At 48.8% G+C, this 142,683-nt stretch overlaps 1 protein-coding gene across 1 annotated transcript; it reads left to right on the plus strand.

Moving 5' to 3' along the window:
• Window positions 1–1,003: 1,003 nt before the first annotated feature.
• HUNK (hormonally up-regulated Neu-associated kinase) lies at window positions 1,004–99,603 on the plus strand. The gene is made up of 11 exons (XM_059164583.1): window positions 1,004–1,305; window positions 40,008–40,300; window positions 51,878–51,933; window positions 56,998–57,133; window positions 68,990–69,117; window positions 75,957–76,092; window positions 80,732–80,894; window positions 84,758–84,841; window positions 89,591–89,638; window positions 93,342–93,522; window positions 96,302–99,603. Exons 1-11 carry the CDS (start codon window positions 1,045–1,047, stop codon window positions 96,958–96,960), a joined length of 2,145 nt encoding a protein of 714 aa, XP_059020566.1. The 5' UTR covers window positions 1,004–1,044; the 3' UTR covers window positions 96,961–99,603.
• The last annotated feature ends 43,080 nt before the right edge of the window (window positions 99,604–142,683 follow it).

Below are 142,683 nucleotides of genomic sequence, written 5' to 3' on the forward strand. Positions count from 1 at the left end.
TCTGCGTGCGAGCCCGGACAGGCGCCCCGCAGCCTCCCCACCCCTCCTCGCAGTCCGCGTCTCTCCATCCATCCAGGGTCCGCAGGGCCCTACTGTGTGTCGGGCCCTGGACTGGACCCCCCCGGCTCCTAAGCCCGGTCCGCGGGGTTCCAGAGCTCTCCCTCCGCCCTCCCCTCCCCCTGCCCCGGGTGGGTGCGGCTGGGGGTGGATTTCATCGCGGAAAGGTCCAGAAAGCCCAAGCCCGGAATCCGGACGAGAGGCGCAGCCGGAGGTAGCCCGACTGGGGCGGCCCGGGAGCGCGCGTCTCCGAGGCCGCGCAGGGTCCCCCTGTCTGGCGCTCAGGTGACTCCGCCGCCCACTCCGCCGCTCCCCTCCCAGGGCCCTCCCCTCTCCGGCGAGGGTCGAGTTTGGCTGTTGCGCGCGGCGAAGGAGGGGCTACGAGGGATTTGAAAGTGCACAGGCTGCGGAGTGGAGCTCGCATCTGTTCCCGCCGCCCGCGACCGGATTGAATTTCTGCAAATTCAAACTGAATGGGGCTTTCTTCTGCTGCCTTCCAGAGGGCGCCTGCAGCCCGCCGCGCGCCGCTCTCGGGCGGGAGCCGTCCCTCCGTGCACAGCTAGGGCGAGCGAGCCGGCCCCGAACCCGTGCGGGCCAGCCGGCGGCTTCAGGGCGGAGGCTGCGGAGGCGCCCGGGCTCCGGGACCCCGCACCCGGCACCCGACCGCGCCCCCACCCAGCCAGCCCGGCTCCCGGCGCCCGCGAGCGGGGCCGCTGGCATCAGCCGCCGGACGGGACCCGGCCGAGGTCCCGGGGCGCTGGCAGGGGCCCGGGCGACCCTCCGAGGAAGAACTTCTCGGGGGCGGGTCCCCGGCCCCCGGTCGCCCGCTATTGTCTGCGCGCGGTGCTCGGCGGCGGCCCGGGGCGCGGGAGACGCGGGCCGGGCGGGGCCGGGCCCAGGGCGGCGGCGCAGGAGCCCGGACAGCCGGAGGCGGCGGGGCGGCGAGCGCGGGAGCCGAGCCGAGCCGGCGGGCCGCGGTCGAGCGCGATGCCGGCGGCGGCCGGGGACGGGCTGCTGGGCGAGCCGGCGGCGCCCGGGGGCAGCGGCGGCGCCGAGGACGCGGCCAGGCCGGCGGCGGCCTGCGAGGGAAGTTTCCTGCCGGCCTGGGTGAGCGGCGTGCCCCGCGAGCGGCTCCGCGACTTCCAGCACCACAAGCGAGTGGGCAACTACCTCATCGGCAGCAGGAAGCTGGGCGAGGGCTCCTTCGCCAAGGTGCGCGAGGGGCTGCACGTGCTGACCGGAGAGAAGGTGAGCCGCCCGGGGCGCGGGGTCCCCGGGCCCTCGGGGCGGGAGGAGCGGAGGGGACCCCGCCGGGAGCACTGCGCCGGGAGTCAGGCGGCGCAGTCCCGGCCGGGCCCCTCCCCTCCCCTTTCCCCCTGTCTTTCCTTGCGGGTGGGGAGAGGGGACGAGTCCGTCGCGCGCGCACGCCCCCGCGACCGAGCGACCGGCCTTTCCCGAGGGGCGGAGTGGGGTCGGCTTCCCCGGGGGGCGGCTGGTTTACCCACGAAGCTACCCGCAGCCTTTTTGCTCCTCGAAGGGCGCCGCCTGGTGGACGCCAGCGCGGGGGTGGGGTGGGGTGGAGGTGCTGCGTTCTTGCGGCCCCGAAGGGGTCCCGGATGCGTGGAGCGGCAGGAGTCAGGCTGTTGTGTCGCGTGGGCCGTTCCTCTGAGGGTGGGGGAGCCGCTTGGCCAGCCCTTGGGGAAGCTTAGACTCTGATTCCCCTCCTGGGCTTCGGAGGTGAGGCAAGGCCGAGACTCCCAGGGACGTTTTCCACCTGTAGGCTGGCACAGCTAGGGAAGTTTTTCGTGCTCAGATGAGGGTTTTCTGCCTCCCCGTCCCCCGATCTCACCCACCCCTCCGTTCCCCAGCCGTGTCCATCTCCTTCCTCCATCCCTCCTCCATTCTCTTCAGCCACTGGGTGGGAGCTGCAGGCACCGAACTACACACTGGCATCCCCAGGCTTTGGGGTTTGGGAGGTGCCTTCGATCTTCCAGGAAGAAGAGAAAGCAAAGGAAGAGCCCCAGAGACCGAAGGGGCACAGAGCCCCCACCAAGAAGTTAGATGGTTGTGAACCCCTGGCCAGGTGTTGCCAGGGTAGCTCTAAGTTGTAACTTGGATCTGCGAGAAGAAACCCAAGATAGGATGACTTGTTTTGCAGGGAGTGGCCCAGACTCTGGGCCACCCCAGGTGGTGAGGCTGCCTGGCAGCTGCCCAAGTTTTGGGGCAAGCTCATGGTCATCTCAGACTCAAGGCTTCCCCTTCTCCTTGTCTCTCCCCCCCCCCCCCCCCAAGGCTTGGAGTCTCCCAGCACTGGCCTGGGAGTGGCCCCTTTTGGTGGCTCATTGGTCAGGGAGGGATCAGCATATGGGGTAGAGGGAAGCTGTAGGTTTCCTACCTACCCTTCTGCCCATGGACTTGGGATCCTCTGCGCAGCCTGGGAGTTCCTGGGAGTGCCAGACTGTGGAGCTCCGATTCTAGGGTGAGCTGCCTTGCCTTCCTGTCCCCAGCCTCACCTAACTTTGGTTTTCCTGCTCCTTTTCCCACTGGGTTCGGAAGCCGCTTGCATTTGAGTGCAGGTCTCCATCACCATTGTTGTTTGTCCTCTCTCCCTTCGGTGCTCCCCATTCTGGTGGGGTCCCTTTGTTTTGCATAGGTGGGGTTAGAGGGAGTAGTCTAAAAAGTGCCTCTTGCTTGAATTTCCATGTAAAAAGGGAGTGCACAGAATGAACTCACTGAATTGAGTAACTTTTCAAAGACGTAGAAAAAACACTCCTAACCTCATTCTAGTCCAAGGGGAGCACAGCATACTTTCCTCCTTTGGTTTGCAGTGGGCCGGCCAACTTACACATCCGGCTGGGGTGCACGGCCGAGGCCCCCTCGCCAACTACAGCGGGCTCACTTCCCCATGCCTGGGCAAATTCCTGTTGGCATGGGTAGTAGACCTTTGTTTTTCCTTTGAAACATACAGGATTCTGTCTGGTTTCGCACGTTCCCTCTTGAAACTTAGCAAAAAGAGACGAGACTGGACACTGACAGCATATGGCCAGCATTAGCGGCACATTCATCTCTCCTGGCTGGCTGCTTGGCCTCGGCTGGCTTCTCTCTCCACTTTCCCATGCCCCGTTGTGCCTCCGGCTCCTCACTGGTGTGTTTTGCTCCGTAACATAAGGCTGTTGGCCTTGGCTGAACCAGGTGAGGATGCACTCCGAGCTCAGGCTTCAGGAGCTCCGTGCTGGGCCCAGAGGACAGGCTGGAATGCAGGGAGGTCTTGCCCAAATGGGGTCCAAATGGGCGTTCTGTACCCCTAGGTGTCCATGTTCTTCCTCTCTCGTTTTATCTTTCTTTTCTTTTTTTTTTTTCAAGATTTATTTATTTTAGAGAGAGTGTGCAGGTGAGCTGGTGGGGTGAGAGGGGAGCGGCAGAGGGGGAAAGAGTGAGAATCTTCAGCAGACTCGCTGCTAAGCAGAGCCAGCTGGAGGCTTGAACCCACAACCCTGAGATCACAACCTGAGCTGAAAATCAAGAGTCAGACACTCAGCTGACTGAGCCACCCAGGTGCCCCTTGCCTTAACCTTTCTTAAGTGAATCTCACCCAGTCTCCGGAAGGGAAGGAGACCATTAACTGGCTGTCAAGTTGTCATTCTCGACGGCTTGATTGGCTCTAGTCCTGAGAATCCGTGCTTTGGGAGTACAAGCATCATGAGAAATCTGGATTTTAGTTCACTTAATTGCCGGCTTTAAGGAAACAATGGGTGTGATTCATAGCTTTTATCTCCCAAATCCAACACCTTTAATGCTTAACTAACAGATTAGGGTTTTGGCAGATCGCAGAGATTAAAATGTGTGTGTGTGCGAGGGCACACACATGCACGTGCATGCATGACCTTGGGAGGGATTACTGAGTTCACAAGCCCCCATCCGCACTCGCCTTCTGCATATTGTCTTACTAAGCCCAAACGGAGGTGAAGTCAACCTCCTGCTATGTGCAGCCTTGCCCTCTTTTCACAAGGGGAGCAGTGAGAGGGTTTTCAGACTGGCGGAGGGGTACTTACATGAACGTAGCAAGGGGAGACCTTAAGGTGACAGTACCCTGGGGGAAGGGAAGTGAGGTGTCCCTCCCAGGGGGTGATGTGAATGGCCCTTTCCAGCCTCTGCTCCCCAATACTGCCCCATTTTTTGGGGTGTATACTTTGGATAGAGCCCTCCACTTTCATCCTTGCCTTCCTTTTTTAAAGGACATAGACCACAGCGGGAGGGAAACTAAGTCATGAGCACTGCAGTAAGAAATGGATGCACAGCCCCACGCCGTCCCTGGAGGGGCAGGACCCGGGGCATCTTGTGATGGGGAATCCATTCATGCAAAAGCTGAAAGGTGGGATGGAGAAAGGGAAGAAGAGGGGGTACCCACATTTGGCCTGCCTCACGGTTGCACTCAAACTATGCACTGCATTTTGTGTGATCTGTGCCAAAATCCAATGTGCTGCTGGTTTAGGTGCATAGGATGAAGGGGTATGTGTGTGTGTGTGTGTGTGTGTGTGTGTTAATTATGTTTTACCTCGGTGCACATTTCCAGAAAGATTTGGGCAATATCCTCTCTCCCTGGCTTGCTGGGAATTAATGGTCCAAGATGACAGAAAACCATTGTTCCCTGACTTTCATCTCAGCCTTCAATCCTATCTCATCAAGAAGCTTCCTTCAGCCACTGCTGTCTGCTGGGCAGTCTTTTGCCTGCCTTTTTCCTCTGAAGTTGTTTGAAAGTCATTTGGATCAACGTGGCGCTGTTGCTGCTTGAAAAAGAAAGAGTGGGTTTGGGTGACATCTACTTTTGTCCTCCTCTAGCTTTGAGTGGATGTCATCTCTCTTCATATGGCTTTAAAAATAAGTAATTCACTTGGTCATGTGAGATGCTTAACTGGTATGTTCTTAGGGCACAGTGTCTGTGACTCCAGGAAGCTGATGATTGGAGGAGGAAAAGGGACCACAAAATCGGATTTTGAAGAGAATTCACTGTGGCTTTGACAAAGAACAAAGTTGATGAACGGGGGTATTGAGTGATGACTTTGAAAGACCCAGAGAGGCTGTGCTCGCTGCTCCTGAAATTGGTCCCCAATACCTATGCATTGTATCATTTTGGCACATAATAGGTTATTAGTACATTTTTTTTAAAAGACTCGCTAAAAGAAAGTTGGAAAGGCTGACGGAGAAAAGCATGGTATATTTCAGGTAGAGAGCTAGTTTTAGAGGCAAAGCTATAAAAAAGGGACAGAGGTTGATGCCACAGAGGACCTCCTTTTGTGTTTAAGTCTTTCTGAGATACAAAGTTGGGTACATAAATGATTGGGTAAGATGTTTAAATATCTTGTTCTAACCCTTGGTTAAAAAAAAAACCAAACCTGTTTGTCACTTTTGTTGGAGCTATTTCAGGGCTAAAAATAAGGGTTGCCTGCTTAGTAAGTTGCCAATAATTAGGCTTGGAGCACGACAGTGCCAGATACCTGGAGTGAAGGAGTTACTAAAAATACAATTTACTATGTTTTGCAGAACAGGAAATATGACTAATTTTAGAGATGGCCTTTTGGCAGATCTGTTTTTAGCAAGTGTTTCTGAAACAAACAGGTGCTAAATCCTGTGTATATATATCTATATCTATATCTATCTATATATATATTTTTTGAAGTGCTAGAAATTTAGGGGTAATAGCTCTGAGGAACAAGAAATGCTTAGAGAACTGGAAATTCCTATTAATCTGCAGCAGGGATTTCTTGGCAAGAAGGAGGCGTTCGGTGAAAGCACCTGCTCAGCCTGGCGTGCGTGACAAGGCAATGCCTGTAATTTCCGAGATTGGATGCCGCAGTTGCGGCACATTCTTTCTGAACTTCCTGCCCTGTCTCATCTTTTTGAAGTACGCGTGAAGGGTGGAAATTGGCACGTAGGGCTCCATGCTTAGTGTTCGTCGATGCGCAGGTCCCGTGGGCTTAAAAGGGAGCTTAGGGATCGGCACCACAGTGCTGCGTGGAGCCCACGGAGAGCGGTCCAACCCTCAATTTTCTTTGCAGGTGTTGAGTCACGGTAAGGGCTGGGGGTCGGAGCTTGAGGACGGAGATCTGCACGCTGGGAGCGAGTGGCAGCTGCGTCGTCTGCCCCAGGGAATGGGCAGGCTCTGCGTGTCCTCAGTGACTGGGTAGTTTGGGCATGAAATATCCTTTCCCTTGGGACATACGCCCCCTCTCCATTATTGGGGGTAACCTAGTGACCTGCTCTCTTGGCTGATGCAAATGCATAGACAAACCTGCAAGCCTTATTCTTAGCAAACTGGCCAGAGCTTTTCTTCTGCTCAGCCTGGGCCCTCCCTGGCCACTTCCACATGCGGACCTGAATTGAATTTTTGGGCTCTCTATTGGGGGGCCGCTGTCTGGTAGGGTGACTGGTAGGAAGGAGGTGAGCCACGGGGCCTGAGTAGGACCCGAGGAGGTTGATAATGTGTTGGAGGGAAGGAAGGGCTACTGCCTCTCCTTGATCACAAGGACCAGCCCTCAGGGGTGTGGTGTAGCGTGTTTTGTGGTTTATCCGGTGTCCTCAGTGCATTTTCTCACCACACGCTTGCAGCGGCCCTGGGCAGCTAAGAAGCCACTTGCTGGGGCTCTTACTCCCTGTACGGATGATGCGGAGGAATGGGGAGTAGATTTTTCCCTCTGACCTCCTCTTCTCTCCCCTGAGGGCTGCATAACAAATAACCATAAACCAAGTGGCTTAAATTTATTCCCTCCCAGTTCTGAAGGCCAGGAGTCCTAAATCCACGGGTCAGCCGGGCCGGGCCCCCTCCGGAGAGTCTAGGGGAGGATCCTTCCTTGCTGTTCCTGTTTCTGGTGCTCACTGCCCAGCCTTGGCATTCCTTGGCTTGTGGCTATGTGGCTCCAGGCTCTACCTCCGTCTTCACATGGCCTTCATCCTTCCGTGTGTCACCTCTGTCTCCAAATCTGCGTCTCCTTATAAGAACACCAGTCCTTGGATTTAGGGCCAACCCTGAGCCAGTAGGACCTCGCCTTCCCTTGATGGCATGCAAAGACACTGTTTCCAATAAGGTCCCGCTCACAAGTGCTGGGAGTGGGACCTGAACATGTCTTTTTCTGGGACCCAGTGCAGCTTGCAGCGCCCATGAAGACTGTGAGGCTTGTGTTGCCTGGGGTTTCCTGGGAAGCAGGCCTTGAGATGGACAAGAATTTGGTCTCTGGGAGTATCCTCACATGGGGACTTTGGAGGGGAGGGAAGGGGAGGGAGGGGCAGAGCAGCATCGGGCAGGGGGAGGAGTTGGGCTCCAGTGCATGGGGTCTCTGCCCGGGCCATGGAGCTGAGATGGTCTTACACAGGTGTCTGAGTTGGTGTGAGGGGACCTGTCACTGGAGGGGGGCTGCCCTGGGAAGGGGGCATGGCCTTGGGCACTTGCCAAGGGCCATTTCTGGGGGGCTCACAGCTGGGAGTCAGCAACAGCAGGGAGGAAATTCCTTAGCCTTGAAGCGGAGGAAGCTGGGAAGCAAGCCCGGTGTCCGCGGGACAGCTCTGAACCCATGTCCCATAATCTCAAAGGCAATAGATAGAACTTATGGTGGCTGGCTGAAAAAAAAGAAAAAGGGGACTATTGTGGGAGATGAGAACCGTTAAAGGAGCAGTGGCCCCCTCTTGACTCGGACATAACATGCCCTAAGTGTAAGCACCTGTGTAGAAATACGGCTTGGGCCCCTCGGGCTGTTTTGTCTACCCAAGAAAGCCCCCTGGGGAGCAGTGCTGGTGGCAGGAATGGCTGGCCTTGGTGTTTGGAATCACAGAGGTCAGCATGACCTTGTCACTCTCTCCCCGCTTACCCCCAAAGAGGCTTTGTCTTCCCTGAAAGTGCTTCTCATCCCCTCCATTAGTTTGCTGGGGCTTTTGTAACCAAGTGCCACCAACTGGATGGCGTCACCACGAAGTTACTGTCATAGAGTTCTGGGGGTTAGGAGTCAAGATCAAGGTGCTGGGCGGAGTTGGTTCTTCCTGAGGGCTGTGAGGGAGAATCCACTCTGGGCCTCTCTTCTTGGCTTGCAGATGGCTGGCTTTTCTCCCTGTGACTCTTCTGTCGACTTCCTCGTATGTGAGTCCGTCTCTGTGTCTGCATTTCCCAGTTTTAGGAGGACACCGGCATGTTAGGTGTCTAATGACTTTAACTTGATTACTTCTGTGAAGACTGCCCAAACAAGGTCACATTCTGAAGCACTGGGGGTTAGCACTTGCTAGGGTCCGAATGCTTGGATCCCCCTAGAATTCATATCCTGATGCCTACGCCCCAGTGTGATCATATTTGGGGGTGGGGCCTTGGGGAGGTGATTAGGCAGGAGGACGGAGCTCCCACGAATAAGACTGGTGGTCTTGTAAAAAGAGACTACAGAAAGCTCCCTTGACCCCTGCAAGAACACAGCAAGTAAACACAGCACCAGACACCGTACCAGACCCCAAATATGCCAGCGCCTTGATCTTGGGCTTCCAGCCACCAAACCTGTGAGAAATAAATTTCTGTTGTTTAGAAGCCAACCAGCCAATGGCATTTTATTATAGTAGCTAGGATGGATTAGATAAGGCTTAAACACATGAATTTGGGAGGGGGTGTTGAAATTCAGTCCATAACACTGCCTGACCCCATGGTATGTATTTATGTGTGGATGTGTTTACTGTTTGTCTCCGCCCTGGACTGTCAGCCCCATGAGGACGGGCTCACTGCTCTCTCCCTGGTGTTTAGAACCTGGAACAGAGAAGGTCCTCAGTCAATATTTTTTTTAGTGCATCAGAGAATGCTTTGATGTCTCCCAGGACAGGAGGGCAGGGTCCCAATGACAGTGCCCAAGTTAGCAGGGACTGACTGCCAGCACCGTGTCTCCGCTCCTTGTAGCTCGAGGGTCTGCCTGTGTGAGGATGTGTAGAGGGGATGGGCTGTCCAGGTGGCGTTCCTGGGGAAAAAATCCCAGCCCCGGAACAGCTGTGCCTTTGGCAGTGATTTAAGGAAGGCACCTAGACATCGGAGCGATAGGTGACCAGCCAGAAGCAAACAAATATTTTGCAATGTCACGGGACTGTTAATGGACCCTCAGCTCTTTCCTGGGAAAATGTACCAGCGCTGCAACAGATGGGCGAAGTTGCTATTTGCAAACATACATTTTTTTGGATGTTTCCCATGGAGATATATGGAGGTTTGGATCTGTCTCTTTGACTATAATTTTTTAATAAGTTTATCAGTCTCTGAAGCCAAATGGCTGCCAGAACACTTGGCAATCCTTCTTGCTCCTCTCGCCTGTTCTCTGAGCCGTTGGATGCTTTTTCGTCTCCCTGTTTGCGTTACTTCTTACATTTTTATCTCGTTGTCTTATATCCCATCCTATGGCTTTTTGGTGAGGGGTCTGGCTTTCTTTCAGCCTCTGTTTAGCTACTCTTGTTCCATGACATCCTCTCTTGGTCACTTTGTGCCCTTTGCCCGAGCTCTGTGAATAGAACACGGGAGACGGACGACAGTGATGGGCACTCATGGAGCACGGAGTGGGGTGCTGGGCCACAGAGGGAACACCTGCCCCCTTGGGGAGTCTTGCTGTTTCTGTGGAGGATGAAATTACACTCCCAGCGAATCTTTTGTCTACCTCGAGCAACACAGGCATTTCGGGAACTCCCGAATCACCAAAACTCTACAGGAAAGGAAAGAATGCCTGCTCTTGGCTCTCCCCACGCAGATATAATAATCACGAGCATTTACGGCTCTCATACGGTCTGCTAGGCTGTGTCCTGGATGCTTTGCTGCATAATGTAATTTCTCCCTTACAGGGGCCTTTTGTGGTAGGTACTTTTGTATTAACTTTGCAGAGTGACCCGCCATCCCGTGGTGCCCAGGGCGCTCTCAAGTTTAGCAATGAAAATCCCACATTTTGGGAAACCCGTCAGATCACGGCAAAACCAGATTTGCTCAAGAGAACAGATCATCAGAGTGTTGGGAATCCTACCGAGAGTTTTCGAATAAAAGTTTTAGTGAGCAGCTAATCGGGTCATGAGTCAGCAATGAATGACCCAAAGCCCAAAGTCCTGGGCATGGCTGGGGGGTGGTGGGGCGCTGCTTGTTGAGGATGACATTCTCCTTGTGTGGTCCCGGGTAGTGAAGGGTCCGCTTCCCACCTGTTCGCTTTACTGTGCCGGGTTCACCGTTCCCTCCGAGTCTTGGAGCATGGGCAGCGATTGTGGTCTGCCACCTTTTATAAGTTCACTAGGACATGAGGATCTTGAGCCTTGCACGCACGTGCGTGGGTGTGTATGTGTGTATCCTGTGCACACATAAATATCTATACAGGTACGCCAACGTGTGTGTATCTATATTAAATAGAAAGCACATCATACTATGCTAAATATAAATGCATAATTTTTTAACAGCAGATTTTCTTTTTAAGATTTTATTTAATTATTTGAGAGAGAGAGAATGAGAGAGAGAGAGCACAAGAGGGGCTAGGGTCAGAGGGAGAAGCAGACTCCTCGCTGAGCGGGGAGCCTGATGAGGGACTTGATCCTCGGACTCCGGGATCATGACCTGAGCCGAAGGCAGTCACTTAACTAACTGAGCCACCCTGGCATCTTAGTCTTAGTTTTGGTACCTTTCCTTTGTGTTGGAGGGAGGAAAATCTCCGCGAGGGGAGAGAGGAGTTTGGGTCAAATGGTGAAGTTGCGTTGAAATCCATGTCTTCTGCAGCTCACCAAACAGTCCCTTACAGTCTTCTCATAAAACTGCCCTCCTGCAAGAGTGAACACAGGTTATTTATTAAAAACAAAGGAAAACACCCAGGGCTTTCACCGTCCTTATTATGCAGACCAGCTGGACCTTGACCAGCTTTTTCCAAGCTCTGTTTGGGCTGAGAAGGGGTATCCGAGGCAAATGAAATGAGGAAGTGCCCAGGTGAGGAGGGCAGGCTGGCTGTGGGGTGTGGGAGCGGAATGTTCTAGAATTTTATCGGAGCCTCACGTTAGTGAAACCAAGTAGATACAGGTAGTGTTCTCACGGATGTAATCTGGTTTTCAGTTGGAATTACTGCTGCCCCGATTAGAAGCCTTGCTTTCTAAGTGCAGTCTTTATTCCGGGGTGAAAATTTAATTAGAGAAAGTAGTCTCTGACTCAGTTCTCAGTTGAACATTTGTATTTAGGAATACTAAAAACAACAACAAAAAACTTGTTTTGAAAACACTTCTCCAGGTTTCTCAAGTGTCATTCCCACAGGATGACATTTCATTCTATTAAAAGCTAACATTTGTGAGCCGTAGTTACAATTTCAAGCCCAATTTGGTGTAATGTTTGAAATGTGAATTTTCCTCTAGAGGGAATGGCTCTATGACTCTTGTACTCTCACCTGATTCATGACTCTGAGATGCCCTTTTCCTAGATCAAGAATGAGGTTTCTTTCTTTCTTTTTTGTCATAGAAGGCCTTTACATTCAAGCATCCGAGAGTGTGTGGACTAACAGTTTCTTTCCAATCACCAGACTTAGAAGACTGTCTTCCAGATTTCCAAGGGGCATATTTATTTAAAAATAAATATAAATCATATATTAGAAACCAATTTCTTCAGATGACCAACTGTAAATATTTCAAAAATAATTTTTAAAAGCATTTTTGGGGGCACCTGGTGGCACGCAGTGGGTTAAGCATCTGACTCTTCGTTTCAGATAGGGTTAGGATTTCAGGCTTGTGAGATGGAGCCCAGAGCTGGGCTTCCATGGTCAGTGCAGAGTGGGTGCCAGAGCCTCTCTCCCTCCCCTCTCCCTTGCCCCTCCCCCTCTCCCTGGCCCCTCCCCCTCCACTTGCCCCTCCCCCAGCTCCTCCCCCAGCTTGTGTGCCTGTGTTGCGCGCACACACAATTACACTCTCAATAAACAAACAAAATATTTAAAAATAAATGAGTAAAACTACTTTTGACCAGGTATTTAAGTGTTTTAAAATTCTTTAAACCAGGTCAGTCACAGGTACATTCCAGAATATCTGAGGTTATTATTCAGTTAGGCCCTGGGCTAATATTTCCTCATCACCATGCCCTTTTCTTGCATAGCTACTTACAGACACCCTCATCATCATCAACTCAGCCCCTTGCCACCACACTACCCTAATCACACTTCATTGTCTACTTCCATTTTTTTTCAGATGCCTTAGAACAATGGTCTTTTTTTTTGTTTTTTGAGTAAACATGAGTTTTTATCTGTGGTTCCTTGTGAGAAATAAACAGAAATACAAAGAGGGAAATAAAAATCAGTCATCATCGCACAACCCAGCAGTAATTGCTGTGAACATTTTTGGGTGTTTGGGTTGCGTACACGTGAGCAGAGCTATGTATACAGATACATGTACACATAGTTTATTTTTTCCCCTTTGAACCCATTTGCTACAAAATTGAGATTCCAGCGTTCTGATTACTCTCCCCCACCTTAATGTGAGAAGATTTTCTCATGTTGTTAACTATTCTTTTAAAATAAAATAAAATAAAATATCACTTTTTGGTGATAATTAGCATTCCATTATTTAGAGTTACTGTAATTTTACAACCTCGTTCCCAGCTGTTGTCCATTGAGGTTATTTTTAGCATTTCCCTACATAAATGATACTGTGTTACTATCCTTGGATGTACATCAGGAAGCCATTCTTTAGGATAAATACTTAGAAGGCTTTTGGCATATGGCCAAATTGCACTTTGGAAAGATTTTATCAAGTGACACAATCTATGGAAGTGACTTTTAAAAAAGTGCATTTTGGTAATTATTAGGGATAAGCATAATTTGTGTACTTGATTGTACTTCATCTACTCATTATTGCTAATATCCCACCCCCTGTGTTTCTGTTTGTCTTGTTGATTTCTGCAAACTTTTTACATGTTAAGGATATTAGTTGTTTATTTTTGATTCTTTGAAAATATTTTCTCCTAATTGGTCATTTGTCTTTTGACTCATTTTGTGTCTCCTTCTTTTTTGAGGGAGGGCAGATAGAAATTTTAATTTTATCTAGTCCAACCAGTTATTACCCCCCACCCCGGTTTTCTCTTATTTTTTAAGCTTAAGTAAACTAGAGTGTTTGTTACTAGTTTGGCTTTATAAATTTCTTATTGCTAAATAGTATTAAGACTCTTGCCAGTGTTTCATTGTTGTGTGCAGAAAACTCTTTGTGTTGTTGGGTGGGAATTTTTGACTCTATTTTTTACCTAGTTGCAGTGGAATCTAATGGTATCATGAACTAAAGCACAGGCTTTAGGGGAATGCCTATCTTGGGTCCCTATCACCTTTCTACTACTAAGCTGTGTGATCTTGGGCAAGGTATTCAAAGCCTCCAGACTTTAACTTCTGTGTCTACAAAATGTTAATAACTCTGGACGCTTGGGTGACTCAGTCGGTTAAGCCACTGCCTTTGGCTCAGGTCATGATCCCAGGGTCCTGGGATTGAGTCTCATATTGGGATCCTTGCTCAGTGGGGAGCCTGCTTCTCTCTCTGCCTCTGCCTGCCACTCTGCCTGCTTGTGCTCTCTCTCTCTCTCTCTCTGACTAAATAAATAAATAAATAAAATCTAAAAAAAAAAGTTAATAACTCTAGGTATTCAATGGGGATTTGATATTTTATATATATTTATATATACCTGAACATAGAAACATATATGTACATATAGATAATGCATATACATATACATGTATGTGATGTACATATATATAATATGCAGTGTACACAAATATATTTTATATATGTATGTGTGTATAAAGCACATATTTATTCTGAAAATATATTCAGTATCGGCGCACCTGGGTAACTCAGTGGGTTAAGCCTCTGCCTTCGGCTCAGGTCATGATCTCAGGGTCCTGGGATCGAGCCCCACATCAGGCTCTCTGCCTCTCTGCCTACTTATGATCTCTATCTGTCAAATAAATAAAATCTTAAAAAATACATATATATATTCAATATTATGTCAGTGAACAAGTGGCAGTTGGTTATTCTCTTCTGTTAGACTTTCCCTTTTGTATTTAACCTTAAGGTAGGTGTGAATGAGGCTTTTTCAGATGGTGAGAAATAGATGCTCGCTGAGTTTATCATGGGTGATGGAGTTTTTTTTAATGGTGTCTACAAGAGACTCGTTTTTTAAAAATTAATTATTTTTATTAACATATAATGTATTATTTGCTCCAAGTCTGTGAATCGTCAGGCTTACACAGTTCACAGCACTGGGTGACGGAGTTTTCTTTTAGGTGTGAAGGGAAGTGAGGAAGATTAGGGCTGTGCTTCTCAGGGCTGCAGTCAACACCTCCCTGAGGACCTGATGGGCCACTCAGCACCCCAGGGGGCCTAGATGCCTGCATTCCTAGGATCCCACTTCCCTCCTCTCTCCTCTGCCTGGAGCTTCCAGCAGCTTCTATGGCTAGTTGAGAATATTCCTTTGGCCACCCTCCTCTCTGCCTCACAGCTTGGTACTATTGATGGCTTCTCTGCTGATTGGTTTTTACTTCCAGCACTTTCTGAGTATTACTGGATCCCTTACCTTTCTTAAATTGGTGACAGAGTGCTAGGAAGGTATGATCTTTGAATCCTTACTGGCCTTACTTTCTGGTCACCTTCTCGGGACAGAGCAGCCTTTAACAGTAGGAAGTTATTTTAACGATGAAAGAAAGAGGAAATCTAATGGTAATTCCCCACCGAGTTATCAGATCGGTATGGTGTGGAAAAATTTATTGGACAACTTAATTCCCGATGTTTTGGTTTGGTAGCCAACTCTGTACTCAGCACTCAACAAAACATGTTCCTGTCTTTAGGGGTTATGATTTCTTCTACATTTGTGGTTTTGAAGATACCACGCTACGTTTGCCCACTGGCTCTCTGTTAGAAGTCCCCGTTATTTCTGCTGTGATCTAAGACCTCTTTAGATTCCAGGACTGGGATGAGGGTTTTGTCTTGGACTGTTATCGCCAAAATTTCTGTGTTTCCGGCTCTTAGAGTATCTCACAAACTTCCCCCAACCCAAAGGCTCCTTTATGCATGTACCTTTCCAGCCACATTTGGCTGCCAGTTTGGTCCCAGGATGTGCGAATAGACTATCGATTGTTTCCTGCTGCCTTTGGGACAGGAATACTTCTTGAATTAGGGCTAATTTTGGAGTTTAAGTATTAAATGTCAGATTTTGAGGAAAGCATGTCTGAGATCTCTTTGTTGTGGAAGAGAAGGTCATGTAAGGCTTAGGGGAAGGGAGAGGAAAACAGAAAAAAGCTGATGACTTCTTGCTTTTTGAAATCATTCCCTCTACACCCACGGAAAACCCTTCCCATTTTCAGAATGTCCTTTTAAAGATAGATTTCCTAATCTAAAGCCATTTGCTAGGTGTACTATGAGGTCAGAATGGTCACTGCTGGAGAAGTTTTCCAGTTGTAACCAATTTTTTTTAAAAAAGCGTTATCTCGGGACACCCAGTGACTGAGTTGTTTGAGCACGCCATTGTTGGTTTTCGGCTCAGATCATGATCTCAGGGTCCTAGGATTGAGCCCCACGTCAGGCTCTGCACTTAGGGGGGGAATCTGCTTGAGATTCTCTCTTTCCCTCTCCTCCTGCCCCTCCCCCAACTTGGACGCATGCTCACCCTCAAATAAATAAATACATCTTTAAGAAAATGAAAAAAGCATTATCTTGGGGCGCCTGGGGGGCTCAGTTGGTTGAGCAACCAATTCTTGATTTGGGCTTATGATCTGGGAGTCAGGAGATCGAGCCCCATGTGGGGCTCTGTGCTGGGTATGGAGCCTGCTAGAGATCCTTCCTCTCTCTCTCCTTCTGCACCCAACCCACTCGAGCTTTCTTGTGTGTTCTCTCTCTCTCTCTCAAATAAATAAGTAAATAAACCAATAAATAAAATCTTTTTTTAAAAAAAGCGTTATCTTTACTTGGTCATTGGAGATGATCATGTGTCTTTTCATTAAAACATTTATTGATTGCCTTCTTTATGCAGAGCTGCTGGGAACCAGTATGGGCTTTTGTGTGAATTAGAAAAAGGTATGACTAGGCAGACCGTTTAGAAAAAGGTGTCCCCTCTGGTAGACCAGTTGGAAAAAGGGGCTTCCTCTAAGTGGCTGTGGCTCCATGATGCCTGATTTGGTAAGCAGAGTATTTCGGGGGGGGAAAATTTATATATACATCAGAGCATACAGGATGGCAAGCCAAGCAAGCCTGGGTTTCTGTCCCAAATGGCCTCCTCCGTGTTTGTGGTTTTGTGTTTGGGTGTTTGAAATTTTTTTTTTAAAGATTTTATTTATTTGACAGAAAGATCACAAGTACCAGAGAGGCAGGCAGAGAGAGAGGGGGAAGCATACTCCCTGCTGAGCAGAGAGCCCGAGGCGGGGCTCGATCCAGGACCCTGAGATCATGACCTGAGCTGAAGGCAGGGGCTTAACCCACTGAGCCACCCAGGAGGCCCTGTTTGGGTGTTTTTGTGAAAGAAAGGCACAAGAATCAGATCTGCTCTCAAAGTACACTAGATCCCAGAGTGGGAATGGAGCTGTGAACCCCACACAGAACTTACAGCCTTACGGTGAGAATTTTTCCTTAAAGAGTGACAGAGTAAGTGTCCTCGGGGGTTTTAGAAAATCTTAAGTAAAACTGCAGACTCAGTCCTGGTGCCCGTTCAGAGAAGCCCACTTCATTGCTTTGCCGGAGAAGAGAAAGATAAGCAAGATGAGAAACAAATTCAGGTCTGTTTGAGTCACTCACTGCCCAGGAGACATAAGACATACTCCAGCAAATGTAACAGTTAAGATCTTGGGGGAAATGCCCTTCGCTGGAGCCTCAAGCCCTGTGACCCCGTCTGTCTCCGGAGTCATCATTCAACCTGATGGAGGGGCCCGGGGCTGAGACTTCCTGTGTGTCGAGAGCTATAGCAGCTGCTCGGCTGGGGCCTGGGAGCCCCTGCTCTGGGAGCTCCAAGAGAAAAATCCCCCCCATGTGCTGATCGTTCATCAGTCCCCTCTGAACAGTTCCTTCCTTGGATGGGTAAATAGTGTGACAGTTTAATAAAGGGTCAGTGACTGTTGCTTGCCAGTGGAGAGAGTCAAAAGCAAGGGTCTTTCAAAAGTGGTGTTTTTTTTTTTTTTTCCCTTCCCTGGAAAGGCTCATGATGGTTTTAGGTTTCTCTGTGTGTTATCTGAGAGGCTCATCCGTCTTGGTGTGACCGAGGAAAATTTCAGCATTAGGAAAGTGACTTCTGATTTATCACAGACAGCTGGGTGGGCTGTGCCTCACTGGTGCCCGGGCAGAAGCAGCCTTTGAAATATGGCAGTTCAGCCTGGCTTCTGTGTCCGGAAGAGCTCGTGAGCTGGTGTCTGGTGTTTTGTGGGGCTTGTCAGGCTGCCGTTGGCCCGAGAATCCCCACGTGGAGGCTCATGTCTCGCGTCTGTGTAGGTGTTTGTTGAGGCTGAGTGGGGTCCCCCCAAATTCCTACGTTGGAGTCCGCACCCCTGGTTACTCAGAATGTGACTATATTTGGAGATGGGGCCTTGAAAGACGTGATTATGGTAAAATGAGGTCAATTTGACTGGTGTCGATCTAAGAAGATGAGATTGGGGCACAGACACACACATAGAGGGAAGACCATGTGAGGACACAGGGAGGGGGCCGCCATCCCCCAGACCAGGAGAGCGACCTCAGAAGAAGCCAGCCCTGCCGACACCTCGCTCTTGGACTTCCAGCCTCCACGGCTGTGAGAACATAAGTGCTGTTGTTTAAGCCCCCAGTCTGCGACATTTTGTCACGGTGGCCCAGCAAACAAACACAGTGATTATCTACCCCTATTTGCTGGGGGTCCCGAGCGCCAGGGCCAGCCTCAGGAATCACACTGGGCTGCTTCCCTCTAGTCAGTGGTGTTGGATCCACGTAGGATAATGCCTGGAAACAACCCCCTCCCTCAGTAAGGAAGTTAATGTTGCTGATTGAACTCCGGGTTTGTTTTTGTCGAGTGATGCCATGTGCTGTCTGATTCCATGTGGGAATAGTTCAGTCAGTCAATCAACCAACCAATCAACCAAGCAACCAGCTAACCAACCCCCTGAAAAGTTTGTGAACTCAGTGCCAAGAGTATTTCTGTTTTCCTGATATATTTACTTTCTGTAGCCTTCAGAAGACTAAAGTGTTTTAAATTTCTAAAGGAATTTCTTTCTTTTTTTCTTTTTTTTTCTTTTGGAGAGCGAGAGAGAGCATGGGGGAGGGGCAGAAGGAGGGAGACAGACCGTGGGGAGGTAGAGCTCACAGGAATACAAATGAGCCGAGGGGGGCTGGGGAAGATGGAGGACACGAGTCACTGCTAAGACTGGACAGGAGCAGCGGGGAAGACGGAGAGGGCGATCAGGAGGCACCGTGCTCAGTGGCTCTGAACTGGGCATGAAGCATCCTCTGATGGCTTGGAATTCTCTCTCTCTCTCTCTCTCTGTGTGTGTCTCAAACAAACCAATATATTTGGTTCTGAAGGCTGGAAGTCAAAATCAAGCTGCCACAGGTTCCTTCTGAGGGCTGTGAGGGAGAATCTGTTCTAGGTCTTTCTCTGGCCTCTGGTAGACTCTGGTATCTCTTGGCTCATAGAAGACATTTTCTCTGCATATTCCCTCTGTGTGTGTGCCTGTCTGTGTCCAAATGTCCCCCCCCCCCTTTTTTAAAAAAAGATTTTATTTATTTATTTGACAGAGAGAGATCACAAGTAGGCAGAGAGGCAGGCACAGAGAGAGAGAGGGAAGCAGGCTCCCTGCTGAGTGGAGAGCCTGATGCAGGGTGCCCCCAAAGTCCCCTTTTTATAAGGACACAGTCATACTGGGTTAGGGCCCACCCTAATGACCTCCTCTTCTCTGAACTTCGCCATCTGCACAGACCCTCGTTCCAAATGAGGTCATGTATCCACAGGTATGGGGGGTTAGGACTTCAGTGTGTTTGGGGGAGACACAATTCAGTCCATCACCGCCTGCTAGGCTTTCTCCCCTTACCCTGTCTTATTCATTCACTAGCCCCAAATGGCCTTGGGACCCTCCAAACAAAGAGTAAGAGACAGGCAAAGTCAAGGGGACAGTGAAGGAGGTGGAGTGCTTGGGACCAAAAGGTCCACTGCCCAGGCGTTGAGTTCCCTGGGTGTTGGGTGGACAGAGCTTCTGGCATCTTCCATGGGGTGTCATCGCCTCCGCTCCCCATCGTCTAGCTTTCTGAGACACTGAACTTGCTAGGGGTGCTTGGGGCTCATCCCAGAGTGACAGTACCCTTGGGTAGAGAGAGACATGGGGGACCAGTGTTGCTTCCATGGAAAGGCAAAGAGGTGAGCAACACAGGGCAGTATTTCTTAGCCTTATTGTTTCCCTGCCTGACCGTGGTGAATCCCCACCGGGCACATTCATTTTATGTTTTGTGGTTATTACAGTACTTGGTGTTATTAGGGCAAAAGCAGGTGTGTTGAACATGGGTTTTGCGAGCTCTCTTTTCTTCGGGACTCTCGAGGCCTGTGTCAGTCACCCTCACAGTGAAGTCGAGCATCGGACTTTGCTGTGGGGTGGGATGGAGGTTTATGGAAGTGAGAAGAGAGACCGATTGTGAGACCAGCTTGGTGTGCAGCAGTGAACTTGGGAGGGCAGAGAGCAAGGGCGGCATCGGCCGCTCCTGGAAGAGGCTGGTTTGAAAGCAGATCCCTTAATATCCACGCAGCGTTCAGCCGGTGTGGCTTGTTAGTTGGTCAGGGGTCCTGTGGGGACACCGTTTGTGAACTGACTGTCCTTTATGGCTTCGTGTTGTGCACGTTTATAATGTATGCTATAGCGGAGACAGCTTTAATGATGCTAAATTGCTCTGAAGTTATCACGCCCCTCCCCCTGCTCTCTATAGGTACAGGAGCAGGAGCTGAGAAGCTTTCCCCCCCGCACCGAAGCTATGGGGGAAGTGATTTTAAGGCTGACGGCGATTTCCTGGTGAACCTTACTTAGATCTTCTGTTCTCACCCTCTGTGTTGCTTTCCTGGCCTTGTTGTAACACAGCACCACGAACCAGGTGGCTTAGAACAATAGAAATTCCTGGTCTCCTGGCTCTGGAGGCTAGTGGTCTGAATGGGCCCCACTTCCCCCGAAACCTGTGGGGGACCGTTCCTTGCCCCTGTCCCAGCTTCTGGTGATTTGCCAGTAGTCCATGGGTGTCCCTTTGCTTGCAACAGCCTCACTCAGGCTCCCTTCACCTTCCCAACGCCTTCTCCTCATGTCTCTTCGTTTAGGACACTGGCCTCGTTGGATCAGGGACCCTTCCCGTCTGACCTCACCTTGCTGGAACTAATGACACCAGCAATGAGCCCGGTTCCAAATCAGGTCCTGTTGGGAAGGACAGAGACTTTCGACGATCACGTGTCTTTTTGCAGGGACCTAATTCGACCCCTAGTACATTGCAAACCTAATTCGCTGCGGCCCCCGAGCCCAGTGCCTCCCCATCTCTCCGTGCTCCCCTGCTGCTCCCGTCCGGCCTTAGCACCGACTCATGTCCTCCGTCCTCCTCAGCCTCTCTCGGGTCCTTCGCGGCTCCCGTGGGCTCTAGGTCCACGTTGCTGTTCGATGTCACCTCCTGCTGACCCGCCCCTGGGCCACGTTCGGGTTGAGTCCTTGGTAATCCCCCGCATCTCCCGTTGCTCGCGGCCATAATCCATCTTAACCACTTTGAAATGACTCTCATCATGCTATAGCCTGCTTAAAAAAAAACCCAAATCCCTGGACTGGTTGGTTCCCTTACTACACAGTGAATTCCCCCTTCTGGTGCCTGCACTCAGGGCTCTCTGTTCAGTCCTTGGTCAGTGTTCTCATTTCTGGCCCACCCCCACTCGTGCTGGTCCTGGCAAAGGTTCTCTGTCCTCTGAGTGTCCCTCTTGGGGTCCCGCTGGCCCCCTCCTGCCCGCCTGCCCTTAAAGACCACCGAGATGCCCCTTTTTCCAAGGGCCGGCCCCGCTGTGCGCAGCCTGCCGCATTGTCTCTGTCTCACCTGCCCTGTCCCCTCCGCTGTTCCCTGTGCGTTGTGGACATTAAGTGAGCGGCCCTTTGCTTGCTTGCCAATTTGTCTGATTATTGAGGTAGAACCAGGTTTGAGGCAGAGAAAGGAAACGGTCTCGTCGGTGCCTGGCCTGAGGCTTCCCACGGGGTGGTCTTTGGGCCTCTCCGCAGAACAGAGGTCTGTCTTCCTGTGGAAGTTCTGGCTGCATTTCTAAGGCTTGGTCATGGTCCAGAGGTTTCCTCTGGACAACATCCCTCTGTCGAGGCCTGTGTGACACCTAAGTTAATCAGTACTGTGGAAATCGGCCTTTATCCAAAGTCAGCTGCCAGTTGATTGTGGTTTATGTTTAACTTTTTGATGGATTGGATGCAGAGCGGCTGGGAAGAATTTCCTGGGTGTCAGAATGGAGGGGATGCAGGTGACCTCAGAGTCCTGTGTTTGTGTTCTGGGGCTGCCATTAACTAAGGACCACAGCCCTGGTGGCCTAGAACAACAGAGACATCTTCTCACGCAGCCCTGGAGGTCAGAAGTCTGTGATCAAGGTGCATCTCTCCCAGCTTCCTGTAGCTCCTTGATTTGTGGCAACATCCCTGTGACCTCCGTCTTCTCCCTGCCTGTGTGTCTCTGTGTCTCCATTTGCCCCCTTGAAGGCCACCAGCCATATTGGATTGCCCCTCCCCCCATTTTACCTGATTTCATCTGCAACAGCTCTGTTTCCAAAGAAGGCCACATTCTGAGGTACTGGGGGGTTGGGGCTTCAACGTGAAATTTTGGCAGGCGGGGGTGGGGGTGATGGCATGCAACTCAGTGCTTCAGTACCCAGTACCCAGCAGCAGGTCTCTTGTGAGCCTGGAGCCTGTTGGACTTGGGTGAGGTGTTGAAGCTTGCCACGTCAGGGAGCTGTTTCTTCAGAGAAGATGGAGCTGAGAAGGGGGGTGACCGTTCTGTCCACGCTGTTTCCTTCCTGTCCCTGGGAGAGCCACCCTGGGTCTGCTGTGGGTGGGGTCCCAGCTGTTCTGCCCTGTGGGGGCGTCACGCTTGCCGGCAAGAGTGACCAGCCTGGTCTGGGGGAGGCAGGCAGGGGTCAGGCCTGCTCTCCTGGTCAAAGGGGACCAGTAGGACCTCCCAGGGAGAGCTTTTGAGAGCTCAGAGATAAGGACCTAACATCAGTCACATCTGTGTTTAACTAATGCTTAAACTTGTAACTCACTCTTCTCTGTTTACACTGTCAGGCCGTTTCTTCCTCTGTTCACCAAGTTCTGATGATCGGGGTGATTGAACGATGCCCTTGATGCCATGCAGGTCTCATGAAGCAGTGGAAGTATGTAGAGATTTGGGAATTATGCTTTTATAGTGATCCATGTTGATAGGAGGATATGTTTTTATTTTTCTTGGTGGAGCCAGTTACGTTAATCAGCCTGGGTTAGCCCAGCTTGGTCCCCAACCCCGATCCCATGGTCCCATCTACACGATGAGAAGCAGCTTTGCTATGGGTTGGGAGTCAAATCCAGGCTGTACCATGGCCCAGCAGGGCGATGTCCATTTCTGAATCTGCGTAAACCAAGAGCTTGCCCTTCTGTAAAAAGGGAGAGCAAGAGGGTCTTCTCTGTAAGGCTGTGGGAGCTTCAAGGGACAATGTACGGACTGAGTCTTGTGGAGTCTTGCTTGTTGAGTGCTTGCTAAGTGGGACTAGTCCCCAGCTGAGATTTATGTGGCTTGGGGACGGTGGTCCATACATGTGCCTTTTTATTTGTTTTCCCACTAAGCAGTTGACAGAGAAATGGCAGTTGTCCAAATAGCTCATTAATTTTATCCTTATAGGTAACTAAACTATGTAATTTGGATCACTAAATGGATCCCCAGTCGCCTGATTATTTCTCTAGCTTAAGTTTCAGACAGTTGTCTGCCTTGATCGTTCGATTGATCTGGACCGTGGAGACCCAGGCCTAATTACAACATGAATTTTTAATGCTATTCCGCTATTAGTTAATCTTTTCTTGATGTAATGAGAAAAATGTGTTCAATATAATGAGATTATCACTACTGATCTACTTTACAAAGCTATGGTAGCAGATCAAAATGTCTAGCTTTTTGTTTGCTTGTTTTGTTTTTTTGATGGAGAGGGAGAGGCGAGCTTTCCACCCAGTCTGTCTTGTCTCCTATAAAAGACACTATTAACATCTTCCTAGCCTGATTTTGACATAACAAAGCTCGATTAATTTTGATGGAAGAAGTAGATAACTGGCACTTGACCCAAATTTGCAGTAGGGACCTGAGCACAGGATATCACAAACCGAGAATCATAACCCCAGTCCTAGGAACGCGTCAGGGAAAAATTTTAAAGAGGCACGTCGGAATTTAAAATGTATTTTCAGAGTTCATGATCACAGACTTTTAAGTGGGAAACATCCTTTTGAAGTCAATGATTGCTCTCTTGAAATGATTCTCTTTTTGGACTTGACTATATAAATATTCATGTTGCTGTACGTGTATATTTAATATTGCTTCATTAGTTACTTTTTTTTTTGCCATTGGAATAGGAAAAAAATGCTTGGGGGGTACTGAAAATAGTGTTAAATTGAAGACAATTTTCATTCTTGGCCAAACAGATTAACTTATTCTTGCCAAAAAAATAACCTTTTATAGCAGGCACTTGACTAAATGATGAATAAAATGTCTACATCTTACAAGGATTCTGAACATTGATATCCTGTGTAGAATCAGAATGATTGTGCCAGTCGGGGAGTTGCCACACTGTGTCACCCCAGGCAAGTTCCCAAAACCTCTGCTAAATATAGTTAAGCCCCTCTCGTTAATGGAAACAAAATGGAACTCCCAATCCTTTCTTAAATGGTCACATTTTCAGAGGGATTGGCTAAGAAAAATGTGCACTTTCACAAATGAGGGGTTTTAGAGAAAATAAGAGAAAGGTTTTTTTTTAAGTGAACTCTTTCTGAAACACACTGACATTTAAGGAAACTCAACAATAGCAATAGAAGTACAGCCCCGATGGGCATGGGTGTGACCTTCCCAGTTCATAACTTGCAGTCACTGCAAGAGGCTTGAAGACCTCTTCAAGGAAGATGGAGCCAAAAACCAGTTCTATTTCTTCCTAGAACCATCTCGAGTTCCTCGCATTCCTGTAAGCTAAACAAGTAATCACGGCTCTCTACCTGAGTATTCAGGTCGTGACTGTTTGCCACAAAGAACTGTTTTTGTTTGTTTGTTTGTTTGTTTAAAATGGTCAAAGATTGAAATTCTGGCAGATTTCTGACATGGATCTTCTTTAGGAAATCTTTTTGGTTCTACGTTTGCTGCCTCTTTCTGTCTCTGATTACTTTTTTTTTTTTTTTTTTTTTGCTGAACCTTAAATGGACAAATGGTAGAGAGTAGAAAGCATATCTAGCTGACGTTTCCTAAACTTCATGACTTCATGTATCACTAAAAGCAGCCAAAAAAGGAAAGAGAAGAAAAGGAAGAAAATCCACCATGCTGCATGCAAATAAAAAGATGGCGGCCTCCTTTTCCAAAGAGAAGCAGGAAGTAGATGTCCAAAGACCTAAAAGCTATGCTCATTTATCGTAAATTTAATAATTGGGTGCCTGGGTGGCTCCGCTGGTTAAGTGACTGCCTTTGGCTCGGGTCATGATCCTGGAGTCCTGGGATCGAGTCCTGCATCAAGCTGCCTGCTTGGTAGGGAGTCTGCTTCACCCTCAGAGCTCCCCCTTCTCATGCTCTCTATCATTCTCTCTCTCACTCTCTCATGTAAATATATGAAATCTTAAAAAAAAAAAGAGAGAAGTTAATAACCTAGAGTAGTAAGTATTTTGAAACTCACAAGCAGGGAAAACAGGTGACAAAGATAAAAAGAAACCAAGTGCTGTGATGACCGGAACGGAGTTTGCTCAGCTCGCACTACCTCCCCCTTGCAAGTGTTGGTGAGTCTCCTTTGGGCTTGTTGGTTGCTTCCTTTCTTAATACTCCCATTTGTGAGACATCGTCTTGGTGGGGGTTACAGGCCGAGTTGCCTCCGCCACAGAATTCACACGTTGAAGTCCTAACCTCCAGTAGGGCAGATTGTGACTATATTTGGATTTGGATCTATAAAGAGGTAATTACTTTTTTGTTTTGTTTTTTTTAAAGATTTATTTATTTATTTATTTATTGGACAGCCAGAGATCACAAATAGGCAGAGAGACAGGCAGAGAGAGAGGAGGAAGCAGGCTCCCTGTGGAGCAGAGAGCCCGATGCGGGGCTCGATCCCAGGACCCTGAGACCATGACCTGAGCCGAAGGCAGAGGCTTTAACCCACTGAGCCACCCAGGCACCCCAAGAGGTAGTTACTTTTGAACGAGGTCATTAGGGTGAGCCCTCATCCAGTCTGACTGGCGTCCTTATGCAAGGAGATGAGGACACGCCAGGCGCGGAGGGAAGACGTGTGAAGACGCAGGTAGAAGGCAGCCATCTGTGGGCTGCGGAGCCAGGCCTCAGAGCGGACCAGCCCTGCTGACACTTGCATCTCAGACTTTTGGCCTCCAGGAGTGTAAGAAAACAAATTTCAGTTGCGTTTAAGCGGTTTATACTATAGCAGCCTCTGCAAACGAACACACTGGGGGAGATTTATTAAAACGACGGAAAGAACGAGCTTTATTTAAAGAAGGAAACAAGAGTCAAGCCCTTGGGGGGGTTCGGGTTTCAGCCAGGCCTTCTCCCCGCAGTCCCCATCCTGTGCACACATGCGTGTGAACACGCACACACCTCCCACCGAGTTCCCTTGTTATCTGCTTGTGAATTCCTTGCCCTTCCTAAAAGCCATTATCTGCTGTCGGTGGAAGGCGAGCGTTCGATATTCCCGGCGAGTGGAACGGAGGCCGGGAGGATTTATGGTGTCATTGCAGCAGCACAAATTCTGCTTTTATCCAGACTGACACCATAAATGTACATGTATAAATCAGAGCGGAGTGGAAAAAAGACCTGGCTTTCTCTTCCTGATGAACACAGGCACTGGGGCTGGCCCTGACATTCAGTGCGTGATTTAAGCAGAAGGGGAAGGAAGCCAGCCGCAGACGTCTGTTGAGGACCTCATGGGAAAGGGTCACCAGCAGGCCCCGGGGGCCGGAGATGGGAGGGCTCATAAGGGTTCCTGTGCTCGGTTAATGCACAACTATTATTCGACTCCCCTTTCCTGGAGCACCCCCCTGCCCCCCCCACTGGGCCTTTGCCCTTCCCCACTTTGTGCAGAGCCTTTGCACCTGGAGGAGCCCAGCTCTCCGGGTTTCCAGGACACAAGCCCCTCTCCCTGAGCACCGCCGACGTTCGTTTTCTGCCCCATGAGCGCTATCTGCAGAGATCAATCATAGCCTCTCCAACCGTGTTGTCGCTGTGTTTGCTCAGTTGTAACTACAGCTAATGAACGGGTATTGTGTCCCGAGCTCTCGGTGCGATGCACCTTGGCCGCTGTTATTACCCCGTCAGATGAGCAATCTGAGGTTTATTGGGGTCAGGTTTTCTTTTTGTCCAGGATCTCTTAGTGCTGGGCCTCCTTCCTTGGGTTGGTCCTCAACGATGTGAGGTAGTTGAGAGGGACACAAAGCAGGAGAGACTTTGAACTGTAGGAAGCAAAACTGAGGGTTGCTGGAGGGGGGGTCGACGGGGGGATGGGACAACTGGGGGATGGGCGTTAAGGAGGGCGCGTGACGGAACGAGCGCTGCGTGTTACATCAAATGATAAATTATTATTATTATTATTATTATTATAATTAAATGATAAATTATTGAACTACATCTGAAACTAATGATGTGGTTCAGTTAATTTATCAGTTGCGTAATGTCGGCTGATGGAATTTAAATAAAAAAAAAATAAAAGGTGTGATTTCAGCCTCACTACAAATTTGTGGGGTGGGTAATTTACAGAGCTTGTAGATGATAGGAGACTGTGGAGTGTTTCTTTACACATTCATTCATTCAGACTTTTCTGTTGAGTGCTCGGTCTCAGGAAGGTAGGGCTCTGTGTCCTGGGGCTCAGAGGGTAAGTAATTTGGCCAGAGCCATCGAGCCTGGACAGTGCTCTCCAACACCCTGGCCACTTGCCGCCTGTGGCTGTTGAACCCTGGAACTGTACCTGTCCAAGTTCACATGTGCTTGAAGTATAAAATATACGTGTCAGACGTTGCAAAGTGTGAAAAAAAAATGTAACCTATCTCATTAAGAGCCACTCACAATAATGGCCAAGAGCAGTATATTCTCTACAGTGTAAAGTCTGGTTTTTTTTTTTTTTTTTTTTTTTTTTTGGTTTATCTCTTTTTCCTTTGTCTGTTTTTTTTTTTTTTTCTTGAATTCCACATATGGAATCATAAGGTATTTGTCTTTCACTGATTGATCATTTCACTTTGCATTATACCATCTGCATCCATCCATGTCTTTGCAGATGGCAAGATTTCATTCTTTTTTATGGCTGAGTAATATTCCATTGTGTATGTATACACCATGTCTTCCTTATCCTATCTGTTTATCTGTTGAGGGTACTTTGGCTGCTTCTATAATTTGGCTATTATAAATAATACTACAGCAACATAAGGGTGCATATATCCTTTTGAATTAGTGTTTTTGCATTCTTTGGATAAACACACCGTAGTGGAATTACTGGATCAAAGGGTAGCCCTATTTGTAACTCTTTGAAGCCCTCCAAACTGCTTTCTATTGTGGCTGCTACCAGTTTGCAATCCCACCAACAGTGCAGAAAGGTTCCTTTCTTTCCACATGCTCACCAACACTTGTTGTTTCTTGCATTTTTTAATTTTAGCCGTTCTGACAGGCATGTGGGGAAATCCCATTGTGGTTTTGATTTGCATTGCCCTGATGATGCGTGACCTTGAGTATCTTTTCATGTATCTGCTGGCCATATGGATGTCTTCTTCAGAGAAATGTCTGTTCATGTCTTCTGCCCATATTTTAATTGGATTATTTGTTTTTTTTCTGGCATTGAGTTGTATCAGTTCTTTATACATTTGGGATACTAACCCTTTATCATTTTCATTTGCAAATGTGTTCTCCCGTACAGTACGTTGTCTTTTGGTTTTGTTGATTGTTTCCTTTGCTCAGCGGAAGATTATATTTTGATGTAGTCCTAAGAGTTTATTTTTGCTTTTGTTTCTGTTAACTCGGGAGACATATCTAGAAAAATGTTGCTATGGCTGATGTCAGAGAAATTACTGCCTGTGCTCTCTTCTGGGGCTCTTTACGGTTTTAGGTCTCCCATTTAAGTCCTTAATCCATTCTGAGTTTATTTTTGTGTACACTGTAGGAAAGTGGTCCGGTTTCATTTTCTTTTGTATATAGCTGTCCAGTTCTCCCAACACCATTTGTTGAAGAGATTGACAGAGCTTCAGGTTTGCAAGGTGAACCGTGTTCTGGAGATGGAAGATGGTGATGGTCGCACAACCGGTATGAACATACTTAGTAATGGTTTATTTTATGGCAGGCGTCTTAGCAAAAGAAATAATAAAAAAAGAATAACCAAGACCCTAAGGACTGTAAGTCTCCCTGTGACTCTTACGTGAAAATATTTGACCAAAAACAGCTGGGTCAGTGAAAGTTGATAGGATGGAAGCTATTCAGAATAAAATGTTAAGGGGGGGAAAAAAAAAGCAGAGGAGAAGGTTAGGGGGCTGGTGCCAGATCGAAAAGGATTTTTTCAATTTCTCATTAAGGGGGCGCCTGGGTGGCTCAGTTGTTAAGCATCTGCCTTCGGCTCAGGTCATGATCCCCGGGTCCTGGGATAGAGCCCCATGTCGGGCTCCCTGATCAGCAGGAAGCCGGCTTCTTCCTCTCATACTACCCCACCTGTGTTCCTCTCTCGCTGTGTCTCTCTGTCAAATAAATAAATAAAATCTTAAAAAAAAAAGAAAATAAATAAATTTCTCATTAAGGAATCAGGTTTATTTTAAAGGACGATCTTAACCATCCTTAGAAGGAGGACTCTAATGCTTCAGTTTGGAGGAGGAGGGAGACCTGACAGAGGGCAGGGAAGTCCTTAGAAGGAAGAAGCTGTTGGAGGAGACTTGATGACTGGTTGCCAGGAGGGGAGAAGGGAGAGTCAATGGCTCCGGCAACGACTGGAGATGAGATGGCCTCCAGGACAGGAGCACAGAGAACAGGGACAGTTGGGATTTTTGGTGAGGCTGGCTATAGTGGGGTGGGGTGCAGGCCGTCCACATGGGCAGTGGGGACGTTGCTCTTCTCATCGCGTTGGTAGTGATGGGTGGCCGGGGCGGTCCTGCCTAACCAGCCCACTTTGTTGTGGATTCAACCATCTCTTTGCTTTCAGATGATGTCACTTGCGGCTTCCTCTCCATTGTCACCAAGTGACATTCTGGGTAATTAAAACCCGGGCCAAACTGGAAGGAATATGGAGCAGGAAGGGGTGCTGGGGGATCGGAGTTAGAGCACATTGGAGAAAACTGGGTATTCAGTTTTTTAACCTAGGTATTTATGGATTCAATGTATTTGGCACTTCGGGAGCCAAGCCTGGTGGGGAATACCCAGATTAACTCTCTTCGGTGTAAAAAAACTTGTTTTCTGTTGCCAAGCTGGGCCTTTTGACTCTTTTCCAAAGCCAAAGAGAAATGATTTTAGCATTACCTGTTTTAATCCGAACTTCCTCTCCCCTGGAGATTCCTGAGTTGTGGAAAACTCTGGGCACTGGAGTTTGGGGTTACTTTTCTGTGGATTTTGATGACCAAGCGGTGGGCATATTCTGTCTTCATAAAGGGGTTTTGGCTAAGAATTCCAGCTTGTGTAGCTACTGCCCTTGGTACAGGGCCCCACCAGTGTACCTTGCCATCTGAAAATTCTCTAGTTTGCATTTTTCCTTCCTTGCAGGAATCAATTTCTGGTTTCCCACCAGCAAGCTAGTTCTAGGGCGTTGGGATGTGATTTGCTTTCTGAGCGGAAGCTGGAGCCCAGCACAGAGAATCCCAGCACCTTGGTTTCAGAAGTCTACTGGGTGGGCGTGCCTTGCGAGCTGCAACCCCCCCCCTCCCCCCGCCCATCCACTGGAGTTGAGCTCTTTGCCTTTACCTGGAGCAGGGTTCTGTTACTGTTGCCAAATCATGTCCCATTGAGCTCTGTTGTTTAAACTGGGGAAGGAAACTTTTCCCCCTCATTTACAAGAAGACAGATTTTAGTGTGCAGCAGCGGGAGGGCGGCCGGCGGGGAACCAGGGGTCAGAAGCTGTCGCGCTCGGCTGCGTCCCTAGCAGCAATTAATGAACCCCTGTAATAGACAGCGATGTGTGTTTGCTGTCGAGCATCGTCTCTCTGTGAATCGAAGCAACCTTGAAATTAATTACAAAGCCAGCAAAGGATATTTTCTGCTTTCTGCGAAATGAGTATCCTGCACACAGGCCCCCGTTCCACTTGGATGCGTTTACACATACCATTTCTTGGGAAGAAGGCGTGAAACCTGTTTATTTTCAGAGTTCCCCACTGGGTCATGCTAATCGCTCCAGTTTTCAGCCCTTGCGCATCAGCCCGGGCTGGAGCCTCAGAGCCCTTGGGCCCTTGTCATTTTCTTCCCGGCTTTAGGGACAGTCCCTCCAGCTCACCCCCTTGCCCAATTCATTTGGTCCAGCGTTGTTCATCCAGACTTCATTGTTAGAATGCGATACAGAGTAAGCCGTTCAATTACTGCTAATAACTTTTGTAAACGTTCTGTGTTAGGTTGCTAGAACTGCTCTCACGGGTGGCTCAAACCACAGACATTTATTTTCTTACAGCTCTGGAGGCTGGAAGTCCAAGGTCAAGGTGTTGGCAGGTTCGGTTTCTCCTGAGACCCCTGTGCTTGCCTTGCACACGGCTGCCTTCTTTTCTCTGCGCTGTGAACCCCTGGTGTCTCTTCCGCTCCTTAGAAGGCTCCCTGTCCTCTTGGATGAGGGGACCCCCTCCCCATTTCCTCGTTTACTTATAATTTCCTCTTTAAAGACCCTGTCACCAAATAATCACAGGAGGGGTTAGGTCTTTTACAGGTGAATTGGGTGGGAAGACACAATTCAGTCTATAACAGATTCTGATGTAGTTACTAGTGTCTTTTTCTTCCAACCACACTGTACTCATTTCTTCCTTCCTTCAAGAATACTGGAGTGCTGTCTGTATGTCAGAGACCCTTCTGGATGGTGAGAACGTGTCAGTGAAGAACGGAGGACTGTGCCTTCCCCTCTGGGGCATCGAGGGTCAGGTTGATCCCACACTCAATCAGCGGGCGGTATAGGATTTAAGAAGTAACCAGTGCTAAGCGGGGGGAGCAGGCAGGAGTAAGGGGATTGTATTAAGGGCTTGGTGATTATAGCTGTCAGTAGGGAGATACTCCTGTCACATCCGAGGAACGGTAAGGAAGCAGTGGGTGAGTGGCGGGAATGGGAGGGGGCACCAGAGGGTAATGGGGTCAGGGAGTGAGCTGGCAGCCTGTGGGGAGCTGCGGGCATCGTCAGCACTTGGCTCTTCCTCCAGGAGAAATGGGGGTTGGTCCTTGCTTTTGGAGAACTTTCCTGTCCGCCACCGCCCCCCCCCCCCCCATTAGTTGCTCTCGAGAAGGTGACAGGTGAGTCAGACCAGTTTGGGAAGGAGAAAGGCTCCCCAGCCCAGGCCCAGTCCATAATTAGCTGTGGCGTTGAGAGGGACTTAGGTGACCCCAGGGAGTGGCTGGTGAAGAGTGACAGATCTTCTGCTCTGGAATGCCAGGGGTCTCAGACGCACCCTTTAACTCTGGTCATGGCGCCTCTCTCCCTAGTGATTTCTCCTATACTCAGCCAGACGCTTGGGAAGCATGAAACGGCTTTATGGGGGAGGCTGGCGGGATGGTTTCAGTCCATGCATGGGGAGCAGGAGACATCAGCCCACCGCCTTTAGCTTGACAGTGATCCTAAATTTCTTTCTCTCTCTGACTTGCCCAGAGAGGGCCGCCAGGGATACCCTTTGCGCAGTGTCCTCTGATCTGCTTCTGCTAACATTTAGTCTAAGTTGTGTGCCTTCTGTTGAGCCTGAAGCGGCGTCCCCAGGGCACACAGGGGGTGGCTGTAGGCATCCGTCTTTGCTCCTTGTCTCCCTCTATCCTTAGTTTGCACATACCTTTGCTCTCGTACCTGTTTCCTGAGCTCCTCTGTTCCCGACACTGTGCCAGGCACTGGGCACACAAGGGCAGGCCACTGTTTGAGGTGACAGTGGGGCTAGTGCCAAGAAGGGGGTTCTAAGAAGAAGAGGGTTCTAGAAAAAGGATGAGGCTTGAAAAAAGCGGAGAGGGGTCTGGCCCAGAGTCTGCGAAGGGGGTGTGGAGGTGGGCGAATGTTGTGCTGAGAAGTAGGGACAGCATGATAGAGCCCAGTAAAAGCACAGGGCAGAGTGAGGGATGGTGGGTGCATCCATGGTGGGGGCACAGGGCATGGGCACAGCTGGAATCAGACGGGTCTGGGAAGCCTCTCCTGGAAGGTGACGTTTCTCGAAGAGGACACGTCTGTGTCTCTGCTTCGTAATCCCGCACAAGCTGAAACACATCCACAGGTGGCATTTCCACAGTCAAAGGGAAGGATTTTGGTCTGCCTGTCTTGTAGCAGAGGATGAGGAGGGTTGGAGCCGTTAGACCTACCCACGGCAGGAGCAGGCAGGGGTGCCCAGGAAGCCACCGTACTGACCACCTGTGGCAGACTGAGGGGACCCTCTGTCCTCCTTTCGTTCCTTCCTTCTCCCCCTTCCTTCCATTCTCTCCCCCAGTAGCTCTCCAAGAGCCAAGCACTGAGCTAGAAGCTGGGGGACCCAAAAGAGAGGCAGTTTATAGACCCTAGGGATCTCAGTGAGGTGTCCCAAGCTGTTAACATGTGTGGTGGGCGTGAGAGCTGGGGAGGTGTCTGTGACCTGAGGCAGTCCAGGCTGGAGAAGTAAACTGTCCTCTGAGGTCAGGAGGGAGTGGGGCCCGGCCAGGGAAGGGCCGCCCTTTGGGGGCGAATTCCAGGCCGGGCTTGGGGGGCAGGACTGGGGAGGCAGCCCAGAGGGGTTGGTGGAGACAGAGCTCAGAAAAGAGGTGTGAACATGACATGGGTGTTGGGTCTCACCAACATACGGGTCACAAAGTGGGGGAGCCCGGGGTAGAGCCCGGCGGGCGGCACATGAGCCCATCATCATGGAAGGAGGGAGGAGGCCTGGGGCGGACGCTTGAGACGGCTCTCACCTCCTGACTGGGGGGCTCTGAGGGCCCCAGACCCGCCTGTGAGGTCAACAGGGAGCGGTGGGGGTGGGAGCCTGGGGGAGGGCCTTCCTGGCTCTGTGTCCACTCCTCTTGCACAAACACGCGGCTCCCGGCAGTGAACACTTATTAAGGGCTTCCGTGAATGTTCTGGATGCCGAGCACTCTTCCTGGGTGGCCTGGTTTCTCTCTCCGGCATCCCTATGAGGTACGCACTATTATCCTTCCCTGCATTTTAAATTTTTATTATTTTTTTTAAAGTAAGGAAGCTAAGGCTTAGAGAGGTCCAGGCTAACAAGTGGCAGAGACAGGCCCTGGTATCAAGGCCCCGGGGCCTCGGAGTCCGCAGGCCCAGCTGATGTGCTGTGCCTCCCCGTCACCTGCTGGAGGGTAGAAAGCAGGAAAGAAACAGGTCTGGCTCCAGCCTTTGGTGAAGGGACACGAGTCCTTGGCTCTTAACTTAGGTTTTCATTCTTCTGCAAGATAAGGGAATCCCATAGAATTCTCTGATGCTTGGATGATCTCTTGGTTCGCTTGGGTGGCCATGACTACAGGCCACACACTGAAGGTAAGCAACAGACACTTATTTTCTTATAGCTCTGGAGGCTGGATGTCCAGTAGGGTTGATTTCTGGTGAGGCCTCCTTTCTTGTTTGTAGATGGCTGTCCTCTTGCTGCGTTCTCCTATGACCTTCCCGCTATGCATGTGCAGAGAGAGAGAGAGAGAGAAATCGGTGGTATCTCTTCCTCTTCTCATATGAACACCAGTCCTACCAGATTAAGGCCCACCCTTATCCTCGCCTTTAATCATATATGTCTCCTAAAGGCTCTTTTCTCCAAGTACAGTCACCTGGGGAGTTTGGCTTCCATACACACATTTTGTAGCAGGAGGACCGCCTTCAGTCCAGAACAGATGATAATCTTGAACCACGACAAAGGATCTGAGTTCTCTCCACGAGAGGGTCTGGAGATCTAGGTCTCTTCCGTAGTATACACTTGGCATTTGGAACAGTGTCAAGTGTTATTTTAGGTGCTTAATAAATGTTTGCTGAAGGAGAAAAGAGTCATTTGAGTTTCACGTACATTATTCATTAAGAAACCAAGCATTCTGTGGGCGCCTGGGTGACTCAGTCCGTTAAGCACCCAACTCCTGATTTTGGCTCAGGTCATGATCTCGGGAGTCCTGGGGTCAAGCCCCACGTCAGCCTCCTCACTCAGCGGGCAGTCTGCATGAGGATTCTCTCTCTCCCTCTCCCTCTGCCTCTCCCCCACTCACGTGCCTGTGTGCTCTCTCTGTGTCTCAAATAAATAAATAAGTAGATCTTAAGAAAGAAAAAAAAAAAGAGAAGGAAAAAAGCAAGAAAGAAACCAAAACATTCTGGAGGAAAGCTCCTTTTTTGGCTAATTTCCATGTAATAAAATTCTGTTGGTCGTGGCCTCTTCCTCCCTATACCTTCTGATTATTTAAAACATGGCATGAAAGCGCTTACATTAAGGAAAGACCTAAACTTTCGAAACCACGGCACACATTGTAGGAAGGGTAAAACATCCCTGTGGGTTTTGGGGATGGTAAGAAGTAGGTCTTAGGTCAGCATTCTTTTTTCTTAGTCCTCTGGAAGCTCCATTTTGCATCTGGCTTTTCCTTTCAGAGATGAGCCACATCTACGATTCTTGACGATTCTTGACGCACTTGAGAGGAATGAATTTTAAAGGCAGCGGAAGGGGATGGAGGATGAAGGGATGAATTTTAAATCCCGTTAACTCTGATCCTATGTAGACGGTCTCAACAAAGTCAATATTTAAAGAAGATGAGAGACTAGGCTGCTCTTAAACCACTGCCTTGGGATTTAAAAGCAACTCCATTCCAGAGAGTTCAGGACACCGACACGCGGGCCAGGTGTCTTTTTTAATCGGCTGGGGACGGAAACGCACATTTAAAAAAAAAAAAAATCTAAGCTGAGCTAAGCCGGAGTGCTTTTTCACCCTCTCTGTAGGCTGCTTCAGTGAAAGTAACATGGTAATGAGAGTAAGAGCATCAATTTAAGGAGCGCTTCCCATGTGCCTGACATCGTACTACGTGCTTTGTCCCCATTATCTTAGGAACGACTGTGTGTCATGACAGGGTCATTTTGTGTTTCCTTCATTCAGTGTTGGAATTTTTTCTCCTAATACAGGCCGTTAAGCACGAATTCCTCTCTGCAAATCATCTTTCTCCTGATGGATTGGGATCCAGGCGCTTGAGCTCCTCCCCTTTTCCCGCGTTGCTCCTCCCCCTCCCCCACATTGCTCCTCCCCTTTCCCCGCATTGCTCCTCCCCTTTCCCCATATTGCTCCTCCCCTTTCCCTGCATAGCCCCTCCCATTTCCCCGCGTTGCTCCTCCCCCTCCATGCCCGGGCGACTCCTCCACCTCTTCCTTTGCATCCTCGAGTTCTTCTCGCCTGCAGTTACCCGCTTCTCGCCTGCATCTCCCCACCTCCAAACATTTATTTACGTATCTCAGAGAGAGAGAGAGAGCGAGTGAGAACGAGAGAGAGAGAGAGAGAGAGAACACAGCGGGAGGGGCAGAGGGAGTCGTAGGGAGAATGTTAAGCAGACTCTGCCGGGAGCGGACCTGACTCGGGACTCCATCCCCATCTCACAAGCCTGAGTTCAGGACCTGAGCCCAAACCAAGAGTGGAACGTTGAGCCCACCAAGCCACAAGCCACCCGGGCGCCCCTCTCCTGTATCTTCTATTCCCCACCCCGTAGGCACCCAGTTCTTGTACATGTACTCATCATTTTGGCCTTGGGGGGATTTCCTTTCATTTCTTAGGAGCTTAGCTATTTAAATTTGCTGATCTTATCCATCATTGGTTGGCCTTTCTTCTTCTTCTTCTTCTTCTTCTTCTTCTTCCTTCTTCCTTCTTCCTTCTTCCTCCTTTTTTGGTGGGAGGAGGGTGGGGTGGGGAGGATGCTAGGAGTTGCCAGGTTGTGAGAAATGCAGTTTCTTACTTCAATGAGAAAAGTTGGTGAATAACACGTTTCAGCTGGAGTCCGCTGGAGCCGTGTTATTCTCTCTCTGCTCATCACCCCCCTCACCCCCGCACAAGACTCGAGACTCATCTTGGAAGCATGGGGGCAATCTTTGGAAACAGATTCCTTTGTGAGATTTCGGGAGACTCTGCAACTTGACTCTGGTGAAGATCTGGTACCCTTGATTTCACCTTCCACAGCAAGACTTTTTCTCTTGATGTGCTCTGGATGCCGTCCAGGCTTCTGCACTCCCTCCACAACCCCGTCCTGCCCTCCCCGAACTACTGCTTCCATTTGGGTCCTTGGCATTGGTCTTCAGCGAGTCTGTACCCACTTAATTTTTACTTTTTTAAAACTCTCCTGACTCAAGCAGTTTCTCTTTTCAGACCCATCAGCATGCCAGGCTTCCACCGGGTAGAATCAGTGTTAGATCTACTCTGCCTGCAGATCTCTGATTACTGTCAAACTCCATTAGATCCCTCCCTTTGCTGATCATTGACTGCCTTTCCCTTAATTTCCCCGCTTAGTGTTTCCCACTTCGGTTGTTACAGATGACAACGGAAAGCTGTAATCAAGAACGGCATTCCATTTTCAGTATTATCAAGGCAGAGGGGATGAGTGTCGCGGGTGAATTAAAAAGCCTGGGGACGGGGTGGTGTGTGGAAAATGGAGAGGGGGGATTCGTGCGGTGACCTGGGGGCTGGAGGTCTTCACCAGGGGGCTCTCAGAGCCAGCAGAAGGTGGGAATGAAGGTACCCAGTGACAGGGGGCACATCTGGTACACTAGTTTCCCAGAGCTGCGGAGACAGAGCTCCGCACACGCGGTGGCTTAAAGTAACGGAAATGTATTCTCTTCCGTTCTGGAGGCCAGAAGTTCAAAGTCAATGTCATTGGACCAAAATCAAGGTGTTGCCATGGTTGTGCTCCCTCCGATGGCTCTGACGTGGAGGAGCACCCTGGCTTGTGGGCTTTCACGGTGTCTCTCCGCCTTCCCACATCTTGCTCCTCTGGGTATTTGTGCCAAATCTAGGCGCCACCCCCCCGCCCCTCTATTTCATAAAGACGCTTGAGCTGACATTTAGGTCCCACTCAGAGAGTCCCGATTAATCTCATCTCAAAATCCTTCGTCTTTTCTGAATAAGGCCACATTCACACATTCCAGGGAGTAGGACCCAAAGTCTTTGGGTGGCCCTTACGTAACCTATGACAGGAGATTGAAGAGCTAAATAAATTATCCTCATAATTATTGCGTGCTCTGTTGAAAAGGGCAGATCGTATTACCACCTGGCTTTCAGACTATTGTCTGTTCATAGGACTTTGAAGAATTTCATTGCCAGAGGGTGTAATTTTTAAAACATTGCCACACAGACTTGAGCAGAGAGAGACTCTCATTGTACTTCTCAGCATCCCTTTCTCCCCCGCAGGAGACCATGGATACGTACACGCGGGGACTCACGTGCGCACACATAGGAGTGTGTGTGTGGGTGTGGATGTCCGTCGGTGTCTAGGCATGTGTTTGCATGTGTGTGTATGTGTATCTCTATATTTTTTTCTTTTTGGGGGGTCACAAATGAGTATAGTTTATAAAGCTTTTAGTCTAGCACTTCCTGACCTCGTTGGGACCAAACCACAGCCAGAGTGTAGCTTCACTCGCTCTGGGGGGACAACCTCAGCCCCAGGCTGACTTGGAGTACAGCACACCCCCAGCTTGTGTGGTGCGTTGGCTGATTGTTCTCTCTTCATCATATCTTTGGATTAAGAATCTGAAGATCCCCCATTAAAGTGGATGAAGGGGTTCAGAAGGCACAAACTTCCAGTTAGAAGTAAGTCCTAGGGTTATAACACACGGCATGATGATACCGTCTTGTGTATCTGAAAGCTGCTGAGATAGGACAGAAACATTCATATCACACAAGCACGGAAGTTGTAACTATGTGTAGTGATGAATGTTCACCAAATTTATCGTGGTAATCCATTTGTAGGCTCAACACCATCTCAAATCAGGACGTCTCAAATCAGGATGTCGTACAGCCAAAACTGCTGTGCTGTTGCATGTCAATTACAAACTTAAAAAAAAAAAAACAATAAGTGAGACTCTGCTCTCCAGAAGAGATAATAAATTAAGATATTTAGGATTTGCTCAGGTAGTAACCTGTTGGTCCCTTACTGTTTATGCAGAGTGTGTGTGATGGAGAGGAGGAGTGTGGTCCCTGCTTCAAGGGATGGGCGCTTTCAGGGGGATCCCAGCTGATGGCTGTGGTGGGCCCGAGGGAAAAGGAGTGAAAGCACCCTCTGGGAGGGAGGTGGGACTGGAGTTAATGGCTCGAGGACTGGAGTGTTCAGATGGGTGGGGGGTGTGTGGCGTGAGCACAGACTTGGAGGGTAACCCGGTGTGTGTTTGGGAGAAAGAGGAGACTGGCCACCCAGCGCAGCCGGGGTTGGCCCAGGTGGTAGAGCTTGAATGCTGGGCCAGGGAGTGTGGACCTTGCCCTGTAGGCAGTGATAAGTCCCAAAGAGATTTACACAAGAAATCAGAGTTCCAGACCCAATGATTTTAGGGCAGAGCATAGAGTGACTTCAAGGGGAGTCAAGACAAGCACCAGGGAAATGAGGTAGGACATTGCTGTCATAGTTCAGGTGAATGTTGGCCAGATTTAATTATTATTTCATTATTTTTAAAGATTTTCCCTATTTATTTGAAAGATAGTGAGTGAGAGAGAATGTGAGAGCATGAGCCGGGGGAGGGGCAGAGGGAGAAGCAGACTCCCCGCTGAGCAGGGAGCCTGATGCGGGACTCGATCACAGGGTCCTGAGATCATGACCTGAGCCAAAGGCAGATGTTTAACCAACTGAGACACCCAGGCGCCCCCAAGACTTAATTGTTATTATTTTTTAAGATATTTAATTTATTTGACAGAGAGAAATCACAAGTAGGCAGATCAGCAGGCAGAGGGGGAAGCAGGCTCCCTGCTGAGCAGTGAGCCCGATGCGGGGCTCGATCCCAGGACCCTGGGATCATGACCTGAGCCAAAGGCAGATGCGTAACGAATTAGCCACCCAGGCGCCCCCATCCCCTTGATGCCACTTTATTTATTTATTTTTAAAAGATTTTATTTATTTGACAGAGATCACAAGTAGGCAGAGAGGCAGGCAGAGAGAGAGGAGGAAGCAGGCTCCCTGCCAAGCAGAGAGCCCAATGCGGGGCTTGATCCCAGGACCCTGCGATCATGACCTGAGCCGAAGGCAGAGGCTTTAACCCACTGAGCCACCCAGGTGTCCCCCCCTTGATGCCATTTTATTTTTTTTTTTTTTTTTTTTTTTTTTTTTTTTTTTAAAGATTTTATTTATTTATCAGAGAGAGAGCGAGCGAAAGCGAGCACAGGCAGACAGAGTGGAAGGCAGAGTCAGAGGGAGAAGCAGGCTCCCTGCGGAGCAAGGAGCCCGATGCGGGACTCGATCCCAGGACCCTGAGATCATGACCTGAGCCGAAGGCAGCGGCTTAACCAACTGAGCCACCCAGGCGTCCCTTGATGCCATTTTAAATCAGGCCTTTCTCCTGGGACAGAGGAGTAGCTATGTATCTCCCTGGGGTTCTTTGGAATGGCACGGGGAACAAGCTCTGGTTGCAGGGCCTGACAATGGCTGTGTTCTCGGTGTCTCCTCAGGTGGCCATAAAGGTCATTGACAAGAAGAGAGCCAAAAAGGACACTTACGTCACCAAGAACCTTCGACGAGAAGGGCAGATTCAGCAGATGATCCGTCATCCCAACATCACCCAACTCCTTGATATCTTGGAGACGGAGAATAGCTATTACCTGGTCATGGAGCTGTGTCCTGGGGGCAACCTGATGCACAAGATCTATGAGAAGAAGCGTCTGGAGGAATCTGAAGCCCGCAGATACATCAGACAGCTTATCTCCGCTGTGGAGCACTTGCACCGGGCTGGGGTGGTGCACAGGTGAGGGCCCTCCCCTCCTCGCAATCGAGACTCTGTGCTGAACGGCTGGACAGCGCTTCCGCATGCTCTGCACAAGGCTGATGGTTGCAGGGGGCTTTACCATTCTTGTGCATGTGTCGTGGAATTATTCTGTGGGCTGGGTTAATGCCATCATGGGGTTAGGAGAGTGACATCAGGAGCCAGAGAACCTGGGTTTGCATCCTGGCTCTACACTTTCACAGTTGTGTGACGCTGGGCAAGTTACTTAGCCACTCTGAACCTCAGTCTCTTCTTCTGTAAAATGGGAATAATAATGATACTTACACTTGTGGCTGGTGTAAGGGTTAACAGAGAAGGCTATGAGTGAATATATGAGAAGTACTTGGAAGTGGGCTTGGTACATAGTAACAGCCACGTTGAGTGTTGGCTGCTCTTCTGACTTGCAAATAGTAATGAGTCCAGTTGGTTGGGAGTCTGAAAGAAGAATCAGTGTTACGATGGCATGAGATGGTTTTTCGGCTCGTGCTAAGGATGATGCTTTCATTATATTTGCTTTACCTGTGGTAGTCACTCCATAGATGTGTTATTCAGCTGAACTGAATCAGCATGTAAATTGTGACCTTGCACTTGCAAGGGAGGGGTTTTCCCATAAGCCAGACCCACCTTGCGAATGCTTACGAAAATCAAACTTTTTCTTGAAATGATCTGCTCCCTCCTGAGGAGAAGCTCCACAAGGAGAAGGGAAAGGAAATAGCATTTTTGGCAATGTTGCCATTTTTAGTTCTGTATTAAAAGGAAGTGAGAAAAAAAAATTTTTTTTTAAAGTGGCCATCTTTTCCTCCCAAGGAAACGTGGACTTCACCAATAAGTGCGTAGTTCTTCGTTCTTGAAGTTAGGATCAGTAATCACTCTGGGCTGTTGAGAAAAATTAAGGGTCCTGTTTCATTGATTATCACTCCTTTTTATGGCTGCATACTAGTCCATTGTACGGAGAGACTCCGTTTGTGTATCTGTTCATCAGCTGGTGGACTTTTGGGCTGTTCACACCTTTTGGCTTCTGTGAACGATGCTGCTTTGAACCTTCGTATACAGGTTACAGCATGAGCATGTGTTTTCCCTTCTGCAAAATTCTGCCTTTAGGAGAGGACCTGTTAGGTCACATGGCTGCTCTGTGTTTGACTTTTAGACCAGACACATATTTTTAAAAATTCAGCTTCTCATGGTGCATGCTCTGGGTTTGAAAACCACTCATATTCTGATGGGTGCAGAGGGCAGCTCTAGGCCTTTCGTTGACAGAACCTGTAGGCTTTCCAGGTGAAGAGGGCTTTCCCCACTCAACGGGCTCGGATGCTCTGTCCCATTGGGTGAAGCCTTGGGACACCGAAGGGGGAGGTCCCCTGGCTCAGGGCTGCTCCGGGGCCGGCCCTGGCCAGGCACCCTGTAAGTGGATCATTCCCTCCCCGAGGTGAGAGACTCTCTCTGTGAACATATTTTTAGTCACCCGTGTCGTCGTGAAATCACAGTTCATTCGAACTCTTGGAGTTGAGATCCACAAGGAAGGGAACATTCAGAAATTTTAAGTGAATAACACTATTTTTGGCTCTCTCCCACAATACCGGTGTGAAGCCTGCCCTGTCACCACTCTGCCATGATTAGGAGAATGACAGCGGCCAGTGTGCCTGGTTCGCGCTCTGTTTATGGCGATGACAAAGGCACAGAAGCCTCGGGAATGGATCAGCCGGGATAACGGGCTCTGCTGGCCACAGCAGAACCTGGATGCGGGGGCGGGGGAATGCTCGGGGTGGTGTTGTGACAAGGGCTTCGTGCTGTCAGACCCCAGAGGAGGGCCCGGCGTCACAGGCCTCCGAGGATGCACAAGGGAAAGCCGGGGAGGGCTGTGCATGACTCCCCGGCCTCTCGAACCGAAAACTCTCAACACCCCTTTTCAAGTTATTTTAACAAATTCCAATCTCTCCCAGTGCAATTACTGCCAGAATGTCAAAGGAATGAATTTAATAATGTTTTGATAGCAAAGACGGGCGGTTTTCTTCCTCTGATCTCTGGTGTTCTACTTCTTCCTTGCTCCTTGGAAAGAGATCCGTCAGCCTGGAAGGGCAGAGGCTCAGATCTTTTAAAGTTCGGGAGGCTTTGGAAAGCTGGATGTTGTTTTGGAGGAGTTCTTCCTGTTTCTTTCTAGAAATCACGGTAAAGAGCGCCGGTGCGCACAGACGTTGTTGGGGGTTAGGTGGTGGAGACCTCGCGTGAGAATGGGTGACTTCAGCTGAATATCGTGGCTTTCCCGGATTTTATACCGCGGGCTCTTAGCATCCTGGACCCAGCTTGCTGCTGGTGTGCTGTCCCCCGTAGCCCCTCTGCTTGGTGGGAATTTCTCTCCTCTGTGCTGCAGAGATGGAATGAATTTCATAATTATTTTGAAAGTAGATTTTGCAAACGAGTAAGAGACTGCAGTATTTTGGGGGTGGCCCGGAGTCGCTGGTGGGCAGATTTCAGAACAAATAGATTTGATCAGCCCAAAAGATTCGGGATGAATTTTGGTGGCTGTGCATATGCGGTGATTGGAAGGGCTTTTGGTTACGGTTATGGTTACAGTTACGGGGTCAGAGAGTGTGCTCTAAATGCGCAATTCCTGATTAGGCTGATACTGTATCCTTGGGTTCTCATCAGCTTAATGCTTGGCAAAGCCCTCGTTTCCTGTGACATGGGATCTAAATATTTAATTATCTACTCAGAACTACTAAAAGATCATTTAAAAGAAGCAGATCTCGAAAAATCATGTAAATATTCTAAGTGGAAAAAGGAAAAAAGAAACCAGAGCTCTATCTAGCAGATTCCCTGAGCTGGCAGAGAAATTTGTTTGTAAACTGGACCCACCAATACCTTTGTGACTTTTGCTGTAAGAGGGCTGCGACGGTGACCTTTTGCAAAAGAAGTGTATGGTCCCGTTTCTTCATTACCCCGTGTTAGGATTGCCTGAGATACTCCACGTTTAAGAGTTTTTGCTTTTTCTTTTCTCTTTCCCTCAAACGTGCTTACCTAGCATGATGCCAAAACCTGATGATTTGCCTGTTGTCGATGGAGCGTTGATGCTTAACATCCATCAGTGAAAAGTGTCATTATACCGAGAGGCTAATTTGAGATTCATCTGCTCATTCAAAATAACAAAATCCAATCAAACTGTACAGACAAAACATAACAGGGTCACACAATACCGCCCTCCCTAAGCAGGAAGAGACAAGCCGTGGGGCCCCGCGGGACCAGGACAGAGAGACACATGATCAAAGGGAGTGAGAGCCCGTGTTTGGACGGATGTCAGGGCTGCCGCTCCTAAGGCCATGACCTTACTCATTCATCAGTATTGGGAAAGGGCCCTCTGTGCTCAAGAGAAATGCAGGGGAAGAGAGGGACGCTTCTTTGTTCTCTTGGGCCTGACAAGAAGCACTGGAAAGGTCTTGAGACTTTTAACCCTTAGGTTTTCTTGGAGAGGGGAGGTGTAGGGGAAGGCGGAGGAGATTAGGAACTGTTTGGGTTCCCAGGGCCTTCTACTGAGAGAGAGAGAGCACCTATCCAGAGGCACTGGTGATATATATCAAAGGTTTTGGGTTTTAAAAATATGATCGGAACTATGAGACTTCACAGAGCTCTAACGCAGCAGCTTTGCGGAGTGGGGTGTCCTGCGGTCAGGGGTGTTGATTCGGAAGCTAGACCGTCCGCCCTTATCTGCTGGTTGTGCCACGTACAAGCCACATTGGGGCAAATCACTCGGGTTTTCATGCCTCCCTCCACAGTGGGGATAATGGATTATCTACTTCACATGGCAGTTTTGAGGACTGAGAGTCAGTTCAGGTATCGTGTCAAAACTGAGACGGTAGGAACCGAGCACATGCTCTCCTTGCTCCCAAGCCAACGTCGTTCATTCTGTGCCTGGGAAACTGAGCGCTTAGCCTCCCCGATGTCCTGGGCTCGCACTCGTCCCGCTCATCCTTCAGGTCCTTGCCCTAAGCTCACCTCCTCCAGGCGGCTCTCCGGGCTTGGCCGCCCTGGTCATAGACGCACGCTGCATTTCCACTTTGCTTTCCAAACACTTTTCTCGAACAATGACTGACTTTTTTGATATCTGTTTTCTGCACAGGCCACAAGCAAGCTCAGCCTCGAGCCCGGCAGGCACGCAGCAAGACTCTGTTGAAGGCACGAAGGGGAAGTTGAATGAGCACAGCTAGTGTCAGAGTTGGCCCTGGGGATGGAAGTTTTCTGGTAGCCAGGTCCATGGTCATTCTGGAATATTCCATACTGTCCCTGGAGTTTCAAGGGAGTTTCCTCATGGACTTAGTACCAGTTTGTTTATTTTTCAGGTCACAATCTGTAGAGTCGCATCTTTTTAGTGACTAAACGGATCTTTGATTTTATAAACAGTTCATTTCTGGAGCACTGTAGGAACTCAATAAAAGGTTTCATTCTGAATAAATGAATCAGGTACATGCTTAACAAATTATTCTTGTGTTGTATCAAAATGCCCATATTGTAAGTAAACCAGTGATTAAAAAGTCATTTGCTTTTAATACAGTGCTTTTGAAGACAAACCTAACCCCCCCCCAAAAAAAAACCCCAAAAAACCAAACACACCACCTCTCCTGTTTCCTGCAAAATGCTGATGGCCTTGGGGAGTTGTGTGCTTTTCTTGGATACTTTATTCTTAGCTTATTGCTAAAATCCATCTCCACAGGCACAGAGCTCTCCTCTAGACCTAACCCTGTCTGTGTTTGCTCTGGCCACCCCCTGGGCTCCTGCTCCCTGACCTTTCATTGGAGGGCTAACGGCCCCTAATGCTGTTTGCTTATCACCCAATTAATCACCCTCCCGAGTCTCTGCTGGGCCCCCCCAGTGCACTACCCTCTGCTTCAGCCTCTCGTCTCTTCCTGCTGGCGGCTGGCCGGCCTCCCAGTTGGCCTCCGAGGGGCCACCTGACGCTTGGACACATTCACGCATGGACTCCTGCTCACGACCTGCCAGGCCGTCACGGTCGGGACGCCGTCTTTTAGACCAGAGTCGGCACTTCCCATTTAAATGACTTGCCCAGAACCGCAGGGCAGTGGGTCAGAGGGCCTGTCTCTCCTTGTCCCCCGCTGCGGGGTCTCGCCCCGAGAACACTCAATGCGTCTGCCCTGGGTCTTCCCGTCTCCTCCGCAGCTTAGGCCACACGGCCACCTGCTTTCGCGGCCTTGAACCCTGGCTGCACTTGGCGCCTGGTTCTTCACTCTCATCTTCGGCTTCCACACGAGTGGCCCCATTCGGGGGTCCCTCCATCTAGGCTGGAGGGTTGTCAGGGGCCCGACCTTCGATCTTCCCTGCGGGGCTGGGTGGGGCCTGGGGAAGCCCAGGAGAGCCTCTTCCTCTACTCCCATCCCAGTGTTCTGAGTGTGTGTGCCTGCGTGTGTGCTCAGGTGTGCACACACACACATGCTCGCCCATGTGCACACACACAAGTGTGCGTGTGCACACGGACTCATGCATAGTCACACGCCCACCCACATGCACACGTACTTGTGCACTCATGCACACTCACGCGCCCACCCACACACACTTGCATGCATGCACACATGCACACTCACACGCCCACCCACATACACATGCACACATGCACTCGTGCAAACATGGACACTCACGCGCCCACCCACATATGCACACGTGGACTTGTGCACTCATGCACACTCATGCGCCCACCCACGTACCCATGCATGCATGCACACGTGCACTCATGCACTTATGCACACTCACACACAGCCCATCCACATACACATGCACACCCACGTGTGCACATGTGCATACCCACGCCCACCCATATACACACATGCCTGTGCACACACACACATGCCAGCCCACCCACATACACACGCATGCACACACATGTACACATCCACACACAACTCACACACACACACACGCTTCCCCGCCACACCTCCCCGGCACTGCTCCTGGCTGCCTCTGGTCTGAAGGGGCCCAGCAGCCCTTCCCCTCCCCTCACCCGCGGAGCACTGGAGCCCTGTGTGTTTGTTATGGCAACGGGGGTCAACACACGCCCCTCTGTCTGGGAGGGCTGTGACTGGAGTTCTTGGTGGCTAGCCTCCAGACCTCAGAAATTGCCATCGGTTAAGAAATGCCAGTAGAGTGTGGGTGAACGAGTAGGTGCAGGGGAGCGTGCTTCGTAGCCTGTGGGTGAACCTTTAATTGTTAGTCCTGTTGGAGCTTGTTCTTTTGAAATAAACTAGAACAAAGGGCTGGTGATTAGGGCTCTCCCTGGGCCCTCTCAGTCTCCCCAGTCTCCCCCTTCCTGAAGCATGGTACACCCCTGACCCACGGTCGGGTCTGCAGAGCACTGTGATGAGAAACCCTTGGGCATGTCTCCCAGAATGGCCCAGCTTCCAGAGGAGGGTCCGTGCCTGTACCCCGGGAGGCCTTTTCTGGGCTGGGCTCCCTCCTTTGTTCCCAAGACACATGGTAACTTCCCTTAGTAAATTCCCAAGATACATGCATCCTTCCGCCCAGCACTGTCTAGGTAAACCGATCCTCTGGTGCCCCCTTATATTGGGGCACGCCCCGCCCTCTTTCTTGCTTGTCTTGACCCCTCTTTGAAGCTCCTTTGGCCAAGGAAAAAGCTATTTCCCCCCATCCGTGGGGCCTTCTTCTTTCCTTCCCTTTTTTTCCCCGAGTTACAAGTTTACTCCGAATTTCCAGTTTGCCTACCACGAGGAGAAACTCCTCACCCTGCTGGACCGTGGGAAGAGCGACCTACTTCTCTCTCCTCTCCATAAAGTGATTAATATGATCGAGGAGCATTACTGTGAAATTGAGCATTGCCTCCACCATCAAGTGTGAACCAGTCAGCTGTCCGGAACCTTCCTTCCCCCGTGTCAAATCTGACACTCAAGAGAGCCAAATATTTTGTTCTTGGGGGTGGAGCTAGCGTTAGCACCATGCTTTTCACGTGATTCACGGGAGGATTTCTGGATAACAGAGGCCTACCAGTCTTTTCTTTTAAAGCTACCTAGTAATAGCTAACACTAAAACCTTATGAATAGATTCATCCCTCTTTTATTATTCAAAGAGGTGTCTCTTCGTTTTGTGGCCTCTTGGGAACATTTTGTGGCTCCTTTGGTCATTGTCAATGAGCTGGGCAGAGGGTCTGAGTGGCCCACTGTGCTGAATGGGACTCATTATTAATTTCAGGGGGTAAGAATCCTCAACACTGCCGTGAACATCCTGGGTGAGGCACTTGTGACTGTGGCCATAACGTTCCTAGCACTGAACTCCTAGGGAAAGGGGAAAAATACCCAAAAGGTACTTTTTAAAGAATTAAGAGACTTTATTTTTGTAGAGCAGTTTTAGGGTTACAGAAAAATGTGCTGAAAGCATCGAGTTTGCACTTGCTTTCCCACCCCACTTCCACATTGTTTTTCCTGTTAATATCTTGTAATAGTGCAGTCCTTTTGTTAGAATTCATGAACCGGTGCTGATACATCATTAGTAACTAAAGCCCGTGGTTTAGGGCTCTCTCTGTGGTGTATAATTCTGTGGATTTTGACAAATGCATGATGTCAGTATCCTAAAGAATAATTTCACCACCTATAAAAAAAACCTACTTCATCTGTTCCACCTTCTCCTCCTCCAGGCAATTGGGGATCTTGTTACTGTCTCCATAGGTTTGCCTTTTCCAAGGATCCATGGTTAGAATCTCACAGTGTGAAGCCTTTTCAGACTGGCGCCTTCCACTCAGAAACACGCACTGGGCTTCCTCCTTGGCTTTTCCTGACCTGATAGCTCATTTCTTTCCTTTGTCTGGGTGGACCACAGTCTGTTCATCCATTTACCCACTGGACAGCTTGGTTGCTTCCAAGTTTTGGTAATTATGAATAAAGCTGCTTTGCTAGGAACATTTATGTCCACACATTTTTGACTCTTTGAGCTAATAACTAGGCAAAAAGTACTTTTAAAAATATGATTTTAATGCTTTTTTCCCCTAATAGTCAGAAGGAAAATAGTCACCCCCTCCTTCTAGATCTTTCGAAAGACAAGGTGGGAGGTAGAAATAGATGAAGCCAAAAGCGGTCGAATGTTCCTTTCATTTGGATGGATTAGGTTCACTCATCTGCTGGACAGAGACTAATGGAGCTCGCCTTTAACGAGTCATGGAATCTTTAGGCAGTTAGATTGGTGATTGCTGAAATCTTCTAGACACATTGACAAAAGGGTGATACAGGGGCCAACAGCCGGTGAACATGTTTGCTCTGAGCGTTCGCCCCAGGGGTTGAAGTAGGTTATTCTGGGATGCAGTGGGTGAAAATGAAAACCGATTTCATTTTTTTCATTTTGCCTAATCATTACATTTTATACTTCCTCCCCTGCTTTTATGACATTTTCCTGATTTCAAAAGTGGGCCTTTTTTTTTTTTTTGCATTTTTTTCTTATTTTTAGTCTCCCATTTATATCATTCTTCTAATCATTGTGGTTGTTCTCTAGGCTTTTGTGGTTCCAGAATTATCCAGCTTCGCTTTATAATGCACAGCAATTGCTTTCTCTGCCTCACCTCTTTAAATTGTTTTTCTCCGTAGTGGATGTTCTGAACCAAACTTCTCCTTCAATACCTTAGTGTGGCTTCCATTCTTTCCAGGGAAGGAGGTTGAATTTCTGTAGAAACAAACTGTGGCCTTCCTTTAGATTTAAATAGCACTGCTGCTTTATAATCAGTTTTCACAGGATCACAGTTTGGGCTATTGCTGGCCCACTGTTGTGTGTGCGAGGGCAGTTTTTTTTTGGAATTACCGTATATGCTTGAATATAAGGTCGAATTAGATCGTGTCCTGGTTCTCCTCCAAAAAGAGGAAGTGCCTCATTTTCAACAACCAAGTACTACTGGAAAAGCCACATTCACCTGGACTCATTTATGACTTAGGGAGCTCTAGAAATCTCCCAAGGAAACAGAGAGAAAGGGAGGCCAGGACATTTTACAGGGCTTTAATGATAACGTCTCACGATTGGACCTCACCATTGTGAGGGTTTGGGAGACAACTCTAAGAACAATTCACTGAGTGGTTAATTTATAGAGATTTTAAATGGGCGCTTATTATTTAAATGGTTTGCAGTAAGATTACCAGCAAGCGATTCAAAAAGTGCTTTGTGACAAACATCCAGTCAACTTTAAGACCGTGCCACTCTGGTAATACGGCACGAAGACTCTCATCCTGGTCCTGGCTGTGATGTGTTTCAGTGAAACTGTTTCATGAACTGTAAGGGTGTGGGAACAATATTTCTAAAGTTAATATTAGGGTATATGCACTTAAAGCCAATAGTGCAGCTTTGTAGATAGTCATTTGATAATTCCATTGCATTAAAAAAATTACATAATTGTGTTTTCCAAAAACCCTTTACTGGGGGACAGAGTCTTCCCATTGGAAAAACGAGGGGGAGATTATTGTATATTGGGGGTTACCCTGCGTTTGGACATGCATGATACCTTTTATTTTATTTTTTTTTTTAAGATTTATTTATTTGACAGAGATCACAAGTAGGCAGAGAGGCAGGGAGAGAGAGGGGAACGGAAGCAGGCTTCCCAAGCCCAGGACCCTGGGATCATGACCTGATCCGAAGGCAGAGGCTTTAACCCACTGAGCCACCCAGGCGCCCCACATGATACCTTTTAAAGGCTGACATCGTGTTTAGATAATGTGTGTACTGTTTCAACTGGATCCAAGTGGAAGGATCCAGTTCTCCCCCCACCCCCACCGCCTCCCCAGGTGGGTGGCTGTATGCAGATTGGAAGATAACCATATTCCCTAGCTGCAAGTTTCAACTCAGACCATCCTTCTCATCCAAGTGTCCAGCCCTAAGGCTACCAGCCACATTTCCAATTTTGAAAGACATTGGACGCTTTTTAGAGCTCACCTTTTTCTGCACTTGACTTCTTCCCATCTTGAAATGCTTCCCAGTGCTTCCCTTCCTCGCTCCCGTGACAGCAGGGTTCCTGACGCCCCCCCTCCCCCCCCATTCTCTCCCTGGGCAATTTCATGTCCTTTCAAGACTCAGCTTCCCCTCCCCACGTACTGAGGTTGAAAACTGGTAGTTTGCAGGCCATGTCTTGTCTGCAAGGCTGGCCCATGCAGCATGGTTGTTACTGTTGTGAATGTGAATTTGTTGCCAACATTTAAAAACTGGGATAAAATCCAGATTTCTAGCTCCTGGCTAGAGCTGGCCTGGCTGGGACCAAGCTGTGAACAACTATCCTCATGACATATGGGACACTGCTCTCCTGTTTATTTATGAAAAGTCCTGCTCCCTTTTGTCCCAAGACTTTGATGTAGTGTTGTCCGTTGCCAGGTTTCCTTATGATTACACTATTCTATTCCTTACAGTAGAGATAGGAGGAAAAAAGGATTTCTTTTGCCTATGCCTCTGCTCAAAAGTGGGAAAAAGAGAAAAACTGGACCAAGAATGCTGTGTGTTTCAAAACCATGGAAGAGAACATGGGGTGTGTGTGTGTGTGTGTTTGTAAGAGAAAGATGTTCTTATATATCTAATACTCATGGTGTGTCTGAGTTGACAGCTTAAAGATGCTTATACTGTAATCAACTTAGATGGTGGTGATGACCAAATATATACTTCCGCTCACATTTTTTTCTTCCGAAATCCTAAACAATCTCTTCGGTAAAGTAGATTCATTTGTATTGACTGAGTGCCTGGGACATGCAAAGGTACTGGGGTGCAGTGGTGAGCAAGGCTGCCATATTTCCTGCTGGCTAGGAGCTTACATTCAGCTCCCACAGATCCCTGAGCCTGATCAGCCTGAGCCTGAATACATTTCTCCCATCCACTCTTCGAGGTCCCCCAGTGTCCGTGATCAGTCAGAATCACCCACAGATTATTTAACAATCTTCACCCCATCTGCAAACTTCATTCCTTTTGGGTAGGTAACGGTAACATCCACTCAGGTGTAGCACCAGGCGTTAGGAGCCAACATCTTTGGTGTCCATTTTTCTGCCTGCCATGATGTCTGCTTGCTTAAGTAGATGATCGCCTGCCAATTTGTAGATAACACTTGAGCTCCATGGATGGAGTTCGAAGAACGGATAAATTTTGTCATCTTTCAATTTGTTTTTTTGGATGCTTCCTCGAGTCTGTTCCTTCCCACGGCTGGTGTCTCTCACCAGCTCACCAACCCGTGGCCACACTGGTATGTCCCCACCTGTTACAGGCAGTGCCTGTTGCAGAATGTTCTTCCAGTCTCTCCCAGCCCCGTTTATTTAAATTCCAAGTTTCAGCTTTGTTCCCACTCCTTCCAGATACTTCTCAGGATGTGTTCTGCCCTCAGGGCTCTCTCCTTTTCTGAAATCCTTTGGCTTTTTCAGTCTGCAGCCATTAATTGTATCATACTTATAAATATTTACTTGTCGATCGTGTGAGTTTTGGCAGCAGGCTTTTTGGGCTGGTTCAAAGGGGCTCTCAAACAGTTCCTTTGCCTTCAGAAGCAAAATGTTACTCCACGTTTTCAAATGCCTTATCTGAAATGCTCTGTGGTTTTGTTTATTTCAGGGACTTGAAGATAGAGAATTTGCTACTAGATGAAGACAATAATATCAAGCTGATTGGTATGACTTTTCTGTTTTTATTTTTTAAGCAAGATTATCCTTTAAGTGTTGTGTTGTCAATTCTCTGTTATGTATTGCTGGATTATTGACTTTGAAAATGATTCATAGTCCGTTTCTCATCCCAGACAATACTCTAGGTCTCCTCCTTTTGCCTCCAATTGTTTAATAATAGTTTTGAAAGTAAAATTAATTTTAATAATAACCATAATTGGGAAGGTAGAAATACTGTAAAGTGACCACAAAATGAATTTCATAGCTATAAGTAAGTGTTGGTTCCGTGTTCCACGGTTTGTCCAGAGTTCAGCTTTGCCTACACTCAGGTGGATCTGAATTTTACAGTGGTTATTTTTATTTCGATTAACCATAAAACTTCTTAAAAATAATGAGAGGGGTGCCTGGGTGGCTCAGTGGGTTAAAGCCTCTGCTTTTGGCTCAGGTCATGATCCCCGGGTCCTGGGATGGAGCCCCGCATCGGGCTCTCTGCTCAGCAGGGACTCTGCTTCCCTTTCTCTCTCTCTGCCTGCCTCTCTGCCTAATTGTGATCTCTGTCAAATAAATAAAATCTTTAAAAAAAAAAGGGAAATAGTTGTGTTCAGAAGTCCTACTCTTAGCTTAGCCATGGCTGAATTCCCTTTCTGTGAATATCGGGACACTGAAGTAAAAGGGAACCCCACTACTGTTCTGTGTTTTAGCCAAGCCCATCGTACAATGGCGGCTGTGCAGAGAGAAATCCCCACAGTGGGAGAATTTAGAAGGAAGGTAATCAGAAGGAAGTTCCAGGATAGACTGAGTTATAATTGGTTCATAATTCAGGGCCCATAAGTGAGGTCACTCCATGACTCATTTTCTAGAAGAATTCCGTTTTTGTTTGCCTGAATGATTGCTCTTGGCCAAAGTCTCATGGCGTCATTTTTACACCCAGATGTGAGCCCCATCGTTGGTTCCTTTCTTTTCTTTGTTTTTCCCACCTCAGGTGCAAGTCATTTTTTCCATCTCGATGGCTTGAAGAGGCTTTATATTAGGAGAAAAGAGAAGGATCAATAGAACAGTGTGAATTTAACTCTTGTCCCCAAGAAGGAAATTTTGTTTGGCAACTACTAAACACCATCACTAGACTCTCCGAAACCCAGTTAGATTCTTGGGCTCCCCAAACCAGGAGTCCTTGGCTGGCTGATTAAACACCACCGACAGGTGTTAATGAATGAACATACCGATTTTTAGAAAACTAACCAGAGGGAACCTTTTTTTTTTTAATTTCCTCCCAAAGATTTTAAAGATCAGATGCTTTATAATGGAGAATTCAAAGAGTTTTCTTTTTATTGTGTTGTTTCACTGTCGTGTTTCAGTTGTCCCGAGGGCCAAATACAGAAACATTAAACAAGACAGACGTTGACATTCCTGTGGATGTCTTACTGGTTCTGATTTCCAGCAGATCATAAGAAAGTAGGCCACGTGAAGGCCGGATGTCCTTTATAGTAAAGGCTAAGCTCACGTCCCCCGTGCACCATCCAGACTGAGGCCAAGGCAGGTCACCAGGGGCTGTATCTTTCTCCTACCCTGGTGCTACTCCCGCTGCCTCTTCTCTTCCCTCTTGCCTCCCTTCCCCTGGGGGCTCGCTCTCTCTTTTCTCCCCAAGTGATAGTCCTGGACAATCACGTATGACACTAGAAATGCACTGTGGAATGAGCGGTGTTGAAAAGCACAGCTGTTTTTGTTGGTTAGAAGGGTGCTCAGAAGATTCTGGAAGAACCGATCTCTGTAGATGGCAGATGCGTGGATAAGTAGCTTACAGGTTGGCCGCCTGGCAAACCCTCTCAGAGCAGAGCCGTGCAAGTGAGAGGAAGACAAGCCCTCCGTGCGTGGGAGCCCACGGTTCCCCTGGAGGAGAGCAGGATGGTGGATTTGGATTCGGATGCCTCAAGTCATCTCCACTCAACATGGCAGCCAATGGACAGGCATCCAAGCCGGGACGCAAGTGGGTTCTGTCCGTGGTGTCAGAGATCACCATTTCCAAGACTTCTGGCAAGGAGGCTCTGATCTTTGGATTTCCCATTATTGAAGTTTTTTATGTAGCTCCCAGTTCCCTTATGACCAGGATTAACCAGAAGTCCTACCGCACACCCGTAATCCGAGGAGACGTTACAGTAGCAGAGGACAACTGGGAATTGCCTTGTGTTGGCCAGTATCCGATTTTCCCCAATGGGTCAATCACGAAGCTAGTGGTGGGCGCTGGAGGAAGGGAAGACCCGGGGTCATGTGCGTTTTCTTGCCCCTGGGTCAAGCCATTTGGACCCCATGTTTCTGTGACTGTCTTTTTGCAACTCGAAAGCTCTTTGAACCTTTTCTTCAAAAGCATTACCTCGTTATTTTTCAAAGATGGATTATAGCTCTTTGCATTGCCTCATATAATAGTTTGCCTTCTTTGAAATAATTCGATTTAAATGCATTTACTTAAGCCAGGTCCACCATGTTTCAAATAAACTAGAGCTAACTGGGGTAAGGTCTGATTTAATCAAGATTTTTTTTTCCCCCTTTCAGAAAAAGCAGTCTGATGTTTGATGGTTTAGAACGGTTTTTCACTTTGGTGTCCCACAGCAGGGTTCCCTGGGACCTTTTGTGAGATTCGCTTTGTGGCTCTCGGAAAACTGAGGCACTGAGGCTCGTGGGCTTCTCTATTTACCATATCTAATTGGGGCAGACCTGGGGGACACTCCAGGAGGCGGACCTCTCTCTAGTTTCACTGTTCTAATTATAGGCGCGTGCATAACATTTTAATAATTGCCTTTATGGGTGTGAAAAGGACCGGTTATTTCTCTAGGATACATTTTAAATGAAACCCTTCCAGCGAGGTCAACCTTAAGTCATTTAAAATGCAGATTTCTCCTCCCTCCACCAGATCAGCTGCTAATTTACCTTTTTGAAACTCCTTGTGACAAGGCAAGGCGCTGTGTTCTCCAGTTTGCCTGGGAGCAGAGAGAGGGTAGGGGGGAGCTGAAGGGGGTAGGTAGGAGGGTCGGGGGTGACCTGGTCTCTTACCCGCCCTGCCCTCTTGGTGTCCTACTGTTCTTCTTAGACCCCAGTGGAGGGAGAGACCTGAATGAGGCAGTCCTTTGCTGGGAATGGCGCCCCGCTGAGATTAGACACCGAGTCTTTTGATTTAATGTCAGAAATCTAGAGAGAAACTTTACGGGACTCCTAGGAGATCGGGCCTCTAACATGACTGCGAAACTTCCCTTAAAATGTTGCCCCCCAAACAATGTAATCTTTATTGCATGGTGTTCTTTCTGCATTTGTTGTTTTATTAAAATTCCTTTAGGGTGATTTGCAGATCTAAAACACTTAAGCAACCATCCCGTTTCAAGCACGCTATGATTTTTCCTCTTATGAAAATATTCACCTTTCCATTTTTTTCCCGTGTAGGCGATACCACACGGTCCGAGAGGTCTGAGAACAGGCGCCCTCAGATCCTTTGGCACAGAGATCTTCCCTTGAGATGGTGAACTGGGGGCCCCGTGGCTCCTGTAGGGGCCTTTTTGGGCAGGTTATGTGGGACCTACTGGTATGGACTGAGGCAGGGAGGGTGGAGGTGTGGGGGGAGTGTAGGGAGCAAAGGGAAATCATGAGAAGAAAACATGAAATCATAAAAACCAGAAACAAAGGAAGAGTTAACTGTGTCCACAAGCAGCATCCCCGGGTGGTTTGCCAGTCCCCGGGGTAGGTTCTGGTTCTCCGTCTCCGAGCCTGGAGCCTTGAAGAGTTTTCGGCGCTCTGCCTGGTGGGGGTTCTTTTTAGGAACGCTCCTTCATGACACAGCCTTAGCCAGCGACTGTGGGGAGAATTTCTAGTGGGACCTCTTGACCCGGGGTGTGAGTCACTTCGTGGACTTGAGAGAGTCCCTTCGCGTCCTGTCCCGTCTTCCTCTGTTCCTGAACCTTCCGGAGAGGTTAGAGCACTCATGCATGTGCAGGTGGTGGCCCGTCAGTCAAGGAGAAAACACAGTCGTGAAAGCAGGTATAAATCCTGCCGGTTGAGGAAAAAAAGACAGGGGTTTTGTTCAAGACACATGGAGCCCGTCTCTGGCCACTGAGCCCTGTGCGCAGAGTCTCCTGTTTGGGGGACGAGAACCGTAATATTCATGTTGAAGTTCAAAGGAGAAGCCATGATCTGAATTCTGGGGGCCAGCAAAGATGGAGGAAAGAGGTCAGATGAGGACGAGACACTGACGTCGCTGATCACCTGTCAGTTGCCGTAGCCTGAGGATCAAAAACGTAAACACGAAAGAAAAGCTTTGGAGGCATTGGGCTCTTCTTGGCTTTTCCCATTTGCTTCATCATCCGAGAACAAGGCAACGCTAGGAGGTCGCTGAGCTGTCTCCTGGCGTGAGCGTCCAAGCCAACACTCAGCATCGTCTAAATCGTCGGGGGTATGGTTTTCCCTCTTCCAATCCCCACGTAGGGCTACGTGCATCAGGAGCATTTTCCAATGACTTGCATAACATGAAACATGGAGCTGAAAAAAGTGAAATCTACGTGGGGGGATCGCATGTCACCTGGGGTGACGCTGACCCAGCCAGAGAAAACGGATCTCCCGTCTGCGTTTCACACGTGGCCCCTGGAAAGCCGGATTGCTGACTCCGAGGCCTCCGCTCGACCTCTCTTCTTGCCTTTCGTCCTAGAAAGCGAAGCCTCCCTTTTTTTCCTAGATGACTCATTTGCAAGGTTTGGTGTAAATATGTTTTGGTGCAACATCGTTTTAGCTCTAGCTGGATCTTACAGTGAGGCCTGAGGTCCGATGTTTCCAGGCTTGAGACCCGTATTCGGAGGTTATGGTCTACAGCTGCCCGTGTTCCTTTGGGATCCTGACTGATGTGTCAGCCCGAGAGAATGTTTCCTTTCCTGCTGCCTTCTGGTTGTTGGCTTTGTTGTTGTTGTTGTTGTTTTTGGCTTTGTGGGGTTTTTGTTTGTTTGTTCCTTGTTTGTTTGCTTGTTTTGTTTTTGTTTTTTTTTTTCCTTCCTTCTTCTGTTTCACAGTTTTCTAACTCGGATTGTCTTCCCCTCTTTGCAGACTTTGGTTTGAGCAACTGTGCGGGGATCCTGGGCCACTCCGACCCGTTCAGCACGCAGTGCGGCAGCCCGGCCTACGCCGCGCCAGAACTTCTCGCCAGGAAGAAATACGGCCCCAAAATCGATGTCTGGTCCATGTGAGTTATGGACCGTGCCCTCCTGCCGCGTCCTATCTCCCTTTCTTACAAAATAACCTGAGTTTTCCATGAGAAGGGTGTCGTGTTACCTGCTCTGGGACAGATATCCAGCGGTTCCTGGGGCCTGGCTTCCCACCTCTGTGCCTTCTGGTTGGTTCTGCACAGACCACCGGAGAGGCTTTTGCCAAAATTCATTCTGTTGCTGGGGAGACAAGAAAACAGGGTCCTGAGCTCCCAGAATTCATGTTCTGGTTTCAGGAGTCACTCCTGTGGTTTCCTTGCTTTAAAATCAACTCGTGGCTTTCCAGGGGTCCCAGAAAGCAAGCCGCCTGGGCCTCCTGCCCAACCCTCCACTCACGAGTCCTCAGGCACGTTGGCCTTTGTTTCATCTTTCCCAAGTCTGGGCTTTGCACCTGCTAGGCCCCGGGTCTGGAATGCCATTTCCCAGATCTTCAGGTGGCCTGTCCATTCCCACGTTCTGGTTTTAATCCAGTATCCCCTCTCCTCCCCCGCAGAATGCATCGCTGAGTTCCCTGTGAGAAAGGCCCCCATGATGCTGTCTCCTCACCCTTGCATAGCCCTCGCTAGCACGCATGGCAGCCTGGCATATTATGGTTTGTGAATCCATTTAGTGTCTGTCTCCCCAGTCAGGAAAGGATGCTGCGTGAGCACGGGGACCTGATGGGTCCGCTCCGCCAGTGTCCCGCACAGCGTGGGCCTCCTGGGGCAAACTCAGTCACCGCCGAAGGGATGAGTCAGGGGTTGCCGTGGAGTTGCTGAGTCCGGGTCCCCATGGTCCCCATGGTCCCCACGCCGAGTGAGCCCCTCAACATCAGGTGTGCATGGTACAGGGAGCCGAGCAGAATCCTGGATTCCGGGGTGGGGATCAAGTTCCTGACCGAGGGGAGGTGGGCTGCAGACAGAGGGGGGCTCCTGATTAAGGAAGCTGACGATGAGGGTGGCTTGTTTGAACCCAGAGTGTGTGGACCCCACACATTTCTGGAATTCCCCTACTTCTCTCCCTTCTCGCTACCTGTCCCTCGTCCTGTTTGGAGAAAAGGGAACCTTTGCCCCATGCATGGTGTATGGCACTTAATCTTCACAGGAACCCAGCGAAGCTGTTACTCTCCACTATCCCCATTTTATGGAAGAAGAAACCCATCGCAAGAGCCAAAAATAAAATTTCTTAAGGTCACGGGGCTACTAAGTGGTGGAGCTGGGGATTGAACCAGGCAGACTCCAGGGAGCGGGTCCTGGGGGGGCTACTGGAATGGGTGGGAGTGGGGGCAGGAAGTCCCGGCAGAGGAAACCTTCTCCTCGAGGTGCCCTGGGTTGTTTGGTCGGCATTGGTGACTCACAGGCTCTTTATTCTGGGCCCAGAAGGGCCTCAGAATCCTTCTTAGCACAATGTCGGAAAGCACTGCCAAGGGATCAGAGTCAACCCTTGAGGTGAAATCCATTCTTGTTGCTTTCAGTGCTGAAGAACTCTCATGCGTGTCTGGTGCATGTAGATATTTATTAAGGGAAGAATATACATGTTAGAGTCTGTAATCACCTTCTCTCCTTAACAGTCGGGGAACTCATTTATGCTAAATGGAGAGCTATACCAGGGACCCTTGATGCACAAAAAATAAAATTAAAGTAAAAAGGCTGTAGAGCACAGGGAGCCTGAAAGGCCACGAGGTTCCGAGGCGTGATGTAACAGGTGGGTGAGCGGGATACGGCCACGGGAATGAGAAGCCGGCAGCCGGAGAGCCGGTGACAGTGTCCTCCTCAGCCCTGCTGTCCCTGGGATGGAAGGATAGGTGTCAGCACAAGTTGTCATGGTGACGGGGCTCAGCCTACAAAGGGGGACCTTTCCGCTCCGTGACTCGCAAAGCAGGCAGCTCCTCGCTGTCTAGAAGCGTTGGTAGAGGGAAGGAGCCTTGTGGATTGTCAGAGCCTCAGGGAAGCTCCTGGGCACGTTTCACCGGCGTGGAACCTCTCATCCCCTTGTGCTGACTGTAGCACGGGAAGACGCAGTCTCTCCTGGTCTGGGGAAATCCAAGGGGCAATGAAAAGCACCAGCTGTAAAAGGCAGCACAGGTGAGGGTCAGGCGTGAGCTCAGGCTTCTTTCCTGCCCCTCCTGCCAAGTCCCTGGACTTGAGAAAGAAAGCTACATTTAGGGACCCCAGGGGCTCTCTCAGTTTTTGGGACCCCATGATTCAAAGAAAGGGGCGTGGTCTCCTGCCACCCGTCCTGTCCCCCTCCGTCTGCCAGAAGTAGTGATTCCATGGGGAACTCAGCATCAGAGGAGGGAGAGTGGAAGGGAAGCTGCGGGAGGGATGGGGGTGACCCGGAATGTTCACTCCCCTCCCCCACGCCGGCGTCTGTCACCACTGGGCTGTCTGGAGCTGCTGGATGTTTCTCCACTCACCTCCCACTTGGTTGCTTCCCCCGCACCCCGACAAAAAGGTGATTTGCAGCTTCAGGTCTTTTGAAAAGCTCCTATCAGGCCTCATTCTTGGTCCTGGTGTCAGAGATTGATGTGTGGGGAAGTCTTTGACAGAAAGTAACACGCCCTATACACCTTGGTCTTTCGTTGATTGTGGCATAGAGCTCTGGATCCCAGGTAGACCAGGACTCCGTGTGCTAGTACCCTGCAGGGGGGAGTTGTGGTAGGAGAGTCTCTCCCTATTCAGCCGAGAAGGACTCTGTTTTATTCTTATAACGAGGTTTCCCTGGGGGAAGTCTGGGTTAGCTGACCCTGGAATGTTCTCTAGGGGATGAGGTCACAGGACCCATGCCTAATTCACAGCATCAGTGAGGCCCCTTTTAGAAGCCGTTGATAAAGCTTAGAAAACAAAAAGAAGCCACGAGAGCCAGAGATAGCTTACCAGCAATTTGTTCATTTGGCAAATAGGGGTTGAGCCGGGCACTGTGCCGAATTCTGAGTGCACAACGGGGAGTAAAATAGCCAAACAGCCTTGGTCAGTCCCTGCTCCCATAAAGGTCATTATTAACGCTCATGTCCCTCAGACGGAGTGACAGGCAGTGCTCCAGGGGCTTTGCAAGTATTAACTTATCTCATCAACATTAACTTATCAACAACCCTTCAAGGGAGGGCTCTGTGATCCCACTTTACAGATAAGGAAACTGAGGCCCAAGGAGTATTGGGCTCTCAGGCAAGTGGCACTGATAGTGGGTATAGAGCCAGGATTTGACCAAGCTGGCTTGACACTAGCGTTGGCCTTAAATGGTCACTTTTCACTGCTTCTACTTCTACTACATTGTGCTTCCTCTTGTGGGGTTTATGTTCTGGTGGGGCAGACAGACGGTTTTTTTTTTTTTTTTTTAAGATTTTATTTATTTATTTGACAGAGAGAAATCACAAGTAGATGGAGAGGCAGGCAGAGAGAGAGAGAGGGAAGCAGGCTCCCTGCTGAGCAGAGAGTCCGATGCGGGACTCGATCCCAGGACCCTGAGATCATGACCTGAGCCGAAGGCAGCTGCTTAACCCACTGAGCCACCCAGCCGCCCCGAGACAGACGGTTTTTAAACAAGCTATAAGCTGGGTGTGGGAACGGCTGAGGAGGAGGCAGGTGGACAGCAAAGAAGGATGGGGGTGGCCTCCAGGGGGGAGACCTCAAAGCCAGATCCTTAGGATGAGTAGAACTGCACTCTGGGGAGAGGGAGGTGTCAGGGAGAAGGGCCCAGGGCCCAGGGAACAGGATGTGGCAAGGCTGGGTGGGGGTGGGGAGGGGAGGTGTGGGAAGGGGTTTGGGGTTTTGCCCTAAAGGTCGTGAGAAGCCACTGGAAAATTATAAGCAGGTGGGTAACAACGTGTTACGGATTGAATTGGGTTCTCCTCCCGAAAGATATGACAGAGTCCTAACCTCCAGTGTCTCAGAATGTGATGCTATTTAGAGAGAAGGTCTTTATAAGGGTAACCCAGTGAACATGAGGTCATAAAATCCAGTCTGACAGATGTTTTTATAAAGGGGGAAATTGGGACACAAGAGAGTCACAGAGGGACGCCATAATGCTGCATCTCCAAGCTGAGAAATACCAGATTGCCAGAAACCACCAGAAGCTCTGGGAGCAGCATGGAACAGGTTCTCCCTCCTGGCCTTCAGAAAATACCAACCATGCTGACTCTTTTGGCTCAGACTTCAAGCCTTCAGAACTGTAAGAAAATCAATTTCTGTTGTTTAAGCTCTGAAATCTTAGGAAAGGCCAAAAGTAAACTGATGAGTCAAAATTTACCACTCCAGATCTCAAGAGCCGTTCTCCTTCCCAGGAAGTAGGAAGTGATTCCTGTACTGAATCAAGCTCACTAACAGACGAATGAAGTAGACCAACGGAATTCTTGGTCATCCCTTACCCAGCCAAGTGGAAGCCCCCATCAGCCACCCAGCTGAGAGCCCCATGTGGTTCAATTGTAAATCCAAATTCTCAAGCATTGCTGCTACCCATAAGTAAGAAGTTACTGGATATATGAAAACCAGAAACAAAGAAGACCAAAAAATATGCAGAATTTCATTCACGTGATGGTGGAAGGTTCCCCCGGGAGTAAGAGAGGGCAATCCCTAGTGCATGAACGCTTTTCAAGAAGCGTCTGTGTCATATTTACTAACCTTCCAGTGGGCAAATCAGGCTGCGAGGCCAACCCGGAATCAAGGGGAGAGAGAGAAGCTTCCACCCTGTGATGAGGGGAGTGGTACGGAATGTGTGGGATTTGGGTTTTTGTTTTGTTTTGCAATCGAACACACTTATGGATTGCTATGGACTGAACTGTAGCCCCCCCCCCCCAAATCCATACATTGAAGCCCTAATTCCCCAGAATTAGGAATTAAAGTGGAGCCTTTATGAGGTCATGAGGGTGGAGTGCCCATAATGGGATAAGGGTCCTTAGAAGGGAGAGTCCAGAGAGCTTGTTTGCTCTCCGACAGTGAGGACAAAGCAAGAAGGTGACTATCTGCACACCAGGAAGAGAGCCCACCACAGCCCCGCCATGTTGGCTCCAGGCTCCAGAACTGTGAGAAAATGTCTGTTGGTTGAGCCACCCCATCTGTGGTATTTTGTCATGGTGGCCTGGAGCCACTAACACACGTACTTGCCTACTTGCATTACCTGTAAACAATTCCGGCTTTTCAGGGGGCCCAGCTGCATAGCTGGGTGAGTTCAAGAAGCCATCAGAGGAGAGTTTAATCTGCGTCTGAGGCATAAAGTGGAGTTTGCCAGGTGGAGGAGAGGAGAGGAAGATTTCCAGGCACAGGGAACAGCATATGCAGAGGGAACAGCATATGCAGAGGCTTGAACGTATGAAAACCTGATGACGATCATTCTTGATCCTGGAGAAAATGAAAAACTTCAGAACCTTCTTTAAGAGATTAATTTTCCACTGCTTTGGGATGTTGTGTCTGAGATACTGGTTGGGTTTCTGTTTGGTGCCCACGACTTTGCTGGCAGAGTTGGAAATGGAAAACCCAAAGAGAATTTAATTTAAAAGGCCATTTAAGAAGGAGAGAGAAAATGGAACCAATTTTCTTTCTGGGTCAGACACTGTTAGTATAAAACATCCTTTTTATCGTTCTGAAACAACAGAATGAAGAATTCACTTCTCAAATCAAGAGCAAACTTCTGCCTCCCAGAGGTTTGGGCTTTGACGGATGGATGGCGCCTTTCTCCAAGACTTCTGGGACTGACTTCAGAAGAAAACCAGCTTGTCACTCATGGAAGTCTTCGGAAGGAGAGCTCTTTCCATTAATTGGGCCCCCAGGACCCTCCTCCTCTAATGAATCAGGCATTAACAATGTCAGTTTACTATTTTCAGTGGTCTTCATTTTCATTTATGAGTATCTTTCAAATCATCCGTGTCTTACCTTTAATCGAGGTGACTGGCATATCTTGATCTCTAGTGAACTTTGAGATGTCAGACATGAAACCAAAAATGTTCATTCTGTGGTAGTGAACCATTTTTATGGTTAATTGACTTTTCCTCAGAGTGGCATATATGCTAATTGAAAAGAAAAAACACTAATCCAGATGTACTTTTTAAATGAAAAGAATAAAAATTAACTTTATTTTCAGAACATTACAGAGCCCTTTTGAGAACTTTGGTGAATCTCTAAGAGTAAGGAAAATAGAAATTGAGAGTCCAATCCCCAAAACATTGGAAATGCTATATTGTTTCAACCAAAGTTGCTCTTTGCTCTCCTGGGAGTGCCTGGTTGGGGGTGAGAGTGGGAGGGGGTGAAGTATTTATGTGAAGACCTGTGCCTATTGGAGGCTGGTGTACAACACACCCAGACCACCACCCCAGTCTCTCTGAATCTCTTTTCACTTAGTGGGAAAAATCTCTCCCTGGTGTTGCCCCTTTGGGTAGACAAGTTGGCTGAATGGGAGCCATCTTGTTGCCAGCTCTGCTCAGGCATTTAGGCTTTAGACTCTGTTTTTTTTTTTTTTTTTTTTTTTTTTTTTTTAAGATTTCATTTATTTATTTGACACAGAGAGAGATTACAAGCAGGCAGAGAGGCAGGCAGAGAGAGAGGGGGAAGCAGGCTCCTTGTTGAGCAGAGAGCTCGATGCAAGGCTCGATCCCAGGACCCTGAGATCATGACCTGAGCTGAAGGGAGAGGCTTTAACCCACTGAGCCACCCAGGTGCCCCTAGGCTCTCTTTTGTAAATACTGACAGATATCACCAGCTACTGCTAGTGGTCCAATGGGGAAGAAATTGCATTTTCTCTCCATTTATACCCCCTCAAAATGGCAGGAGAAGGCGGTAGAAACAGGAGACCTATGACTTCTTTTGGATAGCTTAGGGCTTTTGACTTTTACCAGACAGATTTCCTTTAGCTTCTAAAATTTTTCAGTTATAAAATCTCAGGCTTTTTTTTTTTTTTTTTTTTTTTTGTAGCTAACCTGTACATGTAAAAGGAAAAAGGAAAAGGGAAGGAAAAGTGTTAAAATCCACAACAAATGGCTTCCTTCATGGTCCATTTTAAGGAGCAGTCATGAAGTTTGAGATTTTCCAAATGGACAGATCTGTTCCCACTCTACTTTCAAGGCTTTATTTTATTTTTTAATATTTATTTATTTGACAGAGAGACAGAGCTAGAGAGAGAGGGGGGGGGGGGACAGCAGCAGGCAGAGGGAAAAGCAGGCTCCCTGCTCAGTGTTGGGCTCTGCACCCCACGTGGAGTCTGCTTGAGAATCTCTCTCCCTCCCCCTCTGCCCCTCTACTGCCTCTCTACTAAATAAATTTAAAAAATATTAAGCAAAAAACCCATTTGTGATTCCTGGGGGCTCCATGTCTGCCACGGAACAGTTAGAAAGCCCCTGGACCATATTTCAAAAGACACATCAGGAAATTCTGAACATGTGTTGGGACTCCTACTAATTCTGTGGGATTACAGAAGTTTATAAACTGCATTCCGCATTTTTCCCTTGGTATTCTCACATACTTCTGAAATGTCAGAGGGATGAGATTTCCCTTTATCCCAATATTAAACATGTATGAAAAGCCTGGAGGAGAGGAAGGAAGACGCTCGATCTTGTTTCTTTATAAAATCTCCTGGGACGAAATGACTCTTCACGTAGATTTCCATTATTAATTTGGCAACAGGATACAATTGTATAACAATTATAGCTTTGTATCTGTGGTCTTTAAAAGTTTAGTGATGAAGCCCATCACGTTGATCAGGCACTGAGTCTGTACCAGGCCCAGAATCCAGTACTTTCTGTGGCGTAGTTCATTTGACCCTCATACAGCCTGAGAAGGAGGTACTGTTGTTACTAATGTTTTGTAGAGGAGGGACCCCGGATGAGACCGCGGGGTTCTCTTTAATGACTTGTAACTATTTATGCTGATGATAAAATTCTCCAAGCGACATGAAATTCTGAGAGTCGGTTTGGTAAAAGAATCGGTTTTTATAAACCACTCACTCCATCGAGTTGGACTCCTCTGCCTAGGGTCACCAGCACTGTCTTTAGAACAAGCATCTGTTTCCTTTATATGGGGTCTCAGCCAGATAATGGAGAAAGGTGGTGACCGGAACGTCTTCTTTTGAAGCCATTTGGTGGCAAGCAGATGTCTCAAAGACACCTTGAAGAAAGGAACTTTCTTCTTCTTTTTAAAAAGATTTTACTTATTTATTTGAGAGAGAATGAGAGAGCATGAAGGGGGGAAGGGTCTGAGGGAGAAGCAGACACCCCGCCGGTGGAGTGGCAGGGAGCCCGATGTGGGACTCGATCTCAGGACTCTAGAATCATGACCCGAGCTGAAGGCAGCCGCTTACCCAGCTGAGCCCCAGAAAGAAACTTTCATAAAGGCTTTAAAGTTGGTCCTCATGTTACATATTATGTCCTTCAGTCGGATTTCCCTCCATGATGACCATAATGTCCTGCCTCCTACAGAATGTAGCACTATTTTATTCTCCCCACCTGTGACAGGAAGCTCTATGTCCCCTGAAGACAAAGGGAAATAGAAAAGGTCATAGGGCAGCATTCTTCAAATTGGAGTATCTTATACTGTTCTTAAAAGGGAAGAACATTCTTGGTAACCCCTGGCATTGTCTTGAACTCTTTTTATTTAAGAGTTGAGTTATATATATTGACTTGAGTAATTTATATTTTATTTAAGTGTTGCTTAATGTACTTGAATGTACGCTACATAAGATTAAACTCCTTTTGTGTACTGCCCTGCACAAATAAAAACCCCAAACTAATTTACAAATTAAATTTAACCAAGACTGAAAGAATCCCCAGATAGCCAAATGGGCAGCATTAGACAGGTGCCGTGAGAATAGAATTGCTCTAAGAGGTCTGGGCACAATTCTCCTTGCTGGGCACAGGCGCTCTGAGCTGCTCGGCCCTTTGCTGTGTGGTAATTCAACTCTCCCCCTCCCCCATTTTCACCCTTCCAGTGGCTTCCAAACCTGATCTTGCCTCTGAAGCACCTGGAGGGCTTGTGACAACCCACAGCCCACAACCACAGCCCTATCCCCAGAGATTCTGGGCGGGGTCCCAGAATTTGCAGATCCAAATTTCCAGGTGATGCTGTGCACGTTGGGAACTTCCCCCCCCCCCCCCCAGAGTTCATTTCTGTTCCTTCCTCATTAGTCTGTGATAATAAGAGTGCTGTATTTGGGCAAAGGTTGTGTATTAGTAAACACAAATGCAAAAGCAAGCTCAGAAATCCAGTGTGTACTTGGTTCTAGGGTGGCCATTTGATGGCCTTGGTTGCGACTTGTAGGATGTATATCGCCAAAAGAAACTAAAAAACAGAAGCCCTGAAGATGTGTCCTATATACTTCAGTTATAAAACATTTACCCGTTGGTGGGGGGAATGATATTGTGTAAGTACGAGGCTTTTCAGGTCTAGGTGTGAATATGAAGACCAAGACAAAAGTGCCCAAACGCAAGCAGGGACAGAGAGGACCAGTCTTGTTCCACAACCAAAGGGGAGAAGAGAGAGACCGTGGCTTAGTACGGGGATGCCTTCCTCGTGCCTAGAGTTGCCCTGAATGGAATGAGCTGCACTGGGAAGGTTGGAAACAGCAGTCTTGAAGGCGGTTCAGGGGTCCCCAACAAGAACTCTGTGGATGTTCTGGGAGGGTTTCCTGTTCTAAAAGCCACTTGTCCAAGACCTTTCGAATGCAGAAATTCTACAGCTGGGTCGGGGGGCGGGGGGTCTTCTTAGTTTTCTCTCTTGTTGGTCTCCAAGAATCCTCCCAGCCAAGATGTTTAGCTCTGGCTCAAACGTTCCCACGATGCAGCCTTGCAGGATGAGTCCTCCAACGCGTTACCAGCCCTAGTTCTCCATCCTGGCATCTTCAGTTCTGTCACCATTCCCACCATTGGGCCTGCTTGCCAGGTTTAGGGACAACTTGGCACATTTCCTTCTGATGTCTGTCACTCACTAGCCTTTCTCTCTCTGGCCTGCCTGTCCCTCTCGCTCAGCCGTCGAGAGCAGCCTGCCGATTTACTGCCCCAGGCTCCTGCTCCCCATTCTGAGCCCCTAAAAATCAGCAGCAGATGACTGCTCTCCAGATTGTCTGGCCGTGAACCTGTATTTGCCCAACATCTATTCCTGTCCCGGGGAGGGCGTTCCACCAAACACACAGGGAAATGCTGTCTACATGGCTCTGTGTACGCCTGGTTCATTCTTGTCTCTGGACCCTCTCCGCCCAGCTTACCGTCCCCATCCCAAAGACGCAGAAGCTCACTCAGATACTCACCCCTTCCCCAAGAGGCCACCTGTCTTCAAGTATTCATTAAAGACCTCTTTCTCCCTTAATTGAACGCCTCTATGGTCAGGAGCGGCAGAGTTTCTTAAACCCCCTGCACATTCATCTCTGCTTGAAGAGATTGTGCTTAAGTCACCCGTTGACTTGTTGACTGTCTGTTCCCACAGTCTAAGATGGCAGGGCCTTGTCTGGCTCACGGCTGCCCAGTACCTCTACCACTGCCCGGGGCAGAGAGCCGGCCAGCAAATGTCTGTCGCCTGGACGTTTATGTATCTCTCTCCTTAACTCCACTGTGGGTTGCAGAGGAGGAACTGGGTCTTAAGAGTTATGCCTGCAATTTGAGAATGGTTTCTGGCTGGAGCCCGTGGGCTCTGTACCTGCCGTCATTGGGGCACTGTAATTCGGAGGTGCCTCCGTGGAATTGGGCCCCAAGGGTCTTTGTTTCAATCGGTCTCATTGGATTTGTTTTCACTGGAAATCCTATTGCCTGTTTTTAAAAACATAGTCCCTCGGGCCCTTTTGAAGGCTTGCGACCTCTTGGCGAGGCAGCCATTTCATCCCCATCAGGAAATCTCCTCAAAATGATACTGGGTTTGCACATCAGGAAAATAAAAGTCCTCCCAGAAGATGTTGCCATTGGCTTTGGATATGAGCAGTTAAGCCCACTCAGAAGGTTTTCCGACCACATCGGAGCTACGGGGGCCAGGGCTCAGGGCCAAATCTCACAATGAAGAGTGGTATAAAAAATAAGAGTGGAGACAAACCATAAGTGACTCTTAATCTCACAAAACAAACTGAGGGTTGCTGGGGGGAGGGGCGTTGGGAGAAGGGGGGTGGGGTTATGGACATTGGGGAGGGTATGTGTTATGGTGAGTGCTGTGAAGTGTGTAAACCTGGCGATTCACAGACCTGTACCCCTGGGGATAAAAATATATGTTTATAAAAAATAAAAAAAAAAGAAAAAGAAAAAGAAAAAAAAATAAGAGCGGGAAGGAGACACTCCCCCCCCACCCCCACCCCCTGCCGCCCGTGGAATTCTCTAGTTACAGGCGCAAGGAACAACAGGCCAGTTTGGGGGAGGAGACTTTTGTTTTGAAGGGCTAACTGGGAACCAGGCATGCCAGCTGGGCTGTGAATCCGCCCCCCCCCCCCGCCTCCCCCTCCCCCCCATGTAGGGTCTTGCCCTATATTTTTTGTGTGCTTTCCTCCAGGCTCCACCTTGTGAGCCATCCTTGGAAGACCCCATAATGGCAAGACTACTTTCCCTCATGTTAGCGAGCATGTTCACTCATGCTAGCATGTTCCTAGCATGCTTCTGGTATTTTCCACAGAATTTCATCTGTACTTCCTTCCAGAAGGAAGGACATCGTTTCCCTTCCTTAGGGGGCAGCTCTAGAAGTTCCTTAGCCTCCTTTGATCTCCACAGTCCATTGTCCAAGTCTTCTCAGGCGAGCTTTTACCCATGCCTTTCGCTTTTGCTCCTTCACCGTGGTTTTCTAGAAATAAGGCCTCTTGAGGCCAGCATGAAAGTGACGGGGCTGAAACTTTGCCAAGCCTGTGCCCTATTTGTCTTCCCCTCTCGGGAGCCTCATTCTGGTCTCATGCTTTGGTGTCTCTCTCTTTAGAGGCGTGAACATGTATGCCATGTTGACCGGGACCCTGCCTTTCACGGTGGAGCCTTTTAGCCTGAGGGCTTTGTACCAGAAGATGGTGGACAAGGAAATGAACCCCCTCCCCACCCAGCTCTCCGCAGGTAAGGTGCCCGCTGCTGTGACTCCCGGGTTCCAGGACTTGTGTGCCTATCCGATTTGGTCTGTCCATGAAACCAGTATTTACTTCACAGAAATGGTATCAGGCCTTTTCCTGGGATTAAACTCTGACTCAGGGGTGGTTGAGTTTCCCAAGGCTAAGCCACTCTTTGTCTCACCTTGGTCCTTTTCTTCTCGGTTGTAACTCTGAACCCCCAACTTCCTCCTTCCTCCTTCTGCACAAAACACACTCATCGAAAGGATCTTGGAAAAAATAATTGCAGCCTTGATTGTTTTCAATCTCACCATATTATAAGGTTGTCTTTGAAAAAAGCATTTGTAATCACATTTCTATTGTGCTTTCCTCGGTCAATTCCCTGTAAAGAAATACTGCTTTCGTTCAAGTTTGGTCTGGGATTTGTTTCGCTATTTGAGGTTTGGAGCCTGGTCGAAAGTTTTTAAATATATGTAGTTTCAGTGACTTGATTAGACTGAATCGTCAGGTGTGTTTGGCAAGTACTCTAGAATTTCAGGTGGTTCACGTTTCAGTAAACGGGTCGCCTTGAGATTTGGTTTCAGATCCAGTAAATTAGCACAGCTCGTTCCTTTGTTTGGGTCACGATTCACTTCAAGTTCCTGGCTTCATGTTGGCCCTGGCAATCATTTAATTGGCTCCTTAGAATAAACAATAAACTCAGCTTCACTGAGATAAGGCATGTGACCAACCAACAGTAAAAAAAGTAATTATTTCAACTTACAATACATGGTTTAAAATATAGAATTTTTATTTTATCACTGTTAGGTATTTTTTCTCTTGAGTTTGTAAGGCATCCATGAAGCTGACCTTGAATTTATGCTTGCCAAATGGAATTCAAGCTGAAATGTGTTCTTGTATTTAACGACCTAATTTGGTCTGTACTTTCCCCTTGGCTAGGGAGGGTAGAATCTCTTTGTACCCTTATGTCTAGAAAAGGCAGACAGAGCTCACTTTGGATCCCGTGGAGACCCTAAGGACCTAGAGAAAGGCTTCTCGTTATTTTAGTCATGATAGGCCGGGCTGTGCTGCAGTAACAAATAGCCCCCAAATCTCAGTGGCTTCAGACGACAAAGACTTCTTTCTCCTTCATGCCACAGATCTGCGGAGAACTGAGTCCAGAGTTGGAGGATTCCACCCCTCCTAGTCAGTTGGGGTCCCAGCCTGCTGGAGCAGCTACCATTTCAAACATACCAGGTCCATGTGGAGGAAAAGAGAAGTCTAGATCATATCTCGTTTAGCAATTAAGTCTCCCACCAATGTGCTTTGTAAAATGTGTATCACCTGGCTTCACCCTACTAAAAGGGATGGGGAAATACAACCCAAGTGTGTGTCTAGGAGGCAGAAAATGGGTAACATCTGTTGAACAGCGTGAGTGTGAGCCATGGGTTGAGGGAAGAGGAGCAGATGGTTTGGCCCATGGTCCCTGGGATGGGCTGTGCCGCAGGACAAGGGCAAGTAGCTCAGCAGTCCAAGAAGTCAGTCTCCTGACTTTAGAACTGACATTGTTTTGGGGTGCCTGGTTGGTGCCATCTGTTAAGCATCCAACTCTTGGTTTCAGCTCAGGTCATGATCTCAGGGTCCTGGAATCGAGCCCCATGTTGGGGTCCCCGCTCAGCACAGAGTCTGTTTGAGATCCTCTCTCTCTCTGCCCCTCCCTCTCGTGCTCTCACTCTCTCAAATCAATATCTCAACCTTTAAAAGGCAAAGAACCAACACCGTTTTAACCCCAGTAATTTTACCCAGACTTAGCAGGCTGGGCTCTGAGTGTTTTCTGATTGTGGAAATTAAATTTACCTTAAATAAGTAAAAGCTCCACCCTGAAGGTGTTTAAAAAATAGTTCAGAAGAAATTCCAAAGAAGATATATTAGAAATGTTCTGAGCAATTTTAGCATCATTGGGGTTGGCTCCTGCTCTGAGCAGACAGCTTTGACTTTGGCCTTAAGCTCTGTGTGTGCTTTTTAAAGATCTTCACATTCCTAAGGGACTTTGTTGTCTTGACTTGTCAAGCGTGAACAAGCAAGAATTGCATTTCTTTCTTCCTCTTCTTCTTTTTTTTAAAAAAGATTTCATTTATTTAAGGGCATCTGGGTGACTTAGTCGGTTAAGCGTCTGCCTTTGGCTCAAGGTCCTGGGATCGAGCCCTGTGTTGGACTTCCTGCTGGGTGGGGAGTCTGCTTCCTTTTTTTTTTCTTTTTTTCTTTCTTAAAGATTTTTTATTTATTTATTTGACAGAGAGAGAGAGATCACAAGTAGGCAGAGAGGCAGGCAGAGAGAAAGAGTGGGAAACAGGGTCCCTGCTGAGCAGAGAGCTCGATGTGGGGCTTGATCCCAAGACCCTGGGATCATGACCTGAGCCAAAGGCAGAGACTTAACCCACTGAGCCACCCAGGCGCCCCGGGAGTCTGCTTTTCTGCCTCTCTCTCTCTCTCACTCTCTCTCTCTGTGAGAGGGTCAGGGGGAGAAGGACAAGCAGACTCCTTGCTGAGTGTGGAGCCCCACACAGTGCTCAGTCTCAGGACCCCAAGGTCATGACCCGGACCTAAACCAAGAGTCAGTTGCTCAACCGACAGAGCCAACCAGGCTCCCCCAAAATTGCATTTCTATATTTGATTTTCCAGTTAAGAAATCCAGACTCCTTCCCTAACCTTTTTTTTTTTTTTTTTTTTTTTAACTATTGGGATATATAATCCTCAACAAGGGCACATGCCAGCTATCAAGCGTGGTGTTTGCTCAGGGAATCTAGGCTGCTGACTTGGGTTGTCCAAATGTATGTCTCTGGAAGGCAGCCCATAGATCCGCCCGCCTGCTCACGGATGGGACTTGACCCCAGCCACTGGGGCCCTGAGCTCCGCGCTGGCCCTCTTATCTTGTTTACACAGTGAAGGATCCCAGTTTTGGAGATGAGCCCCTGGCCTCCTGACAACCCCCCCATTTCTCCAGCCCTTTCCCTTTTATACCCTGCCGGGTTTACCCCTTCTTCCCAACCAGCCTGGCCCACCTTCCTGTATGATACCGTGTGGTACCATCTCGTTTATATCCAGAAATACTCACTGTCCAGCAACAAGAGTAGCTGAATGGCCATATGTAAGTGCTTTTCACATTATCCCTTTGTTCTCATCATAATCCTGCAAGGTAAGTACTCTTAGTCCCAGTGTATCAGTGAGGAACCTGAGTCTCAATGAACTTATGTAGCTTCTCTGTTTTTGATTTTATGTCTGCTCAACTCCCAAACCTGGGTTTTCCTCCTCGACTGGGCTGCCTCTCTCCCTTTATTTTACTGGGTATAAGATGCTTCCCTTCCCCCCAGATTTGGGGGAATTATTTATTATTGCTTTTATATTCTGAGTAATGTCAGAACTGGGATGTCCAGATGTAAATATGCCAGTTTCATTAAGTCTCTCACCAACACCCTTATTTACTTAATTTTTTAAGGATTTTATTTATTGATTTGAGAGAGAGAGAGCGAGAGAGAGCGTGTGTGCACAATCAGGAGGAGGGGCTGGGGAAGAGGGAGAAGCAGACCCCCAGCTGAGCAGCAGACGCTCAACCGACTGAGCCCACCCAGGTGCCCAGGTTCCCCTCACCAATGCATCTTTAATTTAATGACTCTGTCACTTATATCTGCAATGATCTCTATCCATCGACTGTATTGTAGTACTCTTTTTTAGATTAAGTTGGGAGCATTTTTGCTGAGTTGGAAGAAAAAAGACAGTGTTACTGCTTTTGTGAGTTCAAGCCTGCTTTCGAAGAATTGCCCCTCATCTCCACCACGTAGCTTGGAAACTGAAGCTTCTGGGACCTTTCCAGTTCTTGCTTCCAGACAGTCTCTCTCGGCTTGTTGGCACTTGGCGCATCACAGCGTCGGGAATGCCTTTCATGGCTTACATATTTTTCAGACAGCTTGTCTTTACATCTCTACATTTCAGTGATGGTGCTTCCACATTCCAGACAGTCATTTCCGAGCAGGAGAATTTTGTACCACGAAGTCAGGAAAGTGAAGCCGAAGGGGAGGTGTTCCCAGTTGCAAGGGAGATCTCTGAGAACCCAGCGCCAACGGAGATCTCTGAGAAGGTCCAAAGGTCATATAACTTGTTGCTTTTTCCTTGGAGGTGGTAGGGAGGGAACTTTGAGTGGGGATAGGACTCCACTCGTGTCTGATGGGCTCCCCTTCTACAGAAGGTCCCATGGCTGTGTCTGTGGCCTCTAGCCCTTTCCCTAGGTACGGTGTCAAGGTGCTCACACACATTGGTCCAGACTATGGAAAGCAGACGCCTCCCGGAGGAAAGTAGGTTTTGCACCAGAGAAGTGTGTGTTGCATGTGATATGGGGCTCAGAGAGAGAGCTTTCTGTGTGGGTCATCCCTACCCTGGGGCCTGAATGGAGACCCCAGTGACTAGCTTAGAAGAGTGGAGAGCCATGAGAGGCTGTGCCCGCCATGGCTTTCCAGGACAGTGGAGAATTTTAATCCCTCTTGCTCATGAAACATTGGGATTTTTAAGATCATTAAGACAAACTTTGGAGAACTCTCCTGATATTTTCAAAGTCCTTTTTGGATAGGAAGGCAATGTCGGTGATGTCCAAAGAAATAAAATTCATCCGTAGAGATCAGAACTCAAATTACTTGTGCTCATCAGCAATTTGCGAAGATGGCGAGCGCGTGGTTCTGAAAATAGAACAGAAACACACATCCAGTCTGTTCTTAGCATTTCTGGTTAATCATACTCTGAAAAAGCCTGGTGGTAGCCTTGCTGTACAGGTCCTTTGAGGGTAAGCTACAGAGATGTCTCAGAAACGTTGTGAACTCGCAGCCTCCACATTTCAATTGAGGAAGCCCACATCTCTTTTGTTTGACCCACAGACAGCCCTGATCAGGTATCCAGATGACTCTTGCAACGTTGGGGAGTGGAGAGAACGGAGCTAGAGGTTCTGGAAAGAGGAACTTTTTTTTTTTTTTTTTTTTTTTTTTTTTTAAAGAGATCTTGCTTTTCATACCACTGAAGAATATTTTAGGAAAGTTTTATTTGGAGACCCCACTATAAAACTCAGAGTATTAAATGTTCCTCATGTGCGAGCTGGTGTCTGCACTTATTTTTACCCACGCCGTTCTTAATGAGAAACGACCTTCTGGTGACCACACCAACTGGATGAGAGCCCACTGGGGGGTTACCGGTGGCATGACCAAGTAAAAGTTGTTTCTTTCTTTTTTTTTTTTTTTTTTTAATATTTTGTTTATTTATTTGTCAGAGAGAGCAGGAGAATGGACAGAAGCAGGGGAGTGGCAGGCAGCGGGAGAAGCCAATTAGGACTGTGTTCTGGAGTCTATTACTTGGTATACGGGAAATTGAATATTATAGACAAAGCTATGTAAAAGGGTATTTTTTTGTAGTGCCAAGATGATATGACCATGCTCCATAAAAGAAGGAGCATAGAATGAAAAGAAAATAGTAGCCCCACAACTCAAGCAAGACAGACCATCTTCATTTGGAAGTAATCCCTGGCATTTTACCCATATGTGGTCATGTGTATTCTGCTAGCAGTCCGGGAGCCTGTGACCTTCCTGTGAATTATACGCATGTTCTCCAACGTCATGCCATTGTCCCACATTGTTAGAATCTTCAAGGTTGCAAATACCTACTTAGAGATGAACCAGCTTCCTATCCTTAGGGCCTGGGTGGACAGCAGGTGCTCTGTTAAAAGCTCATCTAATGAAAAGAGACCCAGGGCTTTTGAAAATCATTTTCGCCTGGGATGGAAAGGAAAGGGGGCTGGGAGGATCGGATAGTTTGTCAGTTGCTTCTCGTACTCTTTTATTACATACCGCGCGCAGCGTAGCTGATGTGACCACAGCCAACTTTGGCCGGCTGCAAAATAAGGAAATAAGGACAGCCTTGAATGGCGTACATCTTGCCCAAGCAGCCCCTTCATTTTGAGGGAAAGCACAAAAGGAAGGGGCCCATCAAGTAGACATGGGTTTACTGGAACTTTGCACACAAACGAGGTGTTTAAAACTTGGGGGACTGTTAGAGAGTGTTCTTACACTTTCCCTCAACCTGGCTCTCGGATCGGGTTGGCTGTGTGGGGTCTGGCTGGTCTGGGCACTGTGTTGTCCGTTCAGAGTCTGGGGACTAAGTGGGCAGCCAAGTAAAATGCCTTTAAAAGAAAGGACCAGGGGCACCTGGGGGGCTCAGCTGATCAAACGTCTGACTCTTGATTTCAGCTCAGGCGTGATCTTGGGCTTGTGAGATGGAGCCCTGCGTCTAGCTCCATGCTGGGCGTGGAGCCTGCTTAGGATTCTCTACCCCCTTTTCCTTCTGCCTCTCCCGTACCCTAAAAAAAAAAAAGACCGGAAAGCAAGCAGGACCTCTCTTGGTGTATTGAGACTGTGTGTTACATGGTGAGGGGGCAAGTTAGAGGGTATAATTTAGAGTGCCTTTACCCCCTGGTTCTTTTCTGAGTACTTACTCAAAAACCCACCTTGAGGACAACCATTTTCTCTTTACTTGCTTTTATCCCTTCAAGCCTGGAAATAGAACAGCTCTTGGGCTTATCTTTAGAGACGGGCTGCGAGATTGGAACACAGGCTGTCCTGGGACGTGCAGGACACGGGGAGACCCGAACTGGTTCTTGCTTCACCGTGTACTCTTCGACAGATATCTTAAGCTCTTGGGACTTGAGGCACCCGGAGATCCAGGGACTAGACCAGTGCCGGCCGTGACTCAGGAGAGGGGGTGGACCACCTGCCTTGAGTCTTGGGGGCATCTGTGTTCGGCCTGTAACATGGGTATGTTTGCCCAATGTCTTCCCAGGCGCCATCAACTTCCTGCGCTCTCTCCTGGAACCAGATCCTGTGAAGAGACCCAATATCCAGCAAGCACTGGCGAACCGCTGGCTTAATGAGAATTACACGGGCAAAGTGCCGTGTAACGTCACCTATCCCAACAGGTAACCAAATACACACAGAGTGGACCCCTTCTCAGGCCGGATGGGGCTGCCTTAGGAGCCCTGAATCCTTCTAGACAGGAAGCGGTAGGTGATTTAAGGAAAAGCTGTGATGCCCACCCCCCCCCCTCCGTGCCCGCATACCCTCAGCACACGAGAGGAAGTGTAGATGGGGCCATTCCATGTGGTTGTGCCGTGCGTGCCCGGCTTGCGACACCCAGCAGGGGTGGGTGGAGGCTGGAATCCACACCACAGTCCCCTTGTCAGACTTGCCCAGGCGACTTGCATCTTCAGAGTGGCCCCTCCTTCTAATTCACATAAAGGGACCATTAGGACTAGCTGTGGCCTGAGTGAGTGTGTGTGTGTTTGAGTGCATCTGTGAGGGTATCTGGTTGTGTTTGAGTGTGTGTGAGATCCATTCCCGAGCCCTCCTGCCAGGCTCAGATAGAATGCAGTGGGACAGTCCCTCTTCCCATTCAGACTGCCCCTTGGGCCCTTCTGCTGCTGCCTCTTTGCTCCGATGTTGAGTTCCTGCCTAGAATGTTGGGGGCAGGAAGAAAAGGCAGTAGAAGGAGACAGTTGCTTCAGGCCATGTTTCCCTGTGGACTTCCTGTGAGGGCTTCCCCTTCACAGCTGCCAAGAGGAGAATGCTTCAGGCGAGGCTTGCAGGCGGGGATCCACAGCGTGGAGACCCTGAGGGACACCTCCACACACGTCTCCACTGTTGCTGTGCTGACTACAGATTTGAAAACTAGTACAAGAAAACATTGCCTTGTGCTTTCTGCCTACTCACTGGACATATTGTTAACTTCCCCAAGTAAAGGCACAAGGCCCCTCACCTTGGTTTGTTGACAGCAAACATGAAGACCACATGGGTCAAATACCTTCCAGGCCTGAGACCCACGCTCTAGGGCCTGGGCCTGGTCACTCTGGTCTGAAGCCCAGATGCTAATGAAGGGGTACAGATATTTTCAAAATGTTCAGAAAATTCTAGAAACATCCATCAAGCTGTAAGAAAGCTGTCACACTGAGTTCTCCAAATTGGATGGGCAAGCAGGGCTCTGTCTTGGGGAGAAAGTTCCTAAAGAATTTAAGAGGCCACGGTAGAGTCTGCCTCTCGTGCTACTGAGCCAAATTTACCCTCCCTGTGGCTGTAGATGAGGTGGTTTCACTCCATAGCGATCTAGAATTCTAGCAGTGGACTCTTGAGATGTAATTTAAGCAAAGTCTAGGTTACTTAGGTTACCAAGGGAATCTGGAAATAGATTGCTGGTTTCCAACACTAGCTCCACTTGGCCGGTATCTGAAACAGACACCAGAAATATTACCTCAACGTGAGATGCAAAACAAAGCCGAGGAGCCATGCCTCATTACCTGTGCTTGTGAAAGACGGCAGCACACAGGTGTGCTTTTCCTTAGAGGAGGGGGTGCTGGTGGCAGCCACATGAGTCATTAAGCTAATGTAATCACTGCCTAAATGAGCGTAATCAATCCACTCAGCATGGCAGCTGTTCAAAGGAAGCAGCGCTAGTATTCCAATACCCCACCTCCAGTCTCCCCCACCTCCCATCGTCATTGACAAAAAATCATACCATGGCGTCTCATACTATAGTTTCCCACGGGTGGTAGTCAGTATTTGTAAATTCAAACTTAAATGCAAGGATCCTCCACTGGTTTTTGCCAGGCGAGCAATTTTTTGCTTTTGGACTTGGGTCAGAAACTTAAAGGCTGCCCATGAACTAGTTGGCCTGTGAAAATGGTTAAGATCATGTATATTAAAAAAAAAAAACCACTTGCTATTTTCTGTTTATACACGGCCCACTGCTCATTTTGTACCAGAGGCAAAAATCATGTTCCGTTTAAAAGTTTTAGATTTAAAGAAATTTAAAGAGATTTAAAGAAACTCTTGCAGGAGGTTGGTTTTTTAGTCTTGACTTTGATAAGGCAAACAACAACAACAAAACCAGAAAGAAAAAAGAAAGAAAAATTAAAAAGAAACAGTGCTTTTGATAGTTATTTTTCTGGTTTGACCAGAGCACAGATAATCGGGGTCAGAGCGTGTGATCAGGGAAAGGAATACAGACTATATCATAAAGTATATTTTATAGCTTCCTAACAAGCCTAGCCTCAGATGTCATTATTTTAGATGTCGTTAAAATGTTTTACTTTTGGGAAAGAGCGAAAATATGGGGCTTATGTTTTATATCACTCTTCCGTAAAGCCTTCTGTTAAGTCATTTTGGCTTCCAAGTTGATCTCCAAAAGGCAAGAGGAAAGTATCTTTAAAAGTCAACTTTTTATAATAAATATTCATGCCAGTCAGTCAAGAGTTTGCTGTGCAGGGAGCCAGCCTCCCTGTGCTAGGAGCAGATATTTTTAGGCAGGTGACCTTGGCTGCCTTCCTCCATCGCCCTGCTCCAGCCTGGACAGTCTCCCACCGTCCACTTAGCTCTGGGGGTGGGTGGGAGGGGAAGGAAGTCATTGGCTAATGTTCTGGAATGTTTTACTAGGGTCTATATCGTTCAAACACGGGGAGATAGTAAACAATTAAATAACTGATATTGCAGACTTCCAAATATACATGTTGCTTACTGAAAATGTTTAATACTCCCAGTGAACGGAGTGGACAGTGTCTTCTGGCAGAGCTCTCCTGTTTCTGAAGACAGGAGATATGAAGGGCAGGGATGGGGTGCCTGACCCTGCTTACTGCCCCCTTCTCACCTCCATCCCCCAACCTCACCCTGGAGGCACCCCTCTTCCAGATCGCTCTCCCTTCCCCGGCTTGCTCTGGGTAGAGGGCGGGGTATGGGACGTGCTGCCGAGGATGGCGCGGTGGTTGATTGGCCAGGGGCGGCTCATGTACCCGTGATCTGATTGGCCAGGGGTGAGGCCATGTGGGCCATGCTCTGATTGGCCAAGAACTAGGTACAGGGCCGTGGTCTGATTGGCCAGGGGCAGGGCCACGCCCACACGGGCATTGCTGGGTAGTTTCCCAAATGGAGCCTTCTGCTTTAGTAAGTGCTTTGTCAAAGTTCATTTGCATTCTTTTTAAACAAACGTTATTATTATTGCTTTTTTACCACTAGTCATTCCTACCCCCCTCCCATCCATTATCGAGAATTTGATTTTGTGGCCAACAAGGAGGGGAGGGCAGATTTTGTGGTTCCTTGGGTGCATTCTCTGAACGGCACTTACGTGTCTAGCGAGGGAGTGTGCGGCCATGGGCGACACCATGCGGGGTGGAAGGTGGGCCGCGGACCCAGGTCTGCTCTTGCCCCCCTTTTCAGCTGGCCTGTAAATCCCGCAAACCAGTTTCCTCTTCTGTATCATTATGGGCTTGTCCTGTGTGGTTTCTCGGGGTGTTATGGTCTGAGGTCCCATAAAAAGTGCCCTGGGACCCTTGGCGGAGGGTCGGTGGGCTACAGAGCTCTCCGGCCGGTTGTGCTTGCCTTCTGCTCAGACTGCCCTATTTATAGCTCTCTTATGGGATTTAGAGTGTTCTAGTTGATGATGTACCCCTGCTGCCCTCACACACGTGCTACACGCCCCAGCCTGCTTGCTTGTTCTCCGCAGCCCTTCCTCGTGTCTGAGAGCTGCTGAGTGTAGAGGTTTAGCATCCAGACTCCGAGCCAGACTCTACCTGAGGGTGCGCTCCTTCTTACCTGTGGGAGCCCGGGGCAGTGCACTTCACAGCTGCGGGCCTCAGTTTGTCCCGTCTGTACCATGGGGATCATCATAGTACCCACTCATAAGATTTTCATGAAGACTAAATGAACGAATGTCGTCTGTTTCCTACTGGAATGTTGACTCCACAAGACAGGGACTTGTTGAAGGAATAAATAAGGGAATGAGTGGATAAGTAGATCAATGAATAACAAGCATTCAGTTCTAACCAAGGAGTTTATCTTAATAATACTCCTGCGAAGAAGCTCTAATCTGTCCTCCCGGAGCACTCTCCTTTACACCTGAGCCCCCAGTTCCCTCTGTAAATGCAGGGTCTCACACTGTTCCTTTAAACGCAGTATGGTTTGGCTCGTGAATGTGCTCCTTTCCGAGCCCAGCTTTCCCCCAACTCAAGTGTGGGCTCTATACCTGTGTCCAATAAACACATTTTTAGAAAAGACTACCAGATTGTAAGAAATTCGAAGCTCATTGGGGGAAATTTGAGTATAGGCTAGATATTAGAGAATACTAAGGATTATTACAAATTATTAAATTGTTGGGTATACGGATGACATTGTGATTCTGCAGGAGGTGTCCTTGGATCTTAAAGGAGCACACTGGGGTGTGTAAGAATGAAACATCATGATGTCTGTGACTTAAAATGCTTGAGCACTAAATAAACAAGTAAATAAATGAAGAAAATAGGGCAAAGTGTTAACACTGGTGTATTCCTGGTATTGGGTACACAAAAGTGATTTATACTCTTCTTACTAGCTTTCTGTCTGTGTGACATTGTTCATAATAAAAAGGTCAAGTGAATGAATGGACAGGTGGATGGATGGACACGATTGTCCATTGGGGCCCTGGTTGGTGGGGGGCAGTGGGTGCTCTGTGCCGCCATGTTTGTGAGCATCGCTAAGGGGGCCCTGGAGCTTCTCAGTGGAGGTGGAGAGGTGACCGGTGCTCTCTTTGCTGGGCAGGATTTCCCTGGAGGACCTGAGCCCGAGCGTGGTGCTTCACATGACGGAGAAGCTGGGTTACAAGAACAGCGACGTGATCAACACTGTGCTCTCCAACCGCGCCTGCCACATCCTCGCCATCTACTTCCTTTTAAACAAGAAACTCGAGCGCTATCTGTCAGGGGTGAGTGGGGGCCCTCATGGCCATTTTCTCTGCTCTCCATGGAAAAAGGAGCTCTTACACCTGGAGTGTTTCTCCGTTGCTGACACCTGATCTGAGCTGTTAATTTGAACTAATGGGAGGCTGGGTTTCTGAATGTGGGATAAAGTAGTAGCAAAACCTGCTTCTCAGGTGGCTGGTGCTTTTTATCTGAGGTGTTTTTCAAACATCCTCCCACAGAGTTAACCCCCCCCCTCCCCGGGGCGGCAGCGGTAGACATTCAAGCCACTTTCCCCTTCAGTTTCTCTGTTGCCTTCTCTATCTGCCTCTGAGTATCTTGGGTTCCCGTGTTAAAGGCATCGGGGACTTCTGTGGTCCTACCAGTTGGGGAGCAGTGTCTCTCAGGCATTCATTTCTAAAGCATGGCTTATGAGGAGGCCATTATTTATTTGTACTTCTCTGGAAAGTAAAAAGGAAGCCCTCACCCCGTGAGAATCGCCCTTCATGGCAGTGCTATTTAAAGTCATGTGATAGGCAACCCAGTGTTCCACAAAATTCCGCTAAACAATAGGCTTTGAAACCTTTTGTGAGGTTTCTGTATTAGGGCTAAAGACCATAATCTGCCTAGAACTGGGGAGATGATATTCCCTGCCATGGCAGAAAGGACCACGCGATGATGCCCAGAAGACAAGATGGTCAGAGCTATCTCTTCAGCAAACAGATTGGGGAGATGTCTAGAAAACGTTGCTGGATCGACGAAGAAGCTCATTGGGAGGTTTGTCAGACAGTTGGCCGAGACTGCAGTTGTTTCTAAGCTGACTCAGCTTGAGGAATTTGCTAGACTTGGCTCCAGCGGGAAATTATCCACAGAAGTACTTCTTGGGTGAACCACCAAAGGAGAGACGTACACAAGGAGAAGCATTCTCAACAGTGAAAGGCTTTTAAAAATAAGAAGTGTTTTATGGAGGGGAAGAAAACATGCTTTGTGTAAGCAGTGATCGGATGACGCTTCTGATGGGGACAAATACTCAGCTTTGAGACTGGGTGTTAGAGATGGTGTCACCGTTGTGGGAAAGCTACTGTGGGAGAGGAGTGGAGGCCAGAAAGACAGGACCCTTGACTCAGTATTTTTTTTTTCATTAAAATATTTATTTGGGAGAGAGTGAGAGCGCACGTGTGAGTGCATGTGCAAGTGCTGGGGTCGGAGGCAGAGGGAGAGAGTCTTAAGCAGAGTTCATGCTGAGCCCAGAGCCCGCGGCAGGGCTTGACCTCACCATCCTGAGATCAGGCCCTGAGCCGAACCTACGAGTGGAACACTTAACTGGCTGCACCACCCAGGTGCTCTGACACAGTATATTTTTTGTATCATTTTATTATGTGATAAGGAGTAAGAAAATCTCCTGTACCCTGCCCAGTTCTCTGCTCTCCCATGATGATGAACCGAAGAGATATCGGACTTGAAGATCCTTCCCATTTCCTTTTTATAAGAAGTCCACATGCCCCCTGTTTCTTATCTTATCCTTTTAAATTCCTATTTGATATATATTTTATCATGTATGTGATCTGTTAGTACATTGGTACTAATAAATATGCATATATTATAGGTGCCTTTGTATACCTTTTTCACTCATATGAGTTCAAGGTCACACCGTCTGGGGACCACTGTGGTAGAAGATAGTAGTTGAGAATTTAAATAGCTGTTGGGTGCCTGGGTGGGTTCTGTTGGTTGGGCGAGTGCCTTCGGCTCAGGTCATGATCCCGGACTGCTGGGATCGAGTCCCACATGGGGCTCCTAGCTCCACAGGGAGTCTACTTCTCTCTCTGATCTTCTCCCGTCTCATGCTCTCTCTCTCTCTCAAATAAATAAGATCTTGAAAAAGAATTTAAATAGCTGTCAAGTAAAAGGAAGAAAAGAGGATCAACACACTGATTTTTTTTTCAAATGATGACTGTTGTTCAAAAATTAGTTTTTAGAAAGTGTCTCCCTGAAGCTGACTATCAAAGTCACAGTTCTATATTTAAAGGCTGAAATTGCTACTTTCCTAAACAAGCTAGCAGATTCAAACATTATTTTGGCAGAACTTGTTTGGATGCCGATCGATAAGATGGAGGGACTTTGGGGTTTTTTTGTTTTGTTGTTGTTTTTTAAAAAGATTTTATTTATTTATTTGACAGAGATCACAAGTAGGCAGAGAGGCAGGCAGAAAGAGAGGGAGAAGCAGGCTCCCTGCTGAGCAGAGCCTGATGCAGGGCTCTATCCCGGGACCCTGAGATCATGACCTGAGCCAAAGGCAAAGGCCCTACCCACTGAGCCACCCAGGCACCCCTGTTTTGTTGTTTTTTAAAGATTTTGTTTTTAAGTAATCTCTATACCCAACCCTGGGCTCGAACTCACAATCCCAAGATCGAGAGTCGCACACTACTGACTGAGCCGGCGAGGCACCCCAAGGGACTTTATTTTTTAATTTGTTTTTAAAAGATTCATTTACTTAATGTTTAGACAGAGAGATTGAGTGAGCGTACACCATGAGAAGGGGTGGGGCAGAGGGAGAAGGAGAGAGAAAATCCCAAGCGGACTCCACAATGAGTGCAGAGCCCAACACAGGGCTCGATCTCACAACCCTGAGATCATGACCTGAGCCTGGCACTCAACCCCCTGAGCCACCCAGGTACCCCAGGTCTTTAGTTTTTAAAATATTTTCTTTCTGCTGCCTGCCTCCGTATGTACAGATACAAATTTCGGTGACTCACACTCTTCCTAAACAATCACTGAAGCTCTTCGGCTGTGTCTTCATTTGTCTTTGTTTCTTGCCATCTGCTTGGTTCTGCTCCTCCGCTCTGCCCAGCGTCGGGGTGGCACGCAAGTGTTGCAAAGCTGAGCCCTGCTCTGTCTCCTGAGAATGTTCTATGGAAACTCAGCGAATGTGCTTCTCGCTGGAGAAGGTTTTTATTGTATGATGTCTGTTTGGTGCTTGTTCCTTCAATCATAGCACCTACCTGGTCTGAGAACCAGTGTCTAGGCAAGGGGCTGCTTTTAACCAGAGTGAATTAATCCCCACAGACAGCTACAGCTGGTCCGCTCCACAATTTCCACGCATGGCTGATTTAATTGCACGGGATGCACTGTCTCAGCTATTAATCTCATCAACCGATTACTAACAAGCCTTGTATAATTTAAAAACTGAAACCAGTGAACTCAAAAGTAAAATACATACCTTGATTATTACTTAATTATTGGTCGTTTCTCCCTTTCTCTCTTGGTTCTCATCTCTTCTTCATAGAACTAAGAAGTGTGGACTTTGTGTCGGAGCCTGTGAGGCCATTCCGTGAATATTTGTTGGTTAGTAAACCAATTAGTCATGTAATTTACCCATCTCCAGGCAGGATTGGACCTCCATCATGCACCTAGATTGTTTTAGATATAGTTGGCCATCGTCTTTAACCCATATTATGAATTGCTGTGAATCACGGGGGGAGGGGCAGACGAGGCTCACTGTTTTTTAATAAAGCCAATAAACAAGGTCCCTGTCCTATTTCATGGTTCTATAACGTAAGTTATTCTTTCTAGCTCACATACTTGGTTTCTGCTTTTACATCTTAGAGCAGCCTTCATCACGCAGATGAAAAATCTGAGACCAGCCCAGAGTGGAGATGTGCCCAGAGTCAGCAGGAGAGGCTGCCTGACTCTGGGTCCGGGGCTCCCCCCTCGCCGCATCCCGCCTGCCTGCTGTCCTCAGATGAGGCTTTGCATCGCAATGAACTGGCTTGCCAGCCGCTTTCAACACTTGTTCCGCCAAGTGCTGGCTGAAAAATTAATGACTGCTTAATGGACATTTCTGTTTCCTGTGGGTTAAACCATGCTTTCCCCCGCTCTTCTTGTCTGATAGAAATCTGACATCCAGGACAGCGTTTGCTACAAGACGCAGCTCTACCAGATAGAAAAGTGCAGGCCGGCCAAGGAGCCCTACGAGGTGAGTGACCCCCCAAAGCAAAACCCAGGATCGCTTAGGAAGAGTGGATTTCCATTTGGAGAGCAGAATGGAAAGGAAACCAAGGATGGTGGGACGTAGAAGCAGCAAAAGACAAATGCTTCCTGGCTCAACTGAGCCCGGAAAAATGGTTTCCAGTCAAGCCACCATCTCTGTCGTCAGACTGTGGTTCTCAGCTGTGGCCACATGTTAGAATCACTGGGGAGCATTTAAACATCTGGGTGTGTGGACTGCCCCCTCTGACCCCCCACTGAAGCTCATGGGGGCAGGAATCAGGGGACGGTGGGGTGGGGGTTCCGTATTTTTTAAAGCTCCCTGGCTGACTCCATTGAGTGGCCAAGGTCGGAAACCACTGTCAGGGCTTCAGAAGGCAAAAATAGATGCTCAAAAAAGTATGTGAGTGTAACGCCTGGCATCGAAAGGAGATAGTAAATGAGGGACAGAAAAAGTTTTGGATGAAACCAAGTTTTTTCAGGCACCTGCTCCTGGCAACTTATTGCTACCCAGAACATATCTAAGAGAAAACACTGAGATTCTTTGATTTCAGAGAAAAACTAGAAAACTACTCTCGTATGGCAAGTTGTACCAGTTTTGGACCCAATATATGTGCTTGTGAAGAGACTGTGCCTGGAAAGCCAGATCCGGGGTCCCGGGGCCCAAGCTGAGGTCACCCCCACCCACCCGTCCCGGACTCCTCACTTGATGCTTTGTCCCACGTGGCTCCTCTGCCTTCTCACTGATTTTCCTGGGAATCTGCTTGCTTTTCCCCCAGGAGCCTCTGCCATATGCCCCCGGAATGTTTTCAGTTAAGGAGAGATCGGTATGGAAGCCTTCCTCCTGCCGGCGGGCCTGCCCCCTTCCTCTTCCCCTTTTCGAACTCCGTTTTCCATCCTCGTGATTGCACAAGCTGGGCCCGTCACCTCGGAAGGAAGTTCTGGGTTGTTCTTGAGTGAGGGTGGGTGGTGACTGAACATCATTCCGGGCTCCTTGTCTGCGACAGAGAGCACCTGGGGCATGGCCCACGCCAGTCTGGTGACACGGGTGACACAGAGCCGAGCTGCCAGGCACCGCTATGACAGGAGCCCAAGGAAGGCCACCCCGAGCGTCAAGGCAGGGCAGAATGGCAGGGCTGTCCCGTCTAGGCAGAACCTGCGGGGGGGTGGGGGGGTGAGATTGAGGGCGGTGGGGATGGGGAGGCACCCGTGGCTGAGGAACTGGCAAGGGTGACAGGGGGGGCCTGGGGGCGTGTAGGAGACGCTGCCGGGAATGGCGCGGAGGAGACCGCGGGAGAGGCCGAGTGTAAAATGGTCCGTGGGGTCAGCTGAGCTGTTTGTTAGACTCTGGCGGGGTCAGCAGACCAGCCCACGGAAGTGGCAGAGGCAGAAAGAGAGTTCACGGGCTCCAGAAGGGGAGGGAGGAAAGTGAAGACCGTGAGGGCAGACCACTGTGCTGGTCACGTGGGCAGTGAGGAGGAGCGGCCGTGCGGGCTGGGGGGCTGGGAGGAGTGAGGGGGGGGGTTGGGAGGAGCTCCAGGGATGGCTGGGGTGGGAGGGCTTAGCCTTGACCCTGGGCTTCCTACTTCCTCTGAGACAGGCTGCAGTGCCAGCATGATAAGGGGCACAGGTCAGCTTTTGGGGTGGGGGTGGGGGTTCCGGGGCTGAGCCCCCAGCCCGAGCACGGCTTTCAGGGTGAGGGCAGGAGGGCGCAGGTGGTGTAGGGGGCAGACTCCCCTGAGCTCCAGACCCCTCTGGCCGGTTGTTTACTAACCCTCCTCCTGCATGAGCAAAGGTGTCCCCAGTCCAGTGTGCCTGGAACCACCCCACCCCTGTGTCCCTCTGCAGGTGACTGCCCACACTCGGTGTAGGTCAGAAACACAGGAGGTGCTTTTCCTGGCCCCTCTGCCAGCTTGACACCTAAACTTCTCCAACCCCATCCACCCCCTCCGTCTCGACCCTCCCACCGGCCGTCCAGACAGCACCGCCTCTGGCCTGGATGTTGGCCACAGCCCTCGCTGGTCACCCCTTTCCCATGAACGCCTACCTCTCGCTTCTCGGCATGCTGCCAGAGCCAACCATCCATTCTCAGATGGGATCACTTCCCTGTTCCAAGCCTTCGAAGCCTTCCTTCACCTGGAAGGCAAAGTCGGTGATATGGCCGCCGCATCTAACTTGTCCCCCAGATCCTCACACGCAGCCCTGGTTCCTGCTGTGGGCTCAGACCCACGGGACCTTCAGACTTCTGTGCTCTCCTGGCTCCCAGCGCTATGCACTCCCTATTTCCCTCTTCCAGAATGTTCTCCTCGCCTCTCTTTGCTGATTGATCTCTTCTGTCTTCAGATTCCAACCCCCGCCATTCTGTGGTCTTTGCCATTGGGTCCCCTCTCTCTACAGGCTGTCACACCCCATTCCGCGTCCTGGAACTTGTCCCATTTGCACGTTCCGCTGCTCAGGGAGTGTTTGACTCATGCTTATCTCCCACTCTGGACTGTGAATTCATTAAGAGCAGGGAGTGTCCCTTTTGCTGCTCAAGCCCTAAGGCAGGGAGGGACATCCAGTCACTTGCTCTGAGGGTTGTTACCTCTACGGGGGTGCAGAGGATTCAGAATTCACCATGAGGCTCCCTTGCCTCTTGGTCTGCATTTGACTCTTGAGGGACTCCAGTAACAACATACCCAGTGCCCCATGTGTGAGCCCTAAGTGGCCTCCGAGTCACCTTGCTGGTGCCTGTGTCCTTGGTCGCCCTTGAACCTGACCCCTGCAATTGTTTGTTTGAAAGCATCTGTGATGGGAAAAGGGCCTTTTTTTTTTTTTTTCCACCCAGATTATTTTCTCGGATGATTATCTCATTTGGCCTGAAAACACATGGCGAGTGTTTTAAACACTTGTTGAAACATTTAATGGTTAGGGTTTCAATAGGAACACTAATGGAAAAAGAGCATTTCAATTTTCTATGAGCCATTTGTTTTCTCCAAACAGCAGCCATACTTGTACTAATTAAATTACAGGCCGTTCCGAGATTGTCTCACCCGCCTCTATTGGAGCCCAGAGCGTGGAATGAGACCAGTTAGCGCGTTCAGAGGAGCTGAAGGGGCCCAGGGTTTCTAGATAAAACCCCTTCGGAGCCTTCGTGCGCCTCCTCGCAGTCGCCATCCGCTGGTCCAGGAAAAGCCGCGGGGAGAGGGATGGGTTTCAGGTCATGCCCTAGCTGGCACCGGGTGGCTCGGGGGTGGCTCGGGGCCATGTCCGTGTCCTGGGAGCGTGCGTGGCCTCTTTGTTCTTCTCGGCTCCGATTCTGTTTCTCCTAGGAGACAAAGGAGCAGAATTAAGCAGGAATAATTTCCCCCGTGGGATTACAGGGCTGCTCGTGGACGACTTCCCCACCTTTCTCCTCCTCCTATTCCTTTAAAAGGTGGCAAATATGTCTGTAAAAGTGGGACATCTGTCTCACCTTAGAACGCCTTGAGCATGTGCCCCAGGGACTCCTCTTCCTAAAAAAAAAAAAAAAAAAAGAAAAGAAAAGCTGCCCTCAAGGACCAAGGGCTGCGGAGGTCAAGGAGAGGCAGCCATGGTACTTAAACTGGCTTCTTAAAGCCGCAGAGAACCAGAGGCCTTGTATGTTAAAATCGCTCATGTGCAGATCAAAGTCAGCTCGGGCTGGAGGGCTCCTCTGTGGCGCAGAGCCATGGGGCAGCCTGGGAGGGACGCTGTGCCGGGGGTCGCAGAAGGACCGGACCCGCGTGCGGGGGGCTGCTGTCACAGAGCATCACACAGGGTGCTCAACAGCAAGGATTCGCTGTCTCTCAGCTCTGGAGGCCAGAAGTCCGAGCTGAAGGTTGGTTTCTTTTGAGGGCTGTGAGGGGAGAACCTGGCCCGTGCCTTCTCGCTACGGGGGGTTACCAGGATCTTCTGGGTTCCTTGGCTTAGAGCACGACTGAAATCTGTGTCTTCACCTGCTCTTCTCTGTGTGTGCGTCTCTGGGTCCAGTTTCTCTCATTTAATGAGAATCCCAGTCCCATCGCAGTGGGGCTAGATGACCTCCGTAAAGGTGACCCCCCAACGGGCCCCCTCCTCAAAAGCGAAGGAGAATGTGCTTTCATACTCCTGTCCCCCAAGCATCAAAGGGGACATGATTGGCCTGTCCTGACCCTGTCTTCCAAGAAGGTCTCATTCTGAGGTCCTGGGGGGTGAGGACTCCAGAGTATGAACTTAGGGGGAATGCAATTCAACCCATCACAGGGGCAGTACGTTTAAAGGGAAAATACTAAAACTTTCCCTTGGTGTCTTATTTCAAATCTATGCAACTTGTAAAAATAAAGTGTGGAATCAGATCAGACACTCCGTGCTGTTGGAAATCGGAGTGGTGGTTACCTTTGTGGACTGGGAGAGGACACGGGTGGGGGTACAGTTGGGTTCTGTATCCTGGTCTGGGTGCTTGTTCCGTGCGTGTTTTTACTCTTGGAGAAAATGCATTGGTTGAACCACTCCCTTGCCGTTAGAGCACTCCTCTGTTACATGTTTTAGACTTTAATTAAAAACTTGGCTAGAAAACCTACTCAGTGCATGACCTAGAGCATCTGCTACCTACTTTCGTGGCGATTTAAGAGTTTGGCTTCTTGTCTCTAAACATGGAAATGAATAATTCTTAGCCAGAGCTGCAAGTGGTCGGGGATAGAGTTTAGGGGATAAATAGCAGGTACAGTTTCTAAATTGTTGACAATGTTGCTGTTCACAGGCCTCCCTGGACACCTGGACCAGAGACCTTGAATTTCATGCTGTGCAGGTAAGAACTTGGGGGTTATGATGAATTCGTCTAAGTTCTCCAAGGAGAACCAACAGGGAGAGTGTGTGTGTGTGTGTGTGAGAGAGAGAGAGATGCTTGGATACCAAGAGAAAAATGGATGTTTCAGCTCAGTCCCAAGGCCTTCTGGAAGCAGAATTCCTTTTTTCTCAGGATGCATCAGTCTTTTTCCTCTACTGCCTTCAACTGATTGCACGAGGCCCACCCACATTGTGGAGGGTCCTCTGCTTTACTCAAAGCCTACTGATTTAATCGCATCTGAAAAGTAACCTTTACAACAACATCCGGACTGCTGTTTGACCAAACACTGGGTGCCGTGGCCTAGCCAAGCTGACACTTGAAATTAACCATGACATATGACCCTGAAGGTTGAGGGGTCTCTCTGCTCGGGGCTGTCTGGACTCCGCATCCCTTCCCCTCATCCCAGTCTGGAATTAAAATGCAGAATCCAGTTGTGAGTGGGGTTATCAGAATCCCCTCAGATTAGACTGGTGCTTTCTAGGTTTAGTTGACCATTTTTTATTGTCTTGCTGTAACTCTATACTTGGCGATGCATTTATGTATCTACCTGCATGAGAAGTGGGCTGTGTGATAGTCCAGAGCTTCCACGGGCCAATTTATGAACCAAGCCCTCTTTTTCTCAACTCTGCTGTGTTTGTCCTGTGGCAAAATCAGATCTCTGTGGCTTTCCCAAAGCAACCAGCAAGTAACACCTGGGCCCCTGGGCCATCCCAACGGAAGGTCACCCTATTACTCCCATAGGAGCAGAGCTGAGGAGGAAAGGGGAGGAGTCCTGCTCTTTGAAAGGCCAGAGGCTGGAGTCAGAGGGACAAGTCTCAAGGGACCAGTGCTGAGGCTCAGATCTCAGAGGCTGAGGACCTCCTTTTTCCTCTTCCTACTTGCTGTCAGGCCTGCAGACCGCTCCTTCCAGAAGCCCGGTGCACCATCACTCACTAGCTGCTTTCTCTCTTCTCTGAAACAGTCCCGACACTAGAAGAGTCTTGGGCAGACCCTCCTTTATCATGCCACATTTTCAAAGTGTCCAGTTTTATAAACGTCCGCTCTCTTGGGCAGTGGGTAGAAAGTGGTTTAAAGAAAACCAGGAGGATTGTACGGGGCGTGCTTCTGGGTCCTCTTGGGGTTCCCCCTCTCTGATCTGCCTTGGGGAGTTCGGTTGCAGTGGGGGGTGTGGGTGTGGGTGTGGGGAGCAAGTGAGAATCAGAAGAAAACCAAAGAGGCCGCGCAGGCAGCAGCATCGCTGGGAGCGGAGCGCAGGAGCGGGTGTGGGCATGTCGAAGGGGGAACATAATGAGTCCCTCTGAAGATCTGTTTCTGTTACATAAAGCATTTTCGCATCCTGTTCCCTAGATCTCTTGTGGAGAAAATAGGGCATGCAAATGAAAAGGTATAATTGGATGATCGGTTGCATTTGGTTACCTGCACTTGGAGGGTGCTAAGATTGGCTGGTGACATGCAAACAAACGCATCCCTCGTGTGGGCTGTTGACCATCCACACCGATCGATTGGGCAGTTTATCCCTGGCAGGGATCTGCCGGACTCTGAATTCTTGGTATCCCCCAGGAAACAGGTCACCATGAAATCCCCATTCTTCTGGGCTGGAGAAGGGTGTCCTGGGGCCTTTGGGAGAAACACCAGGGTGAAGGATCCTGGAATTAGGTTCAATAGGGTGGCCCGAGCAGGTGTTCTTATTCCATTTCCCCCCTCTTTTGACCCCTCTCCATAGCAGCTTTCTGTTTGGTGCCAAATATCCCTTTGTCAGTTACCAGAGAGATTTCTAGAGCCAACCTTGGGTTCTCTCTGCAGAAAATTCATGTCTAGTACACCTCTCCATGCTAATGAACTCTAGTTAAGTGGTGTTGCTGGGGCCCAGAAACTTTGCATCTTGGCTTTTCCGCTTTTGAGAAGCCAAAGAGAGCTGGGGAGGAGCTAAAATGAAGCCAGGAAACCAGGCAGCCCTCTAAAGAGTTTAAGGTCCCAGAGCAGCCCAAAGGGGACTGTACTCATTGTTGTAGACCAGTCCTGAAAAGCAGGGAACGCCAATCTTGTCTTTACTTCTAAACACTGTTTTACAGTGTTTCATAGAAGTGCATTTGATTGCCTTTTTGCTGCTCAGAGTGTCAACAGTGGACCTGGTGACTTTCCTCATAAAAACAGAAGTAGAAAGAACAGCGTGAGAGGAGGAAATTTTGCCAGACTTTTTAGGACAAGCCTCTCATGTGCCCTTTGATGTTTGGGGCCCGGGGGCGTGTGAAAGCTTGCTCCCCTTTGCATTAGAGAAGGGGATGTTGGTGTTTCACTGAAACAGGGAGAGTGAAGCCGTAAAGAACCGTGGCCTTGACCGAGATGGGCTGGAGCAGGCGGCCCCCTCTCTCCACTCAGTGACATTCTGCATTGGGACCCGGAGCACAAGCCTTCTCTGTGCCATCCCCAATGCCGACCTGGAGCCTGGGGACCACAGCTCAGTCCTTGTCCCTCGCCAGCCCCTGTGCCCCGCTCTTTCTCTCTCCTGGCCCTGCCCCAGGCTTCCAGAGGGCCCGCAGTGGCAACGGGAGAGGACGACCACTCTCTGGGCTCCGCCTCTCCTTTCTTCCCACCTCGGCCGTACACTGGTGACAGCCAGGTGGCCTTCACGGAGACCCCCAGGCTCAGCATGGCGCCCCCACTTTCAATTCCTTCCCTGCCATTTTCAGAGTGGGCGTAATGAACCCCACTCTGGAGAGGCTTTGAAAATCCTCATCAGAAAGAGCCTTCCAAGGCTTCCTTACAAGCTTTTCAGCAACACCCATGAAAAATGGATGAGTTCTCTTGAATCGCAAATGCTCTCAACACTGAAGGCAAAAATGCAAAACTGTCTCTTTTTTTCCCCCCCTCCCTGGTGGTGAGGTCAGGGACTCTGTTAAATGGTAAACATCAGACACTCTTCAGGGCCAGAGAAGGACCTCCAGAGCCATATCACTCCCTTCTCAGAAGCTTGAACTCGATTTTAATTCAGTTCGGTTTTCACTGGCTTTTTTAAAATAAACATTTCAATAACTGTTAAACCTTCTCTGTGTGTCTGGCTTTATGCCAGAGGCTGTGGGGTGGAAGATACGTAAAATAGGAAACTTCACTCCCGTCAGAGGGATCCTGGTAGAGTTCAGGAAAGGCAAGACTTCGAGCAAAAATAGCTAAATAGTGCCGGTGTCAAGTGCGCACGCGAGGGCGTGTGTGACCAAGGGTGGGCACGGGTCAGAAGCGCCCAGGGCGGCTCGGGGCTCCCGCCTCCTTGGCTTGACTGAACAAACACGAGTAGACATGGGCATGGAAGTGGTTGTGTCTCCTCTGCGGGCTGAATCTGAGGGCCCCGCTTTAGATAAGTCAACAGATTTCCAGAAGTCCTCATGGGCTATGCCTTAGTTTCTCCAGCGTGTTCTGGAACCACGGACCTCCTCAGGGTGACTTTGCCCTTGCTGGAACACCTCTAAACAGCGCCGTGCAGGGAGCTGGTGGTGAGGGAAGCTGGCTGTGTGGCAGGGAAGGGAGCTTCCCCGGAGCGTCTGCGGGGCCCTGGCTCTTGCGACGTTCATGGTGCAGTTGAGAGCAGAGTTTGGGGAGTCTGGGCTGTCTCAGATCTCCTCGGAGATCTGTGTGTGTCTGAGGCCATGTGTTTACTTCTGACTCGAAGGATGAAAAGCCCAAAGAACAAGAAAAAAGAGGAGATTTTCTTCATCGGCCGTTTTCCAAGAAGCCGGACAAGAACGCGCCCGCGCACAAACAGCCCTCGGCCTCTCTCATCACGCAGATTCAGAACACGAAAGCGCTGCTGAAGGACCGCAAGGCCCCCAAGGCCGGCTTCCCCGACAAAGGTGGGTCAGCTCGGGCTGCGGGCTGGACCCGTTGGGTTTCAAGATGTGTGGTCGCTGCGTACTCCTCATGGGTGGCTGTGTGGGTCCCTGGACGCACGCGATTCCTGTGCCCATGGGAAGGCAGGGAGCACACCAAGGGAACCTGAGAACCGTCAAGGTCCAGACCGCGGTATTGGCTGCCTATGAAGGCAGGCTTTGAGACAGCGGGGTGGTGGGGGTGGTGGTGGCGCTGTATTGTGGGAGCAGAGACGGGGTACATGGTATCGTGGTTGGGAGCAGAGATCAGGGAACAAAATATTCCAGCAGCAGAGACTGGGATGCAGGAGTAGATGGGGGTGCCCAGTGTTGTGGAACAAGGGACAGGTGTTCAGTATTATAGGAACAGAGATCGGGGTGCAGGGCATGGTGGTGAGAGAGCGTGCACAGGAGAGAGAGCCCGGTAGAGGCACTGAAGCCTGGTTGATAGAGTCTGGGCTCTGGGCTGCGGGTGGGGAGCTCAGACCCCTGCTCTGTTGGCTTCTTGTGAGCTAAGATCCTGATCCTCAGAGGATCCGAATTCGTTCCCTCGGGTAACTGATAAATACAAGGCTCCCTCCTCCGGGACAGCATGGAGAAGTGTGGAAAGCGAGCAGGGGGGCAGGAAGGTGTTGGAAAGGTTCAGAGTGCCGAGCAGTGGGACTGTTCCCCTAGGAGAGACCTGGTTCACAGACGGGGAGGAAAGTTCCACTGGATTCAGTTTCATTCTTGAGCTGGCAGAAGGCAGGGGCTCCCTCTGGGCGGAGCTCTGTTTGTCCCCCCTCTGGGCGGAGCTCTGTTTGTCCCCCCTTAGTGCTTCTGCTCTCTGGCTTGGTCACCAGCAGCGAAGTTGGGCCCTTGATGGCGCTATCTTGTGCTTGTCCCCAAGAAAGTCTAGGTCAGTGCTGACACTTTGGAAAACTTTGTCACCCTCGAGGTGGATTCTGTGCCTGGCTGTTTCCTCGGCAGGTCATCATTGGTTTCTTTGCATTTTTCTTCCTTCGCCCTGAGGCGTCCGAGAGCCTGGCAGGTCGCAGTCATTAGCACTGAGCACCGGCTGTGTGGCCAGACCCTGTTTCAGGCTCTTAGCTCACCCCAGTGAGCTTATTCTCACCCTCTTCTCTAGAGCAGAGGAACCAGGCACGGGGAACCGTGCAAAGTCAGAGAGCTGGTGAGCAGCAGAGTCCAGATTTCTCATTGGGCCGCCTGGCTCTAGAACTTTCTCTCCTGATCCATGCAGCCGTCTGCCTCCTGATGAGGATGGATGAGGAGGAGCCAGCCAGAGCACTCACAGGGTGGGGGGCTGGGGAGCAGGCCCTTGCTGGGGGGCTGGGGGTGGGTAATGCGGTGTGCGGGTGACTTCCAGGTGACTCTGGGCTGGGGATGAGCAGGGCGTGCGTGGGAGGCTTCCTCACAGGCTCTGCACCTCCGGGGAAGTAGAGGACGCAGGACTGGGCAGAGGAGGGGGACCACGGGCCACCAATTAGGAGCCTACGGCCATCGCAGGGAGGGGATGCTCGCATGCTGGCTGGTGCACTGCGCACGTCAGCTGTTGGTGAGAATTTGCTTGTCTCCACCGGCGGACCCCAGGAACCTGTGGTGGCCTGAGCAGGAGATTTATTCTGGGACCTGCGATTTATTTATGTGAGGCGAAGAGGATGCCCGGGGGCCTCGGCTGCTCGTGACTCACTGCTTGATCCTGCGGCTGAGGCTCGACGGGGGCCCGTAAAGCCTGGTGGCAGAGAAGGGACGCTGAGGCCGGCCTTGCTCCGCAGGAACTTGGCCTGATTGCCCTGCGCTTCAAATTTGGGGGGGTTCCCTTTCTTTTCTGGCCCGGTTTACAAACCTGGATTCCAGGCTGGGCCTGCTTGAGGTGGAAACTGTGAAGACTAGCTTGTGGCCTTCGGTGTGTAGATGAGGAGTGTGTCACCCCTGTCAGAACAGGGTGAGGCTCCGGTCCGACTGGGCATCGTGAGGAAGGAAATTTGGACACTTGCTACCACACGGGTGAGCCTCGAGAAGGTTCTGCTCAGTGAGACAAGCTGGTCCCAGAAGGCAGCAGAGATCCCACTTACATGAGGTGCCTGGTGTCATCAGAGTCACAGACGGAAAGCAGGCTGGTGGGTGCCAGGGGCCGGGAACGGGAGTTCCTGTTGAGTCGGGGAGAGTTCTAGATTTCTGCCACTAAGAGTTTTATTTCACAACAACACGGGATATACTTAACCCTACTGAACTATGATTAGGATGAGAAATTTATGTCATTTTTTTTTTAAACACAATTAAAAAAAAAAAACACCCAAAAAACAAAGTCACGAGGGAAACACTCCTTCCAGGGTCAGTTGTCTGAGGACCAAGTTCATGGGTCCGCAGCAAGCCAGGCCGGGTGCGTGTCATTCTGGCTGTGGGGCGGTCGTTCCACTGAGCCACGGACTTTTTTTATTCAAAGACTCATTGGCAGGGTCCGGAGTTCAGCAACCGAAAGGAGAGCAGATGTTAAGGTGGTGCCGTGGGCAGATCAGGATGCGGGAGGCCGCCTGTCCCCGGCCTGCTGTCCCCTCTGTCCTAGGAAGAGCATCTGGTTCCCTGTGGGGAGCGCCGGACGCCGGAGCCCTTTGCTTCTCCGTTCCTTCTGGTCTCCCTGAGAGGGGTCTGGCTCGGTCAGGAGGCCACAGCAGGCCGGGGAGGGCCGTCCGCACAGTGGATACAACTCTCCTCACGATGTCTTTTTGTTTTTCTCCTTTGTCCTTTGCTTTCTTGGGTGCAGATTCCTTCGGCTGCCGCAATATTTTCCGCAAAACCTCAGACTCCAATTGTGTGGCTTCTTCTTCCATGGAGTTCATCCCCGTCCCCCCTCCCAGGACCCCCAGGATTGTCAAGAGACCAGAGCCCCCTCAGCAGGGCCCTGGGGTCCCTGGCCTGCCCCCCAAGGAAGACCCCCTGGTGCTGGATATGGTACGCTCCTTCGAGTCCGTGGATCGCGAGGACCACACGGAGCCACTGTCCCCGTCTCATCACTATAGGATTCTCGGCTCGCCTGGGGGCTTGGGCCGCGGGAGTCCCGGGGAGCGGACACTCTCCCCGGCCCTGCTGCCCGGAAGCCTGTCCCCCCTGCACACTCCTTTGCATCCCACTCTGGTCTCCTTTGCTCACGAAGAAAAGAACAGCCCCCCGAAGGAAGAGGGCGTGTGTTCCCCATCTCCAGCTCCCAGCAGTGGCCCCACGCAGCCCCTGGGGAGCCCAAACTGCGTGAAAAGCCGGGGCAGGTTCCCCATGATGGGCATCGGACAGATGTTGCGGAAACGCCAGCAAAGCTTGCAGCCCTCCGCAGACCGGCCCCTGGAGGCCAGCATGCCCCCGCTGCAGCCCATGGCCCCCGTGAGCCTCTCCTTCGACGTGCCCGACGGGGTCAAGGGCCAGTGCTGACCTGGGCCGGGGTGGGATTCTGGGTGATCGTGAGGAAAGCAAAGGAACAGAGCTCCGCACGCGCATCAGGGTGTAACGACTGGAAGGCCGCATGGGAGCCTCCTTCAGGGTCTCTGCTCTCCCCCTGCCATGCCGTCTCCCAACTGTGAATGGCTGACACCCACAGACCCAAAGCCTGCACAGCCCGGCCTTGCACAGGGACCCCAGAGATGCCGGAATTCACTTGGAGGTCTGGCTAGAGGTGCAGTCTCTGTGTCCTGCTTCTGCCCGCTCGCCCACCAGCCCTCTGCCCGCCTCCCCCTGCCGGGCCACTGTGGCCATCAGCCTCTGGGCTACCCCTGTCCCAGCCTGTTATGGGCTCTATGCTCATGCTGTACTCCGGGGGCGCCTCTCAGGACTGTGACTTCTCAGCAGGGAGCCTGTCACGTGGGGACTGGCAGTGTCCCAGAGCGTTTCCCCTTCCTCTAGGAGAGGTGACTCCCCGCAGGGCCCGGGGAGCTGCTGACTCAACGGCCAGGCCTCGGACACCTCCGAGGAAAGTGGGCCGCAGCCTCGGCCAGCGGTGCCGCCCTCTCTGCGTGGGAAGGGGCAGGCCAAGATGGAGCCGGACAGTGGCACCCCAATGAAAGGCGAAGGCCAAAGCGGACACACATTTGCCATTTTTTTTGGTTGAAACTTGCTAAGTGTCGACTTACCTTTTCCAAAGATGATTTTTCCTTAGGGGATGTCAAATCAGAGTAATAGGATTTAAAAAAACTTGGGTGGGGAGATGAGAAGCAAGCCTACCAAAGTCATGTTTTCACGAGATGATACACGTGGAGGGCCTGGGCGCCCTCCCACGTGAGGCTTTCAGTGGCTGGTGGCCTTCCCCGTGATGGCCCACAGGAGGGCACGATCGCCGTGGGCCCTGTGTTCTTCCCACCTTACCAACACAGCCTAACCTTCTGGAAGGCATGGGACCTAGTTACAGCTGGGTGTTGAGAAAGAAGACGTTAAGGTTCAATGTGGATGCGTTTGGAAAGCACCATTCATTACCTCTGCTTAGTGCCGTTTTGGGGCTGCCAAGAGACCAAGAGGGGTTTCAGCCGGACGGGTTCTTTCTAAGCTGTGAGCCGCCTCCCGCGGCGGGAATCGTGGTCAGAAAAGCAGTTCCATGTGTTCTCTGAGGAGAGCAGCATTCCTCGAATGCGCTTTGAGTCTGCGTCCCATGTTCATACCTTTTGCCAAGGCTTGAACCAAAGATCCGTCTCCGGTTCCTTGTCTGTGCCATCCCTGCATGGCTTTGTGGATCTCCGTGTTGTCTGACCATGTCTCGCAGGAGCCTGCTGGGGCCACCTCCACGTGGAGCCTGGGCCCTGGGGCTTGATGGGGAGGGGAGGCCACTCCGTCATGAGCAAATTTGGGGAAAAAAAAAGAAGAAGAAGAACCAGCACGGGGCAGATCATGGTTAGCTCAGGAGACAGGTCACACCGTGGCTTGGGGTCTTCAGCTCTTGACTCGTACAGGCATGAGCAGAACCCACAGGTCACCCCAAAACTAGTCCGCTCAGCCCTCTGAGTCTGAAATAGGCCGTGGGCCTGGAGAAATACGAAGCCCACCTTCATTCCCACTGGCAGCCAGCCCAGGCCGGGGAGCTGGGGGGTGCTTCTTCGTCTTTTCTCATTTAGCCATTGTGACCTCCTTCTGCTCTGCACGATTCTGACCGAGGCAGGAAAGGTATTTGGCTGGCCCTGGAAGCCACTGGGATAGGCCCAGTCTCGGCTGATCTTGACAAGACCCTGGAGCCGCCGCCTCCCCCCTCGATGGGATCCTCCCGGCTCTAGGGCTTGCTATGAAGGAGTCGGGTTCCTGGGTGTTGGTGTTATCCCTCTCTGTGGCTCCAGACCGGGTTCCAGAACTTTCCATTGAAAATGGAACTTTTTAAGCAGAGAGAAGAAAAGCATCTGAAAAAGACCCCTCTCCGTTGGATGTGAAGTGTCTGGTTTCTGATCAGTGAAGGAACCGTTTTTGCAAGTGTCCCGCTCTGCAGGTTTGTAGGCCCTGTCCCTGTGCCTTGTGGACTTCTTGCCCCCTGTGTCTCATTCTTGTATTGTACTTGCCTTTAGAACATAGTGTTTTTCTGTATCGCTCTTAGCTCATTGGGACCTGTGTTCTGTTCCTCAATCCAGGAGCAGCCACGGATGGTCATGCAGCTAACTGACCATGTCACCATTGGTAGCTTGAACTGTGAACTCAGGTTTATTCCAGAATCCAGTGAGAGGTGAGGGGGGAGTGAGAAACGGGGGGAGCCAGCTGTATTTTTTGTATGTGAGCACCTGACAAATCTATGAAACCGAGTGAAAGAAGAAATGTTAAATTCTTTATTATTTTATTATATTTATATGGGAAACTTGACTGTCCCTTTGGTTAAGTACAGAGTGTGTTGTCTCTGCCACCCATGACTGTCTCTCATTAGTCTGTGCCCATGACCTCAGTCAGCCTGTAGTTAACCAATGGAAATGACTGACCTATTGCCACGTGAAGTCCAGGAGGAAAAAGTCAAGTGTAATTGTACGATTTGGTCATAAGTAAGGAACGTATTTATGTCACCATTATTAAATATATGTACTTTTATAATGACTGTGAAATACACTTTTTCCCTCACTTGGACTGCTTCATTTCTTTGCATTTGGTCAATCTTAACACAATGAGTACACTGCAACAGTCAGGCTGTTTTCTATGTCTGTGACCCCACCTCGGACTTCATACAGGTGGGAACCCAGCTGTAGGGCATCTGGGGACATCTTCCATTCCTGTATCACTGCTTCATTTCCCTCGTAGCAGGTCTATGGTCCACAGAATTCTTTTTTTTTTTTTTTTTTTAAGATTTTATTTATTTATTTGACAGAGAGAGATCACAAGTAGGCAGAGAGGCAGGAAGAGAGAGAGGGGGAAGCAGGCTCCCCGCTGAGCAGAGAGCCCATTGTGGGGCTGGATCCCAGGACCCTGAGATCATGACCTGAGCCGAAGGCAGAGGCTTAACCCACCGAGCCACCCAGGTGCCCTGATCCACAGAATTCTTATCTGACCAAGGGACAGCTGACGGTGGTTCAAGAAAAATCAACATTTTCCCTCTTTTTCAGCAGGCTCAGGACCTCCCTTGGAGATTCTGAAAATGGCACCTGAAGAATGACATCTGTGAATAGTACCTCCAGCTTTTGTCCTTGCTTTAGGGTTGGGGGAAGAAGGGTGATGAGGGGGAATGGGAGGGTTGAATTGTCCTAGTTCTGACTTCACTCATCACTGTCTGCTAAAAGCTTTTCATATATATACATATATATCACCTCGCTTAAAGCCTTGTGCCCCCTGCACAGTGTAGCTCAGAGGATGGTATAGTGGGAGTGCACCTTTTGCCATGCGAGGTTTCCTGAAGTGTGGTGGGCCCAGGGAGCCCCAATGAGTATCAGGTTTTGGCGATGCTCTTTCCACCCAGGGATCAGAAACATTTCAGAACAGAAAGGAACCTGAAATGATGTGCTTCAACCCCAAGCTTTCTGCAGAAGAGAAAACTCGGGCCCTGAATGGTTTAAGGACTCCCCAATGTCCCTAAGTGAGCTGGTGCCAGAGCAAGTCTGGGAGGCAGGGCTCTCCCCTCCAAGAACACGCAGAAGTCAGAGTGTGGCTGTTGTGGACAAAGTGGGGAATCCCCCGTGAACAAGCTGCCATTACAACAGGTGTCTTTAAGTTCCTCCCATAGACCGGTCTTTGCAATTTCAGGTCAGTATCAGAATCATAAGATTCTGATTTCTTAAGATTCTGCGCATCACGCTCTTTTCACCATCCAACCACCAGAGAAAGACTTTTTGTTTCAACAGATCTTCCAAGTGAGCAGCGACCCCTGGGACTCTTAGTTATCTGTGTTAGCTTTTAAAATGCTATTGGATTTTACTAGATTAAATCAATATAAAACATCTTCTCAATAGCCATGTCACAAAATGAAATGAATTCAGAAAGAGTGCAAGACTGATATTTGGGGGGGGGGGGGGTCTGGAAGCCTCTCGGTTATTGTTTTATTTGTAGGACCCCCTGTGAGCTCCAGGCACAGTGAGAATAATTCAGAGCAGTACTGGGAGCCGGTTCAATTTAATGTCATCACTTCTCAATGAAAGGAGCGTATTTCCTGAGTAGTAAATGAATGTATTATTTGTGGCAGCTTTTTCGTCAAGGGAGCTTTTCAGACATCTGGTTCCAGAGACGAATGGGGTATATACTTGTTTTCTGCGGTCCTGTTTCCGTGACACACAGTTATCCGTGAGATCTGATGGCTGTGGCACTGATGGACTGGGGTGGGGGAAGGGTGGGGAGTCTCCTTCCTACAGAAAGTAGTCTCCTTCCGTGGGTCTGTCTCCGTCTGAGCTGGTGTGTGGGTAAGGAGACGTTTGGGGCAACCTGCTCTGGCGGGTTGGAGTAAACCCAGGGGTCAGTCAGAGCTTAGCAATATTAAACCGAGCAATGGAGTAAACCCAGGGGTCAGCCAGAGCTTAGCGGTATAAGACCAAGCAATGGCACTTGGCAGAGAAGACAATGCCAGGACATGGCATGGTTCTCAGGTGGACGAAAGAAATGGGTCCGACTTCAGGTCCTGAGCTAGTTACGCAACATAGTCCCTGCTCAGAACATGACCCATTAGCTATTTTGAAAGAAAGGTCTCTGGCTGGCATTAGAAACCCTCAGGAATAACAAAAAGGATTCTGTATCGGCCTCATTACTGGAGCCAGCTGAAGAGGGCAGGAAGCGAGCCCATGTCACAAACAAGGCTTCTCGCCCAAAGCTGGGCGGTGAATTCATGGCAGGTCTGAGAGGAGAATGCCTTCCGTGACCCCTTCGTCAGGGTTCACTTCTCTGGTGACCCAATGTGTTAGATAGATGAGGCTTTGCTCTGCTAACAAACCCCAAATCTCTCTGACTTGCCCAATAAAGGTTATTTCTCACACAGATTTGTAGGCAGTTTGGCTGACGCCAGGGCAGCCATCTTCCCTGTGGTGACTCAGGGATTCAGGCTGCTTCTGGCCCATTGGCTCCATCCACCCAACATGGTTCTGTGGCTGCTGTGGCAGAGAGAGCATGAAGTGGTGGGCCTTCCTCTGCCCTTGCCTGTTCTCTGAGGGCTGCAACTAGTGCCGTGGCCCTCCTGTGAGCCAGAGGCTGAGAGATGTGGGGGTGCATATGAATATTTGGGGTACAGTCACTGTTTCTGTCACAGGGAAGGTAAAGATGCCTGCCCCGCAAACTAGACCAGCCATTCCCTTTCCATTACCCAATTATGGCACCTCTTAGTATGTATGGGCTATTTGTTCCAAACAAAGGAATAAGCATTGTTAATTATTAATGTTTCATTTAATTTAAGAGGGGGTGTTGTGGGTTGAATTATTATTCTCCCCCAAATTCATATATTAAAGCCTTCACTCCCAGGACTTCAGTATGTGGTTGTCTTTGGAGATTGAACCTTTAAAGAGGTGAGTGAAAATAAGACCACCATTAGGGTGAGACCTAGTCCAATCTGACCAGTGTCCTTACAAGGAGAAGAAATTTGGACACGTACAGGGACACCAGACAGAGGAAACACCGTGAGAGAGACACAGCAAGAAGACAACCATCCACAAGCCAAGGAGAGAGTCCTCAGGAGAAATCAAACCCACCGATAGCTGGACTTCCAGCTTCTAGAACTAAAGAGAAATAAGTTTCTGTTAAGCTGCCTGGTCTATGGCTCTTCATCATGGCAGCCCTAGAGAACCAACACAGTGGGGAGGCCAGATAGGAACATTTTTATATGCTCCACAAATCTGACAAACTTTCTCTTGTGTCTGCATCCCATTTACATTTTCTTATAACTAAATCACTCCTGGAATATCCTTTCTTTTCTTTTCTTTTTTGGCAGTGAGAGCCTACCTTCCCAAGTGTCCCCTGTGTGCCAGGCCCTGTGCCAGCCAGTTCCAAGTTGATTTCTTCTTTTAATCCAGAGATGCACAAACTTTTTCTGTAAAGGGCCAGGTAGTAAATATACTCCCGGTATATTTATATAAATACACTCCAGTATATTTCTCCAGATGGGAAATATACTCTGTTGTATATTCATTTTTGGGTTTGTAGTTTGGTGTTTGTTTTCTTTACGGCCCTTGAAACATGTGACAACAATTCTTACCTGGTGGGCTTATAAAGACAGACCACTGCAGACTTGGGCCCTCAGGCCTCCTGTTGTACCTTCCCAAGAACCTTGTAAATGGCCGTGTTGTCTCAGACGAGGTAAGTTTAGGTCGTTTGCCCAATTCACACAATCAGGATTTCAGCCACACACTGCAGGCACTCGTTTTAGGAACGAGCCACCTTTCTTTTCACAAAAGAAAGAACTTCTTTTGTGATATCTGGGCTCAGAGGTGCTCAGAAGGCGTCATCATTCATAGTAATGATCCAGGCAAAGGGCCTGGGGTGAGGATTTAAGCTAAGGGAATTTGGAGGTGGGGAGAGACTCTGGCCTTGCTCCCTGTATTGCTCTTAGTGGATTTTCAGGGTTGGCTGCTGTCCACAGACCTGGTGGTGCTTCGGGAGAGCCGTCCCCGTCAGGAGTCTGCCCCTGCGATGGAGTCCCCACCCTCAGATTCATCCCTGACTTCATCCTTGCTGAACGGAGCGTGGCTCTGGGGTGCAAATCATTTTCCATTCAAGCCATGTCCCCTTTCTCTCTGTGAATGGCCTCTCAAAAATGGGTTCTCGTGGCTGATAAAGAGCTTGTGGAAAGTCCTAAAGAACAAGTCTAAATCTAGAGCAGATGCGAGGCGGGACAGTGTCTCATAGATGAATCACTGCCATTACTCACACCTGAATGATGCCGTGTCACCGCAGGTTTGACAAGTGTCCCCTTTCATGAAAGATGAATCGTGTCATCTGAATCAGTTCCAAAGAGCCCATTCAGAGTCCTTCCCACCCATGACCGCTTCAATTACATGAACAATTCTCACTTTTAGAACATTCGGGTCCGAGCCACAGAATCAGGGACCTGGCAGGTGGGGGGTGGTCACCCAGCCCTAGCCTCAGTCTCCTGGAATTTGGGGCAGTCCTCAAAGAGCACCAAAAAAAAATGTAAGTTTTTAGAATAAGCACAAAGCAACTTCATGGAGTGGAGTTTCTATAACTCCCCTCTAATTTAAGTTTAATTTTTCTTTTAACTTACAACTAACCTGTCAAGTGTTCAGATGCAAAATCAGTGTGAGTCTTGCGAGTCCAACCCTCGTCCTCTCTGCTTTGGATAGTTCTGGGAATAATTTTGAAAGGTAGAAGTCAGAGCCTACCTCCCTCATTTTACATTGATTTACATGATGTATCTGACACCGAAATGGAGAAACGGTGCATTAAAGAACTCCCAATTTGTCGGTGGCAATGTCCCGCCTCCAAGGTCAGTTTTCTTCCCACCAGCCCTGGCAAAGAGCCCAGAGTTAAAGGAAGGCTGGGATGCTTGGGGATGTTGTGATGTTGGGTCTACTTGCTCCCCTTTCAGAGTTTTGGTCCACAGGGTGGATATGGTGATGATCATAACAGAAAGAAGGAAATTGGTCTGTGAAGAGTGTTTGAAGGGAGAGGATACAGATAGTGCTCTCTCCACCTTCCCAAGCCCAAGTTGTCTTGACTTCCTTTGAGTACTCCTAGGTATACACGTTGGAGCACTGACTATGATCATTGTCAACATATTGCCCTGTCCTCCAGGGCTCTAGGACACTCTTTCACTCATCTTTGTATTTATACCCAGTGATCTAAACACATAGATGAATGGATTAATGGATGAATAGGCGGGTGGATGGGTGGGTAGATAATGGATGGATGGATGGTAGAGGGATAGTGGTGGGTATGTGGATGGTTGGATGGACGGGAGGGTGGGTGGATGGAGAGATGAGTGGATGAGTGGGTGGGTGATAGATGGATAGTGGTAGGTGGATGGGTAGTTGGGTGGATGGTAAATACATGGGTGTGTGGAAGGTAGATGGTAGATGGGTGGGTGGTAGGTAGTGGATGGATAGGTGGGTGAAGAGATGAACAGATGAGTGGGTGGATGATGGATGGTGGCAGATGATGGGGGGTTGGATGCATAGTAAATAGATGGGTTGGTAGATGGTAGATAGTGGATGGATGGATGGGTCATTGGGGAGATGAACAGATGAGTGCATAGATGATAGATGGATGGTGATGGATGGGTGGGTGGTTGGATGGATGGCAAATAGATGGGTTGGTAGATGGTAGGTAGTGGGTGGATGGGTAGGTGGTGAATGGTTGGGTGGTGGATGGTAGATGGATAGTGGTGAATAGGTGGGAGGTTGGGTGGATGGGTGGGGGATAGAATGATGAGTGAGTAGGATTGAGAGTAAATGCCAAGAGGAGTTAAATGACTTAGATTAGTGGATGGCTGAAGGGCACTTAGGGGAAAGGGAAATACTCCCCTAATTCAGGCATGAGCCCTCAAATACTTTTTAAACATAAAAATGAAGATCCTGGAAAATAAATAGGGCACAAACTTTGGGTACCAACATCCTTCACACGTGGCAGCCAAAGCACTGCCTCCGGCTACTCTAAGTCTATTCGCCACCCTGGAAACAAGTAATCATGACCTTGGTTGTGTGGTGAAGCCATTGTCCTCATCTGTCAAAAGCATGTACAGCCATTTGGCTGTTTACCTTTGGTGACCTTAGATTTGGCAAGAATGTGAGGCAACTATATGAGAAGTAGGGCCAGGACCATGGCCCAGCTCCTTCCCTCTCACAGTCATCTACTGGGCCAGGACACTGAGGCCCAGACTCCTCTCTGTGTCCTAATGCCGACTCTGAACTGCCGGTATCCTCACTCACATCTTGTTGCCCCAAGCTTCCAACATCATTACGCACAAACCATCTAAAGGCTACACACAGATAAGGCATTTTTACGAGGCAGGTGTATGGCTGACCAGACAGCATTCACACACCTGTCTCCCTCCAGCTGACCTTCTCCACTCTTGTGGGCTGAACTGAGTTCTCCCCAAGTCCATATATTGAGCCCTGAACCCCCAGTACTGCAGGAGATGCATTCAGAGATAGGGGCTTTGAAAACGTGATTAAGTTCAGAACAGGGCTGCTGGGAGGGTGGGCCCTAACCTGATTCAATGGTGTCATTCTAAGAAGGGGAGATTTGATGACACAGAGAGACCCCAGGGATGCAAGAACACAGAGGAAAGACCACGTGAGCTCAGCGAGAAGGCTGCCATCTGTCTGCCCAAGAGAGAGTCCCCAGATCTGCCAGCTTTGATCTTCAGCCTCCAGAACAGTGAGAAAATAAATCTCTGTGGTTTAAACCACCAAGGTCGCGACATTTTGTCATGGTGGCCCCAGCAGTCCATGCCCACAAATCGCAGGTATGGAAATAACGAAGAGCATCCGATGAGAACAGAGGCAGTTATCAGAGCTTGCTGCAGCGAAGGGGTCAGAACCATCCCTTGTGTTCAGCAGAGACTCAGCAGCGGGCAGAAGAGTGGGAAAGCTTTACAGCGGGATAAAGGGGAGAGTTCAGGTGTGCCCTGCTGAGTGGCTGTTGTCCTGGGCAAGCTGGAAGCAGGCAAACTAGAAGGGGTCATCCTACATGACTGGTTCGGGGAGCATATTAGACTTTTCTGGTTGGTTCTGAGTTGGAAGGAGGGGCAAAACTGGGGGGAGTCACTGACCAAGCCCTAATCATTTGGGCTGATTGCGGCTTGACTTCAGAGTCTGGTTACCACAGAGGTGGTGGGTCAGAGTCCTGCTGTCACGTATCTCCCAGACACTGTCCATTTGCACATGCCGTATCACACAGGGGGGTGGTATGTCTTCTCACCCCACTGACCTGGCTTAGTTTCTTAGGACTGCGGTGGAAAGTCACCACAAACTTGGTGCCTTCAAACTATAGAAATTAATCCCCTCACGGTTCTGGAGAAGGGAAGTTTGAAAGCAAGGTGTAGCAGGCCATGCCCTCTCTGAAGTTTCTAGGGCAGGATCCTTCCTTGCCTCTTCCAGCTTCTGGTGGTTCTAGGCAGAGATTGGCATTCTTTGGCTCTGGTGTCCTATTCTCCTTGATGTCTGCTCCGTCTTCACGTGGCCTTCTTCCCTGTGTGCTTTCATGTGGCCTGCTTGTATTAAGATACTAGTCATTGAACTTAGAGCCATCTGAAATTAATTACATCTAAAAAACTCCTAATTCCACATGAGGTCATGTTCTGAAGTTGCAGGTGGATGTGAATTTTGGAGGAGACGCTATTCATTGCTCTACTGGTTAAGGGCCCCGCTCTCTGTCACCAGGCCGGGAAGCCTGGCAAATCTGGACTTGACGCGAAGGCTTGGGCACGACAGGGAAGTCAACTCTGCAAAGTCTTGTGACATCCAGAATAGAGGATGTTAGGAGGTGACATTTTGGGTGGAAACTTCAGGATGCTTAGAGGCGGAGAGGAGAGGAATCCGTATCCGATCACACGAAGTGACTGACATGCCCATTCCGGAAAGGCAGATCCTGAAGCAGGTAGACATTCTGGTGTCCTCCCGACATAGACTTTCACAGAGGGACAGCTGGGGGAATGTTGTGCCTGAGGGTTTATGGAATCATGATGGGACCTATGATTCCTCACAAAATCCACATCACTCATCAATTCTCTGTTCGGAACAGAACCTTCTCTGGAGTTTTAGACATGCCTATGGAGCCCCACAGAAGGTCCGCACTAACCCGTTGTATTCAAAAAAAATAATCTCGTGCCCCAGACCAGCTTCTCCTACGCCCTCTAACGTAGTAAAGGGCCTCTCAGATGCCCCAACCTGAGCATCATCCTGGACCACACTCTTCCCTCACCTCCCACATCTGGTCCATTCACAAAGCACCTGTTAGTTCCATCCTCCAAAGATGAAGGGCTAGCCGGGGCCATCAGAACAAACTCCACATGGGAGGCAGGAAACACGTTCTTTTGTCACTCTTGCCATTTAGCATGGTGCGATTGAAGACGCATCAAATCCAGAACCATCTGCAAAATAGGAATTTGGGGGTAATAGGGTAAATGAGATGAATTAGTTAATATATATAAGACACCCTGTACACTCTGGTACAAAGTAAGTGCAATGAAAGCATTAACTATTTGCATGTGATTTATGCATACAAAAATTCTGGTCAACTCTTCTGTGTGAGCATGAACAACATCACTGATGTGAAAGAAACAAATGGGTACTTTCTTCACTTTTGTTTTGGAAATGGGTGTTTCTTCTTCTTCTTCTTTTTTTTTTTTTTTAAACATTTTATTTATTTACTTGACAGACAGAGATCACAAGTAGGCATAGAGGCAGGCAGAGAGATAGAGAGAGAGAGGAGGAAGCAGGCTCCCTGCTGAGCAGAGAGCCCGATGCAGGGCTCCATTTTACGACCCTGAGATCATGACCTGAGCTGAAGGCAGAGGCTTAACCCACTGAGCCACCCAGGTGCCCCGGGTGTTTCTTCTAAGTCTTAGGGATATTGAAGTTTTCTACCACAAACCCTCAGGCTTTGCTTCTGGATCATAATAGAAACACCATGTTCAGTGATCGGTTACTATCTTTCTCAAAAACGTGTGCTTTTTAAAATTTTTTCACCCCACTCCCACCCCAACACCCTTGAACAGTCAGAACAAATGCCAAGGCTTTTTAGTTTTAAGTTCATCATTCAGAATCCTTGGCAAGTTTTCACAGAAATTCCCCTGGTGGTCAAGTTGTCTTCCAAGTGAATGTAACACGTCAGCCAACACGCTCACGATGAATGGTCCCACATGCTGACCTTTCAGCATTTCCACCGCTCTCGTGAGTGACAAGGCCACCCCTTCGTGCTCCGTCGCTGAACCGGCTCTCCTCCCTGCTTCAGCCTTCCGTGACCGTCCGCAACCTCTCCTCTTTGCCATCGGTTCTCGGCTTCTTCTCCAAAGGCTTCTTTGTAATATGTCAAATGTCTAGCTTGCCCATTGTTTCACTTGACACAAACTTTGAGATCCTTTGCTCTTAAAACTACAACCATTTTCACTCAGGCATGAAGTAACACGCATGTCTTCTTCAGGCCTCTGGCCCAGACCTGTCTGCCAGGTGTGGGGGGTCCGGCCGGTTGGAGCAAATTCCTTTTAAGATGAGTCATTGACTTCCATCGGCCTCGCGGGCCCCCTCTTGGAGCACACAGAAACCATTTCAGTGGACAGACAGATGTAGTCACAGGGCAGAGCTAGAATGTTTATTCTGTCCGTCAGGATGAGTTTTACCCGTCAACTTGACGAGTCAGGGAGCTCCAGTCAGGTTACGTGTTAGATCTGCCTGGGTCTGTGAGCACCTTCTCGGATGAGATTAGCATTACCGCATTGGAGGACACAGAACCCCGATTGCCCTCCCCAGTGTAGACGGGCATCACCCAATTCCTTGAGGGCCTGAATAGAACAAAACACAGAGAAAAGAGAAATTCTCCCCTTTCTTTCCCGCCTCACTCATTGAGCTGGGACATCTCATCCCATCCTCTGGGGCCTTTGAACTGGGATTTACATCAGACGCTCCCTTGGTTCTCCTGTCTTTGAACTTGGACTGAATTCTAACACCAGCTTTCCTGGACCTTCAGCCTATAGCGGGCAGACTGTGGGGCTTTTCAGCCTCGTTATCTCATGAGACAATGTCTTATAGTAAATCTGTCCTTCACAGACATGGATATTGTATGTATAACATGTACGCATATTTGATTGGTTCTATTTCTCTGGAGAACCCCAACTAATACACCGACCTGAGAAGGGCCATGTGCCATTTGGCTAGGAGTCCCCCCAAATTCCCCACAAAGCTTTATTCTGTAGAGCCCCATAAACAACAGTAAGGCGTCAGTCCTACCCTGTCTTGACCCAACACGGTCCCATCTTGAGTCTGTTTTCTCCTCTCCCCTTCTCATCCCAACGTATCCACCATCATTAAAGATGTCCTCACGGGGCGCCTGGGTGGCTCAGTTGGTTAAGCGTCTGACTTGATTTGGGCTCAGGTCATGATCTCAGGGTGGTGAGATCGAGCCCCGGGGTGATCCCGCTTAAGAATCTCTCTGTCCCTGTAGAAGAATAAATGAAACAAGATGGGATTGGGAGGGAGATAAACCATAAGTGACTCTTAATCTCACAAAACAAACTGAGGATTGCTGGGGGGAGGGGGTTTTGGAGAAGGGGGTGGGATTATGGACATTGGGGAGGGTATGTGCTATGGTGAGTGCTGTGAAGTGTGTAAACCTGGTGATTCACAGACCTGTACCCCGGGGGGATAAAAATATATTATATGTTTATTAAAAAAAAAAAAAAAAAGAATCTCTCTGTCCCACGCCCTCCGCCCCTCCCCACCCCCCAACAAAGATGTCCTTCCATTCGCTGCCTCTGCCTCTTTACGTTGTTCCATTCGCCTTGCCGGACCACTGCATGCTGGGCATCTTCTCCCACCGCCTCGCAGCAATTGTTCTCCCGCATTGTTTAAGCTTTTCTCATTGTCAAATATATTAGTCATTTTGGGTTTTCTCTTTTGTACCCTGCGTCCCCACTGGGAGCCACGAGTCCGTCAGCCCCGGGCTGCGGAACCTGCTGGAATGGAGACCCTTTGCCACAGTCACACTGACAGGCCGCCAGCCGTGCCTTCTAGCGGACATTTCTTGCTTATTTTCCTGGACTATCTCTGTTATGGACCGAATTCTGCCCCGCTTCCCCAATTCATAGGTGAAAACCTTAAACTCCCAGTGTGACGGTATTTGGAGAGAGGGCCTTTAAGGAGGTAAGGAAGGCTGAATGAGGTCATAAGGGTAGTCCCCAATGGGATAGAACCCATGGCCGAGGAAGAAGGGGACCGAGAAGAGGCCACGTGAACATACAGTGAGACGGCAGCCATCTGCCAGGAGACACCAACCCTGCGACACCTTGATCGGGAACTTTCAGACTCCGGAACTGGGATAAAAGAAACGGTTGTTGTTTAAGATCAAGCTAAGACACTTTCCTTCCAGAAACTCTTTCCTACCCTGGTTGCATCACTCTCGTCCTGCTTCTTGGTTGCCCCCTGGATTTCTTCTTCTCTCACCTGCTTTCTGAACAACGGTGTCCCCCACTCCCGTCCCGCATCATTGTCTAGCTCCTCTCTGCCAGCCAGAGCTGTCGCCATCTGGAGCTCCCTGACCTTCAAAGGTGGGGGTCCATCCCTTTCTGGAGGGACGTCTGTCAGATACTCCGTGGGCACGTCCAAGTCAATCCTTGCAAAGCCCGACTTAACAGTTTCCCCCTCTGAACCTGCTCTCACTCCTCTGTTCTGTCATCTGTGGCCCCCAGGCCTGAATCCCGTGCTTCGGCTCCCACGTTCAACCAACGTCAGGATCTAACTTTCTCCACCCTTCAGTCGCCTATACACTGACCCTGATCAACTCTCATCAAGCCCCTCACATCAAGGGTCTGGGGAACAGGTCTCCCGAAATCCACCCTGCGTCAGCCCTAGCCCCTAATAGCAACCCGACCACGTGACTCCTGTGCATGGGGCCCTTCCCTGGCTTCCTGACGGCCATCAGTACAAATCCCCACTCTTCAGCAAGAATGCAGGGCTCTGTGCCCTCACTGTCTCTTGCCTACAACTTGGTGCTCTGGCACTGCTCAACTGCTAAGATTTCCCCCTGCGCATTTGCCGTCTTCTCTGCTGGGCCCCCTTTCCTGCCTGTTTCGTGAGACAGTGTCAGGTGTGGTCCTACCAGGAGAAATCATCCCCCCGCAACCTCGGAGACTGGGTTAGCCGCCTGTGGCTGCTGTCCTGGATCACCACACACTTAATGGCTTAACAACGCCGACGTAACCTCTCGCATCCTTGGAGATCCGAAGTCTGAAATGGATCTGATGGGGCTAAAAATCACAGTGCTGTCATCACTGGTCTTTTCTGGAGGCTCTGAAGGGCGAATCTGTCTCCCGCCTTTCCAGCTTCTAGAGGCTGCCTACATTCCTGGGTGTGTGAACCCCTTCAACACACATCACACCCGTCTTCGCTTCCTTTATCATATGCCTCTTTTTTCCGACTTGGACCCTTGACCCTCCCTCTTATAAGGCCCTTTGCAATTAGACGGAGTCCCTCTGGGTAATCCCGGAGAATCTCTCCTCGCCCAGCAAGAGCCTTTTAATCATTTCTGTGGTCAAAGCTACCTTTTGCCATAACAAATAACACTTATAGGTTCTGGGGATTAGGATGTGACTATCTTTCCCAGGGACATTATTCAGTGAACCACAAGGATGCTCTCTGATTCTCCCATAACCGGTTATATATGTCACTTACTATTATTATCCACAGACAGTCGACTATGTCTGCATCTCTCTCCCCCTCCCCCCTTCCCTTCTCCTCCAACTGCATACTCTTTAAGCATGGGAACCCTACCTTTCTCGTCTTGTATTCCCAGTACCAGCCATGCCCCAAGCATAGGAGGTGCTCAGCAAACATTTGTTGGACGGTTATATAAATAGAGACATTATTGTGGTTTTCAGATCTAACGTTTGGCTGGACTTGATGTGGGCTGAGATCACCCAAGAGTGTAGCTAGTGCAGAGAAGAAAGGGCCCAGCAAGTTGTTGGCTTCCTTTGAGTCCCTGCCCCCCCTTTCCAAGCCCAGAGGAGCCACATCCAGCCCTTCCAGGGAGCTGCAGGTCGGAGGTACACAGGAGGGAGGCCCTGCGGAACTGGGGTGGGGGAGGCTCTTTGAGGGTCCCTCATCCCCAGGCAGAGGAGGTTTGAGGTTTGAAGACGTTAGTACTGCTGGGTCTTCATGTTGCCAAACCACATGGAGTTGGAGCTCATGACTCCGTTTGAACTCACCAACCACCCTCCCCACGGTGGCGTGTGGGCTGCTGCATTTCCTTCATTCTGGGATAACCCACAAGCTGTGGGTTGAAAAAGCAAAAAAATAATAAATAAGTAAAAAGTGGCCACCATCTAGTCCTTGCAGGGTGGAAACGCACCCCGATCTGAGTCTGTGCCCACTCTGTCTGTCGCCCCGGGACATGAAAGGCTGAGTAACCGGCTGGTTGGAAGCCGTTGTCCTTCTGTCCTTGGGGCTCCCAGGGTAGCTGGTGTCTTGGGTGTCAAAGGTCATTAGGTCCCGCATCCCTCTGTTCTGGGCTGCGGTGAGGCAAAACGGAGAGAGGGGGTCTTCGGGATGGGCTAAGATCCAGTCTGTCAGGCAGCCTAGAATAACAGGGCCAAAGATGACAAGCTCGTACTTTTCCAGTACAAACAGGAAAACCGCTGCTTCAGATGCCGATGGGTCTGGAAAGAGGGTTGAACCGGCAATGACTGAGTCCAGGGCAGAGCCCCCCCATCAGCGGCCTGAGAATGGCTTGTCCAAAAAGCAGAGGGCTTGGAAGTGCCGCGAAGGCCAGTGTATTTGCTCGAGAGAGCTGCCGTAGCAAGGCCACGGGCAGGAGGCTGGAACATCAGAAACATCTGGCCTCGCGGTCCTGGAGCGTCAAGTCCAAGATCAAGGCTTTGGCAGGCTTGGGTCCTTCTGAGGGCTGTGAAGGAGACTCTTCTCCAGGTCTCTCTCTAGTCTCTGGGAGCCTCGCTTGTTCCTTGGCTTGAAGGCCACTGTCTTCTCCCCGTGTCCTCACGCTTTCCTCCCTCTGAGCCTGTCCGCTTCTGTATCCCCCCTTCGTATACGGATATCTTATACGGATATTGATTTAGGGAGGTCCTAGCGATCTCCTTTTAACCTTGTTCTCTCTAGAGACACCTTGTCTCCAACCAAATAAGGTCACATTCCAATGTATCTTTTGTTGGCGGGGCGGGGAGGGGGACGCACTACTTACCCTATAACAGCCTGTCATCCAGGAGGCGAGAATTTTGGCTCCAATTTTCCCAAGAAATCTTTTCTCTGCACTTTGTGCGGTGGTTTCCAATGAAGGAGGAGGTGGGAAACGCTGAAGGGGCCTGATGGCGGAAGGCGCCAGAGCCCCTATGTCCCTATGTCATGATGGAGCGTCATAGAAAAGTTTCCTGATTACCACGGACAAGACCGCTAGTCTTTGGTGGCAATGACACTCTTTCCCCTTCAGGATGTAGCATCTCGGCTGTGGCTGACGCCTGTTTTCCTTTATTTAGTAGCTGGTCTGTCTTGTTTTCATCTCATTGCTGATTAGAGGGATGGTGGCTATAATTCCTTCAACAGAAATGTACTTACTACTATAAATATAGATTTACAAATCTATAAATATTTGTTTATAAATAAATTTTGTGAGGGGCTGGGGATCTTAAAATAAGACTCTGTTTTGGCCCTCGGATGTCAAAAGAGACATTTCTCTGTTTAACTAGAAGAGTATCCAAGGAGTTTCTAAATGTAGGGTTCCTTCTCCCCTCAATTGAAATAATGCCATTGGATTTTAACGAGTCTAGACAATTTAAAAAAGAGGAAAAAGTATTTTCCCCAAATCCCATGACCTAAAAACGACATTTGATGTGTACTCAGAATTTTTTTCCTGTGCATTTATAAAGACATCTTTACTCTTTAAATGGATTTTTAAAAAACTTTTTATTTTGGGATCGTTTTAGGCTCACATAAGTTGCAAAACTAGCACCGAGAGTTCCCGTACCCCCTTCGCCCGGTTTCCCCAAATATTATCTTTTTCATTTTTTTTTTAATCGTGGAAAAATCTACATCACATAAAATTTACTATTTCGCTTTTTTAAGCGTGAAATTCCGTGACATACGTACGTTCACATGATTTTGCACCTGGTACCACCGTCCCCCTCCAGAATGTTTTTCATTTTGCAACACTAAAGCTCTCTCCGCGTTACACACCGACCCCCCATTTCCCCTGCACGAACCCACCATTCTGCCTTCTGTTTCTGAACGTGACTCCTCCAGGTGCCTCCTGTCAATGGAATCACACAGGAGTTCTCCCTTCGTGACTGGTTTCTCTCATGTAACTCAATGTCCCAAAGGTTCTTCCGTGGCACAGCAGGTGTCAGGACCCCCTTCTTTTGAAGGCTGACTCAGTCCTCAGAGGGATAGACCCCATTCGTCTCACCCACTCATTCGCAGATGCATACACGGGTTGCTCCCGCCCCTCGGCTATTGTGAATGAAGCTACTCGGAGCTTGGGTGTACCACGAAACGGGTTCAACACCCCACTGCCGCTTTTTCTAGATACACACCCAGAAGGGGCATTGCTGGATCATATGATAACTTTAGGTTTAGTTTTTTGAGGACTCCCCGTCCTGTTTTCCAGCGTGGCTGCCCCATGCTTCACTCCCGCCAGCAGAGCCCGGAGTTTCTCCGCATTGTCGCCAACACTTGCTGTGTGTGTTTTCTTTTTTTGAGGATGGCCGTCCTAGGGACTGGGCTGGGGATGAGATCTTCTGCCACCACAGTACCGTTATCAAGAAAATAGGCGTCTTTAAGCTTTTTTTTCTTTTTAAGTGCATATGCAGTCTTGGCTGCAAATACAAAATACAAAATGCAAATACATAACAAAAGAAGGAAAACCTCTCCATAAATGTCGTTTTCTTTGGCAGCTTCCTAGTCAGCATGAGGGCCAAGGCTTCCCTGCCCCAAGAGGACCCTCCAGGAGTGGGGAGGGGCTCAAGGGTAGCCTGGGGGTGCTCCCTGCTCCTAGGCTGCGAGGTCGGAGGGTCACTGGGTGAGCCCCTTGGGGTGTGGTGACTCCCTGAGCCTGAGGACCCACATTGGGAGAACTGGTGCTCCCCGGGGTGCGCTTGGCTCCTGTTCACCTTTTGGGCGCAGTAAATCACCAGCCTTGGAAATATCACGGTAGGAGGTCCGCAGGGAACTCTTGATTTCTAACATGTGTTCTTGAGGCTCAGAAAAGAAAACAGCAGTTGGGGGCTGGACTATGTTTGCGTGGGGAGGTTCGCGCTGACAATGGCTGATGGCCCACGGGGAGTTGCTGTGGCAGCGACTGGCCAAGCTCTCGGGAAGCCAGGGAGGCTGGACCTGGGGATCTTAGTCGCTGTCCTTGCGGTCCCCACTCATTTAAACACCCTGCAGCTGCCCAGGGTCCTTAAAATCATGCCCCCAAATCCATGATCACAGATCCTTCCTCCGCCCCACCCCCCCAACCATCACGGGCCACCCGCCCCCAGCTCAGTTTCCTGTAGCTGCCATAAAAAAGTGCTACAAACCGAGAGGCTGAGAACAACCAACATTTGTTCTCGTAAGTTCTGGAGGCCTGAACTCTAAAATCAAGGTGCCCCAAACCAAAGCTCTCTAGTCTTGGGCGAATCACTTCATCTCCCTGGACCTCACTTTTTTCATCTATGAAACGGGATGATAGGAGTGCCCCCACCCCGGGGACACTTTGGATGCTCTTTCCAGCAATCCAGGGATCACTTTTATCCGCCCTGTGCATGCATCTCCCAGCTTCTGTTTGCTTTGTTTCTACCCACTTGTCCCTGTGACCTTCAGCAGCCCACTGCCAGATCCGCAGAGGACTAGAGCGGACGTGCCCTGGAGTTCCTGGCCCCAGGGCCTGCCCAGAGCCCAGCACTGACCAGAGCTCCTTGGAGAAGATGTGAGGAGTGCTGACCTTCCCGTGGTGGGAGGGGCGCTGGCAGCATATACCCTTGTGCTTTCCAGGAGGGGTAATGGGGGGTATATGGGACCCCTAGGTCAGGTGATGATCGTGTCCTGGTTTGTCCTGGACTTCCCCAGTTTTTGCTCTGAAAATCTATTGCAGTCGTCTGTTCGGCCTGCCACGGTAAAATACCATAGACTGGGTGGCTTGTACAAGATATTACTTTCTTGTGGTCCTGGAGGCTAGAAGTCCAAGGTCAAGGTGCTGTCAGGGGTGTTTCTGGTGAGCCCTCTTTTGCTGGCTTATAGACAGCCAGCTTCTAGCTGTGTCCTCGTCTGGGCTTTACTCTGTGCAAGTGCAGAGAAAGAGAGAGAGAAAGATTTTTGGAGTCTCTCCCTATAACAACACTTAATTCTTTTTATACTGGGCCTCACACTTATGATCTCATTTAACTTTATGTACCTGGGCTCAGACCTCCAAATACAGTCACATTGCGGGGCTGGGGCTCCAAAGGAAGAATTTGGGGATGACAATTCAGTGCATATCGTGCCCGTGAAGGCTGGTTACAGAGACATTAACAAAACACACAAGTCTACCAGAGCCTTTCTGGGCAAGAATCCTGCCCCCTGCCCTCCAGCTGATGCCTCTGTGCCTGCATGGATGATGGGGGACCCTTGCCTTGGCTGCAGCAGAGGCACCTGGCACGCTTGCAGAGAGGACGGGGCTTTCCAGGGCCCCCCACTCTCCACCCCCGTGCTTGCCTCCCAGGCTGATCGCTCCCTTTGGCTGCTGACTACAGCCGCACTGAGTCTGAGCCAGCAGCGTGAGTGGCAGGGGCATCCTGCGCATTGCCCCCCATCCACGTGACCCGTGGGGAGGTTCCCGGAGGAGTTCACGTTGGCCAAGGCATGCAAACTGTGAATGAAGCAGCCTCTCAGACGTCCTAATCTGCCATTGGAACAGCCATGAGGCTCTGGCATTCCGCCCGTTCCCAGCCACGCGGTGCCAAGCGGCTCCTGGGCGGATACAAACGAGAATTAAAAAGAAAAAGAAAAAAAGAAAACAACAACCAGGAATTTCAAAGCCAGCATCGGTGGTCCTCCCAGCGGCCCACTTGTTAGTTTCAAAGGTTGAGGCAAAATGTACCACCACTGCGAGTTAGAACAGGGCCTAAGAGAGATCCCCCAACGGGAGGTTTCGCCAGCATTTCTGTTTCCAGCAGCCTTGCTTGATTTAAATATTTTGGTGAACTTCCCTAAGGGTCACGATGGTGGCGGCCAGTGAAATCCTACTGGGTCGTCCTCTGCTAATCCCAGAAAGTGGTTCCAGAATCCTTTAATGATCACAACACAAGAATCTCCCCCTCTTCATGGGGTTGGGAATGTGGCAGAACTTTCCCAGGGATCAGCCCTCACAACTTGTGTCCCAGATATTCAGTGGAGCTGCCCCTTGAGGAGGTGGGTTGTAGGTAGACCAGAGCCCAAGGAAAATGCCTTATGGCAGTTGGCATTATTGGAAGATTGAGCTTTGCTTTTTTTTTTTCTTTTTCTGTTCGGTTGATTGTTTTTTTGTTTTTGTTTTTGTTTTTTTTTTAATTTTTTTCAATTTATTTATTTTCAGAAAAACAGTATTCATTATTTTTCACCACACCCAGTGCTCCATGCAATCCGTGCCCTCTATAATACCCACCACCTGGTACCCCAACCTCCCAACCACCTGCCACTTCAAACCCCTCAGATTGTTTTTCAGAGTCTATAGTCTCTCGAGCTTTGCTTCTTCATGGGTAACTTCTTTCCTAGCGGAGAGGAGGAGACAGAGGGAAGAGAAAAGGAAATTCTTTCTTTCCTTCAACAAGTGAAGGGTGGAAGAAACACGTGGACATTCCATCTTGTACATTTCTGTTCCTAGATGACGCGAGGCAGTTTTAGCTTTATTTCAGAGGGGAGCCAACCAGAAAGTTCTTTAGCTGAACCTCCAAACGTCCATTTTCTCTGGACGAGGAAAGAGGAGGAGCTGCTAACAAGGAAGGTGACTGGGTCTCAGTAGTTTATTAGTTCTGCAGCCCAGGCTCCAGCCGACAGGTGAGGGAGCAGGACGGTGGTGGGGGGTGGGGCAAGAGTCCAAGGAAGAAAGAGAGAGAAGGTTCCGGGCATCATGCAGATGGGGCCATTTCCTCTCGCAAAACTCAGTGCTGGTTTCCGGATCTGATTTCTCCAAATGAAATCTCCATATGAACAATGGCAAAGAAAATTAAGACTGTCATCTCACAAGACCGCCTTGAGTTACAATTTCAATAAATCTTGGATATCATGCTTTTATTAAATCCCAGATACCTACAACTTTTGATGATATAACAGTATTATTTCACTAGCATAGGGGGAAAAAGAACACCTCTAAAATCAGAATCATTTACATCTCGAGGCATACCCAGGGAGTTATGAAAGGTCTCCAGACTTGGACAGACTTGAAGCCATCTTGCTCAGTTGTTTCAAACTCTCCGAAGGAATTGTATTGTTTTAAATTCCTGTTTCCTGGGGCGCCTGGGTGGCTCAGTCAGTTGAGCCGCTGCCTTCAGCTCGGGTCATGATCCCGGAGTCCTGGGAGCGAGTCCCGCATCGGGCTCCTTGCTCGGTGGGGAGTCTGCTTCTCTCTCCGCCTCTGCCTGCTTGTGTGCACTCTCTCTCTCTGACAAATAAATAACTAAAATTAAAAAAAAAAAAAATCCGGGGCGCCTGGGTGGCTCAGTGGGTTAAAGCCTCTGCCTTCGGCTCAGGTCATGATCCCAGGGTCCTGGGATGGAGCCCCGCATCAGGCTCTCTGCTCAGTGCAGAGCCTCCTTCTCTCTCTCTTTCTCTGCCTGCCTCTCTGCCTACTTGTGTTCTCTGTCTGTCAAATAAATAAATAAAATCTTAAAAAAAAAAAATCCTGTTTCTGAAGTTACTAGTGTTGTTGAGCTTCTTAAGTTTTTTACTCATTTACATTTCTCCCAGAGCCTTTGGCCACCTCTATTTCCCTAACTCTCTCCTACAACGAATTTTAGAATTATTGGGGCTCATTGAGGAAAAGATGTGTGGTGGGGGATGGCAAGGGGAGGCACGGAAAGGGGAGAGGGGGGGAGGAAGGTACTCGAATCCAATTCCCAGCCCTAGAAACCATCCCCTCTTTTTCCCCAGGCGAGATTGTCTCTTCTTCCTTCCCACCATTTCCTCCAAGGCCGAGTGTAATTCCTTTAGGGGAGCTGTCTCTTCTAAGATCATTTATTCTCCCAAGGCTCTTCTTCTCAATCATTTCACCTGGACAGAGAGGAAATTTAGTCCTGGATCCTGAACCTTTTTCCAGTGGAACTTCTCTGAGGACAAGTCACAGATCAGGGTGACCCTGTCTCATTTAAAAAGTAAAACACTCTGGGGCCTGGGTGGTTCAGTGGGTTAAGCCGCTGCCTTCGGCTAAATACCCAAATCCTGGCTTCATGAATTTTCCCTCCTATGTGGGAATCACTAAGGCAGAGAGTTGCCTGACTCGCTATTCACAAGACTATCCAGGCTCCTCCCCTGGGCTGTGAGGGGACGGATGCTGCCCTCAGAGCCTTGGGAGCACGGCCCACATCTTCCTCTTTCCTTCCTCAAAGGTCAGTGAAATGCTGGGTCTGCCCCTGAGCTCTGTGTCGAATTTTCTCTTGTAATCGTTTGTAACCCTTAACCCCACTGTCAGGTGGGAAATTACCTTGGTCTTGCGAACACTGCCCTGGGAACAGTTCCAGTGCTCCCCAGACAGACAAGCACAGCTCAAGTTAAGATGCTCACCTCTCAAGGTTTTGTTGGTTTGTTAAATCAACTTAAAACACGAAGCAAGAAGCAGGGAGAAAGGGCTAGGGCTGCTACCCCAGTCAGGAGGGTGGGCCGGTGAAGTGGAAAGGCCATCCACCCAAATCCAGGTTGCATGACATGTACATGTCCTCTCTCTCTGTGGCCTGCACCAACCTTCCGCCATGATGGTTTGGTGCCCGGGTTGAAGAGGGGTTCAGCAGGAGGGAGACGCCTGTGGTCCATGTATGCTTGTTCTATTGGAGAGATGCAGGGGCAAAGCCATCAGCTTGGAGGTGGCATGACCCATTCCTAATGACCTGGTCTTTCCAAGAGCAAGTAGCCCTCTGGCTATTTTCCTCCTCCTACTCTCCTCCTCCTCCTTCTAAGTCACTAACATCTCTTACAGGTTACTAACTTCTTACTATACTTAACATTTCTTATGAATTCTGCTTATGTCTCCCAAGCTGCTTGCTTCCTCATTCTCTTTCACCTTATTAAGTTCATCCCCTCCATTTGTTTTCCTGTCTTTTATAACAGAGTACAATATCTTCAAATAGTATTACAAATTTCACGTTATATCTCCTTATTTAGATTAGGGTGAGGAGGTGGTATCTGATCCAGAAAAGACAAAAGGGCTAGGAATTGAGTCTGTCCAGACTTATAGGCCCAGTGAAGAGATGGGGATGTGAGGTGTGATGTGGTTCCTTTGAGAGGAGAGAGAACTCTCATCTTCTGCATGCTGAAGAATTCAACTTTTCCCAAGATAGAGGTGTGGTCTTCAGCTTCCAAGAAGGGATCGCTAAGCCCTTGAGACATCTTGCCTGGCAGGAGAGTGTTTGCTTGCCTGGAGTCCTTGAGGTTTTGAGCTACAACTATAATGTGATTTAGGGTGGGGGCATCAGGTCCCTCCGTATCAGCTCGAGGGGCTGGATACTGAGGTCAACCATGTATGAGGTCAACCAGGGTGAAGTAAGGGGACTTTGATAAGGACTCCAAGGTCTGGAGAATTTTTCTGGTTGGCTCCTGGTTTATCTTTACAGATTGTCACACATCTCTGCTGGGAGAGTGAGGCTGTCCTGACTCCAACAGGAGAGGACAATTGTCAGCTCTGTGTTTGGAACTTTCCTGAACTTCCCCCTATGCTCCTCTTCTCATGGCTGATTTTAATCTGTACCCTCTCCCTGCAATAAACCGTAACCATAAGTATAAAGCTTTCAGAACTCCATGAGTCCTTCCAGTGAATTATTGAACCTCAAGGCAGGGACTGTGCCCCCCACCCCCCGCCCGACCCCGAACTTTGCATCGCCGTTGAAACCCAACATGTTGCATAACTCAAAGTGTTTATTTGCCAGGCCAAGGGATAGACAGGATGCCTGTGGGTCACCGTGGCTTGTGTTTCCAGGATCCTATAAATTAGAGTCTGGAAACTTGTTCCCATGAAATGGAAGATTTACAGATGCCAAGGGAACCTCTTATTTTTCTGATTTAGAATTTCTTGGCAGTTTGGTGTGTGTGTGTGTGTGTGTGTGAGAAAGTGTGAATGTACATGCACGCATGCACAGGAAAGGAATTCCTCACTCCAGTGCTGTAGGAACACAGTGATCATAAAGCTGTCCACGTGGGTTAGGAGCATTCACTCCTTCTATGTGTATTATACTCAAACTTCAGGAAATCAAAGACATTGAGAAAATCTTGAAAGGATTTCAAGGCGGGGGGTGAGGAACCCCTTACCTAGAGAAGAAAAAGGATAAAGATCACATTGGATTTCTGTTCAGAAACCAGGCAAGCAAGAAGATAGTGGAGTGAAACATTTATTGTGTTAAAAAAATAACCACCAACCAAGAATTCTGTACTCTGCCAAATTATTCTTTGAACACAAAGGGGAAACCAAGACTTTCTCAGATAAACAGAAGGTGAGGGAGCTTGTCCTGGTTAAACCTGCCTTGCAAGAATTGTTAAAAGAATTTCTTCAGTGGGAAGGAACACAGATTTGCATAAAAAGGGGGAGAGCATTAGAAAAGGAATAAATGAAGCTAAAATAAAATATTTTATTTTTCTTATTCTTAATGGAGCTGGCAGAGAACAGTTTGGTCCAAATCATCATAGTTACAATGTATGGTGTGATTACAGCTTATGCATAAATGGCGGGACCACAGCAGTGTGAAGAGATGGGAAGGAGGCAAGGGGAATGCCTTGCTGAGATCCAGAAACCTGGATCGCTTGTGAATGTATGTCGCAAACTCAAAGACCACCACTAAAAAAAATTCTTTGTTAAAAATATATTTTATTTATTTGACAGAGAGAGACACAGCGAGAGAGGGAATACAAGCAGGGGGAGGGACAGAGGGAGAAGCAGACTACCTGCTGAGCAGAGAGCCCCATATGGGCTCGATCTCAGGACCCTCAGATCATGACCTGAGCCAAAGGCAGACGCTTAATGACTGAGTCACCCAGGCACCCCTAAAAAATTATTTTAAGGCATGTAAGTGATATGCTAAGAGAGGAGACAAAATGGAATCATATAAAATGTTCAACTAAAACCAGAGAAGGGAAAAAAGAGTGAAAGACATGGAAAGAAACAGAAGACCAGGAACAGAAAATAGTAACAGACAGGACAAACAGTCCGAATGTGTCACTGATTACTTTGAACATCAGTGGTATAAGAATTCAAAGACAGGGACGGTTGGAGTGGATCCAAACACAACACCCAGTGATTCGCTGTCTACAACAGGTCTACTTCAAACACCTAATTAGGTGAAAAGGGAAGGGAAGGAGAAAGATATGTCATGCTAACACTAATGGGAAGAAAGCAAGAGTAGCTATTGATATCCAGGCAGACATCAGAAAGAGGAAATTTGTTGGTGGTTTCCAGCAGCTCCAAAGGAAAGAGGGAGGGTTTTAGGTGGGTACAGGGGAGTTTTAGGACTGTGACATGATTCTTTATGATACTGTAATAGTGGATACATGACACTGTGCATTTCTCAAAACTCTCAAAACTGGACAAGGAGTGAACCCTTGCCTCCACTCTGTCTTTGGTTGGTAATAATGTGTCAACATTGCTTCGCCAGTCCTAGCAAAAGTACCACACAGACGCAAGACATTAATGGTGGGGGACCCTTCATGGGGAAGGCAAAGGTGTGTATGGGAACTCTCTGTACTTTCTGCTCAATTTTTCTTTAAGCCTAAAACTGCTCTTAAAAACATCTCAGGGCACCTGGGTGGCTCAGTTGTTAAGCATCTGCCTTCGGCTCAGGTCGTGATCCCAGGGTCCTGGGATGGAGTCTTGCATTGGGCTGCCTGCTCAGCGGGAAGCTGGCTTCTCCCTCTCCCCCAGCCCTGTCTTGTGTTCCCTCTCTCGCTGTCTCTCTCTCTCTGTCAAATAAATAAAACCTGAAAGAAAAAAAAGTCTCGGGGTGCCTGGGTGGCTCGGTCTGTTAAGTGTCTGACTCTTGGTTATGGCTTGGTCATGGGTTCAAGCCCTCTTGGTCATGGGTTCAAGCCCTGCGAGCTCCTTGCTCAGTGGGGAGTCTGCTTGAGATTCTCTCCCTCCGCCTCTCCCCCTGGCTTGTGTTCTAAGACTCCAAAAAGAAATGAATCTTTAAAAAATTTTTTTTTAATTTTTAAATTTTTTTATTTTAAGGATTTTTATTTATTTATTTGAGAGAGAGTGAGTGAGAGAGAGAGAGCATGAGATGGGGGAGGGTCAGAGGGAGAAGCAGACTCCCCGCTGAGCAAGGATCCCGATGCGGGACTCAATCCTGGGATCTCTGTCTGTCAGATAAATAAATAAAGTCTTTAAAAAAAAAATTGTATTTCCCTGGGCACCTGGGTGGCTCAGTCAGTCAGGTGACTGCCTTCCGCTTGGGTCATGATCTCAGGGTCCTGGGATCAAGCCCCACATCAGGCTCACTGTTTAGTGGGGTGCCTGCTTCTCCCTGTCCTTTTCCCCTTGCTTGTGCTTGCTCTCTCTCTCTCTCTTCCTCTCTCTCTCTGTCAAATTAATAAATAAATAGATGTACTGCCCTTTAATTTCTGCCTCCTCAACAATGTTATTTTTAGACCTTTGAGGGTGTTTTTCGGAGGGTGGGGGTTGGTGAGTTTCTGAACTTTTCTGGTCTTCCCTCAAGGTTTTTAGAACCTTTTCCTTGATATGTAACCTACAGACGTGACAGTTTAAATCACACACATGAACATCATAAACATATAATTCAGGGAATCGTCACAAGTGAACGCACTGATGCAACCAGAACCCAAGTCAAGAAATGGAAATTTATCAGGATCTGAGGCTTCCTCCTGATTGTTGTGTCCTTTTTTCCACCCTGAATTCTAACCTTGTGGGTTCCTGCTTACACATAATAGATCGGTCTTATTTTGAGGCTGGCTTCTGTCCTTTACATCGTGTTTCTGCTTGTAGCAGTGATGCATTCATTTGTTGTTACTTAGTGTTCCATTGCGTGGAATGGAACTACCATACAGGTAGTGTATCACACTACCTGTATGCATGCTCTTGGTAAGGGATGTTTGGGCTCTCTCACTATTTTTTTAAAAGATTTTATTTATTTATTTGATAGACAGAGATCACAAGTAGGCAGAGAGGCAGGCAGAGGGTGGGGGAAGCAGGCTCCCCACTGAGCAGAAAGCCCAATGCGGGGCTCCATCCGAGGACCTTGTGATCATGACCTGAGCTGAAAACAGAGGCTTAACTCACTGAGCCACCCTTGAGCCATTACTAACAACGCAGCTACAAGTTCTCTTGTGCCATCTTTGGAGGAACGTATGGACAGAAACATCTTTAGGAGATGCTGCCAAGGTTTTCCAAAGTAGTTAGACCTTGTACCAGCAGGGTATCAAGAGTTCCAGCTGCTTCCAAATGGTATTGTCAATCTTCTTCAATTTAGTTGTTCCAACGGGTGTGTGTGGGTTTTTTAATGACTTGAATTTGCATTTCTCTGATGACTAATATGACTGAGCACCTCCCCCCCCCCCAGTTTATTTTTTGGTATAATTAAATCTTCTGGCTGTGGACTCAGCAAGGTATGATCCATGGCAGATCTATGATCTAAGGAAATTTAAGATCAAAATTCATTTCTGAAAGTGTTCCAGGCATCTGTATTATTGGCCATATCAAATTATCACAAGCTTCTATCTGTCTATCTTTCTGTCTATCTATCAATCATCTAAACGGCTCATTAGGAGACTCTCTTTTATGAGGTGCCTGTTCAAACTTCTTAACCATTATTTTCCTTTGGGCTGTCTTTTTGCTGTTTGCTGTTGTATAATGAAATTAGAGAAATTTCATTATATAGTCTGGATATATGTCTTTTGTCAGTTAGGTAGAATCAGGTGTCTTATCCCTTTCTGTGGCTTCCTGTACCACTCTTTTTTTTTTTTAAAGACTTTATCCATTCATTTGAGAGAGAGAGAGAGAGAGAGAGAGAATGCATAAGCAGAGGGGAGAGACAGAGGGAGAAGCAGATTCCCTCCTGAGCAAGGAACCCGAGGTGGGGCTTTATCCCAGGACCCTGAGATCATGATCTGAGCCATCCAGCTCCTCCCTTCCCCCCAACCCTGCCCCACTCTTTTAATAGTGTCTTTGATGACTATAAGCTCTTGATTTAGGCAAAATCCAGTAAATCAATATTTTCCACCATGGCAATTGTTTCATGTGCCTTTAAGAAATCTTGGCTTACGCCTATGTCATTAAGACATCCCTCTGTTGTATTTCCAGAATCGTCAGGGTTTTGTTGTTCCCATCTAGAGCTACGGTTGATCTGGAATTGATTTCTATGTATGATGTGGGGTGGCTGGCTAGAGACATAGTTTTCCTTATAATCTGCTGGCTTAGAGCCTTTTACCAAAAAGCCCCTCCTTCCCTGGCCCTATGCTGTGTAACAAAAGCAAAGGTGTTTGTGCACATGAAGCTCTGTTCTGGGATGTCCTGTTCTCTTCCATGGGTCCATTCATCTTGCCTTTTTGCCAATAACACACTTCCTTCATGATGGCCACTCTATAACAAATCTTGATTTCCAGGTATGGTGAACATGTCAGCTCTGTTGTCTATCAGGACCATCTCTGCCCTTGAACTTTTGAGCTTCCAGACACATTTTCAAGTCAGCTTCTCCCTTTTCACAAATATCTACCTAGATTTTGACTGTGGTTCCATGTATCATATGCATCATAATATATCATGATTATATCAGTCCACTTGGGAGAGAACTGGTATCTTTACATTATTGGACCTTCCAATCCATAAACAAAACATATACTTTCATGTATTTAAAACTTCTTTTTTTTTTTTAACACTTAAAATTGGGGAGGTAGAAGTCTTGCACATCTTTTGTCACATTGATTCCTACCTATTTCATAGATCGGACCCTGTTAAAAAATGGGATGGATTAAATTTTTAATTTTCTAATTATGGATGACTGGTTTATAGAAATTCTATTGATTATATTTTTTTCATATTGATCTTGTAGTCAATAAACTCTAAATTCATTTCCAAAGGTACTCATATCAGTTAGCATCTCTATTTGTTTTCTGAGGCGGCCACAGCAGATGACCACAAACTAGGCAGCTTGAAGTAATAGAGATTCATTCTCTCCAAGTCCTGGACTAGAAGTCCAAAACTAAGGTACCAGTGGGCCATGCTCCCTCTGAAGACTCTGGGGAAGATCCTGCCTTGCACCTTCCAGCCTCTGGTAGCCCCAGGTGTCCTTAGGCTCATGGCGGCATAATTCCAACCTCTGCCTCCCTTTCCAATTGGCCTTTTTTTCTGTTTTCTTTTGGAATCAAAGGGCTGTCTCCTTTCTCTTATCTCACTGTTGGATTTAAGGTGCACCCTAAGTCCAGGAGGATTTCATCTCGGGATCTTCAGCTTGTTTACAACTGCAAAGACCCTGCTGGGAAGTGGACCTGTCTTTCCGGGAGAGACAATCCAGTCCATTGCAGCTTCCAAACAAACATATATATTTAAGCTCCCCTTCTTCCAAGGGAAGTTCTGCACCTTGCTCTTTTCCACTTTGTGATGTTTCTTGATTGAAGATGGTTCCGTATGAGCCCTTCAAGAGTACCCTTCCTCTCTCAAAGCCTAGCTTCTCTGTGGGAGAAATGCCACCATGTAGGGGGCCTGTCATCTGCTGTTGGGCATTTGGAGAGATCAGAGCTTTGGAACCCATTTATTCTTGGTCTGGCAAGTGACCCTTCTTGGGCTGGTGGTTTAGTCCTTGGCCTGAAGCTCCTTCTCTGTAAGATGCACGGTTGGAGGGTTGGTCACAGCCTGCCTTCCAGCTGTCCCGCGTCAAGGTCTATGACTCTCCCGTCCCTCCTCCTGTGTGCGCTCCCGTGGGGGTTCTGGGGAAAGGAGAGGGCAGTCCTACATTCCCGGCTTCCTGCAGGGGCAGAGTGACGGTGGGTTGCACATGTGTGAGGAGAAGGATCCTGACTCCGACAGAGGAAACTGTCTCAATGAATACCAGATGGCTGAGCTCTCAAGCCCCATCTGCCATGTCCAAACCAGGGGCTTAGGCTATTGGGTGGAGTAAGGTCGCCAGCTAGATGGTCTTTGCTGGGCGGCACTGCCTCCTTTTAGGAACACCAGTAGGACTGTCCCAGCCTTCAGAAGGTCTGGGGCCATTTTTCAACATCTTATCTTTTTTTTGTAATCCTCTTGGTGACCTCCATGACTTAATCAGGTTTGTGTTTCCAAAACAGAAAACAGGTCCTTGTTGTCTTCAGTCCTGTGAATGTTTTTCCAAAACTTCTCTTTTAGAGAAGTTGTCTCCGACACTTGTCTCCAACAGCATCTGGCCCTGGGAGCAGGGCGGTGCTGGTGGTTCGGAGGCGCTCGGCCCTGTTGCCAAAATCATGTGTCATCATATAAGTCTGTAGCATGAATTAATTATAGTAAATTTTCTCAGCTCACGGCAGCTAGCAAATTCCCTGGGACATGTGAGGATCTAGGTTGCCGGGACCCAGGTGTGTCTCATGTGTATTGCCTTCCCACTTACCTTGGAGGACTGGCCTCTGGTGGGGGCTGTTGTCTTTATTTCTTCTGGTCCCCTAGATCTGGGTTTGTGCAGGGGCCTATGACCATGCTGTAAGCCAGTCTGCCCTCACATTCACCGCTAGTGAATCCCAGAGCTTTAATAGGGGATCTATGGGCATACGCCTGTCCAAAATGTCTTGTTCCATTTAGCCCGACAATGATTTCTGTGTATTTGCAAGAGCACAGTTTTTGGATACCAAAACCACCAGCTGAGGCTTGGGGGGGTCCTCGTGGAGGTGGAAGACTTGGGGTTAGGTGAGGCTGGTCTTCTAGCTCAGCTGTACCATGCAAGTTCTTGATCTTGGGCTCTGCCTTCACAGACATGAGCCTCAGTTTACCCATTTATGTATTCAACCGGGTGCCGGGTAGACAGAGAGGATTCAGGTGCAACCCAGGCTTTCAAGGAGCTTACAATCTAAGATGAGAGACAAATACAAAAACGGGGGCTTAAAGGGATTTGAGGGGCTTTGATGGAAGTAAGTAGGACAGACTATGAGGACACAGTGGGGGAAAGCCTTACATGTCCCCGTCGGGGAGAGAGGCACAAGGCAGGTTGTACAGGTGTTGAAAGGGGGGAGGAAAGAAGGGGCTTCCTGGTGGGAACAGAGATGGGAAACATCTGCCAAACGTGGAAACAAAAGTGGCTCAGTGTGGCTAGAGCGTGGGGGGCACAAGGTGCTATGGGGAGGGAGGAGGGCTGAGTCAGGGAAGACCTGACTCCCGTGTGCTCTTCTGGGGAGCTTATGCTGTCCTCCCAGATCACTGGTCCTCAACCAGGGGCAACTTTGCAGCATCTGAACACATTTCTGATTGCCACCACCAGGGAGGTAGGGAGGCTACTGGCATTTACTAGGTAGAGGCCAGGGAGACTGCTGAACATCCTAAATGCACAGGACACCCCTGGCCCCCGCAACAGAGAATTACCCAGCCTCTAATGTCAATAGTCCAAGGTTGAGAAATCCTACTCCTGTGGTTATTGGAGCCGTTGGACGGTTTTAAGCTGGAGAGTGGCGCCCATAGCTTCTTTCTCAGGAGAGATCACCACTGGAGGACCATGGAAGGCAGATCTAAGGGGGGGAATACTGGAGGAAGGAAGATGGTTTTGGACAAAAGATGTGATGTCCTAAAGCTAGGAGTTGACAGATTATGGCCCATGGTCCAAATGTGGCTTGCTCTCTGTTTTTGTAAGGCCCAAAAGATAATCATGAGTTTTATGTTTTTAAATAGTTGGGAAAAAAATACATTTAATGACATATAAAAATTATATAAAATTCAAATTTCAGCGACTATGAATAGCTCATGGAAACAGAGCCACATGTATTTATATATGTATGAGGTAACCTTTGAGCTCTGCGATGGAGTTGACTGGTTGTGACACAGATCCCATGACCCATGAAGCCTAAAATGTTTAATGTTTGGCCTTTTAGAAAAAAAGCTTGTCAACTCCTGACTTAAACCAAGACAAAAAGGTGGAGGTGGTGGAAAGCTGTGGGCCCAGGAGTGTTGGGAAGGAGCAGAGCTAATGGGTTTGGCCATCAGTTGGATATGGGGTGAGGGAAAGAGATCATTTTCTAGCTTGGGACTTTTGGTAAGCAAGAAAAAGAATCCAGAAGACAATGGAGTAACTATGAGACACCACGGTTGGACACACAGGACTGGGGCTTTCAGAAGACGTAGGGGCTGGTGAGGAAGATTCACAAGACTTCAGCCTGTGGAGCACTGATGAAGCCAGCAGGTGAAATGGCCTAGGACAATGGCCTTCCCCTTGCATGGGTCACAGCATTCTTGGGGAATCTATTGAAAGCTTGGGCCCTCTTTCCAGAAAAATAATATAGTCAAAAATATTCATATGGGTCCTAGTTCTAGAACCATGGACCTTATGAGGTCCTGGACTCAAGATTATGAACCTCTGGACGGCCCTTGATGGCGAAAAGAGAGTCAGGCATAGCCTTGTGAGGGCACATCAACATTCAAAGTGTGGGTAGAGAAAAAGGAGCCTGCTAAGGAGGCTGGTCAGAGCGATGGGAAGAGAACCTGGAGGTTTAAGAACTAAGCCAAGTAGGAGAATGGCCCATGAAAAATAGACTGAAGGATAAAAGGGCTCTGTACTCATAGAGAAGTTTGAGTACATGGCTGAAGAGCATCTCCTGGGGGTTTGGTGATGGCAGTCATGGCTGAGCTGTGCCTAGATCTCTGAGAGGGAAGCAGAGGCTGAGGGAGGACTGGAGCATGAGTGGGAGGTGAGGAAGAGCAGAAAAGAGAAAAGTCATGGCAGTGGACTAGCCGCTCACATGTTGTGCTGTTACTGTGTGAATCCCAGAGGGACTTGAGTTTTATCTTTTGGACATGAACCAGCAGACAAGGAGTGGTGGAAAATGCCCAAGAGAAGACAGAAAACTGAGAAGCAAGATTCTGGTCCTGTGAGAGGTGGTACAGTTGCAGGTAGGGGTGGGTAGTGCATCAGGAGAATTCACTGCTGACCCTCCAGGTTCCCACACCCCCCTCCACCCAACAGGCAACACGTGGGCTGCCCACCATGGCCAGAGTGACTTTGGCTGAAGGTCTGCAGCCCTCTTTAGTCCTTTCCATCAACCTGTGATAAATGCTGATTGGATTTCGGGTTGGAAACGTTTTTGGAACTTGTGTCCAAAACACCCAGCCTATTTTGATTCTTACCAAAGAGATCTGAACAACATTTGAGCTCAAATTTATTGGTGCTATTCATTGCTCCTAAGGGAATGATAAGTAGACGTTGATATTTTAATGACAGCTATCTTACTGAGTAGCCTCTATAAATGTAGTCCTTTTAAGGTGTCGGAACTGATCAAATGCACACTATATCTAATGAGAGGGGTAAATTAGTAGTAAAATATATAAAGAACCATCCTTTTTAAGAAAATATTTTTTATTTATTTATTTTGAGAGAGAGCGAGTGAGCAAGGAGTGGCGGGGCAGAGGAAGAGGGAGAGAGACTCTCAAGACTCTGTCCTGAGCTCAGAACCCACTGCAGGGTTGGGTCTCCTCACCCTGAGACCATGACCCGAACTGAAATCAAGAGTCAAACGCTTAACTGATTGAGCTACCCAGGTGCCCCGAATCACCCTTTCACAGGTCTTGCTGAGTTTAAGAATTCCTACCTAGGGAAATAGAAATTATATTAGTAACCAATTGGTGTACATTTCTAGAGAATTTGTTATAGGATTCCTGTAAGTGCTGAGTGTGGGAGACTGTTCTTTGGTGGCCCCCCATTCGATGCTAGTCTTCCCCCTACCCCTTTGATTCTGGGCTGGCCAAGGTTTGCTTTAACAAATCAGGTGTGGAAGAAGCCACACCATACTAGTTAGGGATGGGTTCACAAAAAACCCCATCAGCGTTGGCTTTTGTGCCCTGGGGAAGTCCAGCTTCCCTAAGATGGGCATGTCAGGAGCAAATGCAAGCTAACCATGGGAAGAGGTCACACACAGGAGAATCGGGGACCCCCCTCCTCCCCCGATAACAAAAGTTGGGGCCTCAGACACATGACCCAAGTTGAATCATTTTAGCCAGCCTTAGCCGACACCATGTGGAGCAGAGACAAGCTCTCCCCACCAAACTCGATCCAGAATTTGCAACACCTTGAGCAAAGAATACGCTGGTGGTAGTTTTAATCCATGAAATTTGGGGTACATTGTTTTGCCTCAACAGATAACACAGTGCCTTTGAAATCTACAACATGGGAGGAAGTCTTGCACCGTAAGCATTTACAAAGAACCAGTCAACAGAGCCTGATCAGGTGATCAGCCTGGGTTGGGGAGGAGAGGGAGAAAGATCCTTCACTTCAACCCAGATGAAAATTAATTCCACATAACATTTGCACAACACTCTGCAAGAAGTTATAAGACGTGTCGACAGGATTGTATATTCACCAGCTTTTGGTCTGTTTCATCAGGACGGAGGGGCAGGAAGGGAACAGAGGCATGAATGATGTATGTTTCCTGTACGAAAATCCTAACGTCCAGATAAGCAAAGAAAATGAAAATGATGCCCCATCCCATCACCCAGAGATAACCGCTGCTGGCATTTTGTGCAAATTCTCTGGGGCATTTTTTTTTTAGGCACGCTAATCGTCATAAAAAGTGGGCTCACGCTGTGCAACGGTTAGTAATGTGTTTTCCACTCTACTAGACCCTAGCGTCTTTGCATGTCTATCAATAAGTACGTATTAGGGCCTCGTGATACTGCTTCAAATAGATGTTCCATGGTTTATTCAACAAATGTCTGATCGCTGGAAGTTTGAGGCGGGTTCCAGTGTTTCATTTCCACAGTGAAGGCTTCCATGAACGTCTGTGCAGCTAGATCTCCATGCACAAACGTACGGATAGCCTTAGGACAAGTGCCAAAAAGTGGGATTGCTAAGTACACAAGTTTGCCTATAGTGAAGGCTTTCTGATATATGATTTCCAGTTATCGGGAAGACCGAGACCAAAACCGCTCACCCTCCCCAGTAGTATCAGGGAAGAAAGCTCCCTGTATACATGTGCTCCCAAATGAGAGGTAATCTCACTCTTTCTTAGCACTACTTTTGGAAAATTGTTACTAACAATTGCCGGAAGTGCACACATATTCTAACCCCAAATAGCCAAATGCCAAGTTGGGGGCGGGGAGGGAGCCAGGTGGGAAGGGCTAGATGGTAAACATTTTAGGCTTTGTGGGCCAAGAGGTAAAATGGAAGATACTGTGTAGGTGCTTACATAATCATTTAGCTCATGGTTGCACCAGAACAACCGTGAGTGACTTGATGGTGAGTTGGATTTGGTCCCAGCAGCTGACCGCTGCTCTGACTATCACTGCCCGCACCCCCTGCCCCCAGCCTGGGCCACTTCCTCCCACCATTCTTCAGCAGTCAAAATGGCAAGTAACATCGGGTAACTCTCAGGGTGGGACTTGGTGCATTCTCCGTGGAGGAATTTACTAGAATCATAGGTGGTCACCATTCTGTGCGGTCTATTAAAATATCCCAACAGTGGCTCAGTATCCAGGTCAGTGGTGATGGGGGGGCAGGGGGGATGGGCAGGCAAGTGTGTCATCAGACCTATAGGGCAGCCAGCGAGCGGCTTATGAGACGGGCTTCCTCCTTACCACGTGTTTTACAACATGAAAGTGGGTTTTCCCCCAATCATAGAAGTATTACCTACTTGTAAAGAAAAGCACAAAACAGTATTATTATACCCACCTTTCAGAGATAATCTCTATTAATACTTCGGTTGATTTCCTTGTAGTTGTGTGTGTGAGAGAGACAGAGAGAGGGAGAGAGAGAGAGACAGAGGAAAGAGAAAAGGAGAGAGAGAAGTAGGGAGAGAGAGGTAGAGAGAGAGAGACTTCAAAACTGGAATGGTTTATCTCATCAAATTGTATCATTTTATTTAAGAAGTACTGAGTTACGAGTGTCACTGGTAGGTTGATGCCACCCCACATGAGGTGTCTTTTTTAAAAAAACTTATTTATTTGAGAAAGAGGGAGAGAGAGAGAGAGAGTGGGGGGAGGGGCAGATGGAGAGAGGGAATCTTAGACTTTCTGTTGAGCATGGAGCTCGATGCAGAGCCGGATGTGGGGCTCAACCCCAGGACCCTGCGATGAAAACCTGAGCCGAAACCAAGAGTCGGGCACTTAACCCACTGAGCCACCCAGGTGCTCCTGATGTGCCTTTTTCAACCGAATTCCTGCCTGATGGACATCTGGGCCTCTCCTGGTTTCCCAGTGTTAGAAGTCAGGCTACAGTGAGTGCCTTTATTTATTATTTTTTTTTCAAGGATTTTGTTTTTTATTTGTCAGAGAGAGAAAGAGTGCGCAGAAGCAGGCAGAGCAGCAGGCAGAATCAGAGAGAGAAGCCGGCTCCCCGCCAAGCAAGGAGCCCGATGCGGGACTGGTTCCCAGGACCCTGGGATCATGACCTGAGCCAAAGGCAGTGGCTTAACCCACTGAGCCAGGCAGGCAACCTGGGCGAGTGCCTTTAAATGTAACCCCCCCCCCCGCCCCATCTTCAGGTCTTTTATGATTTCCTTAAAATAGAGTCCACAGGCAGGGATTGCCTTTCAAAGAATAGGTGTGTATTTAATATCTTTCCTACATGGTGCTGCTTTGCTTTTCCTAAAAGCGGTGCTAATTCACGGCGATGTTCTTGTGCGATCATAATCACATCCTCGGGGCCATGTAATTTTCAAAATATTTGCTAATTTTGAGAGGTAAGACGATATTTTATTGTTGGTTTGCATAATAGTTGTTTGATTTCCAGCTGTTTTTGCTATGCACATATTTGTGTTTCTTCTGAGAAACATACATCTTCATTCCCCGACCGTTGTACGGTTTTTCCACTTCTTTATTGTTTGGTAAGAACACTTTAGATAGTGATAACATTAGCCCTATTATATATGTTGCGAGTGTTTTCTGAGTTGCTCTTTGATTTTCTTTAGGTGTCTTTGTGATGTGGAAAAGTGCATTTCGACGTTTCCAAATCTGGCAAGCCTTCTCTTTGTGACTCCTTCCCCGGCTTTTATGTTCCGGAGGCTCGTCTCTGGGCTCATCCTCTACCCCACAGCACCTTTGAAGTTTCTTATTTAATGGCTCCATGTTTTATATTTAATTCTTTAAGCCATCTGGAATTAATTTTAGTCTAGGTTGAAATGAAGGATCTAACTTCATTCCCCCTTGCCCCTCCCCAAAGCTAACCATCTGATCTGGCTTCATGCATTAATCCTTTCCAAACATTTAACGGGCATGATTTTCCTCCACTGGGCAGTATGGGGGGGGCGGGGTGGAGGGGGGGCAGAGGTTCTCTGAGCCACACTCCAAAGCTGCCAGTAAGTCCCGGGGGTCCTTTTGTCCCCAGAGGCCTGTGAACCTTGGAGATGAGCTGAAAAGCCCCCAGCACGGAACTGGGACCTGCTGTCCCCAGTAAGAAGATGCCATTGACCCAGACCATCTCAGACCCCAACACGGGGGCCTCAGATGCGACCCCAGCTTATGCTGAATTATCAACCAGAGCATGGGAGCCAGGTGTCTCCGTGTCGGGCATTCACATGGGTGCCGGCACGCTTTGGTGAAGGGCTGCACCCACTCCCCCCGGGGACCCTTCTCCTATGTGTGTGTTCAGGTGCCTCATTACCCAGGAGTTTTCAGAGATCGGTCGCTGCCTCCTGGAGACCAGGCCTTGGGCCACGCCATGGGCTGCTTGTAAGCTCCCTTTGCTGGTTTCCAGTCTGCCATGTTAGTGGTCTAAATACTTCCCGTGTGGACAACGCGGGATCTCAGCGTGGACCCTCCCCAACCCTCCCTGCCCACCTAGGAGCTCAAAGTCTAAACAGCGCCTGGCCAATGGATGCTTCACTACTACCTGGGCCAGAGGAGGACTGGCCAGGTCTCTACTCGGGACCTCGACCCCATCCCCACCACGTGAAACCTACCAGCATTTACTCACTCAGCCTTTCTGAACAAAGTGCCTACAATGTTCCTGGACACGAGTTGGAGACAAGAGCTCAGACATTTGAAGTATGTATATTTATATTCATCTATGTATAAATATTATAATCATGATAAACACGCTTCCTCAATTATTCTAGAAACATATTGTATCAGTTTGTCAATAATACGTCAATTATTGTGTTTCCCGGCCAGGTTTCTGCTGCCGTCGCCAGGTGAAGGAGGCACTTGCTCAAGATGGCCTTCAGGAGACAGCAGCCTTGGGAGTCAACCCCGAGGCAACCTAGTCTCCCGCTCCAATCCCCCCTTCTCGATCATGGGTCAGTGCAACCGAACGCAATATATTTCCCCAAACATATCCATCCCCTCACACCGTGCATCAGCCATCTCTCGTCCCTTAGGGCTTGTTCTCCTTCCTTTCTGTTCTCTTGCTGCTTGCTTACAGCCACAACATGCGTGCCTAGCCTTACCCCCAGACGGCTCCTACACGTTTCCCATCCGCATCCGCAAGATGATGACATTTGGGTAAGACGCTCTTGGCCCTCAGCCCAGAGGGCTTCAACCGCATGAGGTGTATATCACTGGGTGTGGTAGCCATTTATCTCAAAGCTCCATCAGCGTACAAAGATGACATGCCAGGCTAGAGAGGTCATTGGTGCAGAGCTGTGTGCACTAGGATGATACTAAGCCTTGAGGGTCTTTGCTTTTATTTCTTCCCTATTTTTCTCTCTATATATAATAATTATTGATGCTTTGAGTGAATGATTTTTTTTTTTTTTTTTTTTTTTTCCCCACCGAAGACCCTTCCTTGCCTTCTGCAAATGGTTTTCTCTCAAGAGTGTCTGAGGAAAGTTTTGCTTGGTGGGACGCCTGCATTTACCAGGTCACGTGGAAGGTCGCTTGAGGTTCGGTCCTGTCCCTAAAGTGTGTGCAGAGGGAAACACAGGCAAGCATGTTTTTGAAGGCTTTTCCTTTCAGGGAGGCCAGATCCCATTGTTCGTGAGTGTGTCTGCCTCTCTCCGCTCCTCCTCCTCCCCTGACCTGGCCGGGTGAGCAGAGCCCCCAGGCCCACCTACAAGGGATAATAACAGTAATACAGCTTCCTGGGTGGCTCAGTCCGTTAAGCGTCTGCCTTCCTCTCAGGTCATGATCTCAGGGTCCTGGGATGGAGTCCCGAGTCGGGCTCCCTGCTCAGTGGGAAGCCTGCTTCTCCCTCTCCTTCTGCCTCTCCCTGCCTGTGTTCTCTCTCTCAAACAAATGAATAAAATCTTTTAAAAATTTAACATGTGGGCGCCTGGGTGGCTCAGTGGGTTAAGCCGCTGCCTTCGGCTCAGGTCATGATCTCAGGGTCCTGGGATCAAGTCCCGCATCGGGCTCTCTGCTCGGCAGGGAGCCTGCTTCCCTCCCTCTCTCTCTCTGCCTGCCTCTCCATCTACTTGTGATTTCTCTCTGTCAAATAAATAAATAAAATCTTTAATAAAAAAAAAAAATTTAACATGTAACGTGGGGTCCCTAGGGTGCCAGGTACCCTGCATGGTGCTTTGTGTGGCTTTTCTTACTTAACCTGAAATAGCTGCTGACTGAGGCAGGAGCTCCTCGTGTCATACCTATTTTAAAGACCAGGAAACTGAGAAACTCGCTCAGTCACACAGCTAGTCTACGGTTGAGCTGGCTTTCTGCTGCAAATCCCTACCCCCGGCCTTTGGAGCTCTCAGCCTCTACCACCGAGGCTTGGTGTGGGGGGTCCTTAGAGCGTGTCCAATGGCACAATGTTGTAGTTCCGTGTGCCTGCAGATGGACTCTCCAGGACAGCTTATTAAAAATGCAGATTCCTGGGCCCACCCATGGAACTGTGTCCCCCCAAAAGATCAAGTCTAACATTTATGCAGTGCCAAGAACTTCTCTAAGCCCTTTCCCTGTGCAAACTCACGTAGACCTCACCCCCAGTGAGGAAGGGGCTACTTTTATTGTCCCCATTTTACATATGGAGAAACTGGCCCAGAGAAGGGGGAAACTCGCCCAGGTCACACAGCTCATAAGTGGCAGAGCAGGGATCTGCACCTAGGTTTCATTGTGTCGGTCCAAACCCTCTGCCCAGATGATCTGATACCCTACTGTGTCAGACAGAGAAGCTTCCCCACGCTCAGGAATGGACAATCTACTTTCAATCCACAGGGCTAATTAGCATTCAGTCGCAAGTCAAAGCTTAAAGAAAATCTCATTAGGCTATAATATTCATACAGGTTCAGCAGTCATGATCCTTGACCTTCACACAAACGGACTGGAAACTTATGTCCACACAAAAACATGCACATGCAAGTTTACGGCTGCTTTACGCCTAATTGCCCAAACTCGGAAGCAACCAAGATGTCCTTCAGCAGGTGAATGGATACCTACGCTGGGGTCCATCTGCACAATGGAATATCAGATAGTGCTTAAAAGAGATGAGCTATCAAGCCATGAAAAGACATGGAGGAACCTTAAATGCACATGACTAAGTGAAAGGAGCCAATCAGAAGAGACTCCGTACTGTATGATGCCAGCTCTATGACATTCTAGAAAAGACAAAACCATGGAGACAGTAAACAGATCAGTGGTTGCCAGGGCTTGGAGCGGAGATAGGGATGAACACATGAAGCACAGAGGAGTTTTAGGGCAGTGAAAACACTCTGTAGGGCACATTTTTTTTTTTTTAAGATTTTTTTAAAAAAATTATTTGACAGAGAGGGAGAGAAATCACAAGTATGGAGAGAGGCAGGCAGAGAGAGAGGGGGAAGCAGGCTCCCTGCTGAGCAGAGAGCCTGATGTGGGGCTCAATCCCAGGACCCTGAGACCATAACCTGAGCTGAAGGCAGAGGCTTAACCTTCTGAGCCACCCAGGTGCCCGTGTAGGACATATTTTTTTTTTAAGATTTATTTATTTATTATTTGAGAGCAAGAGCTTGCAGGGTAGGGGGAGGAACAGAGGGCAAGGGAGAGAGAAAATCGCAAGCAGATGGACCCCCTGAGCTTGGAGCCTGATGTGGGGCTTAATCTCATGACCTGAGCTGAGATCAAGAGTTGCGCTCAACTGACTGAGCCACCCAGGTGCCTCTGTATGGTATTTTAATGACAGATACCTGTCATTACATGTTTGTCCAAACACATGGAATGTACAACTCCAAGGGCAAGCCCTAAGGTATCCTGCAGGCTCAGGGTGATTACAATGTGTCCGTGCAGCTTTATGGATGATGACAAAGGTAACTTTCTGTGGGGGGTAGGGGTGCTGCCCAGGGGGGAGGCCGTGGTTGGGGGGAGGCAGAGGGAGTGCAGAAAAATCTCTGTACCTTCTAGTCATTTTTGCTCTGAGCCTAAATCTGCTCTTAAAAGTAACGTTTTTTTTTTCTAAAAATCACATTTTAGTAGTTCTTGGCTGATCAGCCACCTGTTCTCTAAACGAGGTGGTATTATCTTCCCAGACTCTGTAAGGAGGTTCTTAACCTGTTGGGGAGTCACTTACCCTTTTGGGAATCTGATTAAAGTGTGGACTGTCTTCCCATAAAAAATGGCACTTGTGTGCGTGAGTTTGTGTGTACAGTTTATATGTAATAATATGTAATATTAGCAGGGATTCTCCGGGAACTTACAGACCTATGTTGAGAATCACAACCTAGACGGACACACGAGCCTTCTCTTTCAGCCGTACCTGCCCCACCATCTGCTCGTCTGTTGAAAGATTCTTGGTAGGAAAGAATACATGGGAAAATTATTTGCTTGGAGACAAAGTAATTAAGGCACAGCTTTACTTTTCTTTGATTCTTATAAACATTCACCTTAATTAAAGTGTTCATTTTGAGATAGGAGCACCGGCTGCCAGGAGGCAGGATGAGAGGGGAAAACCCCTTGGGGATTACACAGGGCTCCTGCTTCCTGAACCCGGGATTCTTATTAGTGAAGTGACCTCTGCCTTGACTAGCTTAAATAGATTCTATCTGGCAGCAGATGTGGGCTGTTTCTGCTTTTTCTTTGAAGTCAGCTTTTGCCATAAACGGTGTGTTATTCAAAAAGTGCTCTTTCCCTACAATTCTACCTTGGGTAGGTAAATTAAGTGGATGAAGAAACATCCTCTCATGGTTAGTTTCATGCGTCAACTTGGCTAGTCTATGGTGCCTGGTTTTCTAATCGAATGCTCATCTAGGTATTGCTGTGATGCTGTCCTATAGGAGTAGCTGACACTATAAGCAGTCAACTTTAAGTAAAGGAGATCATCCTTGATAAGATGGTGGTGCCCCTTTCAATGAGTTGAAAAGCCTTCCCAGCGAAGAACTGAAGTTTCCTAGCGAAGGAGAAATTCTGCCTCAAGACTGTAGCATCAACTCTTGCCTGAATAACCAGGCTTTCAGCCTAATCTAACACCTTTTGGACTTGACAGCCCCTACAATTGCATGAGCATATTCCTTTAAGTAAATCTCTTTAGAAGGACAGCATCTGTCTGTCTGTCTAGCTATCCATCCATCCATCCATCTGTATGTGTATCCTATTGGTTTTTCTTCTTTGAAGAACCCTGATTGGTACACATCCCGAAGAACCCAGCACTCCATGTGGACAACAATTGCTCTGTAACACATGAACAATCTGTATGTTACCAAATGTCACCTGCTTATCCCCATCCCATGCTCAGAGCCCCTGGCCCCTGGAAGGACAGATGTGAAGTCAGAACAGCGAGCTGGGATTAGGCAGTTACCGTGGTGCTTCTCCAGCTCTTCTGTGCCACAGTGTCACTGTGGCCAGTGTGGGAAATGTGGGGGAGAGGGGTTTGTTAGAAATGTAGATTCTCGGAGTCCCATCTCCCCAGATTCTGAGTCTATGTGCCTGGGTCCAGAGCTCTGCTTTTAGTCATCCTTCAGGATGGTTCTGATGCAGGTCATCCTATGAGAAAGAGAGTTTGCCTCCAAGCCTCCAGATCAGACCAAAGGCCGTTCTCCACAACCCCCTCCCCAAACTCAGGATTTTTTATCATCGGTCCTCCTGGTTCCAAAGCTGGGAGCTTTGGTCCAGTTTTTACCCTCTGGGTCTCTTGACAAGATTAGTGGCCTGGCTTGGGCATGCCTGTTGAAGTGCAAATGCTTAATATCAAGAGGTATACACATGAGGCTTTATGGCTTCTGTGGTGTGGTGGTTAAGGTGAGGGACTCTCAGACCAACCTGCCCAGGATTTGAATCCCCCCTTAGTCCTCTACCAATTACTCTTTCTCCCCCCTTCCATTGACATAATTGCATGTCACGCAATTTCCTTTCTCCTACAACTGTAGGGCTGACATATAGTGGACTTGCTTGACTTGCCAATCCAACAGCAGTGCTCATCCCCACCCCAGTCCCAAATTGAAAGTTGAGGCAGCAAAATATGAATGTCTTGGTCTTAATATTCTGGCGGCTTCATAGTTCGATACTGATCTACAGACTTGTTTTAAGAAGCAAAATGTAAGTAAGATAGAAAGGAACCCAAGACACCACAAACACTGACCCTGTCACCACCACCAGCTTTGGGGCCTCCCTCCCCCCAACCAGCCTCACCAGGCCTTGTTTGCCTGCATTGAGAATGATTAATGGGGCTGATCTAACATTTCCCAGGAGCTTTGTTAAAGTCTTCACCAGGAAGAAAAATGTCAGCATAGGAGAGCGAGGGTAGTGGTGGCCATAAAACATGAAGATAAGGAGGCACAGGCCCCTTCCTGCAGTGTTTGTTCAGTTGACGCAGATCTCCCCACCCCCGGGTGGTGGTCTGGTATCCAGTTTCCGCTTAACCTTCCAGCACTTGCTTCCTCTCCCCCCATTCTACCTTTGGCCTCTCTGAGAAACGGGCCCAGACAACATCTGGAAAAACAGTGCTGGGCTGCCCTGGCCAGCGAAAGAGGTCTCGTAGAGTCTGTTTAGTTTCTAAGCTCTGATTTTATCTCGTGGATAAGATCCATATGGAGAGAGTAGGGAGGGGAGAGTGAGTGCGGGGGGACAAAGCGAGGGCTGCAACTACAGTAGGTCTGTTTCTGGCCCTGTGGCATCTCTTTCAGAGCTGGAGCTTTGCTCGGCCCTTGCCTTAATCACAGCATCTCCTCGGGGAAAGCCTGTCTGTTGCTTTGAGAGCAACTCGTGAAAATATTTAGTGGAGGGGGTGGTGGTGAAGACTCAAGGCTTCAGCTCCAGTACTGGGATTGCTACCAATGCTATCATCCAAGCTCATCCTATCCCATCAACTAGACAGACCATGGATATGTGTGACCTGGACTGGTCCAGATCTCTACTGCCAACTAGCGTAACCCCGGGTGAGTTCATGAACCTCTCTAAATCTCAGTTTTCTCATCCAGGAAGTAGAGCCAATGGTTCACGGATGGCTTGTGGGAGACTGGCCCATGGTAAGCTAACATAGAAAGATGTTAGCTATTCGGCACTGTTCCATGACCCTGAACAAGTGCCATATTTCCTTTCCTGACATCTCCCTCACCTACCTTATGGGGTTGCTGGAGAATTTATTGAGATGAGTTGTTACTACACCCTGCAAAGAAAATTAGAATTTCACACTAATGCAAGGGTCATGATCCCTACTTGCCCAAGCCATACCACATTGTTACTCATCGTTGCCTCTCTATTTGGAACATGCTCCCTCTTCACCACTTCGTGCCTAGCAAATTCTTACTCAACTCCCTCCAAGAAACTCCCTCCAGCCTGCTCAGCCCTTGATTCTTTCCCTTGTTGAATACGTGGAATTATAGTTATAGGTTTCCAACAAGAACCTACCTCTAGAATCCAAGATCTTCTAAGGACAGGAATTATGTCTTGTTCTTTTATAAATCCAAAGGGCTAGTGGAA

The sequence above is a fragment of the Mustela lutreola genome, chromosome 2 (assembly GCF_030435805.1).
Source record: "Mustela lutreola isolate mMusLut2 chromosome 2, mMusLut2.pri, whole genome shotgun sequence".
NCBI classification, from domain to species: domain Eukaryota; kingdom Metazoa; phylum Chordata; class Mammalia; order Carnivora; family Mustelidae; genus Mustela; species Mustela lutreola.

Coding starts and splice junctions, on each gene's coding strand:
- HUNK (XM_059164583.1), top strand. CDS start 1,045: ATGCCGGCGGCGGCCGGGGACGGGCTGCTGGGCGAGCCGGCGGCGCCC. Junction 40,301..51,877: donor CGGGCTGGGGTGGTGCACAG/GTGAGGGCCCTC, acceptor TGTTTATTTCAG/GGACTTGAAGATAGAGAATT. Junction 69,118..75,956: donor CCCCACCCAGCTCTCCGCAG/GTAAGGTGCCCG, acceptor ATGTCTTCCCAG/GCGCCATCAACTTCCTGCGC.